General features: G+C 40.3%; 2 protein-coding genes across 8 annotated transcripts; both read left to right on the forward strand.

Annotated features, from left to right (window-relative positions):
* Positions 1 to 16,474: 16,474 nt before the first annotated feature.
* TRIM2 (tripartite motif containing 2) lies at positions 16,475 to 85,418 on the forward strand. Of its 6 annotated transcripts, none has more exons than XM_063136012.1 (12): positions 16,475 to 16,701; positions 50,379 to 50,560; positions 52,816 to 53,053; positions 56,077 to 56,228; positions 57,729 to 57,909; positions 59,960 to 60,683; positions 65,895 to 65,998; positions 67,978 to 68,145; positions 69,805 to 69,973; positions 74,843 to 74,913; positions 80,302 to 80,442; positions 81,153 to 85,418. In XM_063136012.1, the coding sequence occupies exons 2-12, from the start codon at positions 50,427 to 50,429 to the stop codon at positions 81,303 to 81,305; spliced, it is 2,235 nt and encodes a 744-aa protein (XP_062992082.1). In that variant the 5' UTR covers positions 16,475 to 16,701; positions 50,379 to 50,426; the 3' UTR covers positions 81,306 to 85,418. The 6 variants fall into 6 exon arrangements, with proteins under 6 accessions (XP_062992082.1, XP_062992080.1, XP_062992078.1 ...); XM_063136010.1 differs by lacking the exon at positions 16,475 to 16,701 and adding an exon at positions 17,135 to 17,327; XM_063136008.1 differs by lacking the exon at positions 16,475 to 16,701 and adding an exon at positions 29,363 to 29,570.
* Positions 85,419 to 88,839: 3,421 nt separating this feature from the next.
* On the forward strand, positions 88,840 to 123,062 carry MND1 (meiotic nuclear divisions 1). 2 transcript variants are annotated; one of them, XM_063135252.1, is made up of 8 exons: positions 88,840 to 88,949; positions 94,307 to 94,372; positions 97,006 to 97,063; positions 98,575 to 98,723; positions 112,661 to 112,735; positions 114,370 to 114,484; positions 120,930 to 120,974; positions 122,825 to 123,062. In XM_063135252.1, exons 1-8 carry the CDS (start codon positions 88,947 to 88,949, stop codon positions 122,929 to 122,931), a joined length of 618 nt encoding a protein of 205 aa, XP_062991322.1. In that variant the 5' UTR covers positions 88,840 to 88,946; the 3' UTR covers positions 122,932 to 123,062. The 2 variants fall into 2 exon arrangements, with proteins under 2 accessions (XP_062991322.1, XP_062991321.1); XM_063135251.1 differs by lacking the exon at positions 88,840 to 88,949 and adding an exon at positions 92,178 to 92,216.
* Positions 123,063 to 144,179: the final 21,117 nt, after the last annotated feature.

Genomic DNA, 144,179 nt, shown 5'->3' on the forward strand with positions numbered 1-144,179 from the left:
CCTTCCCATCTCCCTATATGTGAAATAGTGTAAAATATAATGTGAAATATGGTGTAAGGAGCCGTAGATGTAGGGGGAGTTGCCAGAAAGCACATCCCTATGAATGGAGGAAATTTCTGGTCTCAATTCTCTTTTGTGGCTCGCTAAAATTCATACTGCTAAATGCTTCTTAGATGGATTATAGTCTTTACATAAAGAATGCTTGCCAGCAAACCGCTTAGGAAACTGCAGCAAAGGCAATTGGTTTTGGTTAGAGATGAACCTTATCAAGCCTGACAGACTTTCAGTTTCCCGTAACACAGAGAGATAATTTTTGTTTGTCTTGACAGTGAGTTTTTTAATCTTCTTTTAAAGAAATGCTTTTTAAAAATATTTTGGTTCCCTTTAAAAATATTATGCTACAAGAAGATTTTGACATTATACATCTTTTAATCTTTTCCTGCAAAACATTTACAATCCTATATGTGGCTACACAAAAGTAAGCCCCATTGAGTTCAATGGGACATACTCCCAGGTAAGTGTGTATAGAATTATAGCCCAGCCTTAATCATTGTTGATTATTTTAGGTGTCCTACTGTGATTAGTTTTCCTTGGCTTTCAGGTGGTTTGTTATTTGTGTAACTATGTGAGAAAAATGCAGAATGTGTTAAATGCATTAGTATAGATCCAATTTGAATTAGTGAGGCTTGTGCTAGTGGTCTAGTCTGAGGATAGTTCTACATGCTCGACTAGTTAAAAGTATTTGTGACTTTTAAATACCTGGCTTTAATTTTGCGAGAAAATGCAGAACTTCTACAAACCTTCTATTAGCTTCAGTAGCAATGTGTGGCACCATTTCAAAAGGACTTCAATTTCTAGATAAAGATTACTAATCTTGTATTGGCCCCAAAGAAGAGAGCGCTTGGCCAATTATATAGTAAGTATGTGAAGTGAGTAAACAGCCCAAAAGATAATGATGGGTAATACCAAACGACCCTCAAGCCAGTTATATTTAGACTGCACTAAAGCTGGAAACCAAATGGCTACTAGTCATGATGGCTATGGGCTACCTCCATTATCAGAGTCAGTAAGCCTGTATACACCAGATGCTGGGGTACATGGATGAGAGGGTGCTGTTGCACTACTTGTGGGTCCCTGGTTGACAGCTGGCTGGCCACTGTGTGAACAGAGTGCTGGCCCCCGTCTATACGACAATGGGATTGCTCCTCATTGAATATAAACCCGAATTTTCATTGATTCAAATCTAGGTAAAGAGCATCACACTGCAGCAGCAACAGCGATTTATCTCCTGATTTTTTTTGTAGTGCAGTTATTAATGCGCATATGTGCACATACGAGGATATGGATTATAGATGAGGCAAGCAATACATTTTGTCTGTGGAGCTCCGCAGGTTCATAGAATAGGAAAAGTAAGTGGGGAAAGGAACGAGGCAGCAGAGGAGGTTGCGAGAGGGGGACTGAACACATCTCCTGTCTCTCACTGCCCATTCCCCCCTCTTGGTTTTCATTTTAAAATCTCCATCTTAATTCAACATTTTATTTATTTATTTATTTATTGCATTTTTATACCGCCCAATAGCCGAAGCTCTCTGGGTGGTTCACAAAAATTAAAACCATGAAAAGCATAAAAACAACCAACAATTTAAAAACATGAATACAAAATACAATATAAAAAGCACAACCAGGATTAAAACCACACAGCAAAAATTGATATAGGTTAAAATATAGAATTAAAACAGCAAAGTTTAAAGTTAAGTTAAATTAAGTGTTAAAATGCTGAGAAAATAAAAAGGTCTTCAGCTGGTGACGAAAGGAGTACACTGTAGGCACCAAGTGAACCTCTCTGGGGAGCTCATTCCACAGCAGGGGTGCCACAGCATAGAAAGCCCTCCTCCTAGTAGCCACCTGCCTCACTTCCTTTGGCAGGGGCTCACAGAGAAGGACCCCTGTAGATGATCTTAAGGTCTGGGCAGGCACATATGGGAGGAGGCGTTCCTTCAAATAACCTGGCCCCAAGCCGTTTAGGGCTTTGAATGGCAGGAAGGAATGAGGCAGCCAGAGGACATGATAGGTGGGAAGGCGGGAAATCAGCCAATCATTTTGTCCTGCCCACATAAGTCAAAATGTGATTTAACTCCCTCAAGGACACATAACTCTAATGCGGTGCAAACTCAGACGTTAATCTTAAAAACACGGCACTACGGCAAATGGACAGCTGCGTCATGTGTCCTAAACCGCGAATCTGCGCATTTACGTCAGGGTAAAGAAGATGTATAGACAAGCCCCTGGACTAGATGGATCCTTGGTCTGATGTAGCAGGTCCCTCCTTATGTTTTTAACCACCAAATGATTGGTCAGTATTGTCCATGAGCAAGGGGGATTCCACACGTCGTACTGAGGGCGCTTCCATGCGCCCCCAGTGCGCTCCCAAAGCGATCGTGTAGCTTGCCTGTTTGAAGAGATGAGGAAGAGGCGTCCTTGCTGCCGCCAGCGGCAGCAAGGACGCCTCTTCCTCGTCTCTTCAAACAGGCAAGCTCCACGATCGCTTTGGGGGCGCACGGAAGCGCCCTCAGTACGACATGTGGAATTCCCCCAAGTTAGCGAATGAACAGCACAATCCTATGTATGTAAGTCCCCACTGTGTTCAGAAATAAGTCCCCGCCTGTCAGAAAGTCACACCAAAAGGCGAGCAGTAGAAAAAGCTAGGCAAGCTTCTCTAGCAGGGGGATTCCAGAAACGAGTCAGCACAACCAAAACAAGCTCTTTTTGTGTGTTTCCGCTGCCATGCCTTAGACCAGCCTTTCCCAGCTCGGTACCCTCCAGATGTCTTGGACTGCAACAACTCCCATCATTCCCAGCCAGCATGGTCAATGGTTTGCAGAATTATGAAAAACAGCTGAAGAGGCTGTGGGTGGAGGGAAACTCAAAGCAGCCCAAGCATGCTCAGTGGCATACAGATTGACTGTTGCAGGAGGAGAAATGGAAATGGGGTGGGGCATTGGAGCATCTCCAAAGAATACATGGCTGGCTTGAATACTGAACAGGAATACTTCATACTACAAAATTTTGTTGCAGAGTCTACTTGTAAGAATCTAAGATGGATGTTACTAAAGCATATACGGCTTTTCCATCACAACCCACTTTCATGTCAAAGGGAAATGAAACACTTTAGATGCTTTCCTTATAAATGTTTACAAAGAAGGGCGATAACAGTCACTGTCTGCCTCTTTCCCATAGCGCTGATTACTATTTCTAATCTACTGCAACAATTAAAGGAGTTACTAAAAGTCAACACTGAGCACTGCGTGCAATTAAAAATAGCCTGATGGCTGCCTAGAGAATAGCTACCTTGATTCTGCCCTTGGAAGCAAGTCCCACTGAGCAAACATGGTTAGGATGAAATATAAGAACTTTTTGTGAATGACTGGACTAAAAATATATACTCATAAAGAGAGAAAGTGATAATGATGATAATGGTTATAAAATGGGAGGAACCAGATCAAAGAAGTAGTAATGTGAAGGCAGGGAAGGGTTACTAGGTAACAGACAATGCAGAAAAGCTGAGGTCATTGATTATTTTGAGGAAACCTTTGGATCCATTACACACTGAACCAAAAACATCAAGCTCATTATAGATCAGCCACAATTCAGACTGAAGCACAACTTCTATCAGGCCTGACTAGGACAATTGGTAAAGAATGGGCAAGATTTCCATTAAAATCACATTAAAAATAAACTTTTTTCCTGCATAATTGTGCTCTCTGTAATATGCTGGCACAGATTTCTGGCATTTAATAGCGTCCCCACAACACCCTGTGTTGCTCAATCGGAACCTGTAGTAAAGTGCCAACAAAGACGTGAGTCATAATGGAAAACTGAAACCAACCATTGCAAAAATGAATACACTTTTAATGTATTTCAGACATTATACCAGATTTCTATTTTTAATATTCCAGATAAGTGTTAAGTGTTTAGAATTGTGATGCACTCTTCAGCATTCCTGTGAATCTGGAAATATTTGCAGATTCTGCTTCTATTTATCTTGTGTATTTGCCATCTGCTCAAGGATTAAACAGCAAGGTCAAAGGCCCACTCTGGAATATGTTCAAAATGACATGCAAATAGACAGAATATATTGAGAGCATTTATAGTGGTTACACACACACACACACACACACACACACACACACACACAGAGTCACACTTCTTAATGTAAAGGGATTTGCATCATTGCTATGCATTGTGTCATTATTTATCACCACAGTCACTTGATTTGCCTAACCTATGAGTTGGCTAGATATAACGTGCTCTGAATAAAAATCACATATGCTCGGAAACATTGGAAGGACAGTCGCAGGGGCTACTGGAAAGGGGGGAACCTTGGGCTTGGTTTTACCCAAGCCAAAAGAGAGGTTGGGGTCTTTTTAAGTCTGTCTCTCCTTTGAGGCTGATTTAACAAGATGCCAAGTTCCTGGCGAAGTCTGCAAATGTGAGATTGTACAATTTTGCAGCCTTACAATCTGATAAATGGAAACAACAACAACAATAACAACAATCATCTAATGTAATTTTGATTTTCCTGAAATAAAAATGGCAAAAAATACGCCACTGCATCATGGATCATCAATTGTGTTTGGCTAAATTCCACTTTGGAATCCATACTAGAAATACAGAATTATACAATCCAGGGCAGAATCTAGTTGAGGTGGGTTCCATAAGCATCCCTAATTAGTATCACCATTTGCATTGCCCACAGTTCCTTCATCCAAATACTGACACTGGTGGCAAATAGAATATGCAATTCCTGATATCCACAGGATTCCAGGTTTGAGCCTTATAATGCTTGTCAATAGAGATTTGTCATGATTTGGATCACTGACATTTTGATGAAAGCGTTTTTGGTGGAGGACGGAGAAAGGGATTATCACTGTATTCACTGTATTCTTTTTGATTCTGCCCTTAAGGAGAGGCATTTTTTTTAATCTAAGGCAATTATTCTTTGTAGAGTTGGTTTCCCATCTCCATAGGAAAATTATGCTTTATGTAGGGTTCACATAAAATAATAATTTACATAGGGTTCACATAAAATAGTTACTGCTCTACAAAATATTTTAGCTAAACGTAGTTATATCTTTCTTAACCAGTTACAGCTTCCCTTTTGTCTCCCTTGCACATGGATAAAGTATATGGACAAGGAATTCACAAGACAAGAAAAAGACTATACTACTTCACATAAATTTTTGTGCGAGTTTAATGTTTCCTTTTGAAACACCCTGTGATTACACGAGCTAAAATAGCTAGTTTGAACTGGAAAATAGTGGCAATAATGGGCATTTTAAAGAAGGGCTTTCATCTTTTCCATCATTCTTGGCCTTTCAAAAACAGTGGTTTATTCATCCTAAAGAGGAGGTTATATCATAATGAAGTCTAACCGAAAGCTCAATGTGCTAGTCATTTTGGAGTCTAGTTCATTTTGTTCATTTCATTTAACTTCTTGTGCTAAAGAAATTACAGTGAGATTGGAAATGAGCTCTGGAGCCTGATCCTGTTGTCTATGGAATCATACAGTTAATAGAGCATTTCTATGATCTCATAGAAACATAAACAAATATAATCTGTTTGTTTCCATTAAAAAGGCTCTGAAACTAGGGGTGTGCACGGACCCCCCACTCCGCTTCTCTTCCAGATCCGCGATTTGTGGATCGGGCTGCTTCGTTCTGCCCCCACTCCGCCTATGTCCGCTCTGCTCCACTGCGGAGCTCCGGATCCGGATCAGAGCTCCGTTTCCCCCCCCCCAATAGGCTTTCATTAAGCTAAAAAAGTATACAACTTTTTTTCTGTTAAAGTTAGAAACCTCGTTTGGCACCATGACACCTCATGGATGTATACACACGCATGCCAAGACTCAAGGCAATCCCATCATCCCCTGATTTTTGGGGAATTTATGAAAATCGGACACCCCATTCACACCCCTTTCGATAGCTCCGTCAATTTGCATGTTAGAAACCTCAAACTCACCACCATGACAGCTTATCCAGGGATACACATGCACACCAAGACTCAAGGCAGTCCCATCATCCCCTGATTTTTGGGGAATTTATGAAAATAGGGCACCCCATTCACACCCCTTTCGATAGCTTCGTCAATTTGCATGTTAGAAACCTCAAACTCGCCACCATGACAGCTTATCCAGGGATACACATGCATGCCAAGACTCAAGGCAGTCCCATCATCCCCTGATTTTTGGGGAATTTATGAAAATCGGACACCCCATTTGCAGACATGGGCTGTTCTCCGACGGTTCGACAGATAAAAAAAATTGAAGCGGGCACTCTCCCAGATGCCACCCGAATACTAATTATAATATGTATAAGAATATAATACTAATACTAATAATAATATGTATAAGAATATTACTAATACTATATGTAGGGAAATGGGACAAGAAGTGTGTATGCTTTGCCCAAACAGGATTTGAAATGCTCAATCTGTGGCTGTTGCACTTCACAAACAGTGCACACAGCACACTCACACAATAACACAGTCACACACACAGTCCAAGTAACAGAGAGAAGAAATAGAGTTTTTTTTTTTTTTTGGTATTTTTTTGTATTTAGAAGAAAGAAGGAAGATGAAACACAGTCAGGCTTTAAGAGAGGGAAGGGGGTGGGACCAACCAAACAAACAAACACTCCAAAATTTAAAAATAATGTTTATATTAAATCAAAGTAAGGGAAAAACACAGAGCAAACTAAGCAAAAAGTCAGAAAGAAGCAAACAAACACACACACACACACCAAGCTAAATCTAATCTATCTCCAAACACAGCAGCAGCACCTAACTAACTCCTCTCCCCACGAACGCAAAACCCACAAGACGCTGAGAGCTCAAAGCTCTGAGGGTGCCTCTGCCTTAGTCCCCCCCTCCAACGCTGGGATTGGAGGATGCTTCATGAGGTGATCAATTCTCATCAGGATTGGGAGTTGAATGTGCCTGTCATCGCGTCAAAAAAAAAACAACCGCCGGTTTACCCGCTGTCCCTGTTTGTTTACCCCACTTTTCCAAAAATTCTAGCACACCGCAGCACGCAGAGAGCTGAGAGTAGGCTCAAAATTACCCCCATCCATGACTCTCTAAGCACAATAAGTTTCAGAAACATAGCTTAAAAAACAACACAGTTATCCCCGATTCTTTTTCGCAATGCAATCCTATGGGCGAAATTTTTCAAAATGGCGATCAGATCGCTCCACGTAAAGAGAAGCGCTCTGCCAATGGCCGCTTCTCTTCGCCTTGCTTCTATGGGTCCCTGGTCCGCTTCTACTCCGCCTCTGGGCAAGGCGGAGCAGGCCAATTCGCTTCTGATTCGCCGCTTCTAATCGGAACGGAGCACATCCCTATCAGAAACTAATCCACATGAACAAGGCTCAATACACTGACGGTGTGGTTTAATTTAACAACAGTTGTTCCTCAGCCTTGCAATTCTCATACTAAGATCCCCTAATTCCAATACTAATATTTCCCATCTCCCTTAATACTCATCTGCGTGATCCTGGCTTGCTCTCTGTGACAAAAGAGCAATGAAGACAATGAGCCAGTTGGTATGATCAAAACAAGCCACCACAGCTTAAATAAGCAGTGGTGGCTTGTTGTGAACTGCAGCGCATGCCAGGTGTGATTTGCATAATCTCTGCTCAACTGAGGCTTATTGTGTAATCTGAATTAAGGTGTCATGGCTTGTTGGAGTGTTAAACAACCCTCACATAACCCATGGGCTATGTGAGTGTTGTTTAATTCTCAAGTAACCTCCACTGGCTGCATTCAGACAACAGGACAAGCCAACCACCACCACCCCGCAATGGGGCTTGCATATTCATAATGGTGGCTGACACGTGCTGCAGCTCCTCGCAAGTAAATTAACCCACAATGGACTGTTGTGTTGCATGAACTGGCCAATGAATAAGGATATCAGAGGATGTGCAGGGGAGAGGAAGACTGATGGGGTCAAATGAGGTATTATATTCAGATGTATGCAAGATTCTTCTGATGGTGTTTTTTCCATAAATGAAAAGCAGCCTTAGGAGACTGACATTAGAAGAGCAGCAGGAAAAGAGCTCCTTGACTCTTTTTTGAGGGCTATTTTCTGCATAAAATTCCCTTCCCCTACTAGGGTGACCATGTGAAAACGAGGAGAGCACTCAGTTGCATAGAACAAGGAATTTCAGCAGGTGTCATTTGTATCCAAATACAACAAAAAGGTTATAAGCTTAACCTAACACAATATAAATGAAAGCAAGGAAGTTAAGGAAACAGGTTAAAAATGCAATTTTATAAACTAAAATATAATGTTAAAAGTAACATACACAGAGCATTTCACATGTACAATAATACAACAAAACAATCAAACTGCTAGACAAAAAATGCTCAGTAGACTAAATCAATTTCGCCAGACGCGTTGCAACTCTTGGTTTTCCTCAATGGCCAGTGCCAAGCTGATTTAGTACCATTGGCTAATTTTTCACGGGACTGACTTAAAAGTTCCAAACAATATAGATAATCAGATGTCACTTCCCACAATACACAGTATAATTCCAAATATTCAAAGAAAGCCCAAAGACAGTATTCTAAACAGTCACTGCTTGCAAGCATGATAGTTTTTGAGTGGGGTGTAGTTTTTATCTGCTTTTACTATGGCTTTATGAATGGGGGTGGTTTTAGTGTGGAAGAATTCTGAGTGATTTTATCTGTTTAGCATGGATTGTGTTGATGTCCAGCAGACCTCTTCCTCCTCCTTTCCTGCTGATTGTTATTCTTTCAATGCATGAGTTGGGATGGAGCATGCGGTGTTTTGTGAGTTCGGTGCGATTGAGTCTGTTTATTTCTTCGAGTTCAGTGTGTGACCAGTGTACAATTCCGAATGAGTATGTGAGGATGGGTATTGCGTAGATGTTGATGGCTTTGAAAATGTTTTTTAAGTTGAGTTTGGATTTTAGGATTTGTGGTAGGTGAGTTTTGTATTGTATTCTTAGTTGAGTTTTTACTGTGGAGTGATTGGAATCCTAAGTATATGTATGTTTCATTTTCTTCCATGTTATCTAGTATTTAGTATTTCTGCTATTTCTTCTTCTTTCCATTTTCCTCTTTCTATGTGTAGTATCTTGCATTTTCCTATCCTGAATTCCATTTTCATGTCATATGGGGCAAATCTACACAGAGTCTTCGGGGCGCCTGGAGTGCACCTGCAGTGCGCCCCGAAATCGATGATGTAGACAATACCTTAAGCGTTCCAAAAAGAGGCGGAGGAGGAGGAGGAGGAGGCGGGGACGGGGACGGGGTGAAGAGTTGCCGGGCCCGGGCCCGGCGGTTTCGCCGGGGAATCAGCTGCGTCCTTGGCGCCGCCCACCTGCCCGCCGGCCTCCTGTTGCCGGCGAAAGAGCCACCCGGGCCCACCCAGGTCGGAGAGCTTTTACCTGTGTCAGAGTTGAGGCTTAGATTTTGATGTCATCCATGTACAGGAGGTGATTGATTCTGTGCTTTGCTTGTTTCTGGTGTTTTATGTTGATCCCATATGGGGTGTTGTTAAGGGTGTTGAATAGTGGATTGAGACACAGGCAGAACCATAGAGCGCTGAATGCGTCAGCTTGGAATATGCCACGTTTGATATTTATTTTTTCTGTCTGTATATGATCCTTTCTGTTGTTAGGTGTATTGTTGTTCTCCATGTCTCCATGGTTCTTGTCAGAAAGTTTTGGATCGAGGGACGTATTTTGTATATTTCAAGTACTTTTTTCAGCCAACTGTGTGGGACGGAGTCAAAAGCCTTTTTATAGTCTATGTAGCAGGTGTGGAGGTTTCCTCTCTGTTTTTCTGTTTGCTTCATGATAACACTGTCTATTATTAACTGTTCTTTGCATCCTCTGCTGTTCTTTTTACATTTATTATTATTATTATTATTATTATTATTATTATTATTATTTTTAATATACTGCCCCATAGTTGAAGCTTTCTGCGTGGTTAAAGATACAGGAGCCCAGTCCTTCTTTCCATATGGTCACCCTACCTATTCCCTATCTATATTTCCCTCCACAAGAGGAAAAAGCAGTTGGGGAGGTGGTTTTGAGCAGAGAAATTGCCCCTGGACAAAGGGTTAAGTTACGATCCTGCTGCATTACAGACATGTTCCATTCTGTAATTTCTCACTCTGTGAGAAATGAAGCACTCAGATTCTGGCAACATTTTCAGCCCCTGGGTTATGTACACATTAAAGTCTGGCTTCCTGTGACACTCAAAATGCAAACAGTAGCTAGGCCTTGACTACCCAAAATGTTGAAGTTTCCTTTCCAATAGCTAAGGAAAGGTGGAAGGCCTGTCTTGAAGTGACGCTGAAAGTAGGGTGACCACATGAAAAGGAGGACAGGGCTCCTGTGTCTTTAACAGTTGCATAGAAAAGGGAATTTCAGCAGGTGTCATTTGTATATATGAAGAACCTGGTGAAATTCCCTCTTCATCACAACAGTTAAAGGTGCAGGAGCTATACTAGAGTGACCAGATTTAAAAAGGCCAGTACTCCTGCAGCTTTAACTGCTGTGAAGAAAAGGAAATTTCCCCAGGTTCCCCATATATACAAATGACACCTGCTGAAATTCCTTTTTCTATGCAACTGTTAAAGACACAGGAGCCCTGTCCTCCTTTTCATATGGTCACCCTAGCTGAAAGGGAAGAAGATATTGCTGGCAAAGCAGGCTTTCCCCACCCGTTATCTTTCTAAACCGATCTCCCCTGCTTCTCCTCCCTCCAGTTGCTAGGCATGGGTTGCCTTCATGTGAAATGGCTTAGTAAATTATTAATGGCCAACAGAATACAGCCTTAAACAGACCAGTGGCTGCAAATCTACCCACCTGCCTCTATTTATTTCTGCACTAGATAATCAAGCCCATTCAGTTTGTTCATATAGCAGTATATGAATATTATCTTCAAAAAGAGCTATTTCTAGCCCATCAGTTTAACTTTATCTTAGTTGGGGAAAGCAAACATATATTTCCACAATGGTTATTATGCTTCCTATTCAAGCGCTTGGGAAAGCTCTGGTAGGCGTTTAAGCCTTTGAAATATCAGGTACCAGGCAATCATGTCCCTGACTTCTTTAGAATCTTGTATTATACAATATTCATTTTTCAATTTGTTCTCCTTGCTGCCTTTGAGCATTGTGCCTTTGAAGTTCAAGGTGTTGCACTAGAAATCTGACAGAGCTTCAGTGCTGAAGTGGCAGTTCAACTCTTTCTAACCCTCTCAAGGGATCTCTCTCATTTTTTTAAAAAAAAGCCTTTGAAAATATCTATGCTTTTAGGCTCAAAATCAAGCAACAATTTTATGGGTTAATTTGATGCAGGTTTGCTCATGTCTAGGAAAAGCAGGGTGGGGAATGACATTAGCAACAATGAAAGCTAGTAGGATATGTCTCCTAGGTACTGTACATCCTCAGAATTTCCTGACATAGATTATTTGTTCCTTAATCAGGATAGGGGGGAAAAGAATGGCAAAAAGTAGATCTACATAGCCTGCACCCCATCCCTATCCTCCATAGTTTTATATGTGGAGTAGTGATTAAATATACTCTATGGATTACTGTGGCCATGGGTCCTGTTTTACAGAGGACAGTTCTTTATTTGAAGGCATCCGTCTGTTTGAAAGGCTGTCTGGTCCAAACCCAGTTTAAAGGAAAAGAACCATAAGAGGGGCGTGTAGGGGCTTGGAGCTGCCCATCAACCGTTTGTACCTGGACAGCGGACTGAGCAGGCACACAGATCATCTGGAGGTTATTGTCTTGATCAGGCCTGTTCCCCTTAGTATGGGGGAAGGAGTTTCAGGCTATCAATTGGCATCAGATTCTGAACCAGAAGAAACAAGACTAAAAATGTACCAGCCAACACAGGAAGCAGGGGAGGAGATTTTCCCAGTTTCTTCAGGAGCCAGGTATGAATCTTCATCGGACTTTATCAGAGAAAATGCTGTGTTATAAAAACACAGGATTACTGGGAGGAAAACGCAGGAGATATCCTGGCTGTTGACGACGTCATGAAATCGACCCACAAATTCCTGTGAGCGGCCAGTCACAAGCATGCTATGAATCGCTCATTTAGAGAAGTCCCTGATCACATGTATTTAGAGAAGTCCCTGGTTATATGTATTGTATTGGGGGGGGGAGTAGGAAAAGGGACCCATTTATTCCCTTTCTCCGCAGTCTCTTTACCTCCTATTTCTTCTCCTCCCCCTTTATCTGCAGCAGCAGAAAAAAGTAGGGGCAGCTGTGGTGATTGGGGCAGGGCCTCAAACAACCCTTAAGACAGGCAGCAGTGGAGGTGGGGCAAGCCATAGCATGCAGTAGGTAAGTGCTGCACTGGCCGGCGAAGGCTGCAGCAGTGTGTGATTTTCAATACAAGTATTTTCAAGTGTAAGAGTGGCAGCAAGCTAAACTAATCAGCTCATTTGGGGGTGCGGTGTGGCGAATAAGGGCACTGGAACAGCAAGGGGGAGAATTGGATTTTAAATGGCATGTAGTTGCAACCTCAACTGGGGATAAAAAGGACACCATGACTTGTCCCTCTGTCATTGCTGCCTGTCTTTTGGGAGGCTCTCCCAGACCATGGGGCCCTGGACCCATGCCCCATGGTCCGGCTCTAGGAGTGACTATGTTACTAATGATTGTGGAGTCATTATGAAATAGTTTATGATAATAAAATTAATGATAATAAAATTAATGATAATAAAATTGTGACCATATGAAAGTATCACCCCATACCATGTTAGAAGAATGTATATTTCTGCTGAAATTATTTGTAGTGTGGCTGTAGTTCCATTTACACAAGACATCCTTTGTATGAGTGAAAATGTTTCCTTCCTTTTGTCTACCCATTGCTTAGCCTAAAAATAGTATTAAAGAATATAAAATATGGTTGTATTTTGCATGTGGTGCATTCCTATCCTCAAGGAACAAGGCAGAGCACATCAAGACATTGTATACACAGATCAATGAACATCTCTCAGATGGTTGCTACTTTATGCTTCAACCTCCTTAGGCTAGAATTTGACCTACTTGTGTAATTTGAAAGGTGAATGATCTTATTCCATATTCCAAACTGATTATTAGTTCAAACTTTAAAAATACAATCACATGAAATACATTGATACCTGGTTCAATTGATGGTTTAAAATCTCATTAGCTCCTTCATCCTTCTCTGGATTTAGGCAGGATAAAAATGTCCCTAATTTGTTGAAAGATGGGACCTGGAGAAAACAGTAATGTGTCTTGATTATTTATGCTCCACTGCACTGCATGGCTCACTTGTTTGCACAATGTCTTTCAGACTCTTCATTTTCAGTACCATATTGAATAGTGGACACAAAACTATGAATAGCGTGATTTCTTTCTTTAGAAATGTATAGCCCACTTTTTGAAGGGTATCCTCAAAGTGGTAGATAGAATGAATAAAGTAGTAATTACAATATAAAATACTAAGGGCATCTCAGGGGCTATAAGACACTGTGTACCTCAGCCTCTGTGGATGGTGAGAGACGTCTGTTGGAGAGGTCCTCATTTGACTGGCTCCCCCTTACATTTATTTTCTGGCTCAGAATTCCAAGCTGAGAAAAACAAGGGAAAAACAGCACAACCACGATCCGTGTGAATGAGAGACTAAAAGCATTGGTGCTTGCAAAATCAATTGTTTATTGTGATCCTAAGATGAAAAAAAATCAATCTAAAACTTGCCACAAAGGTTATAAAGTTGTGGCAAGTTTAAGAAGATTGATTTTTTCATCTTAGGATCACAATAAACAATTGATACAATAAACAAGTCTCTCATTCACACGGACCAGAATTCCAAGCACCAAGAAACAGCTGGATTTAGCCACCCTTTTATTTTTCCACATTGCCCTACCTAGTGTCATACTGGGGCATTAGGGGAAATTTAAAGGGTGGCTGCTTAAAACATAAGAAGAGCCCTGCTGTAGTTGTATCTAACTGAAGGCCTATCTAATCCTGCTTTCAGTTCCTACAGTGGCCAATTAAATGCCTATGAGAACCCCACAAGCAGGACACGAATGCAAGAACATCCTCCCAGCAACTGATATTCAGAGGCCTAGTACTTTTGATACTGTTAATGGATGCTTTAGGGTGGATTCCTGCATTGAGCGGGGGGTTGGACTCAATGGCCTTGTAAGCCCCTTCCAACTCTGCTATTCTATGATTCTATGAGAGTCATCATGAGTAGTAGCCATTGATTTCCTTATCTTAGGGTGACCATATTTGGGAAACCAAAAAAGAGGACACCTAGTGTGTGTGTGGGGGGGAAGCAGCTTTCTGAGTCCTGCAGAAAGTATGTTATTCCCCCGCCACCTTAAAGAACCCAATTGGAGTGGAGGAAGGGAAAGGATTTCATTCTGGTGTGCCCACATATGAAATCAAGGCACTGCGGGAGGAGGCAGTGGAGGACCCAATGACGTGTGATATGCCAGAGGATTAGAGGAAGTGGTCAAAGCAGAGGAGGAGAAAGGAGCATGCATGGAGCTGTGCTCCTTTTGCACATCCCCAACTCCATTGTGGAAGACCACGCAAAAAATGAAGCACTCACAGCAAAAAAAAGTTTTGTTTGTTTGTTTGTTTGTTTTAAAACAGATTACTATGGATGTCTGCCGAATGGGAACACAAGCAGAGTGCCCTCCTCCTCAGCCTAACTGACAACCCACCTTTGATGGAAAGAACCAGTGGGATACAGTAATCTCTGGATACGAACTCTATAGGAATGACAGGGAAGGGTGTACTGGAGGTGGTGAGCTCTGTATATAAAAAAGGGCATTGAAACCTGAAATCTCAAATGGGGCAAGGTCTTCCACAGAACTACTGTGACAGTACCAGGCCCCAAAAGTAATTTTGTACTGGGAACATGCTATTGTCCCTCTGACCGAAATACTCAGGGTGATAATGAGATGGCATCCAAACAAGGATGAGTTGTAGTAAGGTGTGACTTCAATCACCCTCACAGTGACTGGATAAAAACATATTCCAGTGGCAACAAAGTAGTTATATTTGTCGATATCAAAATGACTGTTTCCTACAACAGTTGGTAACTAATCAGAGGGGAGGCAACCTTGGACAATCTGAAATGGTGTAATCCAGAACATACTGCTAGATGTGAGTGTTTCCAGTTAGAAATAGTAACCACGGTGTTATCTAAATTAATTCACATAAGTGGAAGATTTCCAAGAAAGTCCAACACAGTCACATTTTACTCCAAAAGTGAAAATTGCTGTAAAATGAGGGGACTGGTAAAAAGGAAGTTGAAAGGGGAAGTCGAGATGGTTAAAATTCTCCATGGTGCCTGGGGGTTACTCAAAACAACAGTAGTAGAAGCTCAGCTATAATGTATACCACAGGTCAGAAAAGGTAGCACCAATTCCAAAAGGTCACCAGCATAGTTAATGAGCAGCTGGTAGAGAAAAGAAGGCTTCCTTCCTACAGAACTGGAAGTCTTGGCCAAGTGAGTAGAAGGTTATCTGTGGCTACTGGTCATGATGGCTATATATGGGGAACACGAGTGGGAGGGTGTAGTTGCACTCAGGACCTGCTTGTGGGCTTCCCATAGGAAGTTGGTTAGCCATTGTGTGAACAGAAGAATGGACTAGATAGGCCTTTGGTCTGATCCAGTATGGCTCTTCTTATGTTCTTATGCAAGGTGGTTATTGCTACTCATCAGGTTCTATGGACCAAAATCAACACTTTGAATGAGTTAAAGGCATCCTGAAAATTAGCTACATAGCATTTCAGTTTTGAGGTTCCAATGATTAAAGAGTAGTCTTGCAATGGAATATTTTATTAGTAAATGAGATTTCTTAATTTACTTCTTTATGGAAACATGTGTCTGTTTGGTGGGTGGGTGTGAGTGAGTGATAAAGATGAAACATCTTTCCTTCAAAAATTAAATTGGAGTGGTGAATATTATTCTTAAGCACCAGTTTGGGCAAAATATTAGGCAGTCTTCTTTATATTCAGAGAGGAGTGTCATTTTGAAATTCTCTGAGAACATTCATTGGACTGAATCATTTATTTGTGCATGTAATAATGTGGCTTTCAGCTGGTGTTTAAAGGCTAAACATGCATTTCTTCAGGCTGCCTGCAAGAACATGGTCAGGGGTTTTTCTTAGTGGGTTTTTTTTTAACCCAACAACAATATTAGGATGTAAATGTCACATCAGTTTCAGAGAAGTCTCCTAATCTGGGCCATATACATTATGTAAAGTCTCCATGGCAACAATTTCTCTGAGGGGAAAACTGGCTGGCTGCAGTTTCCACAGAAACTGCTCCCTGCTGAGACAGGTGCCTTGGAGGGGAGGGGAGGGAATAGAAATGAGAAGGGTCACATGATCTCTGCAGCACACATGCACTGTAGCCGAAGCCACTGTGTGTGTGTTTTTCCATTCTTATTCTTCACTTTTTTTCATTGCAAGGATATATGGTCTGGGAGGGAGGGGGGATTTCCTGCATCCTGTAATGTAAAACTCTCCATCGTAATACCTTTGGCCTGTATGGAGGTGATTTTTTTGCTACTGGTTTGGAAATGTTCCTTCTCAACAGAAAACTGAAACCAGGCACTTCCTCATTAAAGGTCCATCATTTCATGAAACACTTTGCATGGGAAGATTTTACTGGTAAATGAAAACTCTTTATTATTTGACTTCTTTTATCTAGAGACACAGCAAGCAGTAATATGAATATACCACATGGGAAACCATTCTCGGGGGTGGGGGGAACCAAGACATTTTTTAAAGGACTATAGGTTTTAAAATTCGATCCTGTATTAATATGAAGTAAATCACAGTAAAGTTGTATGATTTTGGTCCTACCTAATCCAGTGCATGGTTCATTTTAAAATCACAGTCACAGTGTTCAATAATGTTTGCAAGATATGTTAGCACAGCCCTTTCAATTACAGAACATAGCACTGGTTTATTATTTCCCCTAATTGAAGGGGGGAATACAGCGGCTTAGTGCTGGCATAACTTCAGATTAACGCGCTGGCTATTTCATTTTGTTTTGTCACCTCTTTTCCTCTTTTATGGGGAGAACAGCCTGACATGCTTATTAAATCTGGCAGCTGGGCTGTGCATGCATAGGGGAGGCAAATAGAGCAGGTCTTGCAGAAAAAGAGCGGCTTTCAGATAGCAGCCTCCTTTTCCCTGGTCCTGGGCTTGAAAGGCGGTTCAAAAGGCTCTTTCTATCCTTTGTAATTATTAATTGCTGGATCCGTGCACAAGTCTCGCAAACAATTGCAAATGTAAGTATTCCTGGCTTCTTTGCGGCTTTCAGATCGTCAATTAAGGGGTGTGGGTTTTTTTTTAAAAAAACAACACTTCAGTGTTCCTAGTTGAAAGAGCAAGAAGATGAAAGGCAAAGAACAATCAGGCAGGAATGTGTTTTTTTGCAGCATTGAACTGACTTTCAATGGAACGTATAAGAGAAAGAGAAAGGAAGTATTTGGTAGTTCTATAGCGCAAGTACTCGTATGTCGCAGTGATTAGAGGCTGCAGGGTTTTTTGTGTTTTTTGTGAGGTAATATCCGGAACCACAAGAAATTTTCACAATTTATTTTTAAAGTGTTAGATCTAGAAAGCTGTAAGGAACGACTTATTTCTTAAAACAGGTGTTGTTGTTTTAAAAATTGGGATCCCTGGTTTAAAAAATGGGGGAGGGACCAGCCCTGTTGCAGAGAAATTCTACAGGATCTGCTTGGAATTGCTGAAGCAAATAGCCATTGTAAAGCAGTATTAAACCTGCATCAGAAGGGAAAAGAACAATGCCAACAGAATGGTGAGGAATGCCTTTCCCCCCTCTTTTTATAATAAAGCCTTTTCTAATGTATAAAGAGATGATATCTCATCGCCTATGAGGCATGAATGTTTAATAATGTTGCTCGGGAACAGTGGAAAGGCAGGATTTTTCTCAGTGATGCAGGCATGGATTCTATTTTTTCCCCTTAATCTGCATTTTATACCTAATGGTAGTCATTTTTGTTCACATAGTCTTGCTTTCAATACATAAGGCTACAGAAATGATGGATTTTAGAATGCAACTTGTGATATCTCATTAAAAATAAAAAAAGTGTATGCTAGAAGTGGTGCAACTGGTACCATCTGTACTCATATCTGATAATTGCATGAGAAATGCCTGCCATTTCCAATTTGTCTGAGTTGTCATGTCCTGTTCCTTTATTTCCAGGATGTTTTATTTAACAGAGATTCAGTCATGGCATCCTACTTCTTAACTATGTAGCAATTTTATTACTGCAATTCCTTTACACGCTTATTAAGAGAGGAAAGCGTGAAGTGACTAGAAAGCTGTGTATACTATGTCTCAATTTTTATGATCTTGTAGACCATGGTTTGGAAGCCTGGGAATGTGTGTGGTGGGCTTGCATGCTCCCTTCTCCCCAGTTATGTGCAGATTCCCTTCTCCATTTTCTGGGTTGCAATAATCATTGTTGTGACATCTGAATTGGATGAATATGGTTAGTATGAATTTGGGTGAATGTACTGCTCTCCCTCCCAGTTGGGGGAGTGCATTGGGAAATTGGAGATAACAGGGTGATTCCCCTCGTTTAAGCATGCTGCTCCCCCTCCCAGGTGGGAGGGGCCCAGTATGCTAAGTGTTTTTCATCCACCCAACACCTCCCAATGGAAGAAGGTGCATTGCGGGCAAAGCCGCCCCAACCAAGGATCACTCTCACCCGGAGCCTTGCTTGGAGGTGGCTTTGGTGTAAGTGGACTTTCTCCAGCCAGGGAAAGCCTACATGCATTGAAGCCGGGAATTAGGTGGACTGCTTTGCTCTGCTTGGGCTTTCCTGGGTGGAGTAAAACTGAGCCAGCTTAGACTGCTTCATTCCTCCATCACAAAGCAACAGAAGAGCAAAGGCGACTGAGCTGGCTCAATTTTGCCTGCCCTGCAACCTCCCCAACAGGAGAAAGTAGAAGGCAGGTGAAGTTGCCCCAGGTGGACAGGTGCTTCTACACCAAGCCCCTTCGTTGGGGAAGCTTTGATGTGTACCAGTAAACCACAGCCAGGCCCTTTGCCAAAGGAGCTCCAGCCAGTGCTTCAGCTGGGGGCCAAATGTCATTGGGGCATGGCCAAACACCCTGACATAATCAGGCCAAAATAATTAGGTCCTACCCCCACCCCTAACAAGCTCCCTACCCCGGGTTTAGAGGTTAGTGCTCTATGTTTACCTAATTAAGGTGTTATGGCAAAACACCTTGCGGTCTAGAAATAGAGGGGAGGAACCACATGGGGGAAAGAGGAGAAAATGGGTGACCCCATGGTATGTTCAGTTTATGGCAACTGAGCTTAAATATTTTGCTATTTCGGCCAAAGGCATTCCTGGTTTGACTGCGGTGAATCAGAAACTGAAGTTGTGGATGGCTTGTGCAATGCAGAATTAAAGCAGAATTGACACTTGTGCGAAGATGAAAACAGAGTTTTTGCAAGAGATAGAAGCTTTTGCTAGTGGTACGACACCAGTGTATATAGCTGTTTATTTATATTTCTATCCTGCCTTTCTACCACTAATAGTGCTCAAGGTAGCTAACAATAAACAATAAAATATGAGATTAAAATACAAAATTATAATCAAAATGTAAAAGAAAATAAATTAAAAGCACTTTAATAAAAATAAGAAATAAACAGCACCCACCAGTTAAAACTTATTTCAGTAATTGACAGATTGGCCTAATAGCCAAAATCCTGTCTGAATAAGAACATCTTTGCCTGCTGAAAGACGGATACCATAAGATGGAGCTCCCTTGACAAAGAGTTCCAGAGCTCAAGGGGGCAGCTGCTGAGAAGGCCCTTTCTTGCCTTCATGCCAAATATGCATCCAATCATGACAGGCAAAGAGAAAGGTCTCTCTCAAGGTACCTAAAATTTAGGTGGGCTCATATGAGAGTGAATATCATCTTTCAAATAGCCTGGTTCCAAGTCATATAGTGCTTTATAGATTATAACCAGATAACCTATAGATACAGATGCTGCACTGAGACTTCTGATTGGGGCCATTATATGGAGTGTGCTGACTCCCACATTGCAAAAGCTTAACTGGCTACCAATTCATTTCTGGGCTCAATTCAAAGTGCTGTTTATAAGAATATAAGAAGAGCCACGCTCTATCAGACCAAGGGTCCATATAGTTTAGCATTCTGTTCACACAGTAGCCAACAAGTTGCCCGTGGGAAATCCACAAGCAGATGGGAGAGTGCTGTAACACTCCTGTCTTGCTGCAGCATCTGGATCACTAGTTGGAGGGGAACATGGGTGCTGTTGCACTTGAGTCCTGCTTATGGTTCCTGGTCAACAGCTGGTTGCCACTGTATGGACAGAGTGCTGAACTAGATGGACCCTTGGTCTGATCCAGCATGGCTCTTCTTATGTTCTGAAAACTTTTCAAAAGCAGCCCAACATAGAGCATGTTACTATACTCCAAACAAAATGTCATTAAGATATGTGCCACCATGGCCAGACCTGATATTTCCAGGCATAGGCACAGTCATTCACAGTTGGTGTACTAGCCTTAGCTATGCAAACATACACCTAGCCACTACTGAAACCTGAGCACCCAGGTTCAGGGCTCAATCGAGGAGTATACTCAAACTATGAACTTGAGTCTTCAAAGCGTGTGTAGCCCTATCCAAGGCAGGCTAAATCCCTATTTCTTGACCTGCCTTTTGACTGATCAGGAGCACCTTATTCTTGTCTGGATTAAGCTTGTTAACTCTCATCAAGCATATTACAGACATGATGCTATCAGACACTGATGTAGAGCTTGAATAGTTTCTTTATATTTAAACTAAAAGGAGAGAGAGCCTTGGGTGTCATCAACATACTGGTGGCATTAAACTCCCAAACTCCAAACAAACTCCTCCAGCAGTTTCATGTACAATTTAAATAGCATGGGAGACAAGATGGAGTCCTAATTGACACTATAGGTCAATGGCCAAAACATTAAACAGGAATCCCTCAGCAACACCTTCTGAAATTGCCCCTCCAAGAAGGACTAGGAGACCTCTGCTAATTTCTGTATGTGGTCTAACTCAAGTAATCTATAAATCTAATTTATACATTTTGTGCATGTTGTAAATATCACACAAGTGACGGTCTTTTGCAAAATTTAAAATAGGTTTGTAGATGACAGAATATATGGTCATCTGTTGTTATTTTCAGGCCAGTTCAAATGTAACATTTATATTTCATGGAAGAAAGTATTGAGGAGTAGGCATGGAAAATGCCATGTCAGAGTGAATTGAGGAAACTGTAAAACCCTAGGTGGCCATGGATTTGTGATGGTTCTTTAGCCTACAGATAAAGTTTAAATTAGTAATCAGTTACTGCTCAGGCAGTAGGTAATTAGAAAGCGAAAGCTAACCAGTGATGCTTAAAACTGGTTAAGGACTGAAATTAAGCAATGCCCAATATAGATTAATGTGAACTTGTTCTTGGTATAATATCTTCTTCTATCTTCTTTCTGCCTTCATGTATGCAAGCATCTGTTTCTTTTAAAGCAGAATTTACCATCTTATTGTTTCCAACCCTTTCTATTTCTTTGCTCAGGTGACCGCTGTGATTAGTTCACAATAAATTGCAAACTGTTGTTGCAGTCTGAAAATGTGCAAGATTTTTTTTTTAAAAAAATCTATTAATACAAGTCAATATGATGAAAAGGCAATCTGAAAGCAGCAGGATGAGACACATAACACAGTTTCTTTATGTAGGGTTAATTACAAACACTACTGCATGGGCCTTATCAGCCATGAAATGCAGTACTTAGGAATCAATAATTATTGATGAAAAAAGAAGCAATTATTTACAGTGTAATTACTGAGATGCTGGTGGTAGTTCAGTTTAGTGCTGACCTTGACACTTTGGATACAGAATATAAATAATTGTCTCTAATTCATCATGTCAGCTTGGTTCTACTAAGAAAATGTGAATAGAAAAAAAATTGCACTGAGGCAACTTTCGGCTCTTACATTGTTTTAAACAAAGTTGCACATTAATTTCTATATTTCTCTTGACCAATGTATAGCTACTTTCTGTAGTGTCAGACCTGACTAACTTTTGTTCTCTGTTGCGGGTTATGTAAATTCCATAGCTATTCAAGTCTCTTGTTAGGGTTGATAATATAACAAATCAGAATGGACCGTTTTTCTTTCAGATTCTGCCTTTTCCCCAGCCCATTCACAAGACCCCAAAGAGCTTAAATCTATAGAACAAAATTTATTTATTTATTTATTTGATTTATATGCTGCTTACCATATTTAAAAATATTTCTAGGTGGTTTACAAATAAAGATTAAAATGTATATTAAATAATATAAATATTAAAACAATTGTAAAAACATTAAAGCCAAGAACTCAAAACATCATAATTAACAAAACAAACTGGGCAGCACCATCAATCAGGGAAGACCTAAGTAAAGTGATTGGTCTTTAATTGGAGCTTAAAGAATGCCATAGCTGGTTGCTCCTGGCAAATATCACAGGCAGGGAATTCCATAAATCAGGTGCCACCACAGAGAAGGCCTGCTTCCGGGTTGCCCCAAGATGGCAGCCTCCAGGTTGCTATACAAGTAGCAAGGCCTCCTTTGATTATCTTAATGATTTCACAGGACTATATTAAGTTTAAGCCTCTAAAATGTTTTATTAAACGTCTTATTAAAAGGAGAAGGAGGAGGAGGAGAAGCATTTCATCAGGCATGAATGTGAATAATCCAAGGCACAGGCTTATATTTAAAAGTAAAATTGAATTTATTTAAGAAAATTAGAACTTGCATAAGAGATTTTGATATAGCCAGTGGCACAAGGGAAAGGGTTATGCCCACCTACCCAACAATATCAATCCAAATCACAGTCTCTCTTTCACACTCACTCACCAGCTGCTTACTTTATTAGAAGAAAATTATATGGAGAGATCCAGTCATGGATACCCAACATACTGGCCTCCAGGTTATTTCACCTTATTTGTGTTTAGGAGCTTTATCACACCAGGGTTATACTGTGCAATCACTGTGAATTGCGTGCAAAGGACTCTGAAGTTCTCCAGTTTATAATCTGCTTTGACTGTGAAATCCTGACATGCATCCTGCTTTAATTGTGCTTCAAAGGCAAAAGACCTGCCCTATTTTGGTACTACTTTTTGAGTGAATCATTTGTTGTTTTCCGAGCGGCCACTGGGGTCGTAAGAGCAGGATTTGATATGTTTAAAGAAAAATTAAACAAATACTTACATGTGTAAGCTTTAAAGATAAAGCCATCAAAATTGCCCCAGTAATAGATATTAAGGAGAGCTTTAAGCATAACAAATTTGAGTCGGATTGCGTCAACCATTGATTTTTTATGATTTTTTACATTTTCCCCCTTAAACCAACTTCCAGGTATGCAAAGGATCTTAGGAGCACTGCAGCCCGGGGTGTGATTTAGCTAGCAACAACAACAAAGGCGACAGCTTAATGCTATAGGGGATAATTCGAGGGAAACAGGTACGTGGGATGAAGCTATAGGTTGGCTGTTAGTGGCAATTGTACTTCTGTTGCTGTGTATCCAAAGCATATATGAAAATACATTCTGGTTATGTTGACTTGCATGTCAGCATGTCCAACAAATGCTGCAGTAATAAAATTTCAACTAAGGCGGAATTGGTAAGTAGCACAAACTGCATGTGGATGGTACGAGAAACTCCAGATGACATTTGCAAAAATATTTGCTGAAAGATTGTATTGTTGTGGTTAACAATTGCTGGTCCTTAGACAAGACAAGCAATGTTTTTTTCAGCAAGATAAAGACACAGTGCAAGCTCTCTTTCCCCCCTCTCCACTCAGCATGCCTAGTTTTTTCCATGGGCATGGCTTGTTTTCAATCAAAGTTGTAACTGTGAACAAGAGGAACACCCACCAGCAGACAGGACGAGATCCAGAATGATAGCCCTGTAGAATGGCCTTTCATAAGTGGGACACAAATTCTGTCAACAACTGGAACAATGGAAGATGCCATAGACTTTATTTATTTATTACATATTTATACTGCCCAACAGCCTAAGCTCTCTGAGCAGTTTACAACTAAAATCATAACATCCAGATTAAAACTTTATGATCACATAAAACCAGAATAAATTATAGTACAGGGGAAGGCTTGTTTAAAAATATATGATTTTAGGAGGCGTTTAGAAGTTATTACATTTTCTGTCTCCCGAACCACATGAGGGAGAGTTTTCCAGAGGGTGGGTGCCGCTACAGAGAAGGCCCACCACCAAGGTTCTTCATGGCGACATTCTTTCGTGTTGGGATGATGAGCAGGGCCTCCTCTGAAAATTGTAAATGTCGCCTCGGTGTATATAAGGGAAGGCGGTCTGCTAGGTATCTTGGTTCCAAGTTATTAGGGCTTTGTAAGATAATAGCATAACCTTGGACATGGCGCAATAGCTAACAGGCAGCCAGTGCAGTTCTTTTAACACTGGTTTTATGTGGGCAGAGCTAGGTGTCCCAGTGCGCACCCTATCTGCTGCATTCTGCATAAGTTGCAGCTTCCAAACCACATACATGGGTGCATTACAGTAGTCTAATCGTGAGGTTAGCAGTGCAAGAATGGCCGTGGCTAGGCTATCCTGAATGGGCATAGCTGGTGTACCAACCGAAGTTGATAATGGGTCACCTCTGAGCCACTGAGGCCACCTGAGTCTCCAGTAACACAGATGGATCCAGGAGCACCCCCAAACCCCAGACCTGCTCATTTAGAGGGAGTGCAACCCCATCCAGAACAGGCAAACACCCCAATTCCCAGACCTGGGAACCACCAACCCTCAAGGTCTCTATCTTGACAGGATTCAGCCTCAGTATATTGGCCCTCATCCAGGCACTGGTTCAGAATGTGCACGGCCTCTCCCGATTCAGATGTTACAGAGAAATAGAGCTGAGTGTCATCAGCGTAATGGTGACACTTTGCCCCAAATCTCCTGATGACTGCTCCCAATGGCTTCATATAGATGCTGAATAGCATTGGGGACAGGATGGTGCTCTGTGTTCCACCATAGACACTTATGAGTCACTTATATTTGCCACTGATATATTATAATTTTAGCTTGTTTGATTACTCTTAAGATTTTATGTAGACTTATCTAGAACTTCAGGCTCCTATCAGCACTGGGTATATGGGGGAATCAGAGGTACTTTTTCACTAATCACAAATTTCATAATGCAGTCTTGAGTTTTGACATGCATTCCGTAAACAACCCCCTCAAACATTGATGGGCAGAACAGAGCTATTCTACCCATCCCTACCTCTTTCAAAGACAAGAATTCTTTTCTGTAATTCTTGCATGCTAGAACAGTAACGTTAGTTAATTAGGTTAGTTAATTGCATTTGTACCAATACATAAATGTAAACGTATATGTCAGAAAATTGTGAGAATTTCTCCCCCGTCCTTTTTTTTTTTTTTAGAGTTTAGGATTCTTTCAATAAATTGAACAGGAATTCTTTAAAAATAAAATACAAAATTAAAAATCATTACTTTCATTTTCAATTATTTTTGCCCTTGTTCTTCCCTTGTACAGTTCATACATACATACATACATACATTTTTATTATGCGGTCACAGGCCCAATAGAAACAATACCCACAATCATTAATTTAAAACCATAAAATCACAGTCATTTGTTCATTATATGAACAGGCTAAAAGAGTTATTTAAAACATACACATATTTAAAATGTATAGGCATAGTTAGAACACCTGGTAAAAAAGATAAGCAACAGCAGCATGGGATAGAAGTTACAATTAAGACGAAATCGATTTGCAAGACCTTTGTATGGAGAAGAGGAACTTAGCCACTAACTCTGTTGTTAACTTGTTTGTACCTGCCAGAAAATATTCCAAATACTGTTTGGGTGTCCTTCCAGGGCATTTTCTCATAAGAGTTCATAGCTACTAGTACAGTTCATAGCTACTAGTTAAATTTTAAAGTTTAAAGATGAAATATTTACTTTCTAAACTACTCAAATCCTTCCAGTTGGATTCCTGATTGGGTTGTGGAGCCCTACATGCCTACTGCTGTAGTGGTACAGGGCTCCCGTGTCAGAGGCAGTAAGCCTATGGACACCAGTTGCTGGAGAACATGGGTGGGAGGGTGCTGTTGCACCTGTGTCCTGCTTGCATGTTCCTGGTCGACAGCTGGTTGGCTGCTGTGAATAGAATGCTGGACTAGATGAATCCTTGGTCTGATCCAGCATGACTCATCTTACGTTCTTATATTCTTATACTTTTTTCATGCTAACACTAAATGCATGGCCACTAAGGGAGGATCAGCATGGAGGCATATAGTGAATATATGAGGCTTATATGGGAAAGCATTGTAGAGTACTTTGAATAGTATAAGTGCTATAAAAATGAGAAATAATAATAATAATGCTTACAAGTCTTTGTGTAAATAAACAAACAAAAATGTGCCTTCAAAGCAACTGCTTTAATCTTAAACATTTCAAAGGAGCATGCTTCTGAATTAAGCATATGTAAGATTACATCCTAAATCATAATTGATGTTTAGGATTCTGAGAAGTACATGTTAGTATGAGAAACTTAACACAGGGAGAGGATGAATTTTGAATCTTAATATTTATTTATTAAATATTAATATTAACATTTGTATCCCACCCTATATCATTAGGATCTCAGGGCGGCATACAGATAAAAAACATACAGTATAAAACAATAAATATACACAGCTAAAAACAAGTTAAACCATGAACCAAGTTAAAACAATACATAATTTAAAAGCAGTTTAATATTGATATTAAACTCTGTGACTATCAATACGCTGACCTTATGCTGTTGATTCACCAAATCTTGTATGTCTTCTGAAGCTTTACCAATCACAGAACAACAACAGGGTTGGAAGCAATATTACCTTTCAGGACAAACTAATATTCAGAACAGATTTTGACATAGGGCCTTTACATAATTATTGATTGGTAGATTTGGAAGGCTACCTTTCCAAATCGATAATGCTCCTAATTACAGTGTTGCATTTCCATGGCACATCTTCAAGTGCTTGTACTGTATGTTAAGAATGATCATTGCATTTCCTATGTGCAGGAAATGGAATATTTTCTTGGAAGTAGTCACCACTGTGTTCAGTGAGACTTACTCATAAGTAAGTGTGCAGCATGAACCATGTAACATTGGACTGTAGTGCAGCCATATAGATTGTCACTTCCACAGCCATGCTTTAGCCATGAAATTGTACTTTCACTTAGGCTAATACTATAATCCTCTTAATACCCTGTAAGTCAAAGGCAACAGACTACTAGTATACATTGAGGAAAGATTTGGATTAAATCATGGATGCACTATTAATGTAATAGCAGATGTGGTGCTAGCAACTGGGCGACTGTCCAGGTATCCAGTTTTCTTAGCAAAGGGGCCTTTATCCCTGTATCTTCCCTCTGCTGCTCTGAAGACTTCTGTATAAAAGAGCTTTGGAAAAGCATGTGGAAAACCTGGAAATTACTGTCCTGAAAAGAAATCCCACAATTCCAGTGGTCTGATTGATTTTACCAAAAATTTCAATATGGCAACGATTGTCTTCCTGCAACTTTTTTACAAAAACTCAACTCTTTTCACTGCAGGCATCAACATTCCTGTAATAATCACTACCCTGTCAAGTTACCTGTGCCTACAACAAAGTATTGGCTCTGAAAGGCCCACGAAGTTACATGCATGGACAAAGCTTGGGATTTGGTTCATCAAAGAAATCAATTAGGACTTCGTGCTTGTTTTCAGAAGTGTGAGCTTTTTGTAGCTTTTTGGTCTTCTGTTCTTGAAAGCCTGAATTTGTCTGTCTTTTCTCTGTAAAGCAGAGGTAGGCAATGTGGGACTGTTCCTTTTGGCCTACAGATCCCATCATCCATCACTATTAGCTATGCTGGCTAGGCTTGATGGAGGTTATAGAGCAAAACAAACTGTCACATCACAAGTTGCCCAAACTTTATTTAAATAGCAATTACTGATAAAATAATAATAATAAAAATTTTTTTTACTGCAGCTGTATGCCAGGGAAAACTGTAGCTATTGAATTTCTGCTTGTCATGTGGATGTTAGAGGTATCAAATGCAAACAACTTCCTAGCAATTATATATAGTTTCAACAAAAGTGGACCAAATATCCAATAAGTATCCATATGAGGGTGGTGTCTATATTCAAATATTGAACTGTTGTAAGGTTCTCAATCCATTGTATTATAGCAGGTGAGTGTTTATCTTTCCAATGATGTAAAAAGGATGTGGTGAATTAATTTGTGCTGACCATATATTAATTTCTGTGAAGCAGGTAAATAGTTTAAAAGAGCCTGTGCATCAATGAATATAAAAATTGTTCCAGTACAAAATTTATCTGTGTAATAGCCTTTCCAAAAAAAGAACCAACTACTGCAATTGTCAAAAATATGTTTAAAAGAAGCATTAACTGTATTGCACCGCCAGCACTTAGCTGAATTATAGGCAATCCCATATTAAAGAGATGTTGTGGTGTCCAACAGACATGAAACAAACATTTTTGCTGAATAAGACATAGCCTAAGATCCATAGATGCAACAGGTATATGCCAAAGCAGTGTTCAACTGATTTTGCATTTTTCTGGTGGTGACCACAGGAGTTTCTCTAATTCCCAATTGTGCGCACGGGTCCAAAAAGGTTGGGGAACTCCTGATATCCATGATTCCCCCTTTTTTATTGTTACAGCAACACTCTAAAGCAACCTTCCTCAGTCTTGGTGCCCTCCAGATGTATCAGCCTACAACTCCCATCATCCTCAGCAAGCATGGACAGTGAGCATGATGGGAGTTGTGATCCAGGTCATTTATTGAGCACCAAGTTGGGGAAGGCTGCATAGAGATAGGTTAGGCTGAGAAATAGTGATTGGCCAAAAGTCACTGGGATTTGAACCCAGGTTTTCCCAGGGCTGGTCCAGCACTATGCTGATATTCGGAGCAAGATAAAATGTTCCATATTTGGGGTATGTATGCTTGCTTTATTTAACATAAAAGCAGGACCAAGCTAAATGCTACATGGTGGCTTCCAGTTCGTACACACAGCAGATATGTGCTTTTGCTGGAGTGATGTATTGATTTCTATTTTTCCTTGTTCTACAAACTCCTCCACCCTGCCTCCCTCCCATTCAGCTGTGAGCACTGTGGCACGGTTCTTCTTGTCAGCTCTTCTCACTCCCCCACTCTCCTCTTAAGAATGAAACACAATATCTTAACCAAACAGCCGCTGAAGAGGTTTGTCATTGGCTGATGTTGTCCTCTGATACGACAGTCCCGCCTCTTTGGTTGTGCTGACAAGCTGTTTATGTTTTTTGCAAGGCCACCCTTTAACTCAGACTCCTGATGGTTATAATGGGACCAATTGTCTGAATGCTGCAGGGAGCAGTCTCCTCTCCTCAGAGAGGCTGTATTTCAGTCCCTGGAAGGACATAATGGAACGCCTGTAAGTAAGCTTCTAACTGTGCCATCAAATTTTCTTTATTTTCTTTAATACTATATAGCCTGGGATGATAGAAAATCCTCATTTAGCAGACCTGGGGATGAGTTTATCATTCAGAAAACTTTGGATTTGCACAAGACTCAATTCTTTTGTCTGTTTGGAAGGAAGCCTTAACCTTTGAAAGAGCAGCTACTTTGTATTCAGTGACATGCTTCTGAAGATTTCTCTGTTTCTACCTCAAACGAGAGTGAGATCATCCTGTGAAGGGTAATAGAAACAGATGGGAAAAGCCAGTAGAATAAAGTTAATAGAACAGCATAGCTGAAGAGGTACTTTTTCAACTATAAAAGAACCAGAGTCATGAGTTAATTGACATGAAGTGCTTCTTTAAGACATTTAAAATATATTGACTTTCAGAAATTCATTACAGGGTGGACAAGAGTTGTGTGTGTGCGTGCGCGAATGGAAGGTAATAAGCATAATCCTTTCAAAAATTGTGACAGTTTAAGAGATGGCATGCCATAAAAATGAAAAGTGCTGAGCTAGTGCTCTGGTGTACTAAGATGTCTTTTGAGTAATAAATAGTCCATGCTCTGCAGTGTCAGAATAACTGGCCTGCCTAAGCTTATGAAGCTGATATACAGCATACAGTATTTTTGCGCCACCCTGAAATTTCCATCATTTCACAAAGCAAATTTAGTCCTCTACAAAGTTATCTGAAAGCATTAAATGAAGTATTTTATAGACACGAAATGCTTTCCTTTTTTTAAAAAAGAAAAAAAATCTTTTCTTCAGGAAAGGTATAAATTGCTGTAGCACCACCAACATTGGTTGGAAGCTGGCATTTAGTGCACAGTCTCTCAACACTTGAATCTCAACTGATCTCATGAAAACCCCACTTTCTAAATGGGGAAAATCCAGATACAGTGGTTAAATTGCTTCCCCTAGGCTGCATGGTATGTAATTAATGCCTTTTAGAACTTTAACGAGGAGTCTTTTGCCTTGCCTTTTGTTTTATTGCAAAATTTCTACTAATAGTCTTTTTCAATAAGGAATACATTTCCTACTGGGATGGTAGTTTGCTTTGGTTAAAAGAACTACCTAGATTTTATAAAGTGAGTAGGCATGCTAAATATCAGGTGAAGCCATCACAAAAGCAGCTTCTTCATGGTCTGGCAGGTTTCCCATGCTTTTTGCTTTCCAGACTGAAAATCAATTTTCATCTGATGGGTGAAAATTTGCCTGTTGAATTTCCACTAGCCATGCAAGCTGTTAAAGGAAGAAGTGAGGGGGAAATGGGCACATTACTCCAGATAAACCTTTTTAAATATTGCCTCTTAGGAATGACCAGTGGAGCTGGACATTCTCTTTGCCATTTGTTACTGCTACAACATGTATTTAACATTTATACTGACAGGAATGGAGGCTGAACTAGGGAAAAATAATCTGATAAGGGTAGTTTCAAAATTCCCTGGCAGCAATCCTATTTGCTAGCTCACCAGGGTTTTTTTTAAGCAAATAGAGCTGGACAGAGTACTATTCTTAAATAAATGAACATATGTTACTTTGTCCCTTTTGGTGTGGAATGTGAACATTGTTAATGTGTTATAGAAAATGGCTATCACACTTTACACTGAAAACAAATGTAGCTGTGATGGCCATAAGCAAAATCCATATTGGTGTAATATATCTATTAGGCCAATGAAAAGATCACCAAAAGTGAGATCTCTTCTTCAGCCAAGATGTTACAAAAAGCAGCTTGGGTCAGGGGCAAAGGAAAGGGGGGGGGGGGGGGAAACAGACTTGATATTGTCTGCATTATCACAGTCTTGAGATGGAATGAGAGAGGAAGGGTATTCAGGCATGCAGACAAGGGTCTAGCACAGGGGTGGACAGTTTTGGAGGGGGGGCGCATAAGCCACTCTGGAAACCTACAAGGGGCTGTACCTTTCCCCCTTCTTCCCCAGGAGTGATTGTGCTGCTAGAATTGCAGTGATATTGCTGAAAAACAAGGTGCTTACTCCCTGCATGCCCTGTTTCCCAACTGAATTGCTTGTGTTTGGGCAGTGGCAGTGGTATCAACAGCAGTAGCAGCAAGGGCCTGGTGGGGGAGTGCACAATGTCTGTGGCAAGTCACATGTGACCCATGGGCCATGTGTTGCCCACCACTGCTCTAGCATGCTTTCAGGTTCCACCTGGAGTTGCCCCTAGCACTGCTGGGAGGAAGAAAGGCAATTGTTTGATACTCCATTATTTAAAATATAAATATAAGAATTATAAAAGCAATTTCTCAGTAAACTGTTGGATTTTGTATTTTCTAAACTGGAGGTTCAAACATATCTGCGTTTCTTCATCCCAGCAGCCTTATTGGCAGCTCCGGCAGCTCCAGGTGAAATCTGAAACCATCACATCACCTGGTAGAGTCTCCTTTGAATGTCTGTAGAACCTCCCCCCCCCCCAGTCCACCTCAAGATTATGATCATGCAGACACCAAGCCAGGGTTTTGTTTTGTATTTTAATCCCCCTCCCCAACCCAAAATGTGCTTTTTAAAAAAAATATTGCCTTGTGAAGAGATGTCAAAAGCTTTCACGTATTTAGTGATCTTGTGGTTGGCTTAATAAAGGTGTTACATTAATAGGGATTTTGGAACTTTAAACTGAATGAATGTTGAAGACAACATAGCCTATATGTTCTAATTTCAGATATGGGAAATGTAAACAATGGCTTAAGTATCATCTGGAAAAGTTGCCTAAAGCACATTAATTTAACAAAGTTAAGTTTGTTTTTAATGGACCCCAGAATTGTTGTTTTTAAATGGATACTGTTGTTTTTATACTGTTTTTTATTTTGTGGATACTGTTTTTAAATTTCTTATACTTTTAATGTTTACTATTTTTAATTGTTGTAAACCGCCCAGGGAGCTTCAGCTGTGGGGCGGTATATAAATGTAATAAAATAAAATAAATAAATAAATAAATAAATAAATAAATCCTTCTCCCTGCCAAGTTATGGAGCTGATAAAAAGCTCTAAAGCTCTCTTGTTGTAGAACACACTGGGGGTGGGGAGAAAGGACAACATTTCTGTCTTCTGGAATTCTGTGGGTCACCTCTCTAGCACTACCAAAGTGCAATTTGCCTAGATGAGTTTCTATTGCATGTACTTACTGGGAGAAAGGTACTTGTCTTTTTTAAGTGCTTTTTGCTGGTGCTCCGCCTGGAGTAAAGGCATCAGCCATATGGATTATTAGCTCTTAATACTGCCTTTGGCCTTCACTCATCTTGATTATGATCCTTTTGGCAGAGCAAGTTGCTTCAAGGTTCTGTACAAACATTGCACAATGCTCTCTATTAAATGGTTGTAGAACATGATGTTGTGGCTCTTACAGGGTTGAATCAATGCTGCATGCTATTCTTGTTGCTGTTGTTTGAATAGGGCATGTGCATCACACCCATGTTGAAACTGAATGATTACATTGTGAATGAATGAATGAATGAATGAATGAATGAATGAATAACTTCATATTGTTACAACAATACATGATTATATTATTTTACAGACCATGGTGGGGAAAATAATGGAGGGCAGGTCTACCAAAAGCTAGTAGCCATGATGGCTATAAGCAGGGCCAGCTCCAAGGTGTACTGGGCAAAGTGTACCCTGGTGGGTCCCCTCCTCTATCAGTGGGTTCTGGCAAGTGCAAGCAGCCCTCTGCAGTGGCAGCACTCTGAGTACCACCAGGCAGCTGGATTTTGCTGCCATGTAGATTCCCCACAATGCCTCTAATATAGTACCACTCCAGGCCTTGTGGGAGATGTAAGTGGTGGCTAGGCCCAGTTGCCTGGTGCTGCTTGGAGCATCAGGCCACACTTCCTTTAAAACAGTGTCAGTACAGGTACCATTGATGTGCTCTGCTATGATCCTGGCATCTACCCAAGCTTGCCAGGTTGGTCTGAGCTCTATGCCATTTTAGGCTACCAGTTGCTGAAGACAAAAATAGTGCATGGGTGGAGAACATCGGATCTGGTACCCAAACCCAGCTGCCCAGTTTCCCCCCAGATGGCCATGCCTGCTTTCCCCTGGTCCCACTCCCTTTTCCTGCAACCATTGATGATGTGGTGGCTTCCCAGCTTTTTGTGCAGCTCTTCTCCCATGTGGTTGATGCCTTTACTCCAGACAGAGCCCTGCATCTGTGATGAGAAGGCTGTCCTGGTCTCTTCAGCTGTTTTCTTAGCATCCACTATCTTGCAAGATGCTGGTGTGTTGTTGGAAGGAACTATCACTGCACCTCAGCAGGACAGCAAGAGCAGAAGAGAGTTTGATTAATGGTGGTATGATGAAGGGTTGGTAGGAAAATTCTTCCCACCCTTTGCTCCTGTTGCCATAGCCATCATAAGAATATAAGAGGAGCCATGCTGGATCAGACCAAGAGTCCATCTAGTCCAGCATTCTGTTCACACAGTGGCCAACCAGCTGGCCACAGGAAACCCACAAGCAGAACAACAGCACCCTCCAGCTTATGTTACCCAGCAACTGCTGTATATAGGCTTACTGCCTCTGATACTGGAGGTAGCCATCAGGACTAGTTGCCATTGATAGTCAGGTGCAGGTCAGTAAGGCAAGACCTTCACCCCTTTATTGGTCCTTGCTGTTACCAGCAAGCTCTGCTGTGCATAACAGGAAACTGCTACTGTCTCATGTAACTAAATAAGGCATATTCATTCTTCTTCTTTGGCTGTTTAAATTCTTAATTGGAAAAAAATGTACAAAGAGTGACCCTCTGATCTACCAACACATCTGCAATTCAACTGCTTCCAGACATCTAAAACAGAATTCTGCAGTCTTATCAGTATCAGGGAAAATATATAGTCCAGCTTTTAAATTATCTTTTTGATGTCAGGGATCAGGGATGAGCAAGCAGTCCAGGAAGGTGTGCCTCTGTGCTTCCTGTTTTCCCCTTTGTATCTTGTTCTCTTCTCTACTCTTTCTTGATGTTCAGGATTTGCATGGCTGTGTTTATATGCAAACACATGTATATAAACTTCTAGGTTCAAACCACATTTGGAACAGTGTTCAAGACTTAATCAAGAATGCAATCTTTTGATATAGGAAAATTAATAACTCAGCTATGTAGTTATTACATGTTCTTGATAGTGAAGAACATGCAAACATAACTAAGAAACATGTTTACATCTTCTTCACTATGAATTTATAACTTGCAAATCAAAGACAATGACATCCATAGCACCTTCTACCATAGCCTTCCCCAGCCTGGTGCCCTCCAGATGTGCAATGCCAATACTTCCTAGCCAGGATGGCCAGTGGTCAGGCTTGCTAGGAGTTGTAGTCCAAAATATCTGGATGGGACCAGGTTGGGGAAGACTGTTATAGCATCTCACAGTACTTCTTAGTGAAAGCACTTCCCATCTTCTCTGGGAATCACTGAGACTGTGATTGAGTCACAAAGTACTGTTTATGTGCATATGTGAACCAGTCTTTTTCAGAAAAGTAGATTAAAATATGGAAGCATGGCAAATCCAGGGTTATACTCTTCTATAGTATGAGTTCGTAGAGTTAGAATTAAAAGGGGCAGCTAATTAGGATTTACAAAAGAACAAATCCAGGGCTCACCCCAAATGATGTTTATTGTTTGTTTTGTGGTGTGTGTGTGTAACCAGTAGAAATTTAGGCTGAGCTCAGATGGAAGATATTATGCTGATTCCATGCTGTAGAACTACACCAGGGACAGAGAAATACAATCTAATCTGATTGGCTTTGATCTGCAGTTGCTGATTTGTACTGGGTCACCTATGTTTATCCTGCAAGTCCCTGATCTGCCATTTAGTCTAGGGAACAACCGTAGGAGGATCAGCACAGCCTCTGCCTGGCGTGAAGGTGAATGTGCTGATGTAGCGTGTGCGTTCTTTGACTACTGTCACACATCTGCGTGCAAAGTAATCATAATAGAAAGTGGCCAAACTCTGTCAAAAATTCTACACGGTTGTGTGGGGTCTGTTATGCTTGACGCCAGCTGGAAGAAATAATATTGTGACAGTGTTGCCTTTGGCATTCCTAACACATCACCTGGGCCAGCTGGTGTCATTTCAATGAACTGTGTGATCTGCTAGGGGGATGTGGTGTTTCCATGCCTCACTCTCTCCTCTGATTACATCAGACTGTGAATCAGGTCAGCTGGAGCTGGGGTGGGGTGTGTGCAGGATTTAGCTTTATCGCTAAGCTTCAGCCATCCCGGCATTTTGAGCAATGTAAAAGAAGTGGTGGACACGATGTACTCAGTCCAGCCTTAATTTCATTGGATATTTCATAATTCACCACCGGTGTGATTTGCTAGGCTTGGGGACTTGTATACTGATACAGTGCTGGAAACAGGTCAAGAGCTCATGAAACAGGCTGTGGATCTGTTTTTAGACTGGTTGTAGAAATATTACTTTGCAGTGATGAGATCTAAAGTTGCTTTAAAGGTATTTGGCTGTAGTGTCTCAAATTCCAAGCTAGATTTGATAATCATTTGGACCAACTTTTTAAAACAACAACAACAACAACACAGCTTCAATAACTGTGATTTAAAACAGCCAGCTATTGGATATTTGCAGCCTCTTTGAGATTCAGATTACTTACATTTGTGAAACTCTACCGACAACTGGACAGAACACGTCTTTGTGTTCCTTTCTTCAGTTCATGAAGAACAGATGTTTTAAATGGCCTGGAAGTTAACACACAGTAAAATCAACTGCCAGGAGGAGGAGGGGAAAACACCCTCCACTGGGTTAAGGTTTGTCTACATTGCTTGTTTGCTTTAGTCCTGTGTAATTACATCACTGGTATGTGTCTACGTAAAGGCAGAAATTGAATTGTTCTGGAAATAATGTTTCAGAGCTCAGCACACCATAGAATAATTGATCAAAGATATTTGTAAGAAAAGAGTTTTTCAAAGGAACTTCTGATTCTTTTCCTCGTTGCATTTTAAAGGTGGAAGTGAATTTTCTTTTGCCATTGCCTTTTTAAATACTATATACGTTCACTATAACTCACCGCATTAATTTTCACTGAGACGTGTTCCATGAAAGTGTTAAGAAAACACTTCTGCTGAGATTTCTAACAGAAATTCTGCTGTTTGTGTGAGTGTGAAAGATGAGAGAGAAAGGGAGGGAGGGAGGGACAGCAGTGCCCCTCCTCCAAGTCTGTTTTCGGAAGGAGGGGTGATTGCCCTGAGTGAGGTCAAGAGCTGGCACTTTGAAAGTTTTCTGCTGCAGAAGAATAACATCTATTTTAGAACGTCGGTCACTGCAGTTTGAAAGTACCAATATCAGCTAGGCGCTCACAAAGAGGAAAAACAAGGGTTTTATCCATTCCTGCATTTTAGGAGTTGGCTGAAAAAGTTATCTGTCCAAAGAGATTGTGCACTGATGCATAAGCAGGAAAAGCCAAGACAAAGAAAAACAACAATTTCCTGTGTTTTTAATGACTTTTAAAACCCGGACCAGAGGCATATTGCTTGTTTGTGAAATGTGAAGAAGTGTCTTCATACCAATAATATAGCCATATCTTCCAGGAGAAAAAGCATCTTTCATTTTAAAAAAATATGTCCTTTTTTTTTTTTTTAACCTGAATCTAATGTGAGTTTCTTCTGGAGAAATTTATTCAACAGTTAAGGTAAACCAGCACACTTGGAGGTGCTCAGTATTTTTATTTCATATATTGAAGATGTCAGGAAATAACTTTGTGTTTCTTGAGAGGTCTTAGAGAATTAGTGGCTTTGTTAAAGGTACTTGGGCTGTTTTATCTTTATTCATTAGCAACTTGCTTCAGGTGATAAGTGTTTTGATTTTAAATGATGTGCATGTTGTTGTTGTTGTCAATTTGGATCGGAGTATTTTGAAACCTTTTGTGAACATGTTGCAGGGTCTTATTGTAGTTTGTAAATTGGTTGCATACTCTGGTCTTATTGTCTCTGTGCCAGATGGCAGAAACTGTAAATTGTTGGCATTCACTGAATGTTAACAAACGTTCCACTGGTGATTTGTTAACATTTCACCTGAAAAACTATGGTGTCAATCCCTGAGTTTCAGGCATTCACAGTAACAGTAATGAATTTTTAAAAACAAAAACGAAGGTAGCTGTGCTAGTCCATGGGCATGAGATCTAAAATACATAGTTGGACAATACCTTTATTAGGACCAACCAAAATTCCACAAAAAATATGCAAACTTTAGAGTTCTCCAGAGCTCCTCATCAGGGTAGGCTGTACAAAAGACAAAGCATGGGGGAGAAACAGAAAAGACCAAAAATCTGGCTAGATGTTGTCACCATGAGGTCTGAAGTTTAGAAAGACCTGGTCTCAAACTTTGCCATCTGTGTGATTTAGTCAGTGGTAAGTGTCACAAGTTTTGGATTACACCTAGCAATGCGGTGAATTAGGATCTTGTACATTTAAGAAATTCGTATCATATCTTTTGAGTAATATAAGTCCATAAAGCAGCTTAAAAGTTCTCCTCAGGATGAAGCCATTAGGAAACTAAGCTTGTTTGACATTGGACCATGTGTGGAAACTCTGTAACTTGAAACAGGCTTCTTTTTATGATGACTGTCATTATTGCTTGTTACATAGAGGCCTGGTTCAGACAACATGCTAAACCATGCTGTTTAACCCAAAATGGTTAAACAGCATGGTTTAGCATGTTGTCTGAACGAGGCTATGTGTGAAACTGCTGTAGTACATTGTTATTATACAGCCACATATCACAGGATTGTTGCTCCTTACCTATCCTTGGGAGCCAAGCTAGGAGGTGATAAGGTCATCACAATCTGCCAGTTTTGCATACACTTAATGTTGTAAACCACTTTTGGTTTCTTACTCTTTTAAAACACACTCTGAAAGTCCATTTTACTTTTCTTCCTAGGAGTATGACGCATGGGGGTAGTGCAGATGGTTGTAGGAAGCCATTGCATACTTACCAGGTAGTGAGGCCCCAATCTGTATCTTGTTTTCATGTGCATGGCAGCTGGTCTTATACTGCACTGCTAATGCTTGAGGGCTCATGGTTGCATGCATGGGTCTACCTCCATGGTTACGTCTATCTCCACATTTATTGGCTTCAGCGATTCTTCTCACCTTGCCAAGTGTGGCGCTGCCCTTTGGTGTGTGAGATGACCGACCAGACTTTTTCTCAGCTTTGAAGCTGCCTTGGTGGCCAGAGACTATAACTGCAGTTGAGCAGAAATATTTATTTATTTATTTATTTTATTCTACATATTTCTTGGCTGTCTTTCAGGGCAGAAGCACTTTCAAGGCAGCTTACAGGAATCTTCACTGTCTTTCTAGTCACAAAGTTGGCAGGAAGGCTGGGGGTTGTTTGGCAACTATGGGCAGTATCCAACTGTGTCATTCTGTTAGTGTAAATGTTGTGCTAGCGGAAACTAGGCTTTGAATCATGTGCAAGAGAAGAATCCCACTAAAGTCATGTTCGCACAACCATGGTTGTGCAAGCAGTTTTACATAACTTGTGTGCAACATGTTGTGCAATGTATTGTGCACTCTATTTGTGCAACTGGTTATGCAACTGCTTGCACACATTGTGCAACATATTGTGCAACTGCCTGCACACCCACTTGGACAAATGTAATGGGCAATGGCTTGCACAATGGAAAGATTCAGTGGAGCTCCAATAGCACTATTTGAATTTTAGGGATGTTACTTTTGGATACTGCTCTACATGTCCAAGGCAACTAAAGTGCCTTAGCCACACAAGGCCAAACTGGCAACCCAGTAGGGTGGGGGGCAGGGGGGGAAGATTGAATGCCACTGCCTAAAGGCACTTACGTCACCTTCCTTTAGCATCACCCATGCGAACTAGGTGAATAGCATTTCCAAGTAAATTTGGCTAGTATTGGAGTACAAAACTGAGATCGCCCGGATTATCTACAATATCTCCATTTTAGCCAAATCTCTCTTTATTTCACTTATTAAGACCTAAGTAATAGTTTTTTTAAAAAAGAAAAAAATCCGCTAAGATTCTAAAATAACCAGAAGAGTTGGCATATTTAATAGAAACAAGAGCTTTACGCTGTTGCAGTTTTATTAAAAGCAACAAACATTGTGAACAATTGAGCAATGCAGTGACTGTCACAGCAAATACAGAAATTAAGGGCACAATCCTATGCATGTTTAGACAGAAAACAGTCCTAAAACTCCCAGGGAAATGTTGGAAATCGTAGGATTTTTTTCTTTCCTGTCGAAACATGCATAGGCTTGCACCCTAAGATGCTGTTTCCCCTTTCTGAACTTAATAGTGTGCAGTAATTGCATCCTATCATTGATACTTGCACAAACACTTGGGCGCAAGCGATTGCTCCTTTTCCACACTGAGGATGCTAAAGGAACTTGAGCCCCTATTACTCATCCTGTTAGTAATTTACAATTCAATCCCATGCATACAGTCTCCAAACAGTAAACTAAACTCGTTATGATCAAAGTTGTAGAATGGTTGTGATAAATAATTCATGGGAGCTATAAGGCAAGTAAAAAAATAATATCTTATTTCAAGCCTATAATATGTGGAATCCTCAAAGTCTATAATATTTAGTCTTTTAAAGTTAGGAATGCAATACGTCCTGAAGTGTAACAAATCAATAAAATTGTGAGCTGCTCCACACAAGACTGTTAATCGCTGTATCTACTTTGGGTTTCGTTGCAGAATTGAGATCTGAGCTCTACACAAAGAGCTTTTCCTTTCTTGGTTTTCCAATGCATAATCTCTAGGTGGTGCTGTGCTATAGCAGAATGCCGCAATTATGCAAGTAGAAAAATACCTTTTCTTTCACTTTCATAAATAGTAACCCCTTTTCCTTCCTCTAAAAAAATGGGGAAAGTGCTCCTAAAAAACAGAAGCAAAACTGGAGGATCATGATGTCATCTAAAGAATCTGTAAGCAACTGCCCGAGCACACAATAAATGCCTCGTGTAGAAAGGCTCATGAATGTTACATTAGGTGAACAAGCACTGGATTTCTGTGACTCTGTCTCTTTGACTCACATATAGTAACATGAAAGCAAGCATAGCTAATTTAAGACAAAGGCGTAATCTCAGATATGTGAAATATGCAGGGGGTATTCTGGAACTTCCTGTCCTAGCTGGCTTTATTACTGGGGGAGTTTGCAAACAAGCAAGCTTGATATTTTGTTTGACACTTTAATGTTAATGAAACAGCAGATGAAAGGAAAGTTTCAAAGTATATCCTGGTCACCTCACTACAAGAAACTAATTGACAATGTAGAATTGGGAGTCACTTTAATATCCAATTTCCAGATATAGGAGCTACCTTTAACCCCAAAGTGCAACATGGGAGTCACTTCAAATTTGCCACTTCATATGTCTGTCTCTTGTTCATTCTCTCTCTCTCTCTCTCTCTCTCTTTGTGTCTCCTTCTTTAAAACATATGAAGAAGAAGCTAAACCAATAAGAAAAAGGTGGTGGTGGAGGTAGTGCATGGGCAATATACTCACTATAACTAGTACTGATGTTAGCATGCCGGAACATGATGAAAGATGTATATAGAGACATGAAATACGTCCAACACAACTTTTCCCTTATCCCTACCCTCATTTATTCTTTTTTTGGATTCTATTTTACATCCATATATAAGATAGAAACTCAGCAAAATATTTTGACTAGATCTCTCTCTCTATTGTATCAGAACTAGTCAGAATATGTTATATTAGAACTATTCAGAATATTTTGCTGATTGACTGATAGGATTTTTATCCAGCTTCTCACTGAAGTAACTTAAAGCAATCCCTACATAAACTCAGTAAACACAAAAAAAAATCATGTATACCTAACTTTGGAATTGTCACATGTAATGTAACTTAAGTGACTTGTTTGTAAATAGTACTGGCTCCCCTACAGGGGTGGAGTGAAAGTATCCAATGCCTAAATGATTACTATTGTACTTGCATTGTCAGGTTGGAACCTTGGTTGATTGAACTAGTTTATTGCGGGTGTATCCTGAGCTAAAATTGCCTTGGTCTTACACAAAGGTCCAAATCAAGATTTTGTTCTTCTTAACTCTCATTTTCCACTTGCTAGTATGCTGCTTAAGCAACTGTTCTGTGGATTCCTGATGGTATCAAGTGACTGCATGATCCGGTATCTTGGCTATTTAGGGCAGTGGCTCATGTCATTAGACACTTTATAAAATAACAAGTTTTCAAAGGCCACGTGACCTGCCTCTTGCATCAATGCCAAGATTTGATGTTTTGGAAACTATTCAAACTTCGGTCACAGGACGTAATGGTAGTTTTCAGCTCAGCAGAATGTTTAACTGTTTTGGTATGCCCACAGATAATTCACAGACCTGGAAAGAACACTGAATCTTGTTGGGAGGGACAGGGCTCTTTTGTCTGATTTTCATTCATATTCCCCCACCACCTTAGAAATTGCAAAACTGCTTGTGAAAGGTCAATTAACTCCAGACACAACAACTTGCTTTCCTTTTCTTTGAAAGTGAAAGTTATAACCCTAATTGGGATTAGCCCTAGCTAACCATATGCTTCTTGAGTCTCTCACAATTTTTTGGTGTGCAAACTACATAAAGTCCAAGAGTCCACCTAGCAACCACCCAGGGAGCTTTGGCTATTGGGTGGCATAAAAATGCAATAAATAAATAAATAAAATTTCCTTAAGCTTCATCTCTTGCCTGGCTACATCCTTCCTGGCAGGATTGTGTGATCCTGATGTATATATGCATTTATGTATGCATATATTTACTTTCAGTCTTCCACTACATTTGCAGCTCCCAGAGCAGCTTGCACCAAAGTATTGCACACTTCCCAGGAAACTTTGGTTATTGGGCAGCTTAAAAGTGCATAAAGAAAATAAAAATATATATTTTAAAACAACAATGAAATCTATCAGAAATAATTCAATCAGCAACAAAAGTAAGCAGCCGTACCATTCAGAGTTCTGCAAACCCAAGCCTGCTGATTCTTTCCTCGTGTGTGTGTGGGGGGGGGGGGGTACTGTTTTGGCTACATAAGCAACACTACTCACAGAAACAGAAAATGATTTGCCAAGAGATATTGGGAGAAAAACAAGGAGACCCCCTTTATATCTGGAACTTCTATTTCTCCATTAATTGAAGAGCAGGATTACAACTATGCAGTGTTGGTGCAGCAGAAGGGACAGTAGGACCAATCAGCCTGCCTTCCCCAACATACTTTGTTGTGCTTTCAGAGATGAATGGCAAGTAGAAGCTGCTATTTCCTTTCAGGAGCAAATGGCCAAGTAAGAAGACAGTGCTCCTGACCCTACTATTTTGAGTACTTGCCAGGAGCAACTGACAAACGCTTGGCAGAAAATACACAACTAACATGCTGGATTTCTGTAATCAGAAAACACTTTGCATAGTATTCAGATTAGGCTGCTTAAATGTGGGGTTTTGTGATATGTCAACCATTGTACAACTTTAGCACAATCTGGAGTAGCGTCAAATCTCTTTGCTTCCACAAAGTTTCCTCTAAGGTGAGAAGCATTAGATTATTTCAGATTACCTTAAAACACTTCTGGATGGATTGGCAGGAATTGCTGAATTTATCTTGTTCAGCATTTGCACATTAAGTGGCTTCCTATTGATTACCATGTTAAACAAGGGGGGGCATGCTAAGAGTTTTACAAAAAAATATGAGTGACATGGATCAAAAAATTTCTCCCTCATTTTCACTATGCACGTTCCATTAGAAATCAAAAATAATTTCTTCCAAGTAAACGTGTGTTGAATCAGAGTATTAGTATTACATCCATACTTTAACATTTTCAGGAAATACTTACATGCGTCTTTTGCTGCCGTGCCAGGCTGGTAGCTGTCCCTGCTTGCTAATCCTGTAATAGCATTCCGGTGATCAAATTCAATGGGCCAGCACTCTGCCTTGAAACAGCTGATTGCTGACTAGGAAAGGGAACGGAAAAAAAATACACCCAGCGAATCTCATTGCAGCTCTGTGCTGCATCCCTATCCCACAATCCCTTGCAGGGTTTGCTGCAGTCTTTCAGTGCGGGTTGAGTGAGAAAGATGTACTCAATAAAGATTGATTGGCTGGAATCCTTTTGGGGGTCTCCCACTTGTCAGTGACCCTGGAGAGGAGGTGGGGGAATTAATGACGCCTTGACTGGGCCTCCTTTCATTTCTTCCATTCTTCTCTCCATGAGATGGAGCATTGTTACCTAAAGCAAGAAATGTGCTGCATCTCTTAAGAGCGACTGTGCAGTCGTAGGGATTCTCTTGCAGTTTCACACGTGAGGCTTTCAGACTTGATGTTTTACTATAATTATGGTTGGCTCATCTGGACTACTGCAGGACACAGCTCCCTCCTGGAAAGGATTTCTTACTTGGCATCGCACTGATTAAGCTCTTTCCCTTGAAGATGGGTATGTCTTTAGCATTCGTGTGCGTTCAGTATTGTGCCTGCCTAGTGGGTAGCAGGCAATGCATTTTTAGTGATGCTCCCTGCTGTTCTGTTTTGTTTTTAATAAATAGAACTGTATGCTTTAGGGTTAGATAAGTGCTTGAAACAATAGGGGACCAAATTGATTGAAATGATATGGGAAAGAGAAACCTTTTGTATTGTGTACGTGAGAGAGGGGGGTGGGGGGGAGAGAGAGTTTTCCCTAACTGGTTTTTCAAAAGAAAAAATAGTGTATTTTAAAAAATGGATTATTGTTGATTCTGCCAGGAAACATGCTGTTTTTATAGCTTCTTCTCCTCCGTAAGGTTTGTCCCACAAAGTGCTCCGCTTGTGGAATTCTACCGATACCTTATCTTGTCTTTTGAAGTAGCTGATTTATAGTAGGAGTTCCATCCTTGCCTACAGATTTAAGACTTGAAAGATCCAATGAAAACGTAGCTCCTAAAACCCTATTCATTCATAATGCATGCCTTAGACCCTCTGGGTTCTGCGAATCATTGATAAGTGGTAGGCGATTTAGTCTGTTCTTTCAGAGTCTAATCACTTCTCTGGTTGGGTGGAGCACTGCCTTTATTTGAAAACCCTATACATTTTGAATAAGCCGGCATCAATCATCTTTATACGTTTTGGTCTACATTGTAGAATCATATTTCTAATACGGATTGATCTGTTTATTAAAACTGTATAAAAGACTTTCTAGAGCCCCCCTCCCTTTTAGGAGTTCTATTCCAGATGGGTGTGGCTGCAGACAACTGGTTTCTTTTTTCATGAAGACACATTTTCTGTTGGGGTTCTTGTATTATATGCACAAACCCATTGTGCATATACTCTTTCGTGTGTCTTAAAGGGCATTTTGATAAGAAATCAGGAATTGCTCTTTATATCTCTACAATAGGAAACCTGCAAGAAGAAACAAAGATGATGTCATTTTCTGGAAGGTTTCTTAATGCAAGCATTGATCCCTTATCAAAGGCTGCTAGATATTTACGAACTCTTACTCTAGATTTCATTTCTAGAGGTGAATTTACACAATGTTAATGATTTATTTAGGTTGGTTCATCCCAGTGGTATGTGTGTCACCCCTTCTACCTTTCTTAAAAAATGAGTGAAAATAATTGTTTCCTATCTAAAACATATCAACTTCTCTTCATAGCTTTGCAGTGAATTTTAACACAGTTGGTTTAACCCTTTCTTATTCCATAACCCTACATGCCTAGATTTGTTCCACCTTGATGGCACATGAAATTATTATATGTGTGCTTCTCAGGTCACTAGAAAACTGTTCTGCATCCTGAATAATAAAGTATCTAAACATATAACTCATGTTAGAAAGCTTTTAGACACAAGAGGTGCTCCATTGTTAAATGTAACTTTAAACAAGGAGACTATGTGAAGTAGACAATAGAAAGTCCTGGAACAGGGAGACATGAGTTCAAATGTTAGCTATTTCATGAACTGATTGGCTGTGTTCAGATGATCTTCCAAACCAGGGGTTGCTCAAATCATCATTTTCCAGTTCAGATAAAATGGCAAACTATGGTTTGATTAGGTCAGGAAGCAATGTGAGGGAAGAAGGGAGTGTTCAGGAGCCATGGCTCCTTACCCTAAACCGTGGATTGAAGGATTGCCTGAATGCAGAAATTGTGTAGCATCAGCAACTCACTTGCTGCAATCTTGTGCACATTTACTTGGAAGTAAGCCTCATTAACTAACTTGAAATGATTTTAAAAACATGGATGGGGTAAGAGCTCCTCATTGGGAACTAAATGAAAGCCTGGAAACCTTAAAAGTTCTGTAGTTCATAATTATTGGGTTTGGATGGTCAGCAGGAAAAAGCCACTATGGCTTCTTTTCCCCACCCCACATGTGCAACTTGTACACCCTCTGTTTCCCTAATTATCCTTGACATGGCGTAGAGTGCCATGTTGTCTGTATCTGGCGAGGTGCGCAGTGGGGATGACTTCCAAACCATCCCCACAACCCCATGGCTTGTTGCAGTTCTAGGTGGTTTGGAAGCCACCCCTGCTGCACAGCTCTCCAGATTCGAATGACATGGCAACCCGCGCTGCAGAAAGGGTAATTAGGGAAATGGGTGGGCAAAGAGCATGCACAGGATGGGGAGGGGGAAAAGCCACAGTGGCTTCTTTTCCTCCACTGATCATCCAAGTCCAATCTAGATGGTTTCAGGGTATATTACATTTATTATTGAAGTGTTAATTGGGAAATCATAGGAAAATGTGGTGACTATGGCCTATGCAGGAGTTCTAAATTAGGGAAGAGTAAACATGTGAGGAAGAGGGAGCATGCTAACCCCATCTAGTATCAGAGGCAGTAAGCCTATATACGCCAGTTGCTGGGGAACATGGGTGGGTGCTGTGGCACTGTGTCCTGCTTGTTGGTCCCTGGCTGACAGCTGGTTCGCCACTGTGTGAACAGGGTGCTGGACTAGATGGACCCTTGGCCTGATCCAGCAGGGCTCTTCTTATGTTTTTATGTTCATGCCCTCTGTCGGCGCTTTAATCGCCATCTACATGTCGAGAGCAACTTTGTGAAGAGGAGAGCCTCCTTGTATCTGTGGAAACTCTCCACATGAACCAGAATGCTGGAAAAGCAGCTGTCTGGGTCATGTGGAGCCCCCACGGAGAGAAGAGCCTCTCTTCTTTATGAAGTCACCATTCCACGTGTAGAGGGCCATGAAAGCGATGATGAAGGTGGGAGAGGCTAGAGAGCTCCTTCTCCTCATATGTTTACTCTTCCCTAATTTAGAACACCTGAATAGGGCTGATATAAATCCCTTCCTCACAAAGAGCCCAGGGTGGCTGACAAACTTGATAAAACATAATACATCATATAAATGTCATTAAATTCATGACTCTAAAATAAAAAATATATAATAAAATACAATAAAACCATTGACAGTACCAGTCAATAAAAAATAAAATAAAACATGTATCTAAGTCCCCAATGCTTGTGCAAATGAATGCATCTCCAACTTGCTCCTAAATGACAAGTGTGGGTGGGGGGATAGCTGAATCTCTAATGGAGGGGAGTCCCATAGCCGGGTGGGCTGCCACTGAAAAGGCCCTGCGACATACTGTGTGTTATACTTCTATCTTTCCCTTCCTGGAAGGAACTCAGTGTGGAAGACATGGTCTTCTTCCACTTATTTTATCATTGTGCCAAGAGATGGTGACTGACCCAAGGAGGTTCATAGCTGAATGGTCATTTGTAGCCTTAGCCCAACACTTGAATTACTATCTCAAACTAGCTGGAACAGGGATGTGTGTGTTCTGTGCTTTAAACATGATGTGGCAAGTTAACTTCTCTCTCTATAATGTCTACTTTGTTTAATTTCAACTGCTTTGGGTGGGTCTGAGCAAGCAGCGATGTCCAAGCCTATCTTTGCAATATATAAGACTTTAAAGGGGAAGAAATACTTATTCAGGTCACTTAATTACTCAGCCAATCCAATTTCAGAGGCTCTGGTATGTTCTGTAAACTTTCATTTGTACTCTGTGTTTCTGACTACTGGTGGTGACATCAGTGCATAGGCTATTTTGCCCATTCTGAAAATAGAGAAGCTTGCTCCATGCTCTTGTAACATCTTGCCATAAAAAGGATGCTGCAATCCTCTGTCATTTCTGCACTCTTGCCCTTTACTGCTGTTTTCATTTTGTTTGACTATCTTTGACTATATTCCCTAGTGAAGCATTTCCCAACTATTATTTCCAGGCCAGGAAAGGCTTCCGCCTTAATTTCTATGTGTCAGAACAAAGTACAGTTGTGGGCAGCAGACTCATTTGTTTAAACCTGGCTTTGCACCGGCCTCATATATAAGTAGGTATAGGGTCCCACTTTGAGAGTCAAAGAGAAAGCACAGGTGGGTGGGGGTGGGTGGGGGAATGCTAGTCCTCCTCTATCTTTCTGAGGACATTTTTCTCCTCAGCCAAGCTCCAATAATGGAAGCGTGCTCAGCTGGGCAAAGGCATGGTAGGGAAGAGGCTGTGGTGAGGTAAGCAGCAGCTGTATGGAGGATTCTGCACCTTTATCTCTGAAGGGGCAGGGTTTAAACACACAAGTTGGCTGCTGCTGTTCACTGCCCGAGCCTCAGAATGGAGTAGCTCTGAGGCGGAGACACGCTTTGTATGCAAACATCCCTGATTCAATCCCTTGCTTGTCTTCACTCCTGTGTGACGCCCTGGAGAGCCACAGTCAGTCATTTTATTAGTAGACCAAGGGCAGGCCATCTGATCTACTGCTGGATGTCTTGGACTGCAACTCCCATCAGCCCAAGCCAGCATGACCAATGGTCAGTGATTATGGAGAGAACCAGGTTGCAACGCTACCACTGGTGTAGACCGTGTTCAGCTAGACGAGCCAATGATCTGACTCAGTATAAGGCAGCTTCCTATGCTCTTCCTATTAACTGAAGGCTGACTAGAGAGCCAGTGTGGTGTAGTGGCTAGAATGTTGGACTGGGAGTCGAGAGATCCAGGTTCTAGTCCCCATTCAGTCATGAAAGCTCACTGGGTGACTTTGGGCCAGTCACAGACTCTCAGCCCAACCTACCTCATAGGGCTGCTGTTGTGAGGATAAAATGGAGAGGAGAAGGATTGGGTTCCTTGGAGGAAAAAAGGTGGGATATAAATGCTATAAGTAAAAAAAATAGTACACAGCAAAGGAATACTTTGCTATATGCTCTAGTTGTGAGTTGGCTTTCACTGATTTGCCAGCCTGGTATACAGCTGCATTTAGCACGGCCCATGTGTGTTAACATTACCTTTAGTGAAAATGTCGTAGGAACGTAATGAGCTGTTTTCTAATATGTTGGACAATTTGTCTGTCTAGCTCAGTATTGTCTAATCTGGCAGGCTGCAGGTTTCAGACTCTCAAGGAGAGATGAGCTTTCCCATCACAGGGTACCTGATCCTTTTAACTGGAGGTGACAGGGAGTGAAAATACTACATGCAAAGCATAAGCTCTACCACTGAGCCTTAGTACCTCTGTAGCATTCGAAATGTATCCCCCTCATGTTTGCACACTGGGAGTATTGTCAGTTGGCCAGGTTAGTAAAAATCCCACAATGCACTGCCACAGGGTAGCTTTTCTGGATGCATGCATCATCATAAATACCTGTCAGCTTTTTATTCAGGTATGTTTTTCTGATTTTTTCCATGCTTTTCTCTGATTTCTAATTTTCTTTTGTTGTTATTGCAAATATCATAAGCTTATGTTGTGAATTAATTAAAGGTTTCAGCTGGGTCAATCCCTGAATAAAGTCCCAGATTCAGGTAGGGTAAAATCCTCTTCCTCCAGTGTAGGATCCCACTGTAGAATGGCTGTATTTATTCTCTGAGGGCTCAACCCCTCTAGCTACGAATTAAAGCAACCCAGTTTAGATTCATTTGGCTTTTTTTTTAAACCTTACATCTAAAATTATCTCCAACTTGGTTGATATAAAAACTGCCTAGTTCCTCTCTGTGATCCACTGATAGAAAGGGCCCATGTACTTCGACAAGCATGGAACCACATCTGAGTAGCTGTGGGCTTTCCAGAATGGGGGCATCCAACATTTTCCCCTTTTTGATTCACAGCAATCGTAGGGGCAGCCACAGGTCCAACCTGTAACCATCACATGACCTGCAGAGCCTTATTTGAATGTCTGCAGGCTCCTCTTCTCCTACTTCATCTTGGGACTCTGAACATGTGATTTCACCATCAAATCAGATTTTTCCCTCCCCCATTTCCCACTCCCCTCACCCCACTGTCGAAACCTTCTTCTTTTAGCATCTTGCCTGATAAAGAGATCTGGAAATCTCTCATACGCATTTCTTGTGAACTAGTATGGATAATACAATATAGTTCTTCTCAACATCTGTCCAAGCAGTTTTAAAACAAGGTGGTGTAGTATTTCCAGGCATTACACATAGTTTTTTCTATTATTATTATTATTATTATTATTATTATTATTATTATTATTATTATTAAATCCTGGATGCTATCCTCATTATAATATTTCTTCAAAAATGGATCACAGCTGGGCAATATGCCCCTTTATTATAATAAGCAATACATATGTATTAAACTAAATAAGTAATGCAGGTGCAGGGGATCTGATCCGGATAGTACCTATGGTGGTGGGTGGAGAGAAAAGGATTAAAGCCGTTTTATCTCTCATGTTAGGGTCCCCCTGCATTTATTCTAGAGCAAAACAGACAGAAGTTGTAGGTCTTCAAAGTAACATGTGCTTTGGGTCTAAAGTTCGTTGTTAGCAGGAAGTTTGATTATTTTTTAACTTCTAAAGTTTTTGTTGTTTGTTTAAACATTTCAGCAGCGTGTCGGGTAAAAAGGAGCAGGACCCACATGTCAGTGGTCTAGGATGGCCAGTGAAGGTTCCAACATCCCAAGTCCTGTGGTGCGTCAGATTGACAAACAGTTTCTGATCTGCAGCATATGCCTGGACCGTTACAAGAACCCCAAAGTACTTCCCTGTCTGCACACTTTCTGTGAGAGGTAAGGATGATTTTCGCAAGTGTTTTTCCATTGCTTGGTCTGTTCGGACTAGCTGTCCCCAACCTGGTGTCCTCTAGACATGTTAGACTGCAACTCCCAGCACTTGTAGCCAGAGTTGGAGTCCAAAACATCTCCAGATTGGGGAACGTCAGTCTGGTCTACTACAGCGATCAGTTCCCACAGAAGTCTCGAATTACATTTAATTAAGAATGAACTTTCAATCCAGTCAAAATGATCTCCTGAAATATAAAACTAAGTTTAACCAATTAAAGGATAAAATGCCCTTGGGCTTGTTAAACTTAGAAGAAGATAAAAGAGGATTCAGCTTCTATGGAAGGAAATGCCAAATGTATTCTAGAATCTCACTGTGCTCTTTTGGTAAACCTTCTGTTTTTATTGTGACACTACCCCCCCTTTTTTTTTAGGAATCCCCTTGGCTATGATCAGTACATTTGCATGAAATAAGGCAAAAGAGTCATTTCCTACTGGCCATTGCTAGGGTGACCCTATGAAAAGGAGGACAGGGCACCTGTGACTTTGACAGTTGCATAGAAAAGGGAATTTCAGCAGGTGTCATTTGCATGCATGCAGCACCTGGTGAAATTCCCTCTTCATCACAACAGTTAAAGCTGCAGGAGCCCTGCCTCCTTTTGTAGTGTGACCAGATACAAAAGAGGGCAGGGCTCCTGCAGCTTTAACTGTTTTGATGAAGAGGGAATTTCACCAGGTGCTGCATGCATACAAACAACACCTGCTGAAATTCCCTTTTCTATGCAACTGTTAAAGATACAGGAGCCCTGTCCTTCTTTTCGTAGGGTCACCCTAATTGATTGAACTTAGGCTGTAAAATTAAGCACATTTTAACTTGAACATAAAATCCATCAGCATGAATAGGATGTTCAGAATTAAAGGCTTAAATATCAGCACATAAAGTTTAGTAGTAAAAGAGGAATTTTTTTGTCAGAGGTAAAGACTTTTGTTGCTGTAGATGTCTAGAAGCATTGCTGACGTCTTTTGTTTGGGCAGGGCTCCTGTGCCTTTAACAGCTATAACATATACAAAAATTTAACAGAGGACATTTTCTTGCACTGCATTTCCATGTTGTATCATAAAAAGTATTCTGCAACCCTCTCTGAAAGTGGAAGTGATCTTTCCACAGTTTCTGCACTAGTGCCTTTTCCTGGTGTTTTTATTTTCATTTTGTAAGACTACTTTGTCTTCTTTTAGGCTCCATTTATCTTCCTATAACTTTAAGGAAGCTTTCTCTTTCCCTCCCTCCCTCCCTCTTGTTATATCATCTTAGAGGCCAATTCAACTGGAAAGACAGTCATATGCATCTGCTGCCATGGGCTGAATTTAGTCTGGCTTCAACTATTGGCATTGCATTGCAAATATTCCACATTTATAATGGTGGCCAAAAGCCAAATCTGGGCTGAGCACAGCCTGTAGTGACAAATGTGCACAGTTGCCTCACCACAGGCGGAAGCAGTTAGATATCAGCAAAGTCTGGGCCCTAAAGCATTGTAACTCATGTGATGGGCCATGGTTGGCTGGAAAGCATGAATAATAATGCTTTATGTGCTAGGATTTTGGAGTCAAGATTATCCTAACTTCTAAGCATATATGATACGATAATTGTACAGTTGTTAAAGTCAAAATCAAAGGCTTACATTAATTGTTTCGTACGTTCACTGGGATGGAGTTAAAGGAGATTGCTGGAAAACTAAATGTGTTCTTTCCACCTGTCTTTCATCTGCCTTAGGGCAGATACCCGTGCTTGAACTGATATTTTCAGGAAGGGAGTCTGAAAAATTAAGGCAAATTGTGGTGACAAGAGATGAAGTTATAGACCTTATTAACAAATTGAAAACTAACAAATCAGGAGATCCAGGTGGTATCCATTCTAGAGTTCTTCAAGAACTCAAACATGAAATTGCTGATTTTCTAACAAAAATATGTAAGGTGTCCCTAAGATTAGCCTCTGGACCTGAGGATTGGAGAATGGCAAATGCAACAACAGAGATCCAGATGGGAGATTCAAGGTATCTGGGTATGGTGGGAGATTCAGAACAGATAAAAGGAAGTAGTTCTTCACACAGTATGTACTTAAACTATTGAATTTGTTATCACAAGATGTAGTGGCCACTGTATGAATAAAATGCTGGACTAGATAGGCCTTTGAACTGATTCAGCATGGCTCTTCCTATGTTCTTTTGTGTTCTGATATCAGCGTATCTTTTTACCATCCTCCTTAGGTGCCTACAGAATTACATTCCAGCCCACAGCTTAACCCTTTCCTGCCCAGTCTGCCGCCAGACATCCATCCTACCAGAGAAAGGGGTTTCTGCACTTCAGAACAACTTCTTCATCACCAACCTGATGGATGTCCTGCAGCGAACTCCAGACAATAGCATTGAGGAGTCTTCCATCTTGGAGACTGTCACAGCTGTTGCCGCAGGGAAACCACTCTCCTGTCCCAATCATGAAGGCAATGTAAGTGGATTAAGCTCCTATAATGTTGATGAATTGATTAGATGGTTCTCTGTGTATCAAGTTGATTCTAACATTACATTTGGGGACTATTGGAGTTGCAAATTATTGACTGTTTATTCCTGTAAAAAAAAAACTAGATAAATTTTATTCAATTTTGATTGTATGTTTAACATATGAATGTTTACATATGTGAAGAGAGTGAATTAGGATGCATTTGAGTTAGCAATCTGATTAATCTGTTGTGAGCACAGAATTGAGACATTTAGTTGTATCTTCATGTTGTAGGCTTTTTATTGCAGTGAAGCGCTATGATATTAATCAAGTTGGTTAGTTAAGCTCAGATGTTAATGTTCCATTATTCGGTAAGCTACATTTTATGCATCCATTTTGTAAGTGAAAGCAAATTTTGTAAGTGAAAGCAAATGTCTATGTTTTGGATGGTGAATTACACCTTTTGCCTCTTTCTTTCACTAATAAATTTATATATTTGTTCAATGGGAAGGCCCAAAGTTCATCTTCTCCACTATCAGCACTGTTGTGTGTTCTTTCCTTTCATCTGTCTATACAATTCCAGAATCATACTGTGTTTAACGTGGAGAGCAAGTAAACTGCAGAAGGATATACCTCCAGATCAATTAAGCAAACAAAGCAAACCATACTATGGAAGAGTTCGCTTTGTTTGCTTAATTGATCTGGAGGTATATCCTCCTGCAGTTTACTTGCTCTCCACGTTAAACACAGTATGATTCTTTCTGACAGCAGGTAGATCCTGTATGTGAACAAAACTCATTTGGATGAAATGTTATTGGATTCAACATTGCACCACCCAAAGTCATTGCTCCCCAGTTTTGGTAATCCGTGGCACCAGAAGTTTAAACATATGTGTAAAGCACCTATGCTAACAAGGGAATAAATGGAGCATATGGGTTGAATTATTTCATTATTCCACTTGAGCTGGCGGGTTGGCATCACTGTTGATACATCAGTGAGTGCATTCAGAATGCACTCATGTAATATGAACAGCCTTGCAATCATAGCTTTGCAAGCATTGCCTCATATGATTAGGAAGCTTTATATAGAAGTGGAACACAATCTAATACTTGGCAAGTAAAACTGCTTAAGCATGACAGAGGTAATGCAACTTGTGACCAAATTGGCCATGGTGGCCCAACTTCACCTATATGCTGATCCGGTCTGAGCTAGCAGTGACTGACCAAGAAAGACATCTTGGGGTGTTGTGATGGATAGCTTGACAAAAATGTTGACCTAGTGTGCAGCTGCTGTGAAAAAAGGCAAATTCCATCTTAGATACAATTAGATAATAAATTGAAAATAAAATTGCCAATATCATACTGCCCTTATACAAATCTATTGTGTGACCACATTTGGAATACTATATATAGTACTGGTCCCTGCACCTAAAAAAAGGGGGCTGGAGCAACTCAGTTTTGAGGAAAGTTTACAACATCTGGGACTATTTAGCTTAGAAAAGAGGTGAATTAGGGAAGACATCATAGAGGTGTACAAAGTTATGCATGGTGTGGAGAAAGTGGATGGAGAGACATTTTCCTCTCCTTTTCATAATACTAGAATCCAAGTAATCTCTTGGAACTGATTGGCAGGAGATTCAGGACAGATAAAAGGAAGTACTTCTTCATACAGTATATAGCTAAACTATAGAATTCACTACTACAAGATGTAGTGATGGCCACCAATTTGGATGCCTTTAATAGGGGATTGAACAAATTCATGGAGAAGAAGGCTATCAATGCATAACCTTAATGCATCCCATTAACCATTTTGTGGTTAAGCAGCATGGTTTAGTGTGTTGTCTGAAGGGTGCCAATGGCTTCTAATCCTGATACCTCTATGTATCAGGACAGTATCAGGGCAGTTTGCTGCGCAGGAGGGTGCTATTGCACTCATGTCCTTCATGTGCAGTTTGTTGGCCACTGTGTGAACAGAATGCTAATTTAGATGGACACTTGATATGATCCAGCACAGCTCTTCTTATGTTCACACAAAAAACATGCTTACCCCCAGCTTTCTTCATTTCTGCAATAATTGTTAAATAGTTTGGAGTCAGAAACCCTTGCTGATCTACTGCTGATCACTCAGAGATATACCAGTCGATCCAGATCTATCTTCTGTATTTCTTTGTATTTGCAACATAGGACAATTTTCAACATGTTTAATTATAACTATAAATCCATATCCTGATGTTAAAACATAAGCATTGCCAATATTTCATTGACTATGCAAAAGGTTTAAACTCTGTCCATCTGCATACATGGCTATTTATAATATAATGCAATACTACTTTTGTGGGCTGTTTACAGAATTTAGAATGGAAACATTGCTAGTATAGGACAGGAACAGTGCAATCCAGTAAATGCCTATTCAGAAACAAAACCCACTGAGTTCAACATGAATTACAATTAGATATGTAGCCTAAAGCTGTAGTCTTATGTACTCTTACCTGGGTGTAAGCTCTACTGAACTCAATGGAGCTTATTTCAGAGTAGACATGCATAGGATTGCACTATTAATAGAAAATACTAACTGGAACTCTATAGCCTGTAGCTGTTTTGGTCATTTTAGTGCAGTTTATACTGTACAGGCAGATGTAGTATGGGAAATCACTGAAACTGGATTCACTTTCAAAGGCTTGGGGTCTATAGCTACTAGAACTGAAATGCAAATTGTCAAATAACCATTCAATTAAATCCCCAATTAATGTGTCCCAAAATTTTACATTTGCTTCTTAGGATAAACATGGTAAATTATTTGAGTTTTAATTGACAACAGTCAGTGAGGATGGATGGTCAGTTTAAAATGTCCAAGCACTGAAATACATTTTAGTGTGTTCTCATAAATACTGAAAAATCTCCCCTTCCTGAATTCAGTGAATTGTGGCAACATTGCTATGAGTTTAGGGTCTTGGTAATGAATTCAAAACAGCTTGCTTTAATCTGAGGGACTGGTAATCTAACAAGGGCCATCCTCTTCTTCTCTGTAACCAGCTGATGGAATTTTACTGTCAGTCTTGTGAGACAGCCATGTGCCGGGAATGTACAGAAGGAGAGCATGCAGAACATCCCACGGTACCTCTCAAAGATGTAGTAGAACAACACAAGGCTTCTCTTCAAGCACAGCTAGATGCTGTCAACAAAAGGTATGACGCTAACTCTGCAACATCCATTCTAGGGTTCTAGAATGTCAGCATGAAAACAAGTGAATCTTATTTCTAATGTAAGTGAGCCTGTTTTTATGACCCCTTGAAATAGGTGCTTATGGTGTTACTGAACATCAGTGGTCAGTGGGGGTGATGGTGGTGGAGGGAACAGACAGAAAATGCCAGTGCCTCATGCTTCCTGTTTCATGTGCTCTTCCGTACAGTGTAGGTTTAGAAAGTGAGTAAGTTGCAGTATCACTCTTTTTATTCCTTTGTTGAAAGGTAGATGACACCAATCCTTCGCTACATTCATGCTGTGTTTACTTTTCTTTTTACATTGTTTTTTAGAGAATAGTCTATTAGATTTGTATGCTTGGAAGATATTAGGCAGCATCCAAAGCCTGCAGTCTGGCGGTGCTAGTTCTAGTGGGCCCAACCGCTAGTGCAATGGGAAAGTAACACATCCTAGAACAACCCTGGAAACTAGCTACTGTTTCCGGAATGGGATAGATCAGCGAGTTCCACTGATTTGCTTCATTCTGGAAATGCTACTTTTGGCCAGCATCTGTCTGCTCTAGGGAGTGCTAGCTTTCTGTTGCGTTCACAGTTTCCCCACTATTGCAAGGGCAGCTTTGGATATTGCTCACTGAATGTGATTGCACAGTTGACTTACAATTGACGAGAGTTTATTTTAAACCACAATTCCTGGTTCCCACATAAGGACAATCCAGGAATCTGCTTCTCCTCCCTGCTTTGCAGGTTGAGGAGAAGATGCAGGTGTGGGTTGTGCTTCACACAGGCACATTCCTGTTTGGGCATGTAATGCTAAATTATGGTTTAGTGCTAGCAGTGGAGGGTGATGGCTCCGATGTCAGCGGGGCGGTGAATCCATTCCGAGTTTCAGTCAGAACCAGTCAGAACTCTAAAGGAGCTATCTGAGGTGCTTCCTTTAGAGTTCTGACTGGCTCTTACTGAAACCTGGAATGGATTCACTAACATTGGAGCCACCAGCCTCCATTGGTGTTTTGATTGATTGATTGATTTTATCTACAAAATTGTATACCGCTCCATATCTGAAACAGATTCCAAAATAGTGTACATAAGAATTAAAACCTAAAAGATACAAAAATTAAAAGACCATTAAAATTATACTTTAAAAGAAAGAAAGAATGCCAATAAAAACTGACTGTCAGTCAAGGAATCCTTCCTGAAATAAAGCTGTTTTCAGGAAGTGCTGGAAGCAACACAGTGTTGGTGCTTGCTTGACCTCCAGGGGCAGGGAGTTCCACAGGAAGGGGCCACCATTCTCACCCTCTATGTACAAACTCACCCTCTAGAATAGAATTTCCCTAAGGAAGACTTGGTATTTGAATATTACCAAGGTTTAATCAGTATAATAAAAACACCCTGAAATAAAAATTCTCTGTCATATGACTTTAGAACCCAAAACTATGGCAGTACTGCTTGAAACGCCATGTACTATAATTTGTTCTCCTGCAGGCTGCCAGAGATTGATACTGCACTTCATTTCATTTCTGAAATTATACATCAGCTGACCAACCAAAAGACCAGCATTGTAGATGAAATTCATTCCACTTTTGATGAGCTTCAGAAGACTTTGAACGTCCGCAAAAGTGTGCTGCTTATGGAACTGGAAGTGAATTACGGCCTTAAACATAAAGTAAGACCCTTGTTCTTGTCGGTAAAATTTTATTGGTTTTAACTAATGGCTGCATGATGCCACCGGGAGAAATGATGTTTGAAATCTCATTATCTTTGGCAGAGAAATTGTGGGAAATGGCCTGTGTACCATATAAGGTTAATTTAGATCTCAGTTTTAATTTAACTGTGCACTTTCTATTTCATTTTCATTATATCGAAACTAGTGACTTGTGCAAATAAACAGCTTCAGAAACATTACCATAAAATTTGTTTGAAAGAAGCAGTAATTGGAAATGGTATTAAAGGAACAATCATTCATTGTTGGATTCTCAGGGCATATATTAATATATCCACGTAACTGCCATTTTTGAAAAGTAAAAATTATACTATTGCCACCATTCATGGCCATTTTTTTATGGTCTAGTTTTGTTAGGCATAATGTATAGTACAGCAGAAAATAATAAGTAAATATGACTCTTACTTTTTAGATGAAAGTGATGATAATAAAACAGCTACGGACATAGGGCAGCTATGAAAATTTTAAGTGTGCGATTTGTATCCTTAATGTGTATTAAAACCCAAGAGCCTGTAAATAGGCATATCGTTCGTATAGTAAAGCATTGTGTAGAAACTCCCTCTCTCTACTTTGTGTAAGAAAGAGAAAATATATGTATGGAAGGATGCAAATTTGTGATTACTATTTAAAAATAATTCTTTGTTTGTCGTGTATTCCTACTGGCGTTTGGGATTTAGCTCATCACATCCACATACAGAGCTTATGGTCAGATTTAGAATTGTAGCTAGTCATACATCTGTTTAATTCAGCCTGTCCTTGAACAAAGATGGAACAGAAAGACTTGTACTCCCAGTTTATTTTATCTAACAGACTTTTACCAACATGCAAAAATGTTATGAAAAACATTGTCCCAGATATGTGTGTTAAATCTAGATGTGTATGTGTGTTTTATTTATTTTGCCACAGTGTAGTTACTTATTGGCTGCATTTTCTTACTTTCTTTTTTGTATATTATTATCCAAATAGTTTTAAGCCCTGTAACAAAGTGATCTGGCAGGCTTGGCAGCTGGACCTGAGCAACTGTCAGTCAAGAGGGAGAAACCCACAATAGAATCAGAGATGAGACGTGGAGAGATTACAGCCTCATTGGCAGTTGGAACTGACAGTTGGAACGTCTCAGTTAGGAGTAGGGGGTGCGGGGGTTAGCCTGAGAGAGAGAGAGAGAGAAAATGGTATATAGAATCATAGAATAGCAGAGTTGGAAGGGGCCTACAAGGCCATCGAGTCCAACCCTCTGCTCAATGCAGGAATCCACCCTAAAGCATCCCTGACAGATGGTTGTCCAGCTGCCTCTTGAAGGCCTCTAGTGTGGGAGAGCCCACAACCTCACCAGGCAACTCATTCCATTGTCATACTGCTCTAACAGTCAGGAAGTTTTTCCTGATGTCCATCTGGAATCTGGCTTCCTTTAACTTGAGCCCATTATTCCGTGTCCTGCACTCTGGGAGGATCGAGAAGAGATCCTGGCCCTCCTCTGTGTGACAACCTTTTAAGTATTTGAGGAGTGCTATCATGTCTCCCCTCAATCTTCTCTTCTCCAGGCTAAACATGTCCAGTTCTTTCAGTCTCTCTTCATAGGGCTTTGTTTCCAGACCCCTGATCATCCTGGTTGCCCTCCTCTGAACACGCTCCAGCTTGTCCACATCCTTCTTGAATTGTGGAGCCCAGAACTGGATGCAATACTCTAGATGAGGCCTAACCAGGGCCGAATAGAGAGGAACCAGTACCTCACATGATTTGGAAGCTATACTTCTATTAATGCAGCCTGTCTTAATCACAAGTGTAATTGTACTACTTTCAAAATCAGAGTGCAGAACCTCAGCCCTCTGGGTTTCCTTAGAAGGCCATGACCCCCTTTTCCCAAATGCCAATCCTTTGGAAGTTTCCCGGTTTTTGTGCAGTTCCCTCCCCCCCATTCTAAGAGGCTGATATGCCTTTCCTAAGGCACTGTGTTTCCTCAGTGGTTGAATCATGGTGTTTTCTCTCTATCCAGGTCCTACAGAATCAGCTTGATACCCTACTGGAGGGACAGGAAAATATTAAGAGTTGTAGCAACTTTACAGCTCAAGCACTTAACCATGGAACTGAAACTGAAGTCTTGCTTGTAAAGAAGCAGATGAGTGACAAGCTGAATGAGTTGGCTGTCCGAGACTTCCCATTGCAGCCCCGTGAAAATGATCAGCTGGACTTCATAGTGGAAACAGAAGGGCTGAAGAAGTCCATTCATAATCTTGGTACTATTTTAACCACAAATGCTGTTGCTTCTGAAACAGTGGCCACTGGAGAAGGACTAAAGCAAACTGTGATAGGACAGCCTATGTCAGTCACCATCACTACCAAGGACAAAGATGGGGAGCTCTGTAAATCTGGGAATGCTTACCTCACAGCTGAGCTGAGCACTCCTGATGGGAGTGTGGCAGATGGAGAAATACTTGACAATAAAAATGGCACTTACGAATTTTTGTATACTGTCCAGAAAGAAGGGGACTTCACTCTTTCATTGAGACTCTATGAACAGCATATTAGGGGCAGCCCATTCAAACTCAAGGTAATCAGGTCAGCAGATGTGTCCCCCACCACTGAAGGAGTTAAGAGGCGCGTTAAGTCTCCTGGTAGTGGCCATGTGAAGCAGAAGGCTGTAAAAAGACCAGCTAGTATGTACAGCACTGGCAAAAGGAAAGAGAACCCCATTGAAGATGATCTGATCTTCAGAGTAGGTAAGTAGTTTATTCTCTTCTAAATTCTTAGAACTGGTGTCCATCTGCATTGTCTTATTTTTGCATGAATGTCAACATCACAGCAGAAATTATGTAAACTACAGTAACATAGGACTTTTTGTAGTATAGAGAGGTGTTACAAATGAATGTACATTTGTAATGTTACAAATGAATGTACAATCCTCCAGTGGGGGAGGAAGCGGCAGCCAGGCACCTCTCCACCGTGCCTGGGTCCAGCTCCAGCTGAGAGCCCCCTCCCTCCTGCTCCCAACTGTAACTGCTGAACTTGCAACTAAGATTGTAGTGCCTGAATTTGCTTTCCTTTTCCCCCTTCTCCTCCTCCCTCCCAATCCCCTTTCCTTTTGTGTCATGTCTTTTAGATTGTAAGCCTGTGGGCAGGGACTGTCAAGAAATACTTTTGTAAGCCGCTGTGAGAGCCTTTTGGCTGAATGGCGGCATAAAAATCCTTAAATAAATAAATAAATAAATAAAATGTACTATAAATGAGCCATATTAATGGGCCTTAGTTTTTTTGTTTTTTGTTTTTAAAAAAGCTAAATTTCTGTCAAGTTTTCTATGCCAAACTATTGCAGATCTGGAAATGAAAAATTCAATCATCTATATTGCATATAAAGTTCAGGATTTCTGAAACAATATTTCTAAGAACTACATTGAGGAGAAAAGACAAATAGGAAACTATTTTGAGCATTTCTTCCCCCTATATATTTATTAATGGTTTTGTCTATGTTTTATGAAGCAAATGGTAGATGAGAACGCTTCCCAAGCAGTGATCTTAATTTAGTGTTGCTACATGTGCGGGCAGTTGTTGATATCACTCATGATTGGAGTTCAAGGACCTGTGATTCTTGTTTTTTTTTAAAAGGACACAGTTCAAAACTTCATTAATGAAGTTATTTTTCAGCAAGTCATAAACATGACACTTGCTGAACAAAATAACTCAGTAAAATAATGAAGATAAGTGCCATGCTGGATCAGACCAAGGGTCCATCTAGTCCAGCACTCCGTTCACACAGTGGCCAGCCAGCCATTGGCCAGGGACCAACAAAGCAGGACATGGTGCAACAGCACCCTCCCACCCATGTTCCCCAGCAACTGGTGCACACAGGCTTACTGCCTCGAATACTGGAGATAGCACACAACCATCAGGGCTAGTAGCCATTGATAGCCTTCCCCTCCAGGAATTTATCGAACTCCCTTTTAAAGCCATCCAAATTGGTGGCCATCACTACTTCTTGCGGTAGTGAGTTCCATAATTTCACTATGTGCTGTGTGAAGAAGTACTTCCTTTTATTTGTTCTGCATCTCCCACCAATCAGCTTCATGGGATGACCCTGGGTTCTAGTATTTTGAGAGAGGGAAAAAAATGTCTCCCTATCCACATCCTCCACACTATGCATAATTTTGTACACCTCATGTCTCCTCTTAGCTTCCTTTTTTCCAAAATAAACAATCCCAAGTTGTTGTAACGTTCCTTCATAGGGGAGATGCTCCAGCCCCTTAATCATTTTTAGTTGCCCTTTTCTGCACTTTTTCCAGCTCTATAATATCATTTTTAGGTGTGATGACCAGAACTGTGCACAGTATTCCAAGTGTGGTTGCACCATAGATTTATATAAAGGCAGTATGATACAGTTTTATTCTCAATTCCTTTTCTTATAATGGAGTTTGCCTTCTTTACAGTGGCTGCACACTGGGTTGACATTTTCATTGAGCTGTCCACCACAGTCCCAAGATCTCTTTCTTGTTCAGTCACCGCCAGCTCAGATCCCATTAGGTTATATTTGAAGTTGCGTTTTTTTACCCCCGAGTGCATCACCTTACACTTGCTTACATTGAACCGCATCTGCCATTTGGATGCCCACTCTCCCAGCTTGGAGAGATCCCTTTGGAGCTCTTCACAATCCCTTTGTGTTTTAACAATCTTAAATAATTTGGTGTCATCGACAAACTTGGCCACTTCACTGCTCACTCCTAATTCCAGATCATTTATGAACAAGTTGAAAAGAATTGGTCCCAGTACCGATCCCTGTGGGACCCCACTATTTACTTCCCTCCATCGGAAGAATTTACCATTTATTCCTACTTTCTGTTCTTTAACCAGTTACTGATCCATAAGAGGACCTCTCCTCTTGTTCCCAGACTGCTAAGTTTGCTCAGGAGTCTTTAAAGAGGGACTTTATCAAAAGCCTTTTGGAAGTCCAAGTAAACATTGTCCACAAGATCACCCCTGCCGATATGTTTATCGACACTCACAAAGAATTCTAGTGGATTAGTGAGACAGGACTGGCCTTTGTGGAAGCTGTGTTGTTTCTTCTTCAGCAGGACATGTCATTCCATATGCTTACTAATTTTGTCTTTAATAATGCTTTCAACCAATTTATCAGGAACAGATGTCAAGCTAACCAGCCTGTAATTTCCGAGATCCCCTCTGAATCCCTTTTTGAAAATTGGTGTTACATTGGCCATCTCAATCCTCTGGTACAGAGGCTGAGCTTAGGGACATGTTCCATATTTTTGTGAGGAGGTCCACAATTTCATATTTGAGTTCTTTGAGAACTCTAGGATAGATACCATCCAGACCTGGTGATTTATTTGCTTTCAATTTGTCAATAAGGTTGAGAACTTCATCTTTTGTCACTTCTATCTGCCTCAGTTCCTCAGACTTTAGTACACTTGCTCGGGATGTGTCTCTATAGATATCTGCAGACTACTTCTTTGTGTTCAGTGAATAAGCCCTTCCAGAACACAAATGACTGAGGGGAATTTAGTTCAATGTGCAACGAATCATTTCCCACTGCAGCTCTGGCTCTATTCTGCCTATCCAGTAGAGTTAGTCCAGGAATTAGCATGTTTTCCAGACTCAAAGTAATATAGCTTGAGTAAATTTGGATTACTACAGGTAGCAGAATGCCCACGTAAGGTACTCAGAGGACAACAGAGACAAGATCAGAACTGCTTTTCCAGAAATGAAGTTTTATTTAGAAAGTAAACAAATGACAATAATTTAACTATAGAAAGGTGTCATGTTCCTGGTTAACAAAGAAGGGGAATCTAAGCTTTAAGAAGAGTTTAAAGTACTTCTTGGAAAGATCACTTGAAATCCCAAGGTTTTCCATAGCCAATCAATATATGATAGTGTGGCTTTTATTAAATTGGGACTCAGAGAAAGACTGAACATTTAATGATTTCAGGAAGTCTCACACTATTGTATAGAGGGGTATGGACACTCTACTGTCCATCTCAATAAATGACAATTTATCCTAGTTTGCAAAATCATCACTAGCTCACCTTCCCAGACAAATTGTAGTCTTTTGTGGCAAGGTGTTCAAGAGGAAACACACAAAATGGTTGCAGAACATTGCCCTCCAGCAACAGTTACATCAATCAATAGAAAATAATGCATTTTTTATCTCTTGAGGAACTGTCAATATTTTTGAATGCATTTGTCAAGACGTTCTGAAAGCTTTATTCTCAACAAAATGTCTCTGTTAAAAAGTGAGGATTTTAGTAGTATTGCACAGAAGAAAACAGAGTTCTGGAGTAAGCTACTTGGAGAATCAGTGGTTGTTTATGATGGGAGAGGAAAGAAAATTTATATTTGTCTGCATTCAGTTAAAGGTGCTGATATTTGTACATGAGGTTGAACGCCTGCATCCATTTTCAAAGTAGGGAGGAGAACACAAAATCTTCCGCTTCAAAAATTAAGATATTGGAGTTAAAGTGGGTTGGCACGTTGAAGACAATATTCTATGTTTCTCAAGTAAAAATCTCTGGTTTGACCTCCAACCCCAGTTTTCAAAGTGATTATGAAACATATCAAATACAATGCAGTACAGTATCACCATTGAAAACTTAAATTAAAACATTGCATTAAATTTGGTGCACACTTTCACAAAATCATGGGGAAAGGAACAAAAATATCCTTTCCTTAAACTGGAGCTTAGTGAGTAATGAGGCATGCAAGGGAATGTGTGAGGACACTAAACTAAAAAGGATTGGCTTAAATTGCTGCAATGTCATCTTCAATTTCTTTCTGGTTGTCTGCTCACTCTTTTTTCTTTTCTTTTTTACATTTCTATACCGCCCAATAGCCGGAGCTCTCTGGGCAGTTCACAAATAACTCTTGGAAGTTATTCCCCCCCCCCCAAAAAAAACCAGAATTCCTCCCCAACCCGTTACTTCTATTTGTTTGACCATTGCAGATGTTATAGTTTCACTTTCTGTTCAATCTTGAAAGTTCTTTTTTCTTTGTTTTCATTGTGTTATATTTAACAGCCTGCCTGATCACTGTAGGCAATAAAGAATTCCATGCAGATGAAAGTATGGAATTTCATATAGCCAGTAGGCTGGCAGAGGAAGGATGGATCACTCTGCGGTTGGCTTCAGAAGTCACTTTAAGCCATGATGGGTTAATAAGCTACTCATAGTAGCTTATTTTGAAAATATACTACTGTTGTCCCGCAGACGATCAGACAAATACGCTACTGTGCATAGTTTATTAAGCTACTGTGCGTAACTTGAGTCTTCCCCCCGCTACCTGTCCTGCTGCAGTCCTCCCACCTGAGCAGTGCCTCTGTTTCACCGATTGACAGTATTCCAGCAGTAACCTTCCACAATATCCCAATGAGAGGGAGGAGATTAATTCAGCGCTTCCAACATCTCCCCGATCAGTGGGGAGGGGTGTGTGGCTCAAAAGAGCTGGAAGTATGCAGGATTACAATTGTGCATTTCCTTCCATAGACACAGAGAACGCCCATGAAGAATAGAGTGGTGGTTGTGATCTGAACCACTCTTTCTGCACAACTCTATAGGCGAGCAAATTAATCTTTTATGAGCTGATTCACAAGGCTGCATTCCCCCCATACCCTACTCCCAAGTTAGAATAGGCTCGTTCTTTCTGGGCTTGGAGAAAGCTTGGGGTTTCTCTGAAATGTCTCTGACATTTTGGAAAGATCTGGCCCATTTCTCTGCCAGTTCTCCACTGTACCCAGCCTTCTCTGCCTCTGGTTTCTTTCCTCTGCCCCACCCTTGTGAATCCTGTTTCCTTTCCCCACAACTTAGCTTCCATCATCAGGGAGGAAGAAGCACAAAGATGAGGCTTTGTGTCAGAAATAAAGGGTTGGAATGATTCTTTTGCAGCCATTTAGTTGATTTCCTTTTCCATTTATTTGTGTTCTCATCTACTTTTAGGTACCAAAGGGAGAAACAAAGGGGAGTTTACAAATCTTCAGGGAGTAGCTGCATCTACAAATGGAAAAATATTAATAGCAGACAGCAATAATCAATGTGTACAGGTATGCCAACTTTTCTCCTTTTCAATTTACAGATCTTTATATAAAGACACAGGACTGATCAAATGCATAGGAGAATCATGTTATCTGAAAAGCAGCAAGATTATGGGATTCATCGTAAATGATGCTGTGGAGACAGTGTGTTGGACTGGGAGTCAGGAGATCCGGGTTCTAGTCCCCACTTGGTCTTTTGTATCAGTGAAAGCAATTCTCTGGCCCCTAGACAGCACCTGGGGAGGGGACATAGGATGTTTTGGATTCCTGGATCCAAGGTTGGAGAAAGTGCTCTGACCTCGGACCCAGGATTCCAAGCTCCCTGTCCCCTTCCCCTTGAAGCCTGTGTGGAGAGAAGTGCGCCAGCTGACTCTATGAGTACACAAACTCAAGCTCAGAGAGGAGGGAAAGGGGGCAGCTCTGTGAGCAGGGCGAGGAGGAAACTGGAGCAGCTGGCTTCTGAAGAATCCTCTGGCCACCCCAGCCTCCTTCATGTCTGCATTTCAGAACCCCAAAATTGCCCATCTAGCAAAAATGCAGGGTGAGAGGAGCATGGAGGAGACTATCACCTCCAAGCTCCTCGCGCCCCACATAGGATGCCTGTCATCCTCTGAATACGGAGGCTGACGGGCATCCGTATAGGATTGCGTCCTTAATTACTGAGGCAGGTTTCACACTTAGCAGCTCACATGAATGTATTAACCACACCTTGAATTTGATTTAAAGCCTGGGTCTCAATTTATTTCTGCCTAAAAAACTGGTAATTTAATAGCTATGGATGAGTTTCCTTCTCCTTCCTTCTTTTTTTCTTTTGACAGGTGTCAAACTGTTATCTTACCCAAATAATTTTGTTCCCTAAACTCATTGCAACTGAAGGATGCTTCAAGCCATTGCTAAGTTCTGGTGTATACAGTTCTTCAGACAAACAGGAGGGCTTTTCAACTCCCATATTGGGGTACTGCTGCACTACAGTAGGAGAGGAACAATTGGCTACCACTCAATGGTGTATGGGCCTCTGTAGAACCAGATTTTTCTTTTCCTTGGTACATACATACAGGCCTTTTTGTACGGCCCTGAAAAAATGTGTGTGCTGGTGTGTTTCTGGGTCTGAATGTCCTGCAGATCTGTATACATGCCAATGACCAGAGACTGACTGTGGCTCTTTAGTAGGTGAACAGGTGGTGACAGATATGCATGTGCTGCTGCATAATATGTGAACCAGTCCTTAAGTCAGCAAAATAGGCCCAGTCAGCCATGAAACTCATGGCATGATGTTGGGCCAGACACTATTTCTCAGCCTAACCTACCTCACAGGCTTCTTGTGAGGGTAAAATGGGGGTAGTTAAGTACCACCTATGCCACCTTGAGCTCCTTGGAAGAAAAGCAGGATATAAATGTAATACACAAACAAATAAAGAATGAGTGGAACCTCCACAAAATTTATGGTGTGGGCTGCTCCTGTTGAGGATGCCAATCTCTCTGTTCTACACATTCCCCAATTTTCTGGTCCTCCCACTGAGCATGCTCAGTTCTCATTAGGCTGTTCTTCAGGTGTTTTTCCCCTAAAGGCTTTTTGTACTCCTCCAAACTTTGGGGTAACCCCAAACTTGCTGATAGCTCCCTCTTGTGCATAGAGGGTGCCATTTTGGCTACATAAGCAATCATGCACACAGCCTAAATCTCAGAGATAGAGGGAATTCTAATAAATGAATAGTACTTCAGAACCCAGAGCTTTGCAAATGCTGAGGCTTCCTATTCTTTGCTGTGAAGTTAAATGCTCTATGTATCCATAAAGGTTATCCATGTTACTTGTAGAATATTTCTCTGCTCACAGAGAAGGAAGTCTTTGTGCATACAGAGCCCCGTGTGTACGCTGAAACCTTGTCAGTGCTTGTCATGTGTCTCGTCTAAATCACGAGTATAATTGCATATTATCTGATTTTTTAAATACCTTTTTTTTAAAAAACAAACAAACACAAACCACATAGATATTTTCCACGGATGGCCAGTTCAAGAGTCGTTTTGGTATCCGGGGAAGGTCTCCTGGTCAGCTACAGCGGCCTACAGGAGTGGCTGTGCATCCTTGTGGTGACATCATTATTGCTGACTATGATAATAAATGGGTTAGCATATTCTCCTCTGATGGGAAATTTAAGGTAAGTTTAAAGTACGTATGCAAAATATAAGGAAAACCAGACCTCTCATCTTTAAATTTACAGTTAAGAATTTGGTATTGAAGAATGGATGGAAATTCTAATCCTGTATTAATTGACTGGAAGAAGTGATGGTGATGCAGGAAAGAATGGCTGAATGGACATTGATGAATTTTTTTTGTTTATTCTGAAATGGGTGGAAATATTTTTTTTAAAAAAAACTTTAGCCCTGATTCTGACTGAAAAGCATATAGGTTGCACTGAAACTCTTGTACTAACTTACTGCAGAATCTTCTCTGCATACAAACAAACAAACATCCTAAGGAGGATTTGTGGATTATAGGGTTAACTCATTGGGGGTTAATACTATAAATACACGAGGAGTAGTGATGAGAGCAGAAGGGCAGGACAGTGGGTAGAGTGTGTTTATGGTTTACACATGCCCCTTGAAGCTAAGTAGCTTGTCCTACACAAGAGGATGAAAATACCCCATTTGGGTTGCAATCCCAAATACATTTACTAGGGAGAAACCATTGTTGAACACAGTGGAACTTGCTTCTGAGCAGACATGTATAGAAGTACACTATTAAAGGACTTTTCTCACTTCTCAGTGGCTCACGGGATGGGTAAGATAGGCTCGGTCACCATTTGAAAACAAAATCGGTATTAATTTCCAGCAAAGAGCAGTTTAAGAACAACAGCCCTGAATTTAAAGGGCCAGGCATTTCTGAAGTAGCCTCAAGTCCGAGCTTGTGGAAGGAGGGGGCAATCAGAGGCTACATACAAATTATGAGTGCCAGTCAGTGAATCAGAGAAAAGAGGAGGAAATATGGTCAAGAGCCAACCACTCCTGAACTCTCTCCAGAGTGAAATACCAATGTGGACCTCCAGTGTTTGAAAGCTCTCCAGCCCCCTGACTATTTACACAAAATGTCTCACTTGTATGAAGTATTTTAATGAAAATCAGGAACAATTATTGTGAAGAAGATTCTAAATGTTTCTAGCATCAGCAAACTACTAGATCAAACAGTTGTATGCTATGAATTTGGTACAGGAGGCTTCTGATGGTTGTATCTATTTTAAATAAACAACATGAAAACTTGTTAACAATTCAAACAACCAGCATGAAAACAGCGAGGTAAAAACATATCCCAGAGAATAATTAACAGCACCAGCGTAATTAACAAACAGCCAAAGATAGGGCTAGCAAGTCTTATTCCAAGGCCTTTCTAAAAAGAGAGGACTTCACCATACCTTGGAAGGGTTAGATGGACCGATGGTGTGACTCCATAGACCATTGGGGCTGATATAATGCATAAGAGGGCTCCACTTGATCCAGAGGGCAAGTTCATATGAGAGGAAGCCGTCTTTCATATATCCTGATCCCAAATTGTGGAGGGCTTTAAAATTCATCACCAGAACTTTGATTTGGGCTCAGAAACAAACTGCAAGCCAGTGCAGCTGTTTCAGCCAAGGAGTTGCATGCCTCCAATAGGCAGCTCTAGTTAATAACCTACATTCTGGGCTAATTAAAGTTTCTAGACACTTTTCAAGTAGAGCACATTGCAGTCATCCAAATGTGATATAACTAAGGCATATGTTACCATGGCCAGATATTTGTGTGTTAAAAGGAAGCTTAAATCTCTTTCTTTGTTCCTGTAGACAAAAATTGGATCTGGAAAACTCATGGGACCAAAAGGTGTTTCTGTGGATCGCAATGGGCACATCATTGTAGTGGACAACAAAGCCTGTTGTGTCTTTATCTTCCAGCCCAATGGGAAAATAGTGACCAGGTTTGGAAGCCGAGGCAATGGAGACAAACAGTTTGCAGGTATTGCTTAAGGTTTAATATGCAATGATAATTCAACATTCTGGAAAAGCAATATCCTGACCTATGTGCGGTGGTCTACAATTTTTGACTGGCCAAGCCAAAAATGGTAGTCGCCAACCTCCTGCCCATGTTTTGCAGAGGAAAGGCAACTGGGAAGAGGAGGGAACCAGTTTGGCTATTGCTGCATGAATGTGTTCAAGGCAGCAGTGACTCACTCCACCACTACCACCACCTTCCTTCCTTTCCTGTTACAGAACAGAGAAGGGTGGCAGGGAGGGCTTGTTGGTGTGGCCTTGCAGGCCTTTGCCACATAACTGCTAAACAACCCCCAGCCTTCCTCCCAACTTGGAACTAGGAAGGTCACCGTGAAACTGCTGGGATGATCCTTTCTCACCTTGGCAGCTTCAAAGTTGTGAGGAGGGCTGCTTGTTCGTCACATTTGCCAGAGAGTAGTGCCACACTTGCCATGACAAGCTGAATTGTTGAAATCTGCTTATATATATTGTGGCCTTGTCCTAAAATGGGAGACATACAGTCTTACGTCCCCTCTTTTAGGACAAGGCCACAATATATAAAAGGTACAACAGGTTTTCAGTAACATGTGATCAAGAAATAAGCAGCATACTTTTTAATATTGTTAGATTGTTGTATGCTGAATGAATATCACTATACATAAACTAAAATTTCAAGATACACAAATAAATCTGAGGTAGTGTTCCCAAACACTGTGTTAGTTGGCAATACTAAAGACAGTCTTTGTGGCTCACGTTACAGTTAATGTTTAATCTGTTGGAGCAATTAGAGTCTTATGTTCTGTGCCAGAGTTTGTACAGGTCTTGATTAGATACTAGCCTGTGCTTGAAAATGCTTCAGGTAACTGCCCATTAATGCCCTAGACTTCATTTTATCCTCAAAGACTATGGAGATACTAATCAGTGCTTAATAGGGTTTCATAAGTGAGGAGATTTCTTTCTGCACATGAGAAAAAGTCTACAGACAATAGAATGTAAATGCTTTGCAAAATGAGGCATACAGTTTCACAAGAAATTGCAATGCAAAATGGCTAGTTAGCAGAAATCATGTAATTTACCACCTGTCTTGTTGCGAATGTCTCTCAGGCTCAGGCTACAAGTTATGCAAAGTTCCATTTTGTTCATTTATTTGAAAAAAGAAGCAGCAGAAATCAGCCCAAGCAGGTTCCAAGCTGTAGCAGATGGAGAGAAACTGCTTCAGGGTGCAATCCTATGCATGTTTGGAGTGAGGAATGTCCTATAATTCCCAGGATCCCCAGCTAGCATAGGATTGTGCCCTAACCCTTCCCCTGCTGGTCACATTTAGCTGAAAACTACCATTCCCTTGCTGCTTTTTAATCTGAAGGAACAAAGATATAAGGAAGATAGAGGGACCCTATCTCCTGTGGGTGAAAAAGCAGGTGTTTGTGTGTGTGATCTTGGGTTGAAAAACAACCTGAGGGAGAATGGTGGGGCAGTCTCCTTCATCTGCCCTGACTCTCCATCTTCCCAGACTATTTTTAAGAAATAAATGTGTGTGCCGGAGGGGGTGCATGTAGCTTGAAACTCATTTGCACATCCGATTTATTTATGCAGTTCATCATATGCAGACATAGGGTATATCTACACCTAAGGGTGTAGCGGGAGGGAGGGTGGAGGATTGTGGACTTACTTGCTTCTGCAGTCCTCCCCCACCCCCATCATCTATACGGCTGCGCAACTCCCGGAAGGGAGGAGGGACTTTGCGGGCACCATTTTTCTTTAAGAGGAGCCCCACGTGTGCAGTAAAGACGTTAACCCCCCTGCCAAACTCTGCGTCCACCCCACCCCACCCCAGGGATGGCGAAATTGCTGCCACCCCACCCCCATGGGCACGGAGCCACCCCACACAGCTCTGTGCCTGTTTGATAACCCAGGAGGCTGAGCCACACCAGCCACGGTCCTCGGGGTTGTCCCAGGACTGCAGGAAAACCGGGAAATCCCCAGTTTCAGTTATCCCGGGGAAAGTCTGTGGTCCTCCCCAGTTCACCCTGGGATCCCCTGTGCATCATTTGGATGCACAGGGACAACCTAGAGACGACCCCGGGATAAATGAATCATGTAAACATAATGTTTTTATGTTGAGATAAACTGCTGAAATGTATCGCTGGCATAGCTCAGTGCAGAATTTGAGCATTGTAGTAACTCCATCCAGTATATTTCCTGTCTCCAGCAAAAAGGATACATCCGTTTGGTGAAGTTTTTTTCACCAACACACAGTGGGTAAGATCAAAAATGGGTTGGATACCATTTTCCCCTCCTTTTGGCCTACTGTGTTGATAAGCCATACTTCTTAGTTATGCAACCTCTGCTATAGACAGGAAGGACAATGTGCAATAGACACTTATCCTACTTTCATAACATTATTCAATGGACCATCTCTGTTTTGGGGGCCACCATATCAATGTTTCAAAATTCTCATGTTGGTGATGGACTAATTCTGCTTTGCAATTATATCTTTTTTAAAAGACTATTTATAACATTTATGAACAATTAAAGTATATTTTGCCCATTAAAGTATCTATGGAACAATATAAAATAATGAGACAGAAAATCCTAACCCTCTCAGATTAATAATGATGCTTTTGAAGTGGTACAGGGTTAAACAAAATGTGGATCTAATTTTTCTCCCAGTTTATTGGGGCTCTGAAATGGGAAGAAGCAATATTTCAGGAAAAACTGCAGGAACATACCCATGCTCTGACTTTTGTGGTTTACCTACCATATCATTTCTAAAAACGTTGTTCACTGAACACTATGATGAATTCTTTAATTATTACAGTTCAAAATCCCAGGTGTAAAAAGAATTCCCATTCACTTGCATCTGTTAAATAAGTTCTAAATGATCTGTTGCTTAATGCTGATGTTGTACTAAAATGAAAATCTAAGTGGGGAAAATCCAGTCAAAACTATTTAAATATGGCAATGTAGCAAATGTATTTTAAATTTATTCTCCAGAGTAGTTATGCAGTTGCTCAAGTTCACTTTTTTGTTGAGTTAGTTAGCTGATTATTTTCTGGTTTGGTTATTGGCTTGGGTTGTAAGAACTACAACTGGATGAAAGTGTGCCAATCTGGCACCAGTTGGGGATTCTGCACACACGCACACCCAAAGAAATTCCAGCTTTAGAAAAGGATTTTCCTTACAACCAACCACAGCAGGGGAAGATAAATTCCACCTCCATTCTGCTCTGATGTCAGCTGCTCTGATATCAGCCCTCCCCCCTGCACCAGCTAATGCCATTTGCATTTTCAAAATCCTGCATATTAAATGCAAAGGCTAACTTCGGTTGCCTTCACAACTGGGTATTGACCAGAGCTGGGCTGATAGGTTTTGGCTAAGCTGAGTTTGACCATTGGTAGGGCGAGGGGGCAGGAGACATTTCTGAGAACTTAGTGTGTGTGTGTATGTGTGTGTGTGAGAGAGAGAGACATAACTTCACTTTACAGATCAGGTGTTTGAGGATAAGTTGCTGGGGTTTTTTGGTTTTGGTTTTTTACAATTTAAAAATAGTCTTGTCAGCCAGGCTTCCTGCTCCACAGCCTTCTATGTACTTTCCGACCATGTTCTTAGTGTGCCAGATCGCACTGAAGAGATCAGCAAAGCTCCTTTCAAAGTGTAAAAAAATAGGGAAAAGCTTACCTTTGACCCCCACCCACCATCTGTACAATAAATTAAGCCTACTTCCTGCCCCAAAACATTTCTTAGAAATGTGCCCACCCACCACAAAAAGAGCATACATTCCCTCTCCATTTTCAGAGGTGTTGAAATTTGGTCCCAAAAGACAAATTTGGTCCATCACTAAGGCTACCCAACTTCTACTACTGGCCTTACAGGGGTCCTTAGCTATTAATATTAAAGTCCTGAACTGTGCTCAGACCTGTTATTTCAAATGTTTGTCCTTGAAAAAAAATCATCTTGTTTCCAAATATGATTAAATCTTTGACACCAAAATAACAAAAGAAAGAAATTAAGGTATCCCTACCCACAGGGATACCTTAAGACTTCCACACAGCTATTTATACATTTCAAAAATAAGGCCAAATGATGCATTTACTGTAGCATATTGTTGGACCTTAGCTAGAACAATAAGAGAAAAGTGCAGGTGTATACTGGTTGTTGAGTATTTTTTTCCTAATATAATTTTTCCTATGATCTTGGATTCCATGGGATTTACAAGCCATAATATCCCACTAATTAATGTACGTGTTTAAATGAAGTTGATTCATTTTCACACATTCCATTTTTCTTAACACATACATTTCTAAAAATACACGTGATGAATAAAAACCGCTTTCATACATTTGTGAGAAATCATGCATTGTATTACAATGGCTAAATTAATTTCTATTAAGAGACTGAAACAAGTTCATGAATTACGTCAGCAATTTTGAGTGGTACTTTGAACATACTTTGGCCAGTATCTAAAAGCTACTTCACATGCATTCAAGGGCTTATGTTTGTACTTTTTTGTTTCAATGAATGGTTCTTAAGCCATATCATCAACTACTTTTTGAAAATCCTCCTGGTTTCAAAACTGGTTTACCATACAACATGTATATCTGCTGTTCAAGAATCCTAGGCCTGTATTTCATAAGTAAAAGATCATGCCAGGCTTATAAAGAACAAATAGCTCTTTCCAATCAATGTTGATGATGGAATATTTTGCAAGGATAAAAATATGTTTACTTGTAAAAATAATAATAAGCTTTTTGATTTTTCCAAACTCTGAAAAAATCATTCATACTTTCGAACATTTTTTTCTTTCCTGGACAGTTTTTTATTTATTTCTTCCTGGTGTTTTTTTTTTTTTTTGCAGGCCCTCATTTTGCAGCTGTTAACCACAATAATGAAATTATTATTACTGATTTCCACAATCACTCTGTCAAGGTAGGAATGGTATTAGTTTTTCAGGATATGTACAATCCAGTTAATACATAAAAGTTGTTACTCCAGTATTTAATAAAATTCACAGGTTCTGGTGAGAGAATGGATTAATTACCTCCAAAGCGTCATCCAACAAGATTGAATTATCTGATGTGGGAAAAATAATTGGATTGGGTCTTTTGCTTTGCCTGTATATATATTCTCTTAGAGTTGGTTGAAGAAGTACAATGTTGTTCTCTATAAAACATTTCACACCATCATTTTGACATAATAATTGTCGCGGGATATATGCTTGGAGAATTTTACTCTGTTCAGGTGATCAAGTATTCAAGTTAATCTGGTCCATGTAACATATTGCAAAATTTCTGCATGGAAGACGAATGTCATGACACTCAGTTGTGTCATGGATTATATGGGGAGCTACCTTATACCAAGTCAGCCCTTCTAGCTATCTAGCTCACGGTGGCTTCCCTGTGTTTCAGACAGGAGCCTTTTTCAGCTCTACCTGGAGATGCTAGGGATTGTACCTGTTCTACATGCAAACAACTCACCTACAGCCAAGAGTCATATGTTATTTCCAAGTCCCACGTGTAAGAATTTTGTAATATGTTAAGTGGCCCTCTGTGACAGGCATTATCTCACCATGCAATCACATAAGCGTTGCAATTACTACACATTACAGCCCTGCTATGTAATGGATTTATAACTTCCTTATACTCTTCTTATATTTGGAAAGGCAGACTAGGAGAAGTACTTTGATATAACTAGATTTTCTGAGTGCTTTCATAAATGCTGTAGTAGACAGTGGTTATAGCATTCTGGTGAAAATGCCATAGTTGAAAAGAAGAATGTAATAGGTTGGCCTGTATTAAAATTCAAACCCTCTGGGGCAAGTATCAGCAATCATGGAGATGTCTGATAAGTAGTTTCTAGTATAAATTAATAACTTGTGCTTATTTCTAAATGCTATTTATCTTTAATGAAATATTTTGTTTAACTTTGAACTATTTATACTGGGGTTTTCCAAGTCTTAAAGAAACGAGTGTGTTTTACAGTGCAGTAGAGGCATCATTTAGAGGTTTTACTCAGGTTTTTACTATATATTTTTCTTATGCTGCCTTGAACTCCATTTTCTTGATGGAAAAGTGAGGTACTAATCAAGTAAATAAATAAATAAGTGTCCTAGAGCCAACATCGTTTGGTTGCTTTTCCAACCTGTGTACTTGCATCAAAATAAACAATCATGCAACATTTTATAAGTGATATGGGGAAATGTCTGGTATGAAATGAAATGAAATTAGCAGATCAAATGGTGTCAATCCATTGAGCAAGTAGGTGGCTTAACAGGAATAGAAGACATGTAACCCTCTCCCGGCACAGCATCAGGTAATTCCGACACCAAGGAAGGAACACGGGGTTTCTGGGTGGCCATCTGGGTCCTGGAGTCCCCCTTCTTCCTGGTGTGAGGTGACCAATCGCTGGTCACCTTCCACCAGGCACTGCCCCTAGGTTGGCCTTGGATTGACGTCGCTCCCTTTGGAAAAACTCGGGGTAAATCCTGACTTTTCCAAATTGGAGCATTGCAGGGAAGCCCCACAGTGGCTGTGAAGCTGTGCCTGCGGGGGTTTCCCCGGCGTGTAGATAGCCCCAGGGAAACCTAAAATATTGGTAGTCTGGTCAGCAAAATGTAGCATGTCCATTTTAGGGTCTCTGTTTTCCTTTTAATTGACATAAAAGTGCGTAATATGGAGCTAAAAGGTCCAGTTGCAAATTGAAACCATTTTTCACAGGCTTCTGAAATTATGCAGGAAATAGGAGAGTCCATAAAGTGGATTGTTGGCATAGCTTAGCAGTAGGGGGGCTACTCTTTTGATAAATCTACACCCTTAGAAGCAGCAATTGTTTAGCAATGCAGGATTTCCTCATAATGACAGAGATTATTGGGTCTATGGCCAGGCTCCAACAAACAAGAAAATAAAGAAGCAAGACGTCCAATTGAAAACGGAAAGGGATTTATTATGGACTTACTAATAAAATTGAAGCATATCTGAATTAAGTTCATGGCTCCAAGTGTGCAGCCCAGCAAATTAATTTCAAAGCACACTCAACTGTGGCTGGATATCGTCTCTCCTTCCTCACTTCCCCAGTAGTGTTGGGATGGAAGTGGAGGACTTTTTATCCTTTCTTTGTAATTGTGATATTGTATGATTACAGTATATATTCTCCTATATGCCAGCAGTTTTTCAATTTTTTTTTAGCTCCAAGGAACCTTGCTTATTTTTAACTACAATAAACAAGTAAATAAAATAAAATAAAAATTAGGGGTTCGTTTCATTTACATAGAACAGTCTATCTGTTGAAGAGTCAGTGTGGTACAGTGGTTAGAGCATTTGACTAGGACTTGGGAGGCCTAGGTTCAAATCCCCACTTGACCATGGAGCTCACTGGGTGATTTTGAGCCCATCACTGACTCTCAGTCTAACCTACCTCACAGGGTTGTTGTAAGGATAAAACAGAAAGGAGGATGATCATGTATGCCTCCTTGTGTTCCCAGGAGGAAAGGTGGAATATAAATGTAACAAATCCCCCAGTCGTGAATTTTCTTTGTACCAGTTTCATGATATTATTTTGTTTATGTATGTGCATGTGCAGTTTTTGATTTTTTGTAAACTATTTTGGGATTTCAATGAAATAAGCAGTATATAAATACGGCTAATAAATATATAAAATACAAAATGTAGGGCAACTAAAGCTTGCAAAAAAGGGTAATTTTTACATTACAATTGTTATGAAAAATATGTATTGTATTCTAAGTTTGTTATGAAATGGATTGGAGCCCCTAATTTTTATTTTATTTTATTTACTTGCTTATTGTAGTTAAAAATAAGCAAATAATGCCAGTTCATTATATTTTATTATACAATATGAGGGGGAGGGGGGAAGCAATGTTCCAACATCCTCAAAATAAATTCCCGTATAAGAATAAATCTGAATGACTTATCAGGAGTGAGACATTACAAAGTATATGGTATTTATTAATATAAACCTTCCAAGAAGAATGTAGAGAAAAATAGTATTTCATGTTGGGATATAGTGTTCCTGGTTAAGGTTATTTGTTAACAAAAAAAGCCTTAACCATGGTTGTTTAAGGTGTCTTCTGAACAGGGCCATTATATATCAGTAAAAGCTTTCCATTTTCTTTAAAGGTAGCCCATCTTTGTGAGGCCCTAATTTTTAAAAGTGGACATAAAGAAAAGGATTTAAACATTTTTTAGTTTTATTTAAAAGCTTATATCCCATACTTGTCTCATAAAATTCTCAAGGCAGCTTATAACAATAAAAAATCACATATAAAATCTGTCAAGATCTAGCATACCAAAAACACAATAAAACAGAGATGTGCAGTACAATCTTATACACATTTGTTAAGAAGTAAAAACTATTTAGTTCAATGGTACTTAATCCAGGTAAGGGTAGATAGGATTACAGCCTCAGCAGCAGCAGAAATAAAACCTGATGATGGGCTCCATCACACCAGCGATTTAGGGCACACTCCCCCTGCCTGGTATGCAGTTTTGCAGCCCACATGATGTTGTCCATGTCCTGCACTCATTTCGGATATTATCCTCCATGTTTCATTTCTTTTTGGAGCGCAGAAAGTCTGGATTATGTTCCCTCCCTGTGAAATAAATGCTCTCCTCCCTCCTGTGTATTTCTGTGGTTGCGTTCTATCGACCATCCCGATCTTTGTTGGGTGTGTGTGTGTCTAAGAGTGAGCTAGCTAACAAAAGAGGAGGGCAGTATGATTTTCCACTCAACCGGGAAGGGGGAGGGAGAGAGGTCCCATTTAACTTACTTCATGTTCTTATTTCTCAGTAGGCATGACCAGGGGTACATTTTCACCTTAAAAGAAATGTGGATGCCCCCTCCTTGCCTGCAGCTCCCTCATTTTTAAAGATAAAGAGATCAAAATTGGCACAGTGATAGCTCTTAAAGAGGGCTTTAGCCACCCCAAGTTTGAATCAGATTGGGTCATCCCTTTATTTTAAGGAAGTTTTTAAATGGAAATTTAAAAAATGCTTATATCTGCATAAGTTTTAAAGATAGATAAAATTGGCACAGTGATAGCTCTTAATGAGGGCTTTCAGCTTGCCAAGTTTGAATCATATTGGTTCATTCCTTGATTTTTTTAATGATTTTTTAAATTTCCCCCCTTAAACCCATTTTCCTGGTAGTTCTCAAGTGTCCAGGGTCAATCTTCCATTCTTTTGAAGCTGTGCATCTTCAAGTTCATAAACTACAGATCTTCTGGTTCCCTTACTCAAGAGTAAAACCCACTGATTTCAACTGCATTTACATCCAATTCATACTAAAATCCCATGCATGCTTATCTTTGAGTAAACTATATTTTAGTAAGTCTGTCTCTGTTTAATGGAGTTTACTCAAAGGTAAGCATGCATGGGATTTTAGTATGAATTGGATGTAAATGCAGTTGAAATCATTGGGATTTACTCTTGGGTAAGGGAACCAGAAGATCTGTAGTTTATAAACTTGAAGATGTACAACCTTGCATCCCTCTCCAGGGCGAGGTGTCCAACTACCACCAACCAATGTATTATAGGGAGATCTGGTACAAAGGAGGTACCTCCTTTATAGGTACAAAGGAGATCTGAGAGTGCATCTCAATGAAACAACAGCGAGAGGAGAGGTATAAAGATGAATGAAATGTAAAATCGCAACGGTGAATGGAAATGAGGGCAGATAATTCTAGGGTAAACCAGTGCAAACATGCAAGTGTGATGGAGCTCATAGTCTATTTCTGCTGGCCAGAATTTTTTTAATGATTTTGTTTCTGCATGAACTGAGAGTGCATCCAACCTTTTCTGCAGCTGTACAATGCAGAGAAATAGTAGTAGCAATTTTCAGGGAAGATTTGTCCGCCATCACTGGTCTTCTCATTGTGAAATCCATAATAAGCTTCTGAGGAATCCCATTCGGTCTCAAGAGCATAGTTTGGAAACCACTGCTATAAGCAAGCAAGGGTTTCAATCCAGCAAAGTAGACCTCTTTTCTGCCAACTATAGAAGGAGAGAGATCCAAAGTCTCATAGTTAACAGGAACTCTGCCAGTAAGTTAGCTGCTATGGAGCATGGATTTCCTTTTTTTTTTAAAAAAAAAAAATTGCTGGTTCATTCTTATGTAACCTGCTATAATTTTCCTCCACAAGCAGTATTGTTGGCGATGGGGTGTCTCACCTTAAATTGCCTCAGAAAATAATAATAATAATGATGATGAAGAATAATTTACTCTTGTCTTTGGCTCTTAAATTTCATCATCTGGTACTATATAAGGTATTATATAACTTGATTCTTAAATTTCTTACTCATACAGGTGTTTAACCAGGAAGGCGAATTCATGTTGAAGTTTGGCTCAAATGGAGAAGGAAATGGGCAGTTCAATGCTCCAACAGGAGTAGCTGTAGATTCTAATGGAAACATCATTGTAGCAGATTGGGGAAACAGTCGAATACAGGTAGAAAAACTTTACTTTTCAAATCAGTAGGCTTAGTTTGATGTGTGTTGTTTGGATAGGCACCGCCGCCCCCTCCCCGCCCCCCATACACACACTGGCCTTCAGGGCTTAAGACATAGTTTTCTAACTCTATCACAAAAATGTCTTTCAGCACAATCATATCCATGCTTACACAGAAGTAAGTATCACTGATTTCAGTGGGGGCTACTCCCAGGTAACGATTGCAACACACAGGCATGAATAACTGTGTGGTCCATGAACTCTTCTGACATTCTTTAACAGATGACGTTCCTGTCCTGTCTTTAAAAGTGGTCTCACATACAGTGTATTATAGTAGTCTAATATGGATGCAGCTGAGACAGGTTCGCTTTCTCTAGAAAGGGTTGCAGCTGGCGAACCAGCCTAAACTACTAAAAGTCACTCTTGGGCCTTATGTGTACAATGGGACAGTGGCAGTTTCCGTTTAGCAATTGTTTGCCCAGGCAAACTACAAAATTGATGTGGAGGCTCTCCATATTTAACCATGCAACATATGGAATGTGGTCCATTTACATTCTTTGGGCAACAGGCAAGAACCCGTGTAACCTTACACACATTTTCTATACCTCATGTGCGCTGTTATCACTGTCTATGCACATTAACTACAACGTGCACACAGTATGGGTTAGCTTTCTTTGCCTGATGCATGTTCTCGTTACCTCTTTTCACAGGTTTTTGATGGAAGTGGATCATTTTTATCGTATATAAATACATCTGCTGACCCACTTTATGGTCCTCAAGGTTTGGCCCTTACTTCAGATGGTCACGTTGTAGTTGCAGACTCTGGCAATCATTGCTTCAAAGTCTATCGATACTTACAGTAACCGCTGGAGCTGGATCATGCTCAAGAAGTTATTGGCTTCTGAGGGGCAACGTAGCTCTTTTTGTGTGAAGGATATCTACTCCTAAATATTTCAGTTTTAACACCAGAGGAGTCTCCAGTTTTTTGTTTTATTTCCAAACCTACCTTGTTTACATTGGACTTGCACCTCATATGTTCCGCACTGAAGGATTAATAAATAAGACCCTCTTCTCCCGCCCCCTCTCCAGTCTGAATTCACAAAGACAGTGGAATACTAGAAATGTGAACTGTGGCTTGTAGATCAGGCACTTATATAACTTGACTGACTAATTTCGTGAAGGAGGGGAAAATTTTTAAAAGCTACCTTATTTAAAGGGGCTTATTCAACATGTGAATGGGAGCGCTTGTTTAAAACTTCCAAATTTGAAAGTTGTTAATGTCAAGCATTATTTAACCCAGCAGGAAGTCTGGGAAACTTCTAGATCACATTGTTATAGTAGGTATTACACTTGTAACATTCTTCAGTCTTAGTAACTGTAATAAGTAGTTTCTTTTAGTAATAAAGAGATATGGTTAACTCTTCCTGTACTAGCTATCAGACCTAACACATCTTAATCAATGCAAAACTTCCTGTCCTGTATGGGATTGATGTACATGTTTATCAACTTTCCTACTGCTCTCTGTGTTGGAAGGCTTTCCCAGGAACCTGAAACTTCTAAAACTCTGGAAATACACTCTTATAGGGATCATGTTAACATCAGACTGATTCAATAGCCAATTAAGTTAAACGTCTGCTGATCTAACGTCACAGATTCATACAGGTACTTATTACAGTTGTGAAAATAGACCATTTTGTTCAGTTACTCATTTTCACATGGGGTAACAAGCCACACATGGATTCCATCAGAGAACTATCTTGTACAACCAAAGGAAGTTTGGTGGTTGACAGTATTTGAGGGTAAAAACAAAGGGTTACCAAAGCAGACTTTTTTTTAAATTCCAAAAACATTGAGCATAAAATCAATAATGAGTGTAAGATGCCTAAAGAGGGTTTTCAAATCCAGTTCATAATTTTCTTCATCATATGTGTATGTAATACGAGAACAAAGAATGAGGAACGTAAATATAGGTGATTTGATCAACCAAAAATACTTACAGCCCTTTTGTGTGAGAGGATAGTCCAAAAGTGTTTCTCCTCTCCCACACCCCCAACTTCCCACATGCGTCTTGCAACTTAAACTCATTAGATTCACATCAGTATGCTCAACATGTTTCCTGTTGTGTTTTAAGTCATTTCCAGCAATGATAAGGAGCATCAATTTGGAATACCTTTTACATCAAGTGAGTAGAAAACAAATTTGTTAGCAAGCCTTGTGAGGTCGTGTACTGTCTCCAGCCGTATGCAAGAAGACGTGGTGATCAGTGTGGCTCCAGTATCTGAAATAATCTTGCATTTGTTCTTGTTCAGTCAGGCTAGCAACATAATATCTGCCAGACTGAACATCTGGGGTGGGTAGAATCCAATATGATGCTTATTTATATAATGAATCCATCTAGAAGACTTGCAAAAGAAAAACAATGACAGAGCCAGCCCTTAATTCAACAGCTAGAAAATTAACTTAGGCATCGATTAGCAATGTTTGCAGTCTTTTATTCCTTCTCTGTAAGAATAACATAACTTCACGTACTGTTTAAAATAATCCTCTTAAAATGAGTATCACCAAGAATCTAATTTTATAGTTCCTGGATGAACAAACAAGTGTCTGGAAAGGCAATTGATACTGTTAGTCTTGGACACTGAACCATTTTGAATGCTATTTAAATTCTGTGGGGAAAAGGAATATCCTATTTATGATTTTATGTGTATTTATTAACCATGTAAACAAACAAAAACCTTAAGCTGTCTCAACATTGTTATTGAGCTTCTAATGTAAAGGAACTCACAAAATCTTACATTATTGCTATAGACTTTTCAAGACACATTCTCAAATCAATCTGACTTACAAGTTTTAGATGCTTGTGCTTTTATACAGATGTTCTTGTGACAAAACAAAATCTTCACTTGAATTTAAAAAAGGGTACTAAGCCAAATCCTTCAATGATCTAAATAGGAATTAGAAGTACTGCCCACCAGGTTTTCTCTTCTCTTCTAGGGAAGACTTGTGGTCTTTTGTACTCCTGCTTAATTTAAGGAACTTGTGTAGAAGCAGGTCCCAGTGAATTGTATAAGGGAAACATCAGAACCTACATTGTTTAACTGACACAGAGAGGCCATTTCATGCATGCAGACATGTCCAAGCTTTCCCAAAATAATAGTTTCTTAATTCTAGTAAATAATAACTTAGTAATGCTGTACGTACTACCTTGCATCAGATTTGAATTATTGCTTCTTTCCTTTCCAACAAAGCTAACACATGTTAAGGGGTTATGTGGCCTTCCCCTCGATAACTTTTTAGATCCTGGTTCTTCCTTGATGAATTGTTAAGACTCTGTAAAATCTATTGGTGATGCACACTATTATAAACTGGTGCTAGTCTGGAACCCTGTTAGATTGCAGATCCTTGCCAGATGCCATTGAAAGCTTAACAGCATCAGTCAAATGGGCACAGGGCAAAAATAGACTGGTGTAGCAATGAGCATCTGAAAATTAGCTAGCAATAATCAAAGTGTTTCTTGTTCACCAGTTTTCTAATGCTTATTGCTAAAAAAAGCAGGAAAAAACCACCAAAACATTTCTGCCCTGTGCCCAGTTAACTGATCAAAGATTTCTCAAAACGACTGCCACTACAGAAATGTAACATTTTTTAAAAGAACATTTTTTGTTCCTGACGAGTCAGAATTACAGTGTTTGTTCTGCTGAATTAATAGCTAATATCTGAACAAATATCTGGTACAAACAAGTCAGACTCAACCCTGCTACTCTGCCAAATCCACAGTTACAACGGCACATCTTCCTTGCAAATGTAGGCTGGATTAACAGTCAGAAATTGCCCCAGGGATTCTTGGTAATATTAGTTTAGGTTTGCACTATAGACATCCCTCTTTTGTCAGGTGGTGCTCAAAGGTGCAGTAAGGAGTGGTAAAACATCACGAGCAGTGCAAGTGCACATGCATTTATTCAAAGCAAATAGTTGCTGGAAATCTAAAAATACTGTCAATTCATTTTTGGATATACTCATTGTATATTGAAGGGGTGTTTTTTTAACTAAAAAAGAAAAAAATACTAGTGAAGTTTTTACACTGATTTAAAGTTTCAGTAATGTAAGAAAAAAATGGTCTACTGTTGTTGAACTTCGTAAACATTACAGGGCTTTCAACTTTACAGCTAATTTTTCTTTTAATAATTAAGGATCTAGTGTTGCCATACTGAAAACAAGTGCCCATTAAGTTATGCTTGTTGTGTGCAAAAATGGTGGTTGTGGTTGTTGTTTTTTATGGATGACAGCAGGGAACAAAGTGATCATGTCCACTGAAAATGCTGTTAAAGATAAACTGTGATCAATGATTTAAGAAGTTTGTTTTTTGGAGAATGTATGGAAGATGTTTGTACTGTAGTGTAGGATGATCCCAAAATGGTGGTAGTTTCTGATGAATGTACACTTCAATGGATGTTTGTGAGCAACACAGCCTTAACCCTGATGCTTTTCTTTTTTTTTTGCTTTATGACATGGGAATGTTCCATAATGTGCATTGTGCATTGTAATATCCCTGCGCTAGAATTGTTTCATATGTTGTACTCTTCCAGTCCTTGGAATGAATGATTTATTTTATTTTGTACATTCCATCTTTATAAGCCAGTTTCATATGTTTTGTGTAAAGAATGCTATAAAGGCTTGCACTTTCTGAAAATGATGCTGAAGGATCTTAGTTATTTTTCCCCACCAGAGTCATGCACCCTCTCCTGTTTAGAAGAAAGATAAACTTGTCAAGTTAAGGCTGAGGATGAAAGCTGTTCATTGAAGACTGTTTGTGTGTAGGTTTAGCTTCATGTGTGCCATGGCATTTTTATGCTTTATCCTACAAAGAAAGCTTAAAGAAAAATTTACCTTGTGTTGGAACGATAAGAAAATCCAGAGTCAAATGTGTTGTATCTTTTATCATGCACACACCCACCCAAATAAAAATAAATGAATAACGGTTGTTTCCTCTTATATTTCAGAACTGGGAAAGTTTAGCTTGTTCTACATAATACATGTTATCTTTGTTGCTCAGTTATCTTGTTGATAGGGAAGAAGTTAGGAAGGATATATGTAAAGCACAGTCATAAAACTTTAAAATGTGTACAAATAAGGTTTTTTGGGGTTTTTTTTTTTTACTGAAAATAGTAATTTTCCTGAGCTTTCTTGGGGTAGTAGAAGGGAAAGTATATTATTCACCTTGGCTGATAACTATGTGAGGACCGTTCACTCAATCAGCTCCACACATACATCCAATTAGTCTGTTACTAGTAGATCAACTGAAACTTTATAGATGTGGTAAATAGTGTGATTATGATCCTCATATTCCCAAGTGATGAGACTTCTGGGGTTCAGTTCCCTTTATAAGACAGTAACATTGGAGACCTGGAATTCCCTTGTTTATAAATATACAAGTAGCATCTTGTGGCAGCAAATAGACCTCTGCAGCAAATAGCACTACTGCTAATCCTAAATTAAATCTGCCCCCAAAGCTGTGCTTTTAGCAAACTCTAGCTAATCTCTCAGCACTCCATGCCTACTGTAATTGCTCTCTTCCACCGCAAACAAGCAGAAATACAATTTAGCGTGTGAATATTTGCATGATTGTGGCTCTACATGGAAAAAGTGTAAACATAGTTGCACATCATAGCATATGAGGGTAGAATCTGCTAACAGCATCCACACGGCTACCTAAAACCATCACATGGGGCTGTCTATATGATGTCTTTGCCCTGGGGTGGCTCCGAATCTGCGCTGCATTGGTTATACGACACAGCTGCCAATTCGGAGCCACTTCAGGGCAAAGAGCTGAAGATCTGCAGCAGGAAAAAATCCCACCTTTACCTGCCCAACCAAGGTCAGCATGACGCTTCTGCCATCTGTCCTTGCTCCGCCGTTGCCCTGGGGTGTTCCTGGGCAGAAGCTGACCACCCATTGGTTGCTGGGGTGGGTCCAGTGAGCCTAATGGCTGCTGGAAAGCCCACACTGCCTCCCCCAGTCAGGATAATTCTCTACCACTCCGCAGCAGTGATACCGCAGAGTTTGGTGGTGGAGCAGCGCCAACATGGTGCCATGAAGGCAGTTACAGCGATGCTGGAATCAGCACAGCAAAAGAAACAAAGGATTTCTCCGTTTTCTGTCAAGATGTAAAACTAGGCGCCATCACCCACTACCCCTTTCCTAAAGCCAGACCCAGTTGAATACACCCTTTGCAAGCTAGGACTTTGGGGAGAGATCACAAATAAAATAGGAAGGCAAGGGGCATTTGCAACTAGATCGAGTTTTTGAGCAGAGGAGGGGATCATGGTTCCCTATGGTCACTTCTCCGCCCCCACTCCTGTCCCACAATACTTCCACCTTCTACTCAGAGAAGAAAGAGCAAGTAAAGAAAATCATGTAGCATTTTCTGCACGCAGCAGGAAATGGCGACACATTCCATTTAAAAAACAGTCGGATTAAAAGGGGTCCATTTTGTGACGGAAAACAGGTAAGGAGCAGGAGGCGAAAGTCGCGGTCTAAAGGACGCATGAACATCCGTCAGTGGGCAGTAAATGCTCACCTGATGACACCCTGTCTTTCTCAACAGTTGGGATACTTTTAAAATAGTGTGTTTATAGACAGAGAGAGAGGGGAGATACACGAGTAAGGGATAGAGGGAGAGGGAAATCAGGTTTCTTTATTTGTTTGGGTCTAAAATCCAAATATCTATATAAATAAAAATGTAAATGTTCGTTCGAAACAGACGTTATATCTCCGAAAGTTCTTCACCGATTGCTTTGAAATTTTGACACAACGTTGCATTCGAATACGCGAGCGTTGTTATGTAACTATGTTTTATATGGGGACAAAAGTTTGTCTTAAAATCGAAGAAATAGGCCTCCTCAAAACCAGTCCTGCTGATCATTGTGACATCGCCAACCAGTAGGCCAATCCACTGCCTCTGCCTCCTCTCCTATTTGCATGTTCTCTCACAATTGGCTGAGTGAATATAGATGTCACACCTGTGACAGTTACACGTTCTGAAGAAAGGTAACTGCCAGGAGTTTCCGCTAACCTCCTCACCGTAAAAACATCCTTTTTAAAAAACCAAACAGTAGGCCAATCCACTGCCTCTGCCTCCTAACCTATTTGCATGTTCTCTCCTATTTGCTCTTATAGGTCATAAAAGCAACAATCTTGACAGGACCTTTCAAAGGTGAAGATGTCCTCATTCTTCACATTCCTATGATTCCAACAGATATGCCATTTCAATTTAAGAGATTGCAATTCCCAATTCGATTGGCGTTTGCAATCACCATCACCAAAGCTCAGGGCCAATCTTTAGAATTGTGCGGTTTAGATCTAGACACAGATTGCTTCTCACATGGACAATTATATGTTGCGTGTTCTAGAGTCGGCAAACCAGACAATCTTTATATCTACACAGACAATGGAACAACTAAAAATATTGTATATCCACAAGCATTGTGAAATTAAACATATTAGAAACATCTGCTTTGTCTTTTCTTTCTTTTCAATTTAACCAGACTGAGCCACAGCAACGCGTGGCAGGGTACAGCTAGTCTTCAATAAAAAGAATGTTGATTCCAAATAAACGAAGATCAGGATGAAGCAAGTGGGGGGGGGGGGGGGACTTAGACGGACACCATAGAGAGAAAACGAATAGAGTCTTATTGGGCGCCTACACTGCTGCTGACCTTTTCATTTTATTTCGCCACACTTTTAATTTCTGAGGAACTGTGCTGCTGTTCTACCTTGTTGTGGAGAAGGGTGCGTGGTTTGCAAGGGTTTGTTTTTGCTTTGCTTTTAAACTAGATGCAAAAGTAAACGAATGCAATAGAAAAAAACAATAATGAAGCAATATAAATTTGAGAGAGGTCACGCCCATTATTGCTTGTTTAAATCCGATGTTTTACAGAGAGTAGCCGTGCTTTTCTGTTGCAAAAAAATAACAAGGAGTCTTGTGGCACCTTAATGTTGTAATCCCACCCGCATGTGTTTGTGTTTTAATATTCCTAGGAATGAGTATCACTGAACTAAATAAGACTTGCTTCTGAGTAGACATGCATAGTATTCCACAGCAAATGAATAGACTAAAATCCACGCGTCATTATCGCAGTGGTTCTTACAACCCTTCAGTTTCCCACTCGAACCATGGAGATGCCGAGTGCTAGAACGACGCTCCGTATGAGGGTGGGGGGAGGGGAACACCCGTGGCGGCTTCTAATAGTTACCGGAAGTGCAGCCTGTAGGCGTGTGTTCCTCTTCACTTTTCCCATCTCTGTGGTGCGGAGTCCAGAGAAGGGCGGAGCCGATTAACTCGCTACCAGTCCGGCAGGCTGCGCTTCGGCTAGGGGACGCCAGATGGCGTTAATCAGCTGGGGGAGGCGGAGTGGTTTCGGCTTCCCGCGGCTTTTTCCTCTCAGGCTCAAATAGTTCCCGCCGTTCCGGGAGCGACCCGCTCGCTGCAGAGGGGAGGAAGCGCCATGGTAAGCCGCGCCCGCTTGGGTCTCCAGCTAGCGCGCCGAGCGGCTCCCAGCATGGCGGGAGGAGAGGCTCCGGGGGCGGGTGGCCATGGAGCGGACCAGGGAACCCCGCTCCTGGAGGGCTCCTTCTGCTCATTCGACCCCGTGGGAGCAGAGGCTGAGACCCCAGACACGCGCTTACCCGGCTGTAAGCGTCATGGAACTCGGCGGGACTTACTTCCGAGTAGGACTTACTTCTGGGAGACCAAAGCGCGTGAGATCCGGGGACGCGCTTTAAGGAATGGCAGGCTGCCCTCGCCTGGGCCAGTAGTTTCTTCTTACTAGAACAACTGGGTCAGCAAAGGCCCACATGCCCCTCTCTGTGTGTTTCTTTATTAAGTGTATATCTTTACAAGGGATTCAAGACAGTACAGGAAGAAGCTCACCCCCCACTCCGACAGCCTTGTGAGCAGTAGGTTAGACACACACACACGCGCACACACACACAGGGGCTCCTGTGCCTCCCCAGCCCTAGTTCAATACGGTACCACTACATTACCCTGTTACATAAGATAGGGTGACCATATGGAAAGGAGGACAGGGCTCCTGTATCTTTAACAGTGGTATTGAAAAGGGAATTTCAGCAAGTGTCATTTGTATATATGGAGAACCTGGTGAAATTCCCTCTTCATCACAGCAGTTAAAGCTGCAGGTGCCCTGCCCTCTTTTAAATCTGGTCACAGTATAGCTGCAGTATAGCTCCTGCAGCTTTAACTGTTGTGATGAAGAGGAAATTTCACCGGGTGTGACATGCAGACAAATGACACCTGCTGAAATTCCCTTTTCTATGCAACTGTTAAAGATACAGGAGCCCTGTCCTCCTTTTCATATGGTCACCCTACATAAGAAGAGCCCTGCTGGATCAGACCAAGGGTCCATCTAGTCCAGCACTCTGTTCACACAATGACCAGCCAGCTGTCTGCCAGGGACCAGCAAAGAAGGTCACGGAGCAACAGCCATGTTCCCCAGCATGTAGGCCTACTGCCTTGGATACTGGATGTAGCACATAGCCATCAGGGCTAGTAGCCAACCTTCTCCAGGAACTTATCCGCCTGACTTTTAAAGCCATCTAAATTGGTGGACATCGCTACAGCCTGTGGTAGTGAATTCCATAGTCTAACTATGTGCTGTGTGAAGAAATACTGCTTTTTATCTGTCCTGAATCTCCCACCAATCAGCTTCATGGGATGACCCTGGGTTCTAGCATTCTGGGAGATGACCCTGGGTTCTAGTATTATGTTTCTACAGTATCCCCTTTTCTGTAGCTTGTTTGTTTATTTATTTGATTTATAACCCTTCTTTCTACCAAAAAATGGCACTCAAGGCAACTTACAAAAACAATTTAAAGGATTAAACAAAAAACACATTAAAAGACAACAATTACGTAATAAAAACAGCACCCAACCTACAGATCCACTTACAAACTTCTTGAATAAAGCAGTCTTTGCCTGTCATTGGAAGGGATAGCAGAGAGGGAGCAAACTTCGCTTGGGAGAGAGTTCCACAGCCTGTGAGCTGAAAAGTCCCCTGAAAAGTCCCTCCCTCGTGTCACTGTTAAATGTGCTTCTGATAGTGGTGGTTTCAAAAGAAGGGTCTCTTCAGAAGATCTTAAGGGCTGGGTAGGTTCGAATGGGAGAAGGTGGTCTTTCACATAGCCTGGTCCCAAGCTATATAGGGATTTATAGGTCATAACCACGCCTTTGAATTCTGTCCAGGAACAAACTAGTAGCCAGTGAAGTTGTGGCCTTCCTGTAACGCCCCGGTCAACAGTTTTGTGTGATCGTGGCCAGATCAGACATCTCTAGGAACAGGTGCAGTTGGCGGACTAGCCCCAGCTATGCAAACACACTTCTGGCCACCATCCAGGTTCAAGACCATGTCCAAAAGTGCACTCAAACTGTCAGCGCGAGTCTAACCCCATCCATCACAGGTTGAATCCCTGTTCCCTGATCTACTTTTTAAGTGACCAGGAGCACCTCTGCCTTGTTTGGATTAAGCTTCAATTTGTTTGTCCTTATCCAGTCCATAGTTGCCTGTCAGACACTTTGGGGGAAGCCCAGTGAAGGACTTGAACCCATTTATTCCCAGTCTAAGTCAAATACCCTAGTCACACTACTACACTCTTATCACATACACAAGATCCACCCACAGTCTGGTACTCGGCAGTAACCCAAGGAAGTAAACCCTATGGAACACAGTGGTGGGTTTATCAATGAGTAAACATGCATAAGGTTTGGTGATGTGTTAATTATCTAGAACTGCCTTGTTGGGTCAGTACATTTAATTCAAGACTTCATGTTGACTAGCCACATGCCCCTCGGAAGCCCATGAACAGAGCATAGTAGTAATTTTTATTCCATGTCATTTGGGCAAGAATCTGATCACTATAGAGATACTGTCTTAATCAGGACTAGTAGTTGTTGAAAGACTTACCCTCTGTGAAACTATCTGAGCCTTAGAAGGCTTAAGTCAGAGAATGTAGTTATAACCGCTATTAATCTTAGGCAGTGAGGATGCTCCTGCATCTTTATCATTCTTGCAATCTCAGATTGCTTATTTTGCTTTCTGTGAAACATTTTCTTTAACCCAGTAAGTTGCATATGGAGAAGATGGCTTTTATGTGACAACCAGTACAGATGCAGAGTCTTATCCACATCACAGTGCCATGGACATGAAGGAAACACCCTATCACTGCTACAGAAGCGAGGGGTTGAAAGCCATTGTTTGAACAGGTCACTTACAACTTCCTCTCTTCAGCCTTGTTATCAGCAGCTCCACTGAACTTGTTATGCTCTTGAGTTCTTGGAACTTAACACCTGTTGCTTCTCACATATTCTGATAACCACAAGTAAAACTGGTAGGTTAAAGGGCATAAGCGTGTCAGCATTGCCAGACAAGTAAAACAGAACTCTCTGTACCCTGGGAACGTAATATTGCATCCTGTCTCAACTTTGGGTTGAAAACTCACGTTCTGGCATGTTTATGTCACTTGCTTTCTCAAGAGATTGATTAAAGGGAAAATGGTGCTTTATCATCCCTGTCATCGTCTGGCAGTGGCTTCTAAGTCGGGGTTTCTTTCACTGTGGCTTGGGAGAGTTTTCTATGCAACATGGTCCCTTAAGCACATTTTAGTCTTTGTATGTTATCCTTCCCCAAGTCTCTCATAGCATTGTATCCTGTCTTGGAGAAGAATGGGTATGGAGAAGAATGTCAGCCTTCCTCCTCCTGAGGGTATAGCTCCTACTGCTATTTGGCTCCCAACCCACCCTGTTTTTTAAAAAGTGCATTCCAGGGTTAGAAAATGAGGATCTTTGTGTGAGAGTCAGTTGTGTTTTTTTAAATAATGCCCTTCTAATCTAGTTGGCCCCATCAGAAGTTGGGGGAAGTTAGGCAGGGGTAGGCAACTTGTGGCCCTCCAGATGTTTTGGTGTTATTATTATTATTATTATTATTATTAATTTATATAGCACCATCAATGTACATGGTGCTGTACAGAGTAAAACAGTAAATAGCGAGACCCTGCCGCATAGGCTTACATTTGGGAGCTGTATGCCAAAACATCAGGATGGCCACAAGATACCCACCCCTGAGTTAGGACAAGCTTGCAAGGGCACCTATCCCTCTGAGTATGAGGGGAAGACCTAGCTGACAACATTCCTGTGCCCCAGCTGACAAAACTTCAAAGCAAAACAGTTGCTCAAACAAGTATGTTAAGTACAAGGAGGCCAGGACAGTCAACCATGCCCTTTTTTTATCCTACATATCTCTATGTCCCAAGTGAACAATCTCAATAAACCAAAACAGTTTTGAAGGAAGAAAGCCAGTAATGGTGTTGGGGCTATCCAGTATGTTGCAGTCAGGGCTGTGCACCATCTCAGGGCCAAACCTTGAATCCAAACTAAAGTGGGCCAATTCAGTCCCAATCTGGATTGGCACCAGATCAGGCCGAGGCCATCTGGAGTGGATCAGGCCAGGTATGAAGCACCTTGTACAGCTTCAGCCCAATCTGGGGTGATGGTAAGCCACTGTTCCTTGCCCACCCATGGGACTTACTTGAGCCATCCTGCATTCACGCGTCCTCGATGATAGGCGCCATTTTAAAAATAGATGGGAACTCTGTAGTTTCCTGCTTCTAAGATTGCAAACTGTGGAAATGGTCCATTACAGCCACTGTAGTTTGCAACCTTAGATGTAGGAAATACAGAGTCCCCGTCTTCTTTTAAAATGCCAGCTCTCGTTGGGAACATGCGATTGCAGAACAGCTCAGATAAGACTTGGGGGCAGCGGCTGTGGGTTTCACGGGGGGGGGGCAGTGGGAGGAATCCATTGGACTCTTGATCGGCCTATATCTGGCTTTCCCAGGCGCCCAGGAGCCCACAATGGCTGACCTGCTTTGAGGTGTCCGGATCTCACTTCTGATCTGGATCCAAAGTGGAATGGTCCAGGCCCAAAGCACCCTTTTACAGATGGTGAACTGAGATTTAGAGACAGTGTATTGGGAAAAGCTCTCCATGGAGGCTGAGGGCTTCAAAAACAAGAGATACTGCTGTTGAAGCCCATCATTCTGTCAGGTTGACCACACTAGAAGGTATAAGGCAGTGACCTCTTGTATCATATCATCTTCTTTTCCTGTCTTTTGGTGCAGCATTGCTACTTATCTGCTGCTGAATCCTTCCGAGCAAGAATTGTACCCATTCACTCATCTCCTGAATCAAGCCCAAAACTAAGTGAAGGCTTCTGAAAGCATGTTTAGCGGACTAATCTGCTAAGCATGATTAACTCACTACATAACTCTATGATCTACTGAGTGGTCTACTGAAACTAATTTCAGTCCAGATGAGAGCTGTATACTGAACAATGCCCCCTGCAGAAAGACATAGAATCTATAATTAAAATGTAAAACAGAAGATGGAATAATTGATTCTACAGTATGTACACACTGTTTCTGTTTTTCATTTTGGAAATGTATAGTTCACTTTTGCAAACCAGTTCAAAGGCAGGCCCTGTGCTGCTTAAATGCCCTACCAGCCATGTGGTAGCTTCACACAGTTATAAGCTAATATTTCAGCATTCTATGTAAAAGACCAGACATTGTGGGTCAGCATAGGTAGTGCAGTCCACACAGATGAAGATGTGTCAGACTTTGGGGTTCTTTGGGATAGAATCAGGTATACTGTTTCCTGCACTTCCTTTTTTTTTTTAGATATAAACCTCTGGAAATGTATTCTGTGGGAAGCTCCCACAAGGACATGTCTCTAGACATTCCTGAAGATGTTAGCTTCAGACATATCAATTATCTTGCATGTTTTTCCCCTGTTTAGTCAAAGAAAAGGGGGCTGAGTGTTGAAGAGAAGAGAACTCGGATGATGGAAATATTTTTTGAAACGGTAAGTGATATTTGTTTGCTATTGGAGGCTGCATTGTGAATGGTTTCATTGTGAGCACATATGGAGCCTGAACTGAAAACATGCAGTTGCCAAGTGGACTTGTTTTCCAGGTTTGGTTCAAAGGCATTTGCTGCGAACTGAACGTTTGTCCCAGAAGCCTTCAGGGTATCAGAGAGGATCTAGGAATGTACAGTCAGGTTGCACAGAGAGCTGGCCCCTGCCAAAAACAGCACGAGAGCCTTCCACTTGCCTGCTTCTTCAGGCATGAGGATACTTCTTAAATTGAGCTAATTGTATGATTGACAACCGTGGTTACATAATTTGGCTCTTTACTAAGATTTTCCAAAATGATTTCTGAAATGTGTGAGTGGGTTCAGACAATTGTATATTGCGTTAATAAACCTATATAAGAACGTGCTTCTTCCTTGCACTTGCAGTCCATTTCTGCGATACCCAGTTAAACCAGGAATTCTCCAATCAACCTGTTTCCTGGTTTGGATAAAATGGGAGCCTTTGGTTAATTGAAAATTTCCTGGCTTGTTTGTACTGCAAAGGGAGGCGTTTGCATGTATGGGAGAAAAGATTTGTTTGTATTTCAGCTGATTCAAGCACTTTAAAAAAATGTTTTAGCTATATTTTATTCAATTATTCATGTGTTGGATTGTTCAGTTGCTGGCAAAAGGTATGGTTGGAAACAGTAGTTTGCTCTTCACTATATTTTCAGCCCAGCCTGAGTAAACACAGTTCTTTTTGCTAAGCAAAAATAAAAAGGTCAATATTTAATGCAGTGATGTACTTCCAAATCTTAAGAGCAATTAATATGAGAAAATCTTTCTTCTCAGTTTCCGTAATGCTTGCTTATGTTTGTGTATATTGGGTACTTTTTAGACATTTGCCTATAGGCTGCTGTAGTGTAGCAACAATTCCTTCTAAAATTATATCTAAAGAGCTTCATTTTTCTAGCTGAGGGGGAAAACAAATGAGCAAACTTGGATATATCTTGTTGGAAAGTGTAAATGTGTATGGGGAGTGGAGAGATAGAGAAATACTGCTACCAGCCCCCAAATAACAGTTTAAGTAAATGCATACAATTCTGAAGCAAAATTTATAACTCAGCCACACTCACTGCCCCCAATTCTGTAACCAAAAATATTGCCAGGAGTGGACTACAGATGTACTTGAGGTGAGATGCCTATTGAAAATGTATGTAAAATTGTATTAGTTTTTTTTTTTTAAATGGAAAGTATCTATCAGTCATCCTAGTGCTTTTGCTCTGACTAATTAGAACAGGGATGGGGAACATGTGGCCCTCCAGATGTTGTTGGACTTCAACTCCCATCATCCCTTGTTGTTGGATATGCTGGCTAGGGCTGATGGAAGTTCCAGTCCAACATCATCTGGAGAGCCACTGTTCCACGTTCCTGAATTAGAACATATAGCAAAGTGCAGGTCTTCTTCTTTACTGAATAACTGGACAGAATAGCTCCTGAATGTTTCCCCTTTGATCTCTTGATGAGGACATAGGCCAAATGCAACCATTACTTTAGGAAACGTGACTGGAATATTCCTTGGAGAGGGAACATCCCCTGTTCTTCTCCTGTGGGAGAAGACATGACAGGCACAGGAGAAGCAGGTTAATCTCTGGCAAGGATCTTTCTTGTGTTCTTTGTCAGTTGCCCACACCCGACCCATACATGTATGGTGTTTGAAGAAAATAGGAGCCATAGGGCAGATTGCTTTTTTAATCTCTGTCAGAGAGGCTCCAGTGGTAGTGTGGTTTAAATGATAACTTATCACACAGCCCTGCTTTACTAGCACTCACAATACATGTAGTCCTAGGAGAGAGACAGAGATATGTAGCAGTTTCAGTGAGGTTTCTCCCCTTTACTGTAATAAGAAGGAACTCCCAAGTTCTCTTTGCTTTACTCAACCCTTTTTGTGTTGTCTGCTCTGCATTCGGTAGCAGAAGTCAGAGCAGAGAGATTGCAAATGTTAAGAGGTGCATCAATTTGCATGCAACCTCGGCTTTGTCAAAGGAAGGATGGACAGCTCACAAATCTGCAGACAGGGCAAAAGTGAAAACAAAAATGCAGAGATATATTTATGGTGTTAAATATATTTTAAAGTTTGGGACAGTTCAGTGTAACTTGTCTAGTACTTCACACCTGTGTTTCTCAACTATGTGCCTTCTATATGTGTTGGACTGCAACTCCCATGCTGGGTGGCAATTATGGGAGTTGTAGATCCAGAGGGCATCAGGTTGGGGAAAGCTGGTTTACAAATTTATTGGCATTTGGAAACAAAAAATAGTTTAGCAATTGTCTGTATGGCCATAGATATCTGAGGTGGTTTCAGAGAACTATTGGGGATATTCTGTTTGCTGTCAGAAAGAAGCAGGTGCAGAATTAGTCAAAGAGCTAACCAGTTCCTTCCACCTCTCACATGTGGAAGTGGTGATGTGGTGGAGTGTCTTATGTAAGTTGTAAAGACTGTTGAGTCATGACTGTTAAGCTTGAAACCACAAAGGCCTCTTTGCTGAGGAAATAATTCCAAACTGCATTGGATGCTTTGCATTTCACTATGTTTACAGCAATGGTGTCTTTCTCTCTCTCTCTCTCTCTCTTTGGTAACAGAAAGATGTATTCCAGTTAAAAGACATTGAGAAAATTGCTCCCAAAGAGAAAGGAATCAGTGAGTACCGAGACTTGTTTCCCACGAAGCCTTTATCATAAGAGCAAACTGTTTTGCAAAGTTTTCAGATCTTCCAAACATTCCTAGGATATATGCAGATGGAAGGCTTTAGCACTAACAATCAAAAAGCATTACGTCTTTCCTTCCTTAATGGATTTTTTTTTCTGGTAAGAAAAAAGACAGAAGCAGCAGAAAAATATGGGAGGGCTACAAATGTTGTCTGGACCCCCAGTAACATTCTATGAATGATGTAGTGTGATTGCACAATAAAAGGCTAGTCTGTAAGCACCCCGATTATTCACAGGGGCTTTAGATGTATGATCTTCATAGCAATTCTGTAAGGAACTATATGAATGCTGTGATCCTCCTCTTACTATAATGTGCAGTAAACTAGTAGAGGATAAAAGAGAATCTGTTGACCTTGCTGCTATTGTTGATTTCCTAATCGAATATGGAGCTTCGTATTAGGCAATTTATATATAGTACCCTCATTTTACCTGGATGTAGACTTACCTGGCAGTCAATTAGTTATATACAATTAAAATCTTGCATTACTGGAAATGTTGAAAATGGGTCAAGAAGGGGGAGGGGATGACACCCCCCAACACACACCTTTATCTAGACAAATAATTTTCTGCAATAGGTAATAGCTTATAAAACTAAACTCTGTAAGGAATGAAAAGCATGTTGTGAATAAGTTTGGGACTTATCTAGTGAAGAGACTAGCCGTACTCGTGTCTCTTCACAATATACCAAATTAATGTACTCCTTGATTATGTCACCTGTGTGCCAGGTAGAGACAGCATGGGTGCAGAGAGGCATTTTCAAGTTTTCCAAGAGTGCTGTATTTGCCGCAGAGTTTGAACATGATCTAGATATACAAAATGACTTTATTTTGGACTGGCTTTGAAGACCAGAATTAAGTTTTCAGTGTTTGAGGCTGTCATCTAGATTTCTTTGACTGATATATTTCAGAAATGGTTGCAAGCTGTAATTTTGAGAAGTGAGAAGGACTAGACACCCAAATAAATAAAATTTGTTCAGAGTACTTTCACATTTCATGTGAAGTCTGGTGACCAGAACTGTACCTAGTATTCCAAGTGTGTTTGCATGATAGATTTGAATAAAGGCATTAACATATTAGCCTCTTTTGTTTTTTATTCCTTTCCTAACCATCCCCAGTATGGAATGCACCTTTTTCATGGCCGACGCACATTTATGTCAGCCTCTTAGGAATTGGTCACACAACTACTTTCCTCCTACATGGTGGCTTTCATGCTGTCAACTTATGATAGAAATCCACATGCAACTGTATATCTTCCTGCTATTCCGTACTAATTTAGAACCTGCTATTCTGTTGTGACTGGAAGAACTTTACAGCAATTGTGTGAAAATGTACAAAAAGCAAGAAAACCACCAGGTCCTTGTTATGTACTCGTATGTTCTAATAAGTAGTTAACTCTCTCCACCTCGATTTTAAAAAAATAATACAGTGTTTGTTTTTTTGGCAGCTGCTATGTCAGTGAAGGATGTCTTACAGAGCTTAGTTGATGATGGTATGGTGGACACTGATAGGATTGGGACTTCCAATTATTTTTGGGCTTTTCCAAGTAAAGCTCTTCATGCAAGAAAACGTAAACTGGAGGAACTGCAGAATGAGGTAATTCAGAGTTGATATTTAATTTGCCACACGTCAGAAATAGGAATGGGTGGATGTTGGCCTACTCCCAAATAACATCCCCTCCCCATTTCCACTCATGCATCAGTTAAGCCTGTGTGTTTATGATTGTAATCATTTTAAATATATATATAATTTTGACCTGCTGGCCTTTCAAATATTATTTGTTTATTACAAATATTTGTAAGTCATTCTTTAGCGCAAAGACTTTAAGAGTAGTTCTGAGTTATATGTGTGACCTAGTACTTAGGTCCTAGACCTAGACTTAGGTCCTAGACATCTGTTTTAAGATATTCGTTTAATAAGGCACAATTCTATGCAAGTTTAGACAGAAACAAATTCTACAACTCCCAGCATTCCCCAGCTGGCTGGGGGCTGTAGCTAAGTGGCAGAGCACCTGCTTTGCATGCTGAAGGTTCCAGGTTCCCTGGCATTTCTGGGTAGGGCTGGAAATATTCTTGCTTCAAACCCTGGAGAGCCGCTTCCAGTCAGTATTGACAATACTGGGCCAGAGGGACCAAGAGTCTGACTCAGTGGGCCTGTCCAGAAGACCCCTTAAACCCTGCTGGTTAAGGCTTTTGGTTAAGCAGCAGTGTTTAAGGTGTTGTGTGCAATGTGTTTTGCTAAACCCTGGTCACTTTCTAACCCCATTCAGACTGTCTGCAGTAGGGTTAGTGGCTCTGACTGTGACTTAAGGTGTTGTGTGCAACAGCACGGATTGTGATTATTGCTAACCCCAGAGAATCACAGTTCCATTAGCCACAGTGCCTGAAGTGTTGTCTGAACAGGCCCAGTGTAAGGCAGCTGCCTATGTTCCTATTAATTTTTTCTGCCTAAAGATGCATAACATGGGCATAGTGATAATTTTTCATCCATGGTGTTGTTTTGAAGGGTTTGAAATTGCCTATAGATTTTAGGTTATGAATTCACCCTTGTAGCCTGTACTGTGATCATATGCATTCTAGGTTGTGAGCTGTTAATAGCCTTAGCTATGGTTAACATAGATGCATACAGCACAGTGAACTATGGCTAAGAGCTGGATGGGTAGAGGAATAAAGTCATGTATGGTCTCCTTTCAATAAGCACAGTTTACGCCTTAGATGGGTTACGGAGGGAGAGAGACTGCACAATCCTATGGACTGTTCTTCATTTCCTAACCGTGGTAAAGGAACAAACAGAATCATATCCATACTGGCCCTTTAATACAATTAGATTATTCTTCGATAAAAGAATTAGTAAAGCAAAATATTCCTCTCTCTGGGTAATAATCTCAAACTTGTATTTTCTCGAGTCCAGGCCGGTATGCCACCAGTTCTAGCTGAAGTACACCTAGCTAATTTGTTTTGCTAATTAGATTTTTGCATTACTGGCTCTTCGTAGTGGGGGGAAAATACATGGATGCACAGGTTCCTTTCAGTAAATGGAATCTTAAAGATTAATATAGAATGAATGCAATTAGTGTTGCAGCAGATGACTGACCTGTAGAATGGGTCATCTTAACTAATTGCATAGAAATCTCTCCTAACTTCAGAAATGGGATCATCTGATCATTTTCTGCTCTACAAGCTAAGTGCTCTATTAATTGTACCATCAGTGGGAAGTTGAGGAAAGGGAGAAGGGAAAACCTCCACCATCACATGGAAGCAAGGAGCTGACTTCTAAAACCTTTGGAGAAAAATATGCTTCAAAAAATATGCTCCCCATGTGTAGAGGAGATTACTTTTCTGTAGGCTGCCACACACTTAATTCTTCCCAGTGCCCTACAGATTATATGTGAAAATGCTGCAGAAGTAAATGCATTTTACTATATTTTATTAAATAGAATTCCTTATGTATGTTAGTATCCTGTTATGCAAAGTTCGAGTTATATGTACTACTTACTAATCCATTATGCTTGTGGAAGACATCATAATGTGGATATAGTGCCCTATAATAAATAGGTGAACAAAATATTTTTAAAGGGATAGGTACTACCTGTAGGCTCACAGTCTAATTTTTCAGAAAAGTAACTTAATTGTTTTCCTCATCTGAATGTGGATTAGGGGATAATAAAATGCTGTGATGAGGCTTCAGTGATTGCATTCTTGTCTGAAATACCTGAACTCCTATTTTGAGCCCTCCCACAAAATGTAGTGCTATTGCTATAATTCAACTTTTGCCATCTCATATACTTCTTTATTTTTACAAATATCCAAAATACAAATCTTACAAATATACTAAGAATAATTCTTAAAAATCTTCATACTATAAATTATTCCTACAAAAATCACCATTATTCACAACAAAAACAATGCAGAAGGTTGAATGGCATCCTGAAAACTATTATTCCAATATGTTACAAATAAAATCCACTTTCTCATGAATCTCTTAGTATTCCTTCTCCTTTCTCAGATAATAAGTAATCTGACACATGTCTGCCATATGTTTAAATACCATTATGAAATGAGAGGAGAATTATTTTTCCCATTTAATGGCTATACATATCTTAGCTGCTGTTAATGAATTACTTATTAAATCTAAATCAGATTCTATTACTATATTCTTCAAATAACATCGTATAACCATGTTGGGATGTACTGGTAAAGAGTGGACTGTAGTTTCTTCTGTCTCTCCAAACTTGAGTGATAACTACACATGTCCCAAATAAATGAAACAAATCAGTAGGTGATGTAGATCAGTGCCGATACACACGGCTTCTTGTATTATAAATTAAAGATCTCCTATGAAGGGTAAGATACTATTAAAACACATTCATTTTGTGGAATAGTTTGAGTTATATCTCTTTCCCATTTTGACTTAAAACTAACGTAAAGCCCATGTCATCTTGGGTGCTAGTAATCCTGCTCCTTTCCTGCGTTTTAGCCCCTCTGTCCTCTCACAAGAGAGGAGCTCACGAATAATGCAGATGTGGCTCATGCATAGTGAATTTTCCTTTCAAAGTTCGCATGTGTAATGGTCCCTCCCCCATAGACCCCGTTTGGTCATCTCTGCCCCTTCATTCTCTCCACTGGCAGTGACAGCCTAACCGTGTGGCTGTACCCACAGCCTGCCTTCATGTCACATTGATTGGCCAAGCAGGACTGTCTGTCGTTCCACTGGCGGAGGGGCTGCCCTGCCTATTTGGTGTAGAGAAAATAAATTGCTATTAAAGCTCAAGCTTTGAACTTTTGCTAACTTTCAAAATTTTCTGCATATCTACACTGCTCAAGCTGCAGTTTAAAACAAAAATGAGCAAAATCAGTATGGTAGTTCTCGAGTAATTAACCTTACACTATATTTTTCTTATATAAGATGCTAGTTTCATCCTGCATACTTAAGAATATTTGATAAATGTTACTGATAAGATTCCAACTTACACCCATAGATATTTCTAATTCATATGGGGGGACATCCAGTGATGTGAGTTTTCTAGAAAATTTTGAATTGGGGTCATTTTCATAGGAACATTTTCAATTTGCATTAGAAAATGATCTGATGCCCTAGAGCAGGGATGGGCAACTTGCAGGCCCTACAGAAGTTTTGGCCTACAACTCCCATCATCTCTCACTATTGTCTATGCTGGCTAGAGCTGATGGGAGCTGTAGACCAAAACATCTGGAGGGTTACAAATTGCCCACCTCTGCACGAAATGATTATTAAGAACATAAGAAGTGCCATGCTGAGTCAGGGGGTCCATCTAGACCAGCATTCTGTTTACCCAATGGCCAGCCAGCTGTTGACAGAAACCCTCAAGCAGGACATGAGTGCCACAGCACTCTCCCACCTAGATTCCACAGCAACTGGTGTAAATAGGCATACTGCCTCTGATACAGGAAGTAGTAATTACAACTTTGAAACTGCCAGGCTTACCTTCTATCATGTTTGCTATTGGCATACATCCATTTTTAGTAATGAACGTATGAAGCAGACATTTTTCTGTGGAAAAATTTCCACCCCACATCGGTGGGGACAGCACATTCCCTAGTTAGAGTCCTAACAACTTGTATCAATTGTGGGGGAGCTATTTCCACCTCATAGCTCACCAATTCCTTTCAGGATCAGAAATATTCCATTGTAAAACATGTTCATAATTGAAATCATTCTAGAGTTTATCCAAATGGAAGTATCACATATCCCATGTTATCTCATATTAAACAGTGTTCACTGAACCCTTAGAGATCAGATGCTCCCCATGGGCTTCTAGTACTCTCAGATCTGATTCAAATATTCAGAAATAGCACACAACCTATTGTGGATTGCATCGTTTGAGATGGTAGGTAGGGGAATAGGATGTCTGAATGCTCTTCCATATAACAACTCTGCAAATTGAAAGTTAGCCTCAGGGCTCTAACCTAGCTTCTGCCTAATATACAAGCTTTTCATATACAGGGAGGTTGGGCTTTTTTTCTTTTTCTTTTTTTACACAAGCTTTCAAACATGTGAGTCCTCAATCTGCAGTTGGAAGTGGTACATTTCAATTAACAATTAATATTCTTCTAGCATGCCAACAAATTTCAGTGTGAGCATTGTTTTAAGAAGATGCATGTGTTAAAATGTGTTGCCCGCACACTACTGAATTCATGCCATATGCACGGACCAGTAAGATCTCTCCTCAAAAAGACACACACCTCAAAGACACCGATTCAGCTCAGCAACTGTTAAAACCTTTTATACTTTGTTCAGCCTGGCAAAACCTTTTATACTTTCTTCAGCCTTTGAGGAATTGCTGAGCCACACCCAGAACAATTTGGACTAGCAGTGGCGTCTGACTCATCTGAGCCCAACCAAGAAAACAAGCTTCTTTGTGCTTGGAAGTTTTAATGGTGTGGCTAGAGTGACTAAAACTGTGTGCATGCTGACTTTGCAACTGAAATGGACTCCCATGACCCTGAAGAGCATAATGTTTTGACTTTTGTGCCCCACACCAAACCATCTGTAGTGCGGAACATAATAATAAAAACGCCTGATGTATATCTCTTTGGAAATTCATGAGTTTTCAACTGGAAACATAAACGATCCCATAATATTTAATTTACATAAGACTTTTACACAGAGGTGTTTTAAAACATTTACCTTCACATTAGTTCTCAAAAATATGTAGTCACTTTCATTTACAGGAACTGAGGCTGAATGCGACTTGGTTCAAATAATCTTGACTGAAGCTGTGGCAGATCAGATATTTAAACCTACTCAAGCCAGGCATAGTCCAAAATCCAACAATAATAATGTCTTATCAGTATAGATGGCCAAGAGCCAAATTCAGCTACTATAAACAACTATATAGCTAAAGGTCTTGTTTGGATTACGTAGACTTCTCCAACTACCTCCCTGTAAATCACAGACTTGGAAAGTACCATCCTCTCATAGATCAAGTCAACAAACAAAGCAATCAAATATAGTGTAAGAAGTGTACTTGGAACAATAGCTCCATATGAGCCTAGCCACATATGGATGAAGAAAGGCAGGATACCACAAAACCAGACTGTCTAGCTTAGGGAGGATTTCTTTGTGACTCCAAATGTAAAATCAGATAGATCTTGATCATGAACAAAAACTCTCCTAGCTCAAATTTATTCACTTATTTACAAAATTTGTATACCACTGAAACAGATTCCGGAGCAGTGAACATAATTAAACAGTAAAGGATACAAAAATTAAAACACCATTGTTATACTAAAAAGCAAAGTATGCCAATAAAAAACCTCAGCTGACAGCCAAGAAATGCTTCTGGGAAGCACCGGAAACAACACAGTATTGGCACCTGCCTGACCTCCAGGGACAGGGAATTCCACAGAAAGGGGGCCACATGCTGAAGGCTCTTCTTCTGGCGGACTCCAGTTGGCCCATAGGTTCATGTGGAACCACCAGGAGAATGCCCTCAGATGACCTCAGTGACTGGGCAGCTTGGTAAGGGAGAAGGCGTTCTCTCAAATGAATGTGAGTGCAAAACAATTGTGCACCCCCACTGCCCATGTTGGGTGGGATTTTTGTGTCAGTCAATTTTATCCAGATTACAGTGTCAGCCAATGTGGGGTAGTTGACACTGGTTACACTTGAGTTTAACTTTGCAATATCTAGCAAACTCACTAGGTGGTCCTGGGCAGGTCACAGTGTCCTAGCTTGCCACATAGGCTTGTGAGAATAAAATAGAATAGTTCCATATGTGCCACCCTGAGCTTCCTGGAAGTGTGATTTTATATCTAAAATGTGACAGATACATATGTATGACAAGCTTCTAGAATGTGTTGTGTAAGGTGAAAGTAAGTCCGTGGGCTTGTGTTGTCACAGTTTCCAAAAGCCTGTCTATTATGAACTTGCTATACAAAGATTTGAACATTGTGAATAAGTAACTCCATGAAGCAGAAAATGTAAGATGTGGCTGTTTCCAAGAATGCTCTCATTTTGGAGAGAGAAAAGGGTGGACCTCCAAACTGCACATTGTTTCATTTAGGATATAGCTTGGAGAATCTGAGCAGATGCTGGCAACTTTACCCTCACTGCTTTGTTGCTTTATCTTCGTGCTGTGCTTCCCCTAGCTGACTTTCTCCCTAATTTTCCATTGCCCTAAGTATTGCTCTACTGGTGACTGACATTTCTTGTTCTGCTAGTGGTGGTGATTCCAGTTCCAAGGTGACAACTTTTTTAAAAAGTCGTTATTAGACCTGTGTAGTTGGCAATGTTCATCCTGCAATCCAGATAACTGGTTATGCCTAGTGGCTCATTGGCTTGCTCCTTTTTGTAGTTCTATCAGAGCTCTTGTACCTTTTTATTATGTGCATAACAGGTATAGATTTTGCAGGTAAAGCTTATCCCATCCTTGAATCTCCATGCTGGGAATTGGTTCAGCTGTGGCGTGGGGTTTCTACCTGCATTGCATTTGACAAAGATGAAGGAGCTCTGCCAGAAATAAAAGTTGGCAAGCTTATTGGCTTCTTCAATGGAAAGGGAGGGCCTTGGGCATTTGGAGTTAAGAGCAGACTGCCTCAAAACTAGCCAAGACATGAACAGTTCTGTGTAAGATCATCAGCCTTGGATTTGGGTCACTTGGGTGATGATGGTGGTGGAGGTGGAGTGGAGTGGGGTAGAAAGTATGTTTCAGTGTAAGCTGGTATACAGGAGAGAGAAGGAACCATGAATAAAACCATAGGATGACAGTGATTAAAACTCTGAAACATACAAAAGACAACACACAGGTTTTGGGGAAATAAGGCCCAAGCTAGATTTGTGCAGGGCAGCCACACTTATGTTTGCGTGTCTGCCCTGTTTACATATATGGTGGAGTAGTCTTTTCTCCAAAAGAGGCTTTGAACATCTAGCCTGGGCCTAAGGAAAGACGAATATTAAAAGTACAAGAAATACAGGAAATTTTTGTTTATACCGTGAACAGGCAGTTTTAGTTAGGATTTGCCATCAAGTTTGAGGATGTTGATAGTTTGTCTTTACAGTAGCAGCTAAAAGAAATGGCTTCATTCTTTCAAATCCATGCTTCCAGATAGTTAATTGTACTAGATGTCTACTGTTGAGACTGAGGATCCCAGTCAAAGCTAGCTTCCTCTAACATAATTTTAGCATGATGTAACTAGTTAATTTTCTTCAGGCTACAGAATAACATGACTACCTTGGTGACACAGCAGATTTCCACTAAAATATGGCAGTGAGTAGCTTTCCCAATATTACATGTTCAGTCTCCCAGGCCATTACCTTATGGTTGTTGTTTTTGTGTATTTTGTATAGATTCTACCTCTTATTACTTCTGGTGTTAAGCAGGAAATCTAAGCAGTCCCTTCAGAATTAATCACTACTGGGCAATTGCCCTTCTTTCCTCACCACCATAGCTCATTTAAACCGTGGCTTTAACCATGGTAAATAAGGCTTTTTGTCTGACCCACCATGGTTAAAGCCGTGGTTTAAGGTATCTTCTGAACATGGCCTAAGTCTTTGTTTAATTTCAAACAGTAAGTTTCAAACTTCAGAATCTAGCCTATAGTTTTAAAAAGGGCCTTTCTTTCTAAAATAATGTAGTTTTTCCTTGAGAAATTAAATTAAGGCATGTTATCTGAATGGAAGTCAATTTGCCAGATGTTGAGAGGGTTGTTGTGTACTTTGACAGAAACAAAAGCCTGTTTATAAATGGCTTGGTAACTTCTTAAGAACTCTTGTGACTTAGAATTGATGCCTAGTTACAAGATCTAGAATTTAATCCTAAACATAGGAAGTAAGTTCTCCTAGAACTCAGTTGGACTTACTTCTCATTAGACACAGCTAATGCTTCTTTTGTTCATACGTTCTGGAAATGTCCAATAGTCGCCTCCTTTTGGGAGGAAATTATCAGACACATAAATTTTGTATTAGAAAGCTCTTAAATACTTTCGGATGTACATTTCATCTTAAATTACTTACTGGCTTCTTGGTTAACATAAATGAATTTTTTGCACCCTTTTGACCACCAGAAGACTGATTCTACAACTTTAGAAAGATAAAACCACACTGCCTATAACGCAGCGGACTGAAGACTTAACATTAGCAACATTTGAAAGAGTGGTATACAGTTGCCATTTATGAATGGTCTTCTACTCAGACATTTGGTCTGCCTTCACTAATGTTTAGGTGTAATTGATGCTATTTTCCCTTTTTTCTTAGATAATTTTGTGATATTTGAAACTGAGGCTTTTGAAGAATGTAGTTGCATATGTATTTTTTATTTTTTATTTCTTTATTTTTTATATTTTGTTAAAAATTCACAATAAAATTTTATGCACACACACACGCACACACACTCACTCACACACACTTCTTATTAGACATGCTTTGGATTGGACTATAAAACTTGCATCATTTCAAGCCATTATTCCTAAGCATTCTTTTTGCTGTTCACATACTTGTGACTATGAAATTCCAGTAATCTGCTAATAATTTCCCATTAAAAGAGTAACCAGGATTTGATGCCAGGTGGAACATCCAAAGATCAAGGATTGTGGAAATACAAAATCATACCATTCTGTAGCTTTTCGTTAGATTCTAAAACTCTCCCGTTGCTTTCTGCCTTGCGCCTTTTAAAACCAATTTGGTGTATGTAGACTACTCAGATAGTCATCTGCCCCTCAGGTCTAGCCCACAAGCTCAGTTGTGGAGCTACTGAAGTTTCATTCTTTCTTTTAAATGCATGCAAATGTTCCCTTCATAATTTTGCCTTACTTTAAAAGAAATATTTTGTCTTGATTAATGATTTTCTACTTGCTAGCTGTAAGGCTTTGTAGTTGGCCCAAAACCCCTCAAAACCCTTCATTTTTCTGCATGAACATAATTAATTGAATAAGAAAATAAGAATTGAACATATTGTTCTAATAAAAATCAATGCTCTGAATAGAGTATCAGTATGTTGTTGATCAAAGTCTTAATAACAATGTTATTCCCACAAAAGGAGAAATATGGAGTGGATGAAACAAAACCTCTATTTCAGGGAACCATGAGAGCTACAGGGGAGTAGATAAATTCTCTGCTCAAAGATAAGATGCACAAACCACTTGCCAGATTCCAATGTATTAATCTGGGTACTCTAATTTGTGTGCTGCAACTAGAGGACAGATGTTATGTAAAAGCTGATTGCAGAATAATAGCTCTAGGCAGTTTCCTTATAGACCAAGTTATGTTGGCCCACTGGTGCTTAATGCATTAAACTTTAGAGTTGTGCAGGGCTCTTTTTTAGCCTAGATATTCAGGACAAAAGCAACAAAATGAATGTTGCTTTGCCTGGAGTCTATGCAATCATGCTTGCAGACTTTTTATCTAGTCTGTCCAGAACTACACATTTTCATACTTTTGCACATGTGGAGGGGCTGTCGATTGAAATTAAAAGAGTTTTTGCAGATCCTGCACTTTAGGATATATTTTAGGTGCCCTGAGTAGGAAAGAAGATTGTTACCCATTAAGTTGATGATTTTTTTAAAAAACTACCCCTTTTCTGAATGGTTGAGACATAACCATTTCAGCATGTCATACCTGGTCAAAGTAAGCTAAAGTTTCCCATTGACTAGCTTCGCACATAGCCCGAAGCAAGCAAGTGTTCTGGTGTTCAGCACTCAAGCTGTTCCAAACAACCCAGAGAGGCTCCATCCCTGGATTGTTGTCTGACATGTGGAAACGGGGAATTTTGGGGTAGGAACAACTCAGGGTTGTAATCTATGGTTTGTTCTTGGGTTAACAAGTCTGGATTGTTCCTTCCCCAATGACCCAGAATTCCTGGTTTGCATGTCACGGAATGTCCCTGAGTTGTTTAGTGCTCCGGGGGCAAGTGGGCGGTGGGAGCCAGCATGCTCTCTTGTTCCTGCTTGTTCATAGCTACCCAGGCCCGGTTTGTATGTTATGGCTACTCAGGGTTAAACCCTGGGTAGTCATAACATACAAACCAGGCCTAATGTCTGAAATAGGAAATTGTGTTAACCTTACTATAAAAACAAAAAGAGGAAAAAAGAAAGACCTTTAACACTTCCATTTCAAATATATATGTTAATATAAGCAGTCCATATATCTAAATAAACATCCATACAAAATTGATGCCTCAAGGAGATATGTTCAAATGTAGCAAGAAAAGTAAGATCTTTAGTCCACTGAATGATAGATGGGGTGTGGGGAGGGTTCCCTGTTTCAGATATAAAGGGAAGCTCTAGTTTAATTTTATTACGGATAGAAGCTCTGACGTTAGTATGCTGGGAGGGGAGGGACAGGTCAATGGGCACGACGGGCATTCACTTTTGGCTTGATTAGCCATGGATTTTTGAAAGTGGAATCATTGCATCTGATCTGACTCAGTTTGCAGCTCCAACTGAAAGTAGAATATACATCATTTCTAAAAAGAGACTAAATATGACAGCCCCCTGGAACACCTTTTTTTGTGGGCAGGGCCAATCCAAGAAATTTTGCTGCCTGAGACAGAAAAGCAAGTGGCACCTTCATGCACCCAAGTCAAGGTGCTTAGTACCCAGAGTCAGCTAAATTATTTTGATACATGGGACAGAAGATATCACAGGTACCTCTCCCCATCCCTGGCAATAAAACTACAATAATAACAAAATAACTTGCTGCCCAAGACAGCTGCCACACTCTGCCTAAGGATAGGGCGGGCCCTGTTTGTAGAATACAATAAGACTAATGGCATTGTGGGGTCTGGTTTTTAGTGTGTGCGTATACATTTCTGATGTTTCCAAAAAGTTTTACCTCCATCACATTGCCCACAAGGAATTAATTTGGCAAATGTTAAGGCGTTTGGTTTGTATAGTGGTTAAGACTCAGCAGTGCGGTTAGGGTTTACTTTAATATGTCCTTATGCCATCATTAGATAGTTTTCCTGGCTGAAAAAAAAATGTAAAGAGTGTTATAGTTTTAAAAAGCTACTTTAACAAGGGATACTTTGGGTGGCTGTTCTTAAGGGACATTGGTTTGATTTCTAGCCAGTGCATACATACGGGCTTATATTTTCATAGCCAACACCATGATCATAAACATGCTTGTTCGGAAGTAAGGCCCACTGATTTCGTTAGGACTTGTTGCCAAAGTATGTGTTCTTAGCATTGCAATGAGTTTTGTTAAAAAAAACACCCACAAAAAACCCTGCTATACTACTAAAACAAGTTGTTCAACAAGGTTTTTGATTAGGGCACTTACAAGTATTGGGATCTGGAAGTCTGGAATACAAGGCTTGATTTTCCGTATTTGACTGAAAAAACAAGAGAGCAGCTCTGTAAAGATATCCTTGTACTAGGGCACCTTTTGAAAGGCTTCACCATAAAAGGAGATGTGGACAGAGTGGGAGCTGTAAGTACTTGTCAGTGAGTCAACAGAACAGAACCTTAGCAATGTAGCTTGCATGGTGTGCTGTGAACCGTTTTCCGTCTTCAGTTGAAAGGCTAAATGTGACGAAGTGCTATGTAAGCAGAAGTTTCAGAGGCCTTAGAAATACAGTGTACCACCCAATAGGCTATGCATTATAGTTATTATATGGATTTTATGGTGCTGAGAATTGAATTGCTTGGCAACTTAGGAGCAGGTAAGGTTATTCTCCAGCCAATTGTGCTTTTTCTTAGTGAATTAATGCTGATTTTGTGGATGACAGTAGCTGCTGATGAAACCATGGAAAGGCATAGGAACTCTCCAGTCATTCTTGAATGTTGGAAGGATATATGCAAGCGTACACACATAGTTCTGAAGGTTTGCACATAACCATGGTTATTTATTTATTACGGTTATATACCGCTCCATAGCCGAAGCTCTCTGGGCGGTTTACAAAGATTATAACACGGAACATTAAAAACAAATATGCAAAATTTAAAACCATAAAAAGCATAAAATCATACATATACTAACCCTCCCCTTTCATGACTGAACAGGGTAAGCTTAAGACTGTGCCCTATGTTCCTACTGCTTTAAAACCAGCAGTTTATATAAACAACACAAGCCAGGCATAATCAGAGATGACTTAAAGTAATAAGCTGCTGTGATATTTTGTCTGCCAAGAAGTCCCTGTAAAGAAGGAGGTGCAAAAATAGACTTCTGCAAACATGGCAAGAGTTGAAGTGGCAAACCTTACTTGGGATTTGTGAAAATTACACAACTGAAGTGCATTCTCAGTCCACTTCCTATACTGGGAGTCTTCATGTAGAGGATCTAACTGCAAACACTTCCCTTGATCCACTACCTCAACCTTGATCCCCTGAATGCACAGTGGTCTGAGACGGTACCCTACCACCACCATTGGAAGAAACTGGTTTTGTACTTTTGGAATTGTAATGGCAAAGTTTAAAAAGTAAAGATTTTATGGAACAATTATGTCTTGGCCAGATTCCTGGTTTATCACCCAAGGCAGCCTGTTTAAACTGACTGTATATTATTTCTGAAGATGGGGGGAAATTATAAGGTCAAAATCATATATAAAGAATGTATTTATGTACAGTTTTATGTATTTTATTGTTTATTGTTGTTCCCCACCTCGATCAAAATGGAGAGGCGGATAAGAAATATATTATTATTGTTATTATTATTATTATTGATAACGTTAATATTAACATTCAAAGCCCTAAACCAGTGGTTCTCAACCTTCCTAATGCCGCGACCCTTTAATACAGTTCCTCATGTTGTGGTGACCCCCAACCATAAAATTATTTTCGTTCTTCTCTACACGATCCATTGTCATGGGATGGTTTGCTAATGAAAATAATACATAACAATAGCTTTAATAATACAAAAGATGATACATGACATAGTTCAGTCAATACAGTTTCCTAAGATCATCGGAAATATGTGTTTTCCGATGGTCTTAGGCAACCCCTGTGAAAGGGGCATTCGACCCACAGGTTGAGAACCGCTGCCCTAAACGGTTTGGGGCCAGGTTATTTGAAGGAACGCCTCCTCCCATATGTACCTTCCCGGACCCTAAGGTCATCCACAGGGGCCCTTCTTCGTGAGCCCCTGCCAAAGGAAGTGAGGCAGGTGGCTACTAGGAGAAGGGCTTTCTTTGCTGTGGCACCCGCTGTGGCTCCCCAGAGGTCTGCCTGGCGCCTACACTGTATTCCTTTCGTCGCCAGCTGAAGACCTTTTTATTCTCTCAGTATTTTAACACTTAATTTTAACTTAAATTTAAATTTTACAGTTCTAAAGAAAATTAGAAATTTTAAAATTACTGTAAAGTAAAATTTACAGTTCTACAGTTAAATTTTACAGTTCTAATTCTGCATTTTAATGTTACATCAATTTCTGCTGTATGGTTTTATCCTGGTTGTGCTTTTTATACTGTATTTTGTATTTGTGTTTTTAGACTGTTGGTTGTTTTATTATGGTTTTAATTTTTGTGAACTGCCCAGAGAGCTTCGGCTATTGGGAGGTATAAAAATGTAATAAATAAATAAATAAATAATATTGTTTGGATTCTGGTTCTTCTCTTCTTTCAGTTCTCAGAATATTTCCAGAAGAAAAGGACCTTAGAAGAAAGCATTGAAAAATCAAAAATTGGACGTCAAGATACTGTAAGTTTTATTTTGGGAAACATATAGAACAAATTATAATCTGAAAACTTTAGGGTATTAAGTGAAAGGTTTTTTTCACGTGATGGAGTAGGAATGATCTGTCCTGCATTTTCTTTCCTAAAAAACAGATCTGCACTAGTGATGATGTTTGTATATTAAATTGAGTGGAGCAGGGGACAGAACGCACAAAAATGTGTCTTAAAGTTGGTCTGCTTTTTTTTAATTTATAGAATCAGAGAATAGTAGAGTTGGAAGGGACCTATAAGGCCATTGAGTCCAACCCCCTGCTCAATGCAGGAATTCACCCTAAAGCATACTTGACAGATGGTTGTCCAGCTGCCTCTTGAATGCCTCTAGTGTGGGAGGGCCTATTCCTGTAAGTTGCAGCACTTGCCAATAAATGTAAACATTCAGGGTGCGTCATGCCTACTTCTGTATGAGAATATTCTCACAATAGCACATAATATGCTCTATTTAAGATTTAAAAAAAATATGAATTTGGAGGCAAGGGATAAAAAATAATGTCCAATAGATTATGAAAAAAATGGGGGGGGGGGAAGACTTATTTTATTTCCGTGGGGCAGAGGAGAGGAAAAGGATCTACTTAGGATGGTCTAGGAAACAGATCTAGGAATCCAAATTGAGGAAAAAGATTGGAATGCCCTGTGGAATAGATGCCCATTGAATACAATATCATATAAAAACGGAATTAATGTTAACATTGATACTCAGATGGTATCTGACGCCAAGAAAAATATCCACATTGAGCCCAGGGACGTCCCCAGAATGTCGGAGAGGTTGTTCGGGAGTCAGGATGTATATACACATGTGGTGGTCATGCCCAAAGGTGAATATCTTCTGGAACAAAGTGTTCCAGGAGATTAGCTCAATAACTGGACATTGGGCTCATCCATCCTAGCATTGTTAAATTTATATAAAGGACTGGACAATAAACTGTTAGACAAGGATTTAATAGGCCACTTTCTCCTGGCAGCAAGATGGCTGATTGCCAGGCACTGGAAGGATGGCAAAGGGCTTCACATTGATAATTGGTATCAATTGGGTTTGCAGATTGCCCTTCTAGAAAAATTGACAGAAAAAATGAGGAAAGTGCAAGGACAATTACGCTAAGATAAATTTGTAGGGGTCTGGAAGAAGTTTATTGACTTTGTGAATAAAGAAGAAGAGGGGAGAACACCCCTGTTACTATATACAGACATTTGGAGTGGATAGGAGGATGGTATTAATGGGAGAGGGGGGGATTCCACTCAAGGCAGAAACTTGTAATTTGTATCTGAATTGATATGGAATGTATATATACAAATGATGTTACATTTGTTTTATGTAACCAGAACTACTAAAAATAAATATTATAAAAAAGAAGAAAAAGAATATTCTCACAAACCTTATGTTGCAGGGATGTTATTACAATGTTGTTCCCAGATGTGCCATGACAATAATGGAACAAACTATTTGAACTACTATAGGCAAGAACAGTTGTTCCCTGTGCCTGTCCTCTTATATCAATGGATCTGGTGCTTCCATTTTTAGAGGAAAAGAGTACAACAATTGTCTTGTAATTGCTGCCTTTTAAGATTAATTTTCTGGATTCTCCCCAAATAAAATGAACCCAGGCAGAACGTACAGCACTAACAAAGGAACTTACTGCCCTTCGACAGAAGAAAGACCAACTAAAGGCAGCAATAGATAAATATAAAGAATGTGATCCAGATATTGTTGAAGAAATCCGTAAGTTATGCCTAAAGTTGCTTTAATACACTGTGTTTTTTATACAGCGAATAACTGAAATTTTGTAGCATAGCAATTTTAGTAGCTCATGAGAACCCACTAAAACTGAGAGGTTGTATATAAATACAGTTGCTATTTATAAAAAACAAGTATTAATTCAATAAATTTGCCAGCTTCAGAGGAGTATCTGATGTGTAGAGGAGTAGTCTACATATAGTTTGGTGATAATAAATTTCATAGGCATATTAATAAGCTGTGACACATGTGCTGTTTTGTTAGGCATTTCAGAAGAGCAACCCCGTTGGATCATACCAAAACTGAATTTAGCGTGGAGGCCTTTGGCCCTGGGACAGTGTCCTAGAGACTATAGGATTTTTTAGAGTCCCCTTCCTCAGGCTGTAGACACTGCTACAACTACAGGAGAGGGACTCAGCATTCGTCAGAGCAGAATTTGTTCTCCAGTACTCCTAGCGGCATATTTTGGCAGAAGTCTTTGTACAACCGTTATTTATTTTCATGTTTGTCCATCCCCATTTTGTATTTGTTTGTTTAGGTTGTAATTTTTTCATGGTAGGGAAGTAATAACTATTTCCTAGAAGCTGTATTCAGCTCTATTCATGGCCCCACTCTCCATGGAGGGAGAGTGGGGCCATGAATGCCAGCCTTCTCCCCACCATCCCTGCACAATTCAGCTTCACTCCTGACCTTCCCGTGTTGAGCAGGAAAGTCTGAAAGGGGATTCTAAGCAAGCTTGCCTGAATACACTTAAACTCCTTGTGACCGGAAACTCTAATGGTGCAGGGTTTCCTGTCATGAGGAGGATTCTAAGCACCATTAAGATATACCCACCCAGTATGGGAAGATCAGGTGTGAAGCCAGCGCATGTGGGGATATTCAGGCTGGACTAGCATCTCCTCTACTGGTACAATTTAATCATGCCTGAATAGGGCTGCAGAAGCTCCTGAATTTGGGCAGAAGAATGGAGCTCTGCAACAAGTATGTGTGTGTTTGTAGCCTTCAAAGCTTTCCTTTCTCAGGCAGGAGGCAATCCAGCTCTGGGCAGCCTCTTCACTTGAGGAGGGACAGCTAAAAGCCCTTGAAGTGCAGATCATGTCAGCTGGCCTGATCCGCACCTTCAAAGCACCCACTTCTCAGCTGGTGAGGATACCCAGAACAGAAGAGCTTTTCCATCTGAGCAGGATTTGCGCTCTCTTTCTACTCCTTCCCTACCCAACACTTCCAGTTTAAAGAAAACAAAACAAAACCTTTTTATACTTCTGAAAACCTCTGCGTTCTCCTGAGCAAACTAACACCTACCTACTGTGCATGGATAGTGCTATTTTGGCTACAGTCATGCCTGAATGTCAGGAATAGATGGAATATCTTGCACATTGTTGTGAGGAGGATAGTATTGGAAGTCAGAGGACCTATGATGCATCTTTTGGCAAGACACAAAGATTATGAATTGGCATTTCAAAAGATTGTCTGAATCAATCCCGAATGTGAAGAAATCCATCTCTCTTTTCCTTTTCTGTGGGAGCAGTTTCCTAACCATTGCCTTTGGGTTGCGATGTGCTAAAGCCTTCGCGCAAGGCGAAGTTTGGAAGATCTCTATGACTCTGTCTTCAGTTAAATCCTTGAAAGGATTTCAGCGTCTGCATTAATTTTGCATTGTCTTTCACCAAACATCTGTAGACGCCTCCTGTACAGGAAATGCATAAAACAATGTCGCATCTGCCTTTACACTCAAGCAGTGCATATTAAAAACAACTGTATAGTTTTGCCTTTGTAGAGCTGTATTGTTAAAGCACTGGATCTTGGTGAACCTTTTTAAAAAAAAACTCTTGTCAAGTCCCATCAGTGCAGGCTTCCCATGTCCCTTATGGAAAGGTCAGGCTGTCATATCTCATCAGTCCATAAGTACTGTCTCTCCAAAAAGTGTCTGATAGGGTTTGTCAGGACAAAGTAACAAAAGACTTCTGTCAACTCTACACAAATACATTGTCTACAACCATATGCTAGGCTTAGTTGTACTACCCACATGCCATTGACCTATTTGGGTTTTTCTCTCTCCCTCTCTCTTCTAAATAAAAGAGCTTTTGCTTAGAACTCAGCTCCACAGTCAGCAGCAGTAGGTGAACTGAAAATTGGCTTGCATTTTGAACACACTTCCCCACAACACACACACAGCAGCTCTCAGTCCTCTCCATGTAGCACCTGGTACTGCTGTTGTATGGACAACGTGGACAGAAAGTGGTTTCTCTTGATTATCTCCTATAAGCTTGCATATCCATAACAAGCAGCAGTCAGTTTTGCTTCCTGTGGAAGAGAGCAAGAAGAAAACAGTGCAGCAGTTCAGGAAATGCAAGTGCGGCTGCAGATCTAAGCATTGCAGGATCTACCCAGTGTTGTCAAGGAACTCAGCATCCCTAAGAATATTGGCTTTTTTTTCTTTTTAAAGTTGCTGTTTCCTATATCTGTAATGACATAGTTCCAGTGTGTCAGACTTCCACTGATGAGTCCCATACGCTTGAGATGTACTAAATTTAATGGGACTTACTTCATGAGTCAATCATGTCCATAAAACAGTCCCATTTTATTTTTCAGCACACATTCAGATAGTTACCACTGCACAGCATTTTGTAATCTACAGTGCAGAGTATTTCCATGATTAACTGAGCAGTGCGTGAAAATTGGCATACATCTCCCATTGTGCATTACTCAAACACAGTGGGCCAGTTTGCACGTTGTGATAAGCCGCCCTGAAAATAGGCTCTTCGCTCACTAACCCATGTTACTCCTGACAAATGATCAGATGCTCTGCATCTTGCCATGGCTTGCTTCCACGGAGTCCTTTCGCCCACTCCCAGCACATATCTCTTTGCGCCACAACCTTAGCAGACTACTTCGCTGATGAGTAGAAATGCACTAATTAGGAAAATGAAGTTTAGTTTGTAGGGTTTTTTTTCACATTTGGGAGATTTGCACAAATTTATTTATTCATAACTTTAGGGGAGAGGTTACTGCGCTTTAGAAAATTCGCTCAAATCTCCCCAGAGGTTAAAAAATGTTAAATTTGAGTGGTTCTCCTTGAAGGTTGAAAAAAATAAAGGTGTCAGTGCCTGGGGAGGCAAAAAAGGGGAGGAGTAAATTGACTAGCGTCATTTCAAGTTGTAATAAGGGATAACGTTGGTGAGACCGTGAAGAGCGACCAGGTTTTTTGCTGCTCTTGCTAGGCGGCTTTGTAGCTCTTTCCAACAGGCGAAGCACAAGGCATTGGGCTGGGTCTCCATGTCACAAGAAACCACTCTGAAAACAAGCCACCATGAACAACCAAACAACAAACGATGCGTTCTCAGTGTGGCTTGTGCACAGTTAATAAAACATGCTGAGGAAACTGTGCCAGGTTCAGACGTCACAACAAGCCATCCTGAAAGAAAAAAGGCTGAGGACCCACCATGTTGTGTCATGCAAACCACGTCACTATGACAGGGAACATTGTACCTAGCACCCTTGCAGTAGCTGAATCAAGTACCAGAATTTCAGCTGGACAGCGTCAATATCAAAGCTTTAGTAAAAAAAAAAAAAAAAAAAGTCTAAATTCTGGCTCAGGAAGAGTCCATTTGTGTTACAGGAATAAATTATGATACTAGATCCAGCTCTCAGGGCCGAAAAGGTTGTGCTTTATATTCAAATGTGCTTAGTTTGCATAATTCTGGAATGGCATGGAGCTCTTGCACAACACTGGGATTCATTAACTTTGGACCCAGCTGTGAACTGCTTTCTTGTATTGTCTCCCATATTTGCCCACCAAGCTGTCAAGGAAGCAAGTGTTGCTTCTTAGAAGTGAAAAGCATTCTGCTCTAAACTTGCTCTTGTAACTTCCACTTGTAGGTTACAAACTGTAAAGTTCTTGTCTAATAGTAAGTTACACTCCTGATGACCTGTAGAGCAGTCTGCTTTTTACAGGAACCTCTCGCTGTTTAAGTACAAAGGGTTCACTCTGATTTCAGATGAGATTGGAATAAATTTATCCGAATCTTTGCAAGTAATTTGGGAATATCAGAGGAAGGAATAGCATGGCAGAAATGTTGTCTGTTGGGGGGGAAATATGAGTGTATCATACACTGTCTCAATAGTAATTAACTGAATGCCTTTTAAGGGATCTTGATCGTTGTTGTTTAGATCAAATCCATATATCTAATGTGCAGATGGATTTCTGCAGCCTGATAGCTCATACTGGCTCAAGCCACTTCGTGTTTTGTAAATTTAGCTACTCTTTCCATGTTAATACACTTGATGCTTTTCTCAAGGACAAGTGCTTCAGGATGCAGGGAAAGGAGTTTGTTTAACCCCTAAATAATCCAGAGTTTGCACAACATGAAACAACTCAGAAACACCCCTATTCATGAAAGCAAAAGTGGGCAAGAGGGTGGGAACAAGCATGCTCGCTTGCTCACATACACACGCAAGCAGCCCATGGCTAACAAACCATGATTGTTTGATTGTGCTAACCAGGTCTAAATGTAATCACATTTGGTTCACACATAAAGACAACCCAGGGTATGCTTGAGTATGAATTGAATTGTGAGTTGTTACATGCAAAGCTTGCACTATGGTTTAACTGGGTTGTTAACCATGATTAACCCAGAGTTCACAATCCTACAACAAACCATAGGTTCTCTTCCTGGGTTGCTTCTGATTAACAACCCATAGGTAATCATAGTGCAGGGTTTGCAAGTAATGACAAGCCACGATTTAACAACCCATATTCAACTTGTACTCTGGATTGTCATTATTTGCAAACCAGATTTTGTCTCATTTATTTGTCTACTCATACAGTACCTTCCTTAGCTTAGAGCTTTCACCTAAGAATCACTTGGACAGGAGGGGTCTACTAGAAGTATTTTGAGTGGCAATGGGATTAAAATGTGATCTTATTTTATGCCCTTTCCAGAAACCTATAGCAAGTGTTGACAATACAAATTATTGACAGTTTTTAAATTGTAGAAAAGTTCTTAACACTTCCTTTTCCTATGTCATGGAAAACAAAGTATAAATGCCTATTTCCCTTTCAGTTGAGGGTTTTAAAAACAAGTAACCAAGTGCATGGTGAACAGGAGTGCAAGTTTTAAATGCTCTGAAATCTTTGCCATTAGTTCTTGGAGTTATCTAACGTACACTAAATCTCCTTGTGTGTCCTACAGCCGCTCATTTTGCAAGTTAAGTTAGTCTTGCCTACAGTACAAACTTTATAACAATGAAACTTTTTATGTTGCATCAATTTCTCAGCGTCCCTAGAGACAAGCTCTAGGCTGTGCATTGACCGCTGCCAATAAATAATACAAGGCAAGCGTGGGCAAGACAGAGGGGCGTGTTTGGGTGTGGGAAATATGACAGCTCTTTCAGTTCGGTATGGGAATCTGAGGAAGAGGGAGAGCTGAAAGACGTTGGTTTGCTTCACTGACACTCCACTGCCCTTCACACTGTAAGCTAGTTGTGGAATATGCTTTGCCTTGCTCTGTGAGTTGGCTGTTTGCATAAGTAGACAAATGTATCAGCAAGGACTTGTAAAACTCAGCTACAGCAGGTTTTTCCAATCTCGAAAGTACATGCTTTGATCATGAAAATCACAGCGTCTAATGTTGGTAGCAATTGCCTCCCATGCGTTGCTGGTCACTTGAATAAATTGCCTTCATGCTAGAAGAAGGTGACTGAAAAGAGCATGTGAATTGGCCCATGAGTGAGGCTGCTTCAATTGTTTAAAAAACAAACACACACAAAAATGGGGGATTTCATCAGGAGGTAAAAGATTCTGTAATTTCTGTGCCCATAAAACGTGCCCATCTGTGGAGAAAGAGAAAGTGAAAACCACATGAGTAATTTTCCTTTAAACTTAACAATAATTTTCCTTGGCTGTATCAGAGGGACGATTCTAACATTCCTGGTTGCTGCACCACAAGATGTGGGTGGCAAAGCTCCGGAAGAGGATGTGCTGTGGACCACCAAAAGGTGGCACTGTAAATGTCATGGGGCAAGCAAGTTGGAGAGGCGCCCAGCAGAGCTACAAGGGCATGTGAACAATTAGTCTCCGTTCTTATTGATCTTCATATTTCATCCCTATGGCCAGGAAAGCTATCTTGTGGTTCATGACACTAGGCTGAGGTTGCAAAGTTGGGATTTTTCCTTTTAGTGCACTTGTAGAAACCATATCTTCTAAATGTTGGTTCACGTTGATATAACTTTATTAATCTTATTTGAGGGTTGGTAGAATATTAACTTCAAAAGAATAGCAAAACTATTTCAAGCTATTAAAAGATATAAGAGTTGTGTTCTGTGTTTGCAAAAATCATTTTTAAAATGCCATTTTAACTCCTTTGAGCCTGCTGCATTATGGGTCTGGGCCTTGCTTGTACTGATTTTCTTTTGTTTCTTGTTTTTTCAGGTCAAGCAAATAAAGTAGCTAAGGAAGCAGCCAACAGATGGACTGGTGCGTCTGCATTTACATTCCTTTTGCAGCATTCCTGCCCCTTCCCTGAGCAAAAATAAACTCAAGGGAAGAAGCAATCATTCATAAACCTTTAAAATTGTTGGTTGTTGGCTAAGGAGCAAGCAATTTGGCAACTAATGGGTTGCTAACAGCTCATAAAACCTTCTGTCATTGGTGAAGTTTGCCATTGCTCAACAAAATGTTGACTTAAATACAATGGCTGCTACTCCTCATGGATGCATTATTATAAATACATTTTGCCTGCTCTTAGCAATAGTCTTAATCATTGCCAGGTATAGTTGCAGTTTTCGTCCTGATATAAACCACTGTATATATTAAACAAGTCCAATCTGTAAGACTTACAGTGGAAGCAATCTGCAAAGTAAGAGAGTTTGTTCTTTCCATTTCGATTGTGAGCAGCCTATAACGGAAGGTTATCTTTACCTGCATACTAGCAAAACCCTTGAATTTAAGCCAGTAAAGACTATTTTAGGCGAACCTGAAGCGCACACAATATTAGCTCTTAACTTTGCCTGGCAACTCTTAGATCATGGTAAGCTCTTCATAGAAAGCAGCTGCCTTGTGCAAAATTAGAATGGCTTGCTCAACACCAGACATCCACATTTAGGAAGATCATTAACCCCTGGCCATTAACACTACTGTGGGAAAGAAAATGTGCACAGTCCATTTACTATAACAATACCTTGGAGATGTGTCTTTATCTCAAAAGGTGCAAAATATAACTTGCCAGTGCACTGAAGTTATCTTCTTATGGCCTTCTCTGGGTGCCCTCACCTTTGGCTATTGGCAAAAAGGCCACCTTGGCCTCACCTTTGGAATGACCTTGCAGGGAGGCTCACCTGGCATCAACTCTTAACATTTTTTTCCAGCATCCGTCGAATACCTTTTTATTTTCCCAGCCCTTTTAAACCTTGATAAATCTGGTTTTATTCTCTTGCTGCAATTTCATGCACACTGCCATTTTATTGTTGTTTTGGCCATCTGATTTTATTGGTTTATACTTCATTGGCCACGGTTTGGGAGCAGCAATATTGAAGGGCTGGGTAAAAATAATAAGCTTTTTTCCTTCGTTGAGCAGCTGTGTTTCTCCTCAACAAGTGTTTGCAAGCAATGGTATTCTAAGAACTGAATGCTTGCGAACTGTTGCAGGCTAGTGCTACACTTTGCTTTGTGCTCCTTCCTTGTTATTTTCCACCTCTTTTGTAAGCACCAAGTAGCAGTTACCGTGTAAAGGTTCCAATCATGGAGAGTTTCCTTACGCCAGATGACCTGTTGGAGGTTTGAGACTGGTGTGAAAGTTCTAGTCTCCCCGTGAGAGGTGGAAGTTGCATAATAACTGGTGCTAGATGTTGCAATCTAGAGGTGGAAAATGTACATGAGGAATAGCCTGAACCAGCATTCTCCGACCTGGTGTTGGACTACAAGTCCCATCACCCCAGCCATCATGACCAATGTTGGCTGGAGATTATGGGGATTATAGCCCAACATGCCTGGAGGGTTGGCACAAGGTTTAGCATTCAAGAAAGCTGTCAAGACTGATCTCTTCCGGCAGGCCTATCCAGTAGAATTTTATGATACTTTTAGGATGTTTTTTTAACAGTATATACTATGTTTTTAATTAGTATTTTATGTATTTTATGCTTGCTGTTGTTCCCCGCCTCAATCCAATCGGAGAGGCGGGTAAGAAATAAATTATTGTTGTTGAGGAAGGCTGTCAAGACATGGATAATACCATTTAGATCGACTCTAAATTTTTGAATATTTATTTCTTGAAGCCAGAAACCACTCATATTTAATGTTTATGTCCCATCCCCCCACTTTGTTTACAGATAATATCTTTGCAGTAAAGTCTTGGGCCAAACGGAAGTTTGGATTTGAAGATGGCAAAATTGATAAAACTTTTGGTATTCCGGAAGACTTCGACTATATTGATTAGTATGTTTAGAAAGGGTGGCACATAATTTAATATTGTTAAAGAGGTTCTGTTTTCATTCTGAAGTTTCATTTCCTTTCTTTCCAACTACTGTTTGTATTTTGGTTAATAAAATGTGAAAATATACTGAAAAACTATGTTTCCTTTCATTCCTTGACCCTCCCAGTTATTTTGTCTCAAACTGAGAGCGACTAATAAAAAAAAAAAATACATAGGTAGCCAGATGCCTTGAAGTCCATTGTGCTGGTTCCATGGCGTAGGAAATGGGTGAGGTCCAGGCGAAAAGAAAAAAGGAGAGACGCTGAGAAGCCACATGAAATATATTTGAAAAATGATTCTTTATAGGGGTTGGGGTTGGGGATGAATTTCATAGAATCATAGAATAGCCGAGTTGGAAGGGGCCTACAAGGCCATCTAGTCCAACCCCTTGCTCAATGCAGGAATCCACCCTAAAGCATCGCTGACAGATGGTTATTTAGATATTTTAAGTATTCTACCCCATTATTCAGACAGGCTCCCAGAGCACTTTACACATCAATAAAATAAAAACTGTCAAGCTTCAGAATTATCAAGTTCAATTATTTGAACAATCTCCTGGTGCTTTAATCAGCTTTCCGAAGCTATGATTTAGGATCACTGAGTTATTTTTAAAAGCCAGAGAGACCCCAAAAATGAAGCAATACAGATTATCTGAACGCAAAAAGAATGCTGGGTGTGTTCTTGGGCGAAGTGTACGAAGATAATACCCTGGGACAAGCAGAAGATGAGTAAATTAGTAAGATGTAGTAATTGCAATCCATTGACTTTGTGTGTGTGCATCTATGAGAGAGAGATGTGACACAAATGCTGTACGTGACACAAATGACATTTCTTCCTCGGTGATTGCAATTTAAATAATTGTAAGATTGTGTCGTTGATTAAGGGTCCTTCTACAAGACTAATTTTGAACAATAAACATACAGTTGTTGCTAATTTGTTGCATCTTCAAGGCGATGCTTGCTACATTACTTGGGGTGGAGTCGTGACTTGTAGGAGGAGAAGCAGGAATAGCAGCCTGTACTGAGGCCACCTGGCAGCAGCCCTCATTTGCAAAACTGGCGCAATCCTCTATTTGGTTCATACTGCTGGGTTTCACATGCATGCCGTGGAGTCAAGGTTTGGTTGGAACTGTGCACTCCAGAACCCCTGTACAGGTGTCTGTACACATCTCACAAGAATGCCTGTGGTCAGAGTTCTGGCGTGCATATAACTCCCTGACCAAGTTTCCTCTTTGCAGCCCTAGCATACCGAACCGATTATTTTCTGGCAGTAGCAGCATCAATAGCGGAAGATTGAAAAGTAAACCCAGGTGAAGGTTGCAGCCAAGGGGCTCTCCTCTCTCCTCTTCTATGCACATCTACAGGGCAAAGAAGTTTGGATTAGCTAAATCACCCCATTTACTGATGTTTTGGCTGTTCCTGTGCATGTACGCACCAAGTCTCCCAATAAACTCTTTATAAGTTTGACATTGATAAGTTTGAATATGACATTCCACAATTAATTTTAATAGTAGTCTGTCCTTTGAAAATATTGAAAGTATATTCTTTTCATATGCTAATCTTTGAAAGCCTTGACATGCAACATTTTAGCCGTTTATGAGAAATTGGCATATAATTCTGAAAACACTTCCAAAGCCCCATCTCTGTCATGGACTTAGAGTGCGGCCTTGGATCAGTCAGCATCTTTCACCTTTAAATCCCTTACAATAAAATGGAAGTGATGATGACTTATTTGGCAAGGTTATTGTGAAGGTGAACACAACTGAAATTATTGATTGGAAAAGTGCTTCATGAAATGATGTATGAATAAGTACTAGAAATAACCTAATTACATGTTTTAATTGTCTTTCCTTTAAAAGAGGGTGATGAAAGTTGCAGAAACTTGACAACAAAACGTAACATTGCGCAATATTAATTTCTCTTAAATCTTAATAAGACAATAATTCCAAATATGCCTTCTGTCTATATCTAATTTTAAAAGGTCAATTTCATTGAAAGCTGTTCTGTCTCCTTTCCAATGTTTTATTGTTAACAGCAATCTTGGGCCCCATCTTTGCAGCTCTTCAGAAGAATTCAAAAGATGAATTTATTCTCAATGGTCTTCTAAGGGTTCTATGGGGCTGCTTGACAGAAGTTGTTTTAGTGTGTGAGAGAGTGATCCTATGGTCCCTGGGTGAGCGTTCCAGGGACCATAGGGGAGTTTGGGTTCCCCCCCTCTGAGGTTGGAGACAGTGCTCTGACCTCAGAAGGGGGAGTTAGAGATCCAACCCCTTTGCAGCCAGCTTGGAAAGAACCACCAGCTTATCTGCCTCTCCAAGAGTGGAAACTTAACCTTGGAGGGGGGAAAGGCAATCCTGTGGCAGAGGAGGGGAAGAGACCAGAGAGGCCAGGATACGAGTTATCCTCAGCCTCCTTGCCTCTCTCTCCAAAATGCTCTAGCTAGATGGGCTAAAAAGCCTGCTAGCAAAATCTGCAGGGCAGGAAGATGGGGAGGCGAAGATTGCCTCCACCGCTTCTCCAGCCCTGCACTGGATGATCAGATGCCTCTGAGTTGGGAGGCTTCCAATCACGGACGGTGCAATCAATATTGTTGTTTTCAATGTTTGGACTCGTTTGTAGTCCTATTGTTTGGCTTTTATTACTTATTACATTATTAACTGGATTTTAATTGGAGGTGCACTGATTGTGGAATGCCCTTCCCAGAGAGGTTTGCTCTGGCATTTACATTGTCCTTTTGGTGCATGGTGAAGACCTGTATTACTAAATGCCATTTTAAGATTGTTTGATATCTTTTAAGATCGCCATTGCTTCATTTCCCTCTGTGGGTATTTTCCCCCACTGGATTTATTTAATGAATTAGTTTTGCACTGTGGCGGGGTTTTCAATCTATCTTATGTTTAGTGCTTTTACTTTACAAAATATTATTGATAAAACAAAATATTATTTATGATGTTTTATTTTGTAATCTGCTTTCTGGGAGCTCTTTTGTTCTGTAGATGGCCTATAAGCATCTCTAAATAAATGAAATAAATGTCTTTTACAAAGCCTGAGAAAATGGTCAAAGGGTTATAACTGGATGTTTCTTTAATTAAACCGACTGCCCCAAAACTCTAAAAATATTGCAGTCCCTGCACATATGAAAATCATCTGTAGGATATTAGAACTAGGCTTCAGTGCAATATTTATTAGTGTTTCTAAAACAGTGGACACAGATTACAATCCTCCATTTAGCATCAGGCTGCTAGTAACAAACTTGTCATGGAAGATTTGTAGAGACATGAAGAGGATAACTTTTTTCCTCTTGTGCCTCAGTTGTAGTACCAACTGAACATGAAGGTGGGGGTATAAATCTAACCCTCTGCCACTAAACTCTTTCTAAAATGTCTTTGCATAATCCTTGTTTTCTAATTATTCCATTTAAAAACAAAACAGAAAAGTATTCACTCCTTTGAACTTGCATATGGGGTGTTCTGAATTGCAATTGTGTTCATAATATTAAATCCTCTAGTTGGATTTAATATTAAGCAGAGCTAAACTTGTCAATCTTCAAATTCACATGTTCAATTTAGTTTCTTTTAACAGTTTTTGACAATTGGACAATTTCTGAAACTATAACTTAATACATGGGTTTTCCAAGTCCGATTAATAATTTGTGTCTTACTTTTAACAAGCTATTTAACTCTTCCTATAGTTATCCTTCAGTTGTATTTTCATAAGCCTTCCCTATTTTTTATTTTTGTCCTGCGCTGTGGGATTGTCTTTGTCTGTTGCATACAAATATTTTGAACAGCTGCAGCAAAATTGTCAGGATCAGTCTTTTCAAAAATGAAATAGTAATCAGCTTACAGTCAATTTTGCACACATTTGTAAGAAGACTGAGCATACCTTGAACTGTAACTTCAGGTGTAACCATAAGGATATCAGTGCCAAATAAGAGGCCGCCTGACATTTGCCTCCAGGCTGAGTTTAAAAAGTAAACTGACACCCAGCAGCCCTGAACCCAATGTCTCCAAAAGGTTACCACTTTTTGTGGTGAGGTGCAGTTGGATAATTTTAGACACTAGATTCTAGATGGTCTTGTATGGGCCCTCACCACTGCAAAAGGTGGTAAGCCAGCCTGCTGTGGCAAGGGGGGGGACACACTCCTGCACCAAAGTTCTGCCCTGAATATGCCACTGGTAGACAGTGCATGTGCATGACTCTATGTGTTTATATTTGCAGGTCTAGCTAGAACATCTTTAGTTTGGATTCCCTTGCTAATACCTTAATTCAAACACTGGTGCTCTTTCACCCCCAAATTAATTACTTGAACTGTCACTGAATTTCATAAATTGAGATCAATGGGATTCATTTGATGAAGTATACCTATCTGTCCTCTCTAGAAATAATGTGAATTCCACACACATTTGCACATGCAGATTTTTCACTCTGTGTATTTTCACTCTGTGTATACATGTGCCAGAAAGCTAGGCAGTTGTAGCCTCCCAGTAAATATACACAAGAGAAGAATAAAAGAAAAACACTTGTGATTGTCTTACATGATGTTCCACTAATAGGATTTGCAGTTGTATTTCATGACCTGTGAATGGTATGTTGAAGTGCAAACAACTACAAGTATTTCTCCAGTATATAAGTATCTATCTATGTTAAGTTTATGTAATATAAATGGAGTTTGCTACAAGTCACTTATGGTAGGAAAGGAACCATGGGCATTAAGATGAACTTGTAAAATCTAGTATTTCAGGTTCTCCTTGACAAAAAGCAACAGGAAATAGGAATGAATGCCAGATGTGGGGAGAAATGCAGCTTTTAACCACCCTATGTTTGGGGCTCTCAAAATGTTTTGCCTTGTTGCTTAACTTTGGGTGATTTTGATTGAATACAGATAGCCATGTGTCAAATTATAACTTAACATGTGGTGAGTTGTTTGCCTGTGGTATCCTGCCAAAAGGATGGAGAGAAATCTGCTGCTTGCCCAGATATCTGTAGGAAAAGGCAAGTGGTGAATTCTTGGGCACGATTTTAAGAGCCTGGCTTACCACATGATTACCAAGTTGCCGCTCGTTGAACGATTGCCTGAATTCACCACATATCCTTTGTGCCTTCTTGGGTGGATATTTATTTAATTTTCTGGTAGCAAATGGAAGGATAAATCCAGGGCTGGATTTAGGGGCAGGTAACCATCTGGAACACAGGGCTTGGAGAGGGAGGACCCCACACAGCAGCTGAAACAAATAGTGCAAAAGGTTCATCTTCCTTTGTAAAGCTTAAGACTTTTAGTATTTGTGGCTGACGTTGTGCTTGGAAACCTTTTGTTTACCAATTGGCTGCACGCACAATTCTTTGAGATCAAGGGGCTGTCTATACACGGGGAAAGCCCTGTGGTGGCTGTGGATCTGTGCTGTGTTGGTTAGATGACACAAACACAACTTTGCAGCCACGTGGGGCTTTCCCGCGATGCTGCGGTTTGAAAAAGTCAGGGATTCACTCCCACTTTTTCAATAGAAGCAATGGCAATACAGCACTTACACTGTCTGATGGCATTCCAGGGCCAATCCGTCGGCGGTGCCTGGTGGAAGGCAACCGGCAATTGGTCGCCTTCCACTATGATGGCTTTGTTTCATATACTGGGTGCGGAGGAGGGACTGACCACTCCATCCTTACTCTGCGAGCCTTCTCACTTGCCTCTGTCTATGCAATTCCTGGCCTTCCATATCTACCAAGCTAGTGCTTAAATAGAGGGTAGCTCCCATGGTTTGGGAGCACAATTCAAAGCGATAGTTATCACTTTTAATGTCCTAAATGGTTTTGTACCAGGATATTTGGGCTTCTCCACCTGGCTGCAATAGTGGAGGCCCTGTTCTGTGCCCCATTGCGGTCAGAGGTTTGATTGGCTAGAACATGACATAGGACCTTCTCAGTTTCAGTATCCAGGATATGGGATTCCTTACCACAGGAGCCCCAATTGTCTCCTCTGTGCGGGTATTTCAGCACATTGTTTGTTTTCCGAGCTTTCTGTTTTGTTCAATTTCTTCCCCGCTTCTGTGACTTTATTATATGACAGACCTACACCCACCAGTTTCTTGCAAATAGAGAAATTTCACTTGTAAGTGATGTATAAGGCTGAAGAGTTTATTGGAGCCTTTTTTAAAAAAGGCTCTTAGTAGTTAATTCCGTATGTGTTCCCCATGTCAAGGTTGGAGTCTTTAACTGTATCCAAATGTTCCATGTATCAAATGCTTGGTTAAAGATTACCCTCTCCCTTCACTTCTCTGATAAAGACCACTTGAGTTCCCTACACTTCTATACATTATATATGTCTGTATAAATTTAAGATCTTTTAGATCTTTTTCTAGATGTTAAGAAAGGATCGATCTCTCCAAGCTCAAGTAATTAGTCTAAATATTGTAATGAATTACACTAAATACTCTTCCCACTTGTGGTTTACAGATTTAGCACTGTGTTAAAATATACATATGAGTCATGCATCTCCTCTCAAAGTGGAAAAGAATCCTAATCCTTATTTTTAAACATGAAAGAAGGTCCATTCTCTTGTCCTAAGCAATGCCAAGTAGGAAATTTTCTCCTGAAAATATATGGCTGTGTTTCCTACTCTTCCTTAGACTATTGTATCTTTCGTTTGAAGAACTATTACTCACTGAAAGCATCTCATTATTTCCTGATTGTCTGTTTTTACAAGAATGATAAATGAAGACATGCAATAGAGGAAAACTTCAACTGTTTTGAATAAAAAGCAAATGTTTTATTCTCTCTAATTTAATAGTTCCAAACCTTGGGTTCCCAGATAATGTTGGAGTACAATTACTTTAGTCCCTGACCATTGGACATACTGGCTGGGGATGATGGTAGTCCAACAACATCTGTGGACTCAAGGTTGGGAACTGCAAGGAAAAGTATTTTAAAGACAAAAATGGTGACAGGTCATTAACAGAGGAAGGTAGACCCAACCCAGTGAATGAACTGGTGGCCCTCCTTACTCAGGGTAAATTTGAAGGTAAGCAACAATTTATAAATGCCAACGCTGGTGATTAAGAAAATAGCTGGCTATCTGCTCCCAAATATCTTGGACCATCCTCAAATGTCCCTTGGTTGCATAGAATGGGAACTCACTTGTCCTCCTTGGAAGACAGCAGCTTCTGAAAAATACATCTCCACATCCCTGAAAGAAGTATCCAAGCACAAGAATATGTTACTTCTGTAGCTGGAGGTATTGGCCTGGCTTTAAAAGCTGTAGCAAGTGAGACAAGGCCAGCAGTGATATTTTTGTTTTTAAGGATGGAAAATTAATACCCTCCTTTAGGCTATAGTAACAGGTACTGGGGTCTCTGATGCTGCAGATGTCACTCACACCATCATAATTTCTACCACTGTTCCAGGTTCCAAGCCAGGGAAGGGCAAAACTTTTCACTGTACAGTATCAGGCCCTTATTTGCCTCCCAGTGATGGACCTCAGAAGAACAGCAGTGTCTTCAGTCTATCCTTCTTTGCTTCCAAAACGACCCACCCAGCCAAAAGTCTTCTGTCTTAGGGGAGCCGCCCATTCCTCCTGGCAGCGCAGTATGGTGCCATGTTCACAGAGCAGGCCAGTGTGAGGCCCTAATGGTTGGAAAAGCATTCTCCCCTCAGAGCAGGCTCCCAGTCTGCACAGTAAAGTACTTCTGAAATTGAGGCGGCTTTCAAAAATAGCTTTTATTTTGTGCTATAAAGATTTACGGTTCTGTGTAATTGTTATTAATACTTATATACCACTTAATATAATAAAATCTCTAAGCCATTTACATAAAAAGCCCTAAATAACTTGATATCAGGTCATCTTGCCTCACACCTAATGTTCCCGCCCAGTCTTTGTGGTCCTTGGGAGGCAGGCCCGGCCCAATGCACCCTGCTGCCTCCAACGAGGCAGTGTTGCCATGGTGTTGGTGCCATCCCTGCTTCTTCTGGAGGATAGTGGTGCCCTCCCTACTCGCTGGCCATGCGGGTCTCCTGAGAGAGTCAGCCGAAATATTACATGAAGTGCCAGCCGCAGGAGTGGGTGGGACCTCTCATGATATTTCAGCTGAAGCTGCCAGGAGGACAAGGAGGTGGGTGAGTGCCAGAGGCTGTGGCATGACACAAGGGAACGTTGGGAGAAAGGAAGAGAGTGGCTAGCTGGCCAGCCAACTGGGAGGCAGTAGTAGGCCCTTTGGGTGGGGAGAGCTGCGCAATTTCCCTATCTTCCTATTCTGTGCCTTCTAATGCGCTTGCATTATCCCATGTAATTGTAGGGCTGGCTCTGTCAGGAGGAATACTTCTGACATGCTCCAGAGGTTCACCTCAGGAATACCTGCAACAGAGCATTGAGTGTTGTGGCATCCACCCTCTGGGACACAATCCCCAGTGACATTAGGCAGGCGTCTTCAGTCTTGATCTTTAGATGTCTGCTTAAGACCCACCTCTTCATGCAGGATTTCCCTGAAGAGTGACCCAACCAATACGGTTATAGTTGATGTGATTATTTTACTGTTTTTGTTATATTTTATGTTTTTATTATTTATATAAGCCACTTAGATAGCCCATTGGAAAGCAATATATAATCTATGATTGATAGGTGTGTGTGTGTGTGTGTGTGTGTGTGTGTGTGTGTGTGTGTGTGTAAAATAAAACAACATTAAGAGACTGACAAGTAAAACCTGTCACAGCGCATGCATAAAATAGTTCTTTGGATCCCGGCCTTTGAATGTTTTTGTTTCAGCCCTGTTGATTATTTCCCTCCATGCTGTTAGGCAGAAGTCTTGTAGCTGAGTGTTCCCCAGGGATGATAAGTTTTAAATATCTTCTGAAGGCTTTTTTTCTTGATTGCAGAGAGACTTTGGAATATATAAGAGGCTGAGGAATTCTGAAGACATGTAATTTCCATTCATTATTGCTACAAGCAGACTGGCTTTCAAAGGAGCTGCAGAACTCTGGAACTGTGGCCTTCCCTTCCCACTTCTCCTTACGTTATAGATGGTCTTCAGATTGCTCTTAGGGATAGTGTGGGGTGGATGGGAGTGGGAATAACAACAAATTCCTCCAAACTCATCTTCTAACTCCCAACAAGTCCAGGCGAGCTACAGTTGGCATTTTGGTCATCATCTGGAGTTGATTTATTTATCTAACACGTCAAACTTAGCACCAGGCCTATTGGTCTTTGATGACTAGCTGTAATGCAAATGGTCGCCTTGTGTCAACCCTTGAAGTCAGACTGCTGTCTGACCTTCCCCAAAGAAGGTTACCAATATCATGGCAACCCCAATAACTCAGTCATAACATTTCTACAGCTGTCCAGCAAATAAAGTAATTCCCCTGTCATACCTTTTGGTGCATACATACATATATATATATATATATATATATATATATATATATATATATATATATAATGTGCTATGTGTAATAGAGATACACATAGAGTTAAGAGACTATGAAACACAACTATTGGACCTTTATCTAAAATAAGTGTATGAAATCTACACAGGATTTAATCTCTGACAGGAAGTCAGCACACTGGGTTCTTCTTTCTCCAGACTATGCACAAATATAATCAGCATCTTTTTCAATATAGTTCAGAAAAGGGACAAAGTGACACTTATATAACAACCATTCTAATTTGTTGTCAGGGAACAGACAGCCCATCTGTACTGAGATTGTAAAGGCATGAAGAAGTGTGGTCTGAAGAGAAACAGTTCAGGAATTTAGGGCAGGGAGAGAAGTTTAATGATACAGAACATGTTGACTGAAGCTATTTGTATGGATAAGAACAGCTTTCCACATTTTACCTAGCAAATGAGGTTTAGGAGGCAAGGGGCATGTCTACACCTATGGGTCTAGAAGGCTGGAGAGGGGGCAATCCCAGACTTACCTACTTCCAGGATCGTTGCCCTGTGTCTACACACGGTGCGTGACTCCCGGTAGGAAGAGGACATTGTGCCCACCATTTTGTGTTTGTTTTTTAATCGAAAAAGAGTGCTTGAACGCAAAAAGTAAGGTTTTCTTTTTTTAAAAACACACACACGCTCCTACTCCCCCCACCCCACCTCTAATGGGGCACGGAGGAGCTCTGTGTCCCGTGCCCAGTTCCTCACATTTACTCATGAGGAGCTGGGACAAATCAAGATGGCAGGCCACACCTCCCACGATCTCGAGACCATCCCAAGACTGTGGGGAAAAACGTGATTAAAGGGTAGGGTGATATCCCGGGGAAAGGGGGGGAACATCCCTCCCTGCTCCTGGGATCCCCTGTGTGTCATGCAGACGCACAGGGACGATCCTGGGGCGATCCCTGGGATATTGCCCAGTGTAGACATGCCCATAGTTATACTGCCTTGCTTGACAAATGGCTATTGGCTTCACCTAGGTAAGGAGGCCAAAAACAGAGGAAATGCATCACATACAAAAATAAGGTACCAGTTTGCATAAAATTTGCATATAATTTATAGGTATAGATGCAAATTTTATTTAATTATTTACTATATTTCTCTACCGTCCAATAGCTGAAGCTCTCTGGGTGGTTCACAACAATTTAGAAATAATTATTATAATTTATACAGAAATATAATACATCTTGCCATGAGTGTGAAATACTGCAGCGAGGTGTCCTGTGTTTTCAGTCTGCTGTTTAGGTGCTAACTGCTGATAGGCAACTGATTTTACGGTCTTTTAGCTTTAAACCAAAATTAGACAGGACAGCCCTTCAAAGAGAGGAGTCCTTCAGACAGACGACGGTTCGCTGGCAGCCCTTCAAATAGAGGACTGACCTCTGCATATAAAGACACATGGCCACCCTAGGATGCAAGTAGTTCTAAAGGCTAAGATCTTATTCAAGGATACCTGCCTATCTTTTCTTATATGAAACCACAAGCCAAAAAGGAAGCCTTTAAAGTTGTGGGGAAAAATAGGCATGGTTTTTTCTAAGACTGAGCATCAGCAGATGAGTGTGTTATCACACATTCATCACTGCCCACACACAGTTGTTCAGGGGTCCTTTTGATGATGATGTCTGCCTCCTGTGCGTCTCCTGCTCCTTCTGGTCTTCTCTCCACCACAAATAAGACCCTGGTAAATCCTTTTTTCTTTTTCTTTGGAAGTGAAATGTGCCGCCATTCCTGCTGTGTACAGGAAAAGCAGCACGATAAGTACACCCACTTGAAGGGGCCACATGGTCATTGTTTACTTCCTCTTTCTTCCCCTGTGTGAAGAAAGAAGAAGTATCATGGGACAGAAGCAGGGGAAAATCTTATGACACTCTCTGAAAGGCCTGGGTCTGTGTTAATGTTTATTTTGAGCCCCCCTCATTTTCTTTTCAGATAAAATGTTTTGATGTGTGTGCCCCCGACCCCTGCATGTGGAAGTCCCAGGGCAAATGTCCCAACTGTCCTCCTAAAAAAGGGCCTGAGCATAGGTATTCATGAAATTTAAAGATCGGCCAACTGGCTTAAGAAGCTCATAAAAGATAAACTTATGAAAACTAATTTTAAGATGAAAACTATCACATTTTAAACAAAATATTGTGAGGAATTATTCTACTTTTTTTTTTTTTTTTACACGTTCTACATTCTGAGTTTTGGGCTCTCTAGTGATAAGAATCACAATGTTTTAGCATGCAGAATAATTTATTTTCTTGCAAGGACTGGAGTAGTTGCTGTGCCCCATTAGCAGGAATTTTGAGTCTGTTTGCTGTATGAAAAGAGAACATATGTCTTGGATCAGCAGTAGGGGAATGCTTGCAGGCAGCTGTATTATGTTTTCACTGAGGCTTACCTACCTCCTCTAACAATCAGTTCATAAGAAATTCTAGCCTCTGGGTGAGGTATAAATATATCTAATTAAAAATGAATTGCTGCGTATGGAACCAATAACAGATATGGCTACAATTAGTCTAAAAAGCTTAAGCAATGATTTTGTTATATTTGGGAATAAACAAACTTCTTGTCAACTGAACCTAACCGAGCAGAGTGAGAAAACTAGCATTTATAATTATTTGCTGAAGTGAAAATCGAATTGAAAATATGCATTTTAATGAACCGCTTGGCAAATAAAGGAGCATAGTACAACACAACTTGTAAATGAAATGAGGGAAAGGCTAAAGTATTTGCTCCAGCCGACAAGAAAAGAAAAAAGAAAAGAAGAAGAAAAGTCATAGAGCAAATATTTATGTGCAAGTATGTGGCCAGAATAATCTATAATGCCATATTTCTAAATATAAAAAGGTAGGACTGTATATGAAAAGAATCTTATTTATATTATAAATATATTTATAAGTCTATATGGATGATAACAAGTAAGAGAGGGGGTACTACATTTGTCTACTGAACAATTCCTTATAAATACACAAGAAATGCATATGCAAAATGAAGGCATCTGTAGTAGTGCCTATGCCTAACTATTTATGGATGCTCCTCATGCATACAATCAGGCCTTTAAAACTAAATGACCAATCTTTACACAACATGGTGTGTCTTTAATATTTGGATCTCTTGTGTTGCCTAGGCAGTTTTGGATTCTGTAGGGTTAAATGGGCTCAAACTGTTTCTTGCTATGTTACATGATAGGATGATCAACATTGTGAAGTCCCTGTTAACGGGAGACACCGATTGTGACCTTTCTCTTGATAGTTAGTTGCAGGTTTATGGGGTTGGATCCAGACTTAATCATCCTTAAAGTAAACCCTTTGAAATCAATGAGACTTAGGGGTTGCCTATACGGCAGCAGGTTGCTGCCACAATAAGCAAAATCCCGCACGTTTGCTGCTTTCCAACGTTGCAGCAAAAGTGCAGGTTTTCCAGCAGCCAGGGGTTGCCATCTGCCCGGCCATGCCTCTGCCGCAACTTTAGAGTGAGGATAGACAGTGGGTGCACTGTATTCGCCTCACTCCGCAGAAAAAAGTCGGGATAAGTCCCCAACTTTCTTCCTTCGTAACTTTGTGGAAAAACCTCAGGGTGGCTGTGGCATCACATAATTGACGCACCACCACTGTGCACCCACCCTGGAGCTTTCCTTGTATATAGACAGACCCTTAGTCAGGACTAACATGTCCCATTGATTTCAATGGGTCTGCTCTAGGCATGATTATGTCTGGCTCTAACCCATGGTTTCATTTTATTACTGCTAGTATTTGACTATCTTTGGTCATGGGAATATTTTCCTTTGCAGAAAAGTAGCTATATTTGGTCATGTAGTGTAGCACATGGTTTTGACTCTACGATTCTTTGATTCTATTTGTACGCCATCTTTACACCAAGTAGCTACACATTCAGTCTACCTCTTCTTGTATGCAGGGCTTGCTTTATGGATATGAGAACAGGATGAAAATACTAGGTACTTAAGCACTTTTAGACCAGATTAAAAGAAGTCCACGTAGGAGACCATTTGTGATAAATCTGGAGCCAGGAGTGTTCTTATCAGAAATAGGCAAGTGGATAATTCATACCTATTGCATGTATAACAGAGAGACTGAGCTCACACATGGTGCCATTAGCTATTTAGACTGCACAGAGCTGAAACCTTCTGCTGTATTGTCTTACCAGTTCACATGCTTCCAATTTAATTTTGCAACTAGGTTAGACAATCATATCTTTATCTCTTCAGAGAATAGCTCCAAAATTGTAATACAGTATTCTTACTGAACTGTGAAATAACTATGCAATACACACCATTCTCAAACTGATTGTCAAGAACTTTTTTTTTTAAGAAAAAAATCCTTTACATGTCATTTCTCACAAGCGCAAAGCTGCTTACATAGATAGAATAATTTAAAAAAAAAAAACATCAGGCAGTAACGATCAATAAATTAAATGAAGCATGCAGCTGGGCAAAATTAACTAGACTCATCAAAAGCTGAAAGAGACCCCAAACAAGAAAGCAAGCAAACTCCTGCAACCTTCTCAAAAGGCGGACAGGGAGGAATCTCAGTGGGGGAAGTACTTACATAAACTTGGGACCACTCCTTTAAAGGCCCTGCTCCTAGGAGTACATGTTCTCAACTCTCATTTTGAGGTTACACAGAGCCTATTCTGATCTTCCACACCATTTATAGAGTAGTGGCTGATAAAGATAGAAGCAGTTCCTAAAAGTATTGTATCTCCTAGGCCATGAAAAGTTAAATACGGACCAGAAGCAAACAGGTAGCCAGTGCAGCTGACAAAGTAACCTCTGAATATGTTCATATCTCCCACTGCCTATTAGGAGGTGACCCACAGCATTTTACACGAGTTGAAGCTTGTGGATCATCTTCAAGGGCAGCCCTAATACACCAACCACTCCTGGAGGATTCAAAAGCATGAATCAGCATGATACCTGGTCACCATCACTACCTGCTTTTCTAATGGATACTGTTGTTTTTATACTGTTGTTTTGATGTTTTTGATGGTTTTAAATTTTGTATACTTTTGATGTTTACTGTTTTTAACTTTTGTAAACTGCCCAGAGAGCTTCAGCTATGGGGCGGTATATAAATGTAATAAATAAATAAATAAGAACAATGATAGATCTAGGATAAGCCCTTGGCTCTGAACCTACCTCAGATAGGGATACTACTTCAGCCCCATCTATCACACTATCACAGGCATATTATGTCCAACTTTTTACACCAAAATCACCACTGTGTCATCTAGATCCAGTGCTAATTTGTTCCACCTTTGTTTACTCAACCGTGGCCTCCATGGACAGAGAGAGCAGGTCCTCAGTGCTTAGTTAGAGAAATATAGAGCTGGGCGACTAAAAATAAAATAAAAATTATGCAGTAAAGACATAAAATGTTCTTGTTTAAAAATAAATAAATAAATCTTTATAATCAATCATACCCCCTTAATGTTTCCTGAGACATGACAACAGAGAGACTAAGCAAAAATGTTAATCTGCTATTTTTTGTTTCATTTTCTTTAAAAACACATGATTTTGTAACAATAAAATATGTATTTTCAGACCAAAATGGTAACCATCAAGATTGCCAAACTATGCATATATTATACTTTTTATTGAAACTTTAAAAAAAAACATTTCTAGCAATATTGCAATTGTTATTCTTCTTGTGTTTCTGGCTTTATAAGACATCATTAAAAAGGGGACAAAGTTTGACTTTTAGACTCCCTGTTGAGTAAATATCAGTTTGGCATGCTCAGAATTATGCACATGGCTCTTGTTATGAATAGAAGCTGCATATCTAATCCTCCAGCATTATGCTAAAAATTGTCCATTTTGAACTGTGGACAAAAAAAATATGCAGATGATCAAAATAAAAGACCCAGGAATGCTGGGACTGTGTTAATGTGTGTATAAGTTGTGTATACGGCAAAACTAGTTATGACACTGGATATGCATGAATACATCTTACACTGACCCTGTTCAGATGATACACTAAGCCATAGTTAGGCTGCTAACCCTTTTGCAGCAAATGGTTAGTGAGCTTGTTTAAGCCATGGTTATATAGCCACCATGGTTAGGAATGGTTCACATGACATAGCCATAATGTTTGAATCAAACTGCTTAACTACCATGGCTTAGCATGTCGTCTGATCAGGGTCATTGTGTATCTGTGTGCGTGTGGCTGTATGTAGCAATTTGATGTGGGCCATGGCATGGAGAGAATCTAACCCTTTTCCCCACTGCACTGATTCACCAATGCAAATTTCTTCCTGGAGTTGTTATTCACCAATACCAAGAAATTGAGAGATGTATTCACACATCTCTAACGTCACATCTAGTATGGCCCATGCTTTGAGGTCGTCTCAGGCATCTAATGAAGCAGGCTGCATCTTACAAATTCCACAATAAATGTATTAATCTTAAAGCTGCCACAGGAGTCATGAATGCAGCTACTCTTCTGAAAAGTATCATTAAGGAGAAATTATAAGAAGACCATTCGAAGTTGGCTTTGCATATGTTCTTAGTTAAAATCAGAATTGTTATTCATTCCAAGCAGAAACATGATCCATCCTCACCTGTCAATTCTTGATAGCATTTTTGGTACTATTTATTACAGGTTTCAAGTTCAGATACTTGGTGTTGCTGCCTTTTAAAAGTGCAGTGAGATCATGGCTTTACAGAATCACTGTCTTGGAAGATTTCAAAGCTTCGTGTTTGTTTTAAATGCATTTTTAAGCATGGACAATGCCCAAACAGGCTTTTTAAAATGAAATGAAGCTTACAAAGCTTGGAATGCTTTATAACGCAGTAAACCTGTCAGGAGACTCCAAAAATTATGCTGTGGATAAGTATCTACCATGCTTATGTAGAAAACTGTTTATGCTGAACAATACATGCTGAGCTGAAAGAATAGTCACATTGTGTGCTTGCATTGCTATTTCCCCCTATTTTTAATGTCTATTTCTTCTAATTAAAATATGTTATATTAGTGAGATTAATCATAGGCCATGGCTAGACCAGGCCTATATCCCGGGATTGTCCCGGGTTCATCCCTGTACATCCAAATGACACACTGGATCCCGGGAGCAGGCAGGGATGACCCCTCCATTTGCCTGGGATAATCCTAAGGTCTAGCTAAGGCCAAAGTATACCATACCTTTTTAGTAGGATGGTCTGTTATTTATTTTATTTGAAAACCTTATATCTCGCCTTTCTACCTGACAACAGATGTCCCTACAATAAAATAAAATTAACACACTGTATTAATTAGCCTATTCAAGCTGCTGTTTTAAAGTCCTAAACGGCTTCAGAACCAAATATCTGAAGAAGCACCAAATCCTATATCAACATGCTTATTCTTTCAGACAGGAGGTTTTTTTTCTGTCAAGAGGATGCGCACATCTTATACTTGAGGGCCAGAGATGTTATGTGAGATTCTGGATGGATCAGAGAAGCCATCAGCAGAATGTTCAATATTTATGTTTTTGGGGCAGCCATTGGTCAGATTATTGCCATTTTGTCAACTGCATTTGCAGCAACTGTAGAAAATGAGGGCATACTAAAATTATTGGCAGTCATATGGTCTCTTCCAGAGTAAATAGGAAATTGGACTGTTTGATCTCCAAGGTATCTCCCAATTCTATGTTTCTGTGAATTGAACTGACTTTTCTGGTCCATAAGAGGGACTTGCATGAATTGTGTGGACCATCAGTGGTTCACTGTACTCAATATTGACACTTATTGAAATGGTTTTGGTATATTTATTTTAGATAAGGGGCAGCATTAACAGCAGTACCACAAAATGTGTATCAGTCACATTGGTTTCAATTCATATTGTTGCCAGCAAGATACCGAATTGCTTTCTTATACTGAACACATTGTACAGTAATTGCAAATGGAAGTTTGCCTGGGAGAGCAAGCTTTGGCTATTCATTTCAAGAATGCTCGTTGGACTCTTTTAGAGCATGACTGACTCAATTATTTTCATTTGGACTGGTCAGCTCCCGAGGCATCATCAGATGCAGTGGAAGCATTGTGTATAAAGTATGACTCAGTATTTAGTCGAGAGACGGTTACTTAAGGGGTGGAAGGTTTACCCGACTATTCAACAGGGAACCACACCTAAGGCTTTGAAGGCTCGCCCAATGCCATATACTTTGAGGGAGGCAGTAGCCAAACAGTTATCTGCTTTGCAAACAGAAGGTGTAACTTCTCCAGGGCCTTTAAATGAGTAGGAAACTTCTATTGAAGTCATATTTAAGCAAGATAACACGGCATGAAGCTGTGAAGGTTCTGAACTTGCAGTAAATTCCCAAACACAAAGATTTGTGTTCCTAATTGTCAGGGAGTTTTCTATGTAAAATCTTTCATAGGCCTATCAATGAGTATCTATCAAGCCCTCCTTTGGGTGGTATCTATTAACACTCATAAATGTCTGTTTCAATATAAATCCCTTCTATACCTTGTGACTACTGGCCATCTTTCAGCATATCTTGGATCAACGGCTGCCAGGAGTTATTTTGATGACATTTGAGGACTTTGGAAGCCGTTTTTCTGGAGTTCCCATCTGCACATGCACCGACAAAGGTGCTTCATTTTCCAAGATCAGGTTAAATATTTTACTGACCAACTGGGGAGTCTCCCTGCAGCAGGAAAAAGAAAACCAAGTGATCGTAAAGGTCTTCATCCTTGTGAAACCTTTCATAATTGCATTTTACCTATATTGGCATAGTTTATTTATTTATATTTATATAATATTTAATATTTTAAAAATCTAAGCAGTTCACATATCAATATTAAAATCACATTAAAGATACTATTAAAACAGTATTAAAACAATTTCAATTACAATAACAATAAAATACATTTCAAATATTGTATTAAAAACAACTTCAATAACAAAACAATACAAGGAACAGTAAGGTGGAACAGCAAATAATTAATTGCAATTATTTATAAGCTAGAGAAGGCCTTGGTGAACAAGTGGATTTTTAGGAGGCATTTGAAACATACCACATTTCCTGCCTCCTGAACTGCAATGTGGAGGGTTTTCGAGAGGCTGTGTGCCATCACTGAGAAGCCTTCGAGATATTACATGGCAACAGAATGATCAACAAAACTACACAAGGTTCCTGGGTGCTCTACAATGAAGGAACCACCCAGTTATCCTTACCTAGTATGCCAAACACTTGCTAAGCTCCTGACCATGGCTTCTTTACAAGTCCATCATTATTAAAAAGTTAATTCTTATTAAGAAGCATCAGTCCAGAACCACTATTTAAAGTAGCCTTCCCCAACCTGATGATCTTCTCCAGGTATTTTGGATTTCAACTCCCATAAGCTCCAGTCCGCATAACCAGTAGTTATGAATGCTGGAAGTTGTGGTCCAAAACATCTGGAAGGCATCTGGTTGGGGAAGGCTGATACAAGGGCTCAGTTCAGCAACATTCAGTTGTTTACCTTGGAGTTATCCATGGCCCTATATACTGTGCCCAACTGATCATTGTTACCATTTCCTGCTCTTCAGCTGTCCATCAACAATTCCCTATTGTTACCTGCTTGTTGCTGTCTACCTTCTGAATTCAATTTTATGAGTTTTATTCTTTTATTTTTTAAAATAAATATTTTTAAAGGAGGGAGAGCTTGCCCTTCTTAATGGTCTATGAAACAATGTTTCTTAAATCAAATAGGTTGAGCATGTTGCTTTCATGTTAAGAGCGTTTTTAAGGAAAGAGGGGAAAGAGTTATCTGATAGTAGTGATAATAATATGAACTAAACCTACTTATGATAGAAGACAGTAGGAGTTACTTCTGAGTAAGCACACTTAGGATTGCTCTGAACACCACTTTGAGTTGTTCAAATGGATGATTTATTATGCAATAAGGTTCATTGTAGATCAGTTTCTGAAATTCGTATGGTTCCTTCTCTTAATTGCAAAGGACAGACACAATGAAGATAAGAGTTAAGTTCCAAGTAAACAATTTCCTTTTGAAAAAATTCTTACTAGACAGGCTGCACCCTGAGGTATGAAGTTAAAAACCTGAGAAGACATCACCTTGAGAAATGCTAGTAGGACTCAAAAGGGTTTATAATTTTTGACAAGAGTTTTTTTTTAATATAAAAGTATTAGTGCTAGAAGGAAAGCTTCTTCCTTGGTATGGTTCCATGCTGCTCTATGAGATTCTATTTTGGCTTGTGCTAATGTATACAGTAACTCAGAGGCCATGCAGACAGCCAGAGTAATGTATTAGAGTATTGGACTAGATCCAGGGAAACTGGAAGTCAAATTCCCACTCTTGAGCCAATTATCAGCTGGGTTCTCATGTAACACTAAGCCATGATAGGTTGCTAATCACTTATCATAGATTATGCAAATAGTCCACTATGTCCATTCTGCAGAGCGCGGATTCTTTGCTGTTTGGATGGTTTAACTCATCGTGAGTGGCAGAAACATCCCACAAACTACATACAACCCCATAACGGGTTCCTCCCCCCCCCAAAAAAACCCCACCATCATTGCTTAATGTGTTGTGTGAACCCAGCCTACACCTCTCAGTCTAATCTACCTCACAATGTTGTTGTAAATAGGTCTGTGCACTGCTTCGGCTCTGGATCCGAATTCTGAACTGAAGCAGACCAATTTGGACCAGAACAGCTGCCCCTGCTCCTAGTCCCAGCCCTGAACATGCTTGCCATGCTGCTCAATTCCCCTGTTCCTTAACTGGACCTGTCATGCCTCTTCAAGGTAGTCATCCTTTTAAAAATCAGCTGTAATGTTTGTAAATGGCTGCTCTACAGCCACCAAATCTACAGGAGTTCTTTTTATAGAAATAGAGGAGGTGCCATTTATGATGACTCCCTTGAAGAGGTGTGGACAGCTACGGATGCTCGTGACAGGTCCAATAAGGAGAAAGGGGATCACGCAGCTTGGTGGGCTTGTCTGGAGGCATTCAAGCTGCTCCATCTGTCCAGCCTGTCCAAATATTTTGGACATCTGAATCTTGCTTCAGATCCGGAGCATGGTGTAACTGATCTGAAGCGGGCTGAGGTGGATCAGGGGATAGGAGGGTCCATGCACAGCTCTAGTTGTGAAGATAAATGTGAGAGACCATGTATGCCACCCAGAACTCCACTAGTCTAATAATAACAATTCATTTCCCTTTTCTCAAAAGTAATGAGTGCATTTAAACCAGGAAAATAAGCTTTTATATATGTATTTCTATATAAAAAGGAAATTTTATGTTCTGCACAATAGAAGATGTTGGCATGCATATACTTTTGAACAAGTTCCATTTATTTTGACCCTGAATTTCTTTCTATCCTTCAACATTTAAAGAATAGCAAATGCATACATACACTTGAAATACATTTTGCAAAAGACTTGGATACTTATCAACATAATAATAAAACAGTAACCCTGAAATATGTAATGGCACTAAGTCACCATACACAGTGACTTAGTCTGTGTAAATCACATTCTTAATACCCCTTGGAACATGAAAAGAAAAAAATAGTGATACTGTTCCTCATTTATTTATTTATTTATTTATTACATTTCTATACCGCCCAATAGCCGGAGCTCTTTGGGCGGTTCACAAAAATTAAAAACATTCAAAGTATAAAACAACAGTATAAAACCATAATATAAAATACAATATAAATTAATATAAAATACATTGCATTTATACGCTGCCCCATAGACAAAGCTCTCTTAGCAGTTTACAAAAGTTAAAAACAATGAACATTAGAAACAAAAATACAGACATTTAAAAGCATAAAACCAGCTTTTTTTTAGCTCTTGAAAAAGAAAA

Source organism: Elgaria multicarinata, chromosome 10 (genome assembly GCF_023053635.1).
Source record: "Elgaria multicarinata webbii isolate HBS135686 ecotype San Diego chromosome 10, rElgMul1.1.pri, whole genome shotgun sequence".
Lineage (NCBI taxonomy): Eukaryota > Metazoa > Chordata > Lepidosauria > Squamata > Anguidae > Elgaria > Elgaria multicarinata.

Bases quoted from the DNA above. Each gene is read 5' to 3' on its own strand.
- TRIM2 (XM_063136012.1), top strand. From the start codon at position 50,427: ATGGCCAGTGAAGGTTCCAACATCCCAAGTCCTGTGGTGCGTCAGATT. The intron at 50,561-52,815 runs GTAAGGATGATT...CATCCTCCTTAG, and splicing joins CTGCACACTTTCTGTGAGAG to GTGCCTACAGAATTACATTC. The intron at 56,229-57,728 runs GTATGACGCTAA...GTTCTCCTGCAG, and splicing joins CTAGATGCTGTCAACAAAAG to GCTGCCAGAGATTGATACTG.
- MND1 (XM_063135251.1), top strand. From the start codon at position 92,193: ATGTCAGCCTTCCTCCTCCTGAGG. The intron at 94,373-97,005 runs GTAAGTGATATT...CTTTGGTAACAG, and splicing joins TGGAAATATTTTTTGAAACG to AAAGATGTATTCCAGTTAAA. The intron at 98,724-112,660 runs GTAATTCAGAGT...CTCTTCTTTCAG, and splicing joins TGGAGGAACTGCAGAATGAG to TTCTCAGAATATTTCCAGAA.